Source organism: Callithrix jacchus, chromosome 3, assembly GCF_049354715.1.
Source record: "Callithrix jacchus isolate 240 chromosome 3, calJac240_pri, whole genome shotgun sequence".
Lineage (NCBI taxonomy): Eukaryota > Metazoa > Chordata > Mammalia > Primates > Cebidae > Callithrix > Callithrix jacchus.
The window spans coordinates 148278073-148422251 of record NC_133504.1 but is presented as its reverse complement, the minus strand read 5'-3'; positions in this window follow the sequence as shown (position 1 = coordinate 148422251).

Sequence of the window (144179 nt, the reverse complement as noted above, 5' to 3'; positions counted from 1 at the left end):
TAAAGCACTGCTCAACAAATGCAAAACAACTGAAATCATAACAAACAGCCTCTCATACCATAGCGCAATCAAGTTAGAACTCAGAATTCAGAAACCGACCCAGAAACGCACAGCTTCATGGAAACTGAACAACTGGCTCTTGAATGTTGACTGGGTAAACAATGAAATGAAGGCGGAAATAAAGAAGTTCTTCGAAACCAATGAGAACGAAGACACAACGTGCCAGAACCTCTGGGACACATTTAAAGCAGTCTCTAGAGGAAAGTATATAGCAATAAGTGCCCATATGAGGAGAATGGAGAGATCCAAAATTGACACCCTATCGTCAAAATTGAAAGAGCTAGAGGAGCAAGATCAAAAAAACTCAAAACCCAGCAGAAGACAAGAAATAACTAAGATCAGAGCTGAGCTGAAGGAGATTGAGACACGAAAAACCCTTCAAAAAATCAATAAATCCAAGAGTGGGTTTTTTGAAAAGATTAACAAAATAGACAGACCACTAGCCAGATTGATTAAAAAGAAAAGAGAGAACAACCAAATAGATGCAATAAAAAATGATAAAGGGGAAATCATCACATATTCCACAGAAATTCAAACCATCATCAGAGAATATTACAAACAACTCTATGCGCATAAACTAGTAAACCTGGAAGAAATGGATAATTCCTGGACTCCTGTGTCCTCCCAAGCCTAAACCAGGAGGAAGCTGAAACTATGAATAGACCAATAACAAGGTCTGAAGTTGAGGCAGCAATTAAGAGCCTACCACACAAAAAAAGGCCAGGTCCAGACGGGTTCACAGCCGAATTCTACCAGACACACAAGGAGGAGCTGGTACCATTCCTTCTAAAACTATTTCAAACAATCCAAAAAGAGGGAATCCTTCCCAAATCATTTTATGAGACCAACATCATCCTGATACCAAAACCCGGTAGAGACCCAACGAGAAAAGAAAACTTCAGGCCAATATCCATGATGAACAAAAATCTTCAATAAAATATTGGCAAGCCGATTGCAACAGCAAATCAAGAAACTTATTCATCATGATCAAGTAGGATTCATCCCAGGGATGCAAGGCTGGTTCAACATACACAATTCTATCAACGTAATTCACCACATAAACAGAACCAAAAACAAAAACCACATGATTATCTCAATTGACACAGAGAAGGCATTTGACAAAATTCAACAGACCTTTATGCTAAAAACCCTCAATAAACTCGGTATAGATGGAACGTATCTCAAAGTAATAAAAGCTATTTATGACAAACCAACAGCCAATATCATACTGAATGGGCAAAAACTGGAAGTATTCCCTTTAAAATCTGGCACTAGACAAGGATGCCCTCTCTCACCACTCCTATTCAATATAGTACTGGAAGTTCTAGCCAGAGCAATCAGGCAAGAAAAAGAAATAAAGGGTATTCAAATAGGAAAGGTGGAAGCCAAATTGTCTCTATTTGCAGACGACATGATAGTATACCTAGAAGACCCCATTGCCTCAGCCCAAAAACTCCTGAAACTGATAGGCAACTTCAGCAAAGTCTCGGCATATAAAATCAATGTGCAAAAATCACAAGCATTCATCTACACCAATAACAGACTTAAAGAAAGCCAAATCAAGAGCGAACTGCCATTCGCAATTGCTACAAAAAGAATAAAATACCTTGGAATACAACTCACAAGGAATGTAAGGGACCTCTTCAAGGAGAACTACAAATCATTGCTCAACGAAATCAGAGAGGACAAAAACAGATGGAGAAACATTCCATGTTCATGGTTAGGAAGAATTAACATCGTGAAAATGGCTATACTGCCCAAAGTAATTTACAGAATCAACGCTATCCCCATCAAGCTACCATTGACTTTCTTCACAGAACTGGAAAAAACCACCATGAACTTCATATGGAACCAAAAGAGAGCCCGCATAGCCAAGTCAATTCTAAGCAAAAAGAACACAGCAGGGGGCATCACACTACCGGATTTCAAACTATACTACAAGGCTACAGTAATCAAAACAGCATGGTACTGGTACCAAAACAGAGATATAGACCAATGGAACAAAACAGAGGCATCGGAGGCAACACAACATACATACAACTATACAATCTTTGATAAACCCGACAAAAACAAGCAATGGGGAAAGGATTCCATGTTTAACAAATGGTGTTGGGAAAACTGGCTAGCCATGTGCAGAAAGCAGAAACTGGACCCCTTCCTGACACCTTACACTAAAATTAACTCCAGATGGATTAAAGACTTAAACATAAGACCTGGCACCATAAAAACCCTAGAAGGAAATCTAGGCAAAACCATCCAGGACATAGGAGTAGGCAAGGACTTCATGAACAAAACACCAAAAGCATTGGCAACAAAAGCCAAAATAGACAAATGGGACCTAATCAAACTCCACAGCTTCTGCACGGCAAAAGAAACAGTCACTAGAGTGGATCGGCAACCAACAGAATGGAAAAAAATTTTTGCAGTCTACCCATCTGACAAAGGACTGATATCCAGAATTTACAAAGAACTCAAACAGATTTACAGGAAAAAAACAAACAAGCCCATTCAAAAGTGGGCAAAGGATATGAACAGATACTTTATGAAAGAAGACATATATGAGGCCAACAATCATATGAAAAAATGCTCATCGTCACTGGTCATCAGAGAGATGCAAATCAAAACCACATTGAGATACCATCTCACGCCAGTTAGAATGGCGATCATTAAAAAATCTGGAGACAACAGATGCTGGAGAGGATGTGGAGAAAAAGAAACACTTCTACACTGTTGGTGGGAGTGTAAATTAGTTCAACCATTGTGGAAGTCAGTGTGGCGATTCCTCAAGGCCTTGGAAATAGAAATTCCATTTGACCCAGCTATCCCATTACTGGGTATATATGCAAAAGACTATAAATCGTTCTACTATAAGGACACATGTACACGAATGTTCATTGCTGCACTGTTTACAATAGCAAAGACCTGGAATCAACCCAAATGCCCATTGATAATAGACTGGATTGGAAAAATGTGGCACATATACACCATGGAATATTATGCAGCAATCAGAAATGATGAGTTTGTGTCGTTTGTAGGGACATGGATGAATCTGGAAAACATCATCTTCAGCAAACTGACACAAGAACAGAAAATGAAACACCGCATATTCTCACTCATAGGTGGGTGATGAAAAATGAGAACACATGGACACAGAAAGGGGAGTACTAAACAGTGGGGTCTATTGGGGGGAAAAGGGGAGGGCCAGTGGGAGGGGGAAGTGGGGAGGGATAGCCTGGGGAGAAATGCCAAATGTGGATGAAGGGGAGAAGAAAAGCAAAGCACACTGCCATGTGTGTACCTACGCAACTGTCTTGCATGCTCTGCTCATGTATCCCAAAACCTATAATCCAATAAAAAAATTAAAAAAAAAATCCCCTACAATGCAATCTCTATAATAACTGATGCATTTCTCCATGGGCAACAGGAAGTGCCAGCAGCTACACAGATACTTTTCTGTTTAGGCAGTAGTTACTAGAGTAATTCTATTATTCAGTACAACTTTCACAAAAGAATTTAAAGTCTGCTGTGTGACCATAACCTTTACAGTAGAATCTGGTATAAACCTACCATGAGGGATAAATTTCTAATCATTGCCTCATTTACTCCAAATCATGATAAAATAGATAAAAAAAAATAATGTCCATTTAGAAGAGTAAAGACTTCTTGGAAATGTTCTTTTTAAAGCATGATGTAGATTAAGAGAATTGGATCCCAATGTTCATTTCTGACTGATTATGATGCAGCAAACTTATCAGTAAAATTTCTCACCTATGTTAGGCCTTCATTTTCCATCTCTAAAGTCATAAGGTTGTGCATGTATAAGGCTACCTGCAAAATATTTCACAAATAAAATTATACCCTATGAGTGCACACAACAGATCCCCCTTTCACTTCCATTGTTCATAGAAGCATAAGCAAGGAAACAAAAACTGAAAGATAAAAGTCTCATGACAGCAGAGAAGTCTCAATCCACAACCTTGGGAGAAAGCTGTTCACATCATAGATGTCATCTTCTTCTGGGGTGGATCTTCCCTGGTTAGCTTTACTTTAAGGTTTGCAATGGGTATACAGTTCCAAGAGTGTGGAGGGACACTTTAGAATTGTGAGATTATACACTCAAAATTCAAGGTCCTGAAGTTTTGCTGCAGTTTAGATAAGAAGGAAAGTCTATCTCTGATGTTCTTGAAAATCAAATTTTAGGTTTCAATTGTGATGGAGTTGATTGTCCTCAGCAGTGGACCATGAAAAGCTTTCTTTACCTTTGGCATAATGACCTACTTTTATGACATCAGCCTTCTTGCATAGGAAAGCTTTTATACAACCACAAAATATGCATTGAAAATGATAATTGAATGAATCTCATTATAAATGTTTAAATCACCCATCATGTAGCAAAAGTGATGTTTTGATCATCTTCTCAAGAGCCATACAAACTATTTTAGCAATTTAGAACAGTTACCACACCAATATCTATATCTATTATCTATTATCTATATCTATATCTATATCTATATCATCTATATCTATATCTATATCTATATCTATATCTATATCTATATCTATATCTATATCTATATCATCTATATCTATATCTATATCTATATCGAGTTTCGCTCTTGTTACCCAGGCTGGAGTGCAATGGTGTGATCTTGGCTCACCGCAACCTCTGCCTCTTGGGTTCAGGCAATTCTCCTGCCTCAGCCTCCTGAGTATGCAGGTGCCACCATGCCCAGCTAATTTTTTGTATTTTTAGTAGAGACGGGGTTTTACCAGGTTGACCAGGATGGTCTCGATCTGTTGACCTCGTGATCCACCCAACTTGGCCTCCCAAAGTGCTGGGATTACAGGCTTGAGCCACCGCACCCAGCCTATATTTTTAATTTGGATACTTTTCTCTCTTCCATGATGAGTCATGTAATGCAGAGCTTTTAATCAAAAAAGCTTTGAGGACTCAGGAAAAACAAGGCAACCATCCAAGTTCTCCATGAATCCATGTTAAACACTGGACTTATATCATATTAAATACCAGTTGTTTCTCCAATTTAGGTGCATAGCACTGATAACTGAAGGGTTATTATAGATGATTTGCCTGGAACCATGGAATTCATTCAAACTGCATATCTGAGCAATTTTAGTACTGTTGATTTAGCATGAAAATCTGGCGAGGTCTTCTCTTGGTACTTAATTAATTTTTGTTCTGGTTGAGTAAGCAATTTTATACACCAATCTCTTCCTTCCAGTTCTAAACATTCTTACCCTGTCCAAATAATATGGTCTTAAAGTTACCAGAGACCTGTATTAAAGGGCGCTTATCAGGGTACTTTCTATTCTTTCATGAGCCTCCTTAAATACAGCATACTCTAGGATTTTGTGTGCTTTTTAACTTTTTAGAACCTACACCAAAATTAAGCAATTAACTGTGGAAATGACTTTCAATGGTCATAAAGACAAAATTGACAAGGACATTTTATTATTTCTCTGTGGCCTATGATAACAACTAATAGCCATACTTATGACAGAAGCATATACGCAGATGTCTTAGAAATTTAGAAATTTCTTACATTTTTGGAACATACATTAATAAAATATTCATTAAAATATAACTTGAAGCAGGTTAAATATCATTCCTTATTTGAAAATGCTTTCCTTATAATTTAACATGTCATATAATACTGTTTATCTCTCTTTTGAATGCTTCAAGGGCCCTGTGTAGCACCCCAAAGTTAGAGATCAAGAAAGAATTAATTTTGAAGTTGAAATTTTATTTTGAGAAATCTGTCAAATATGCCAAAGGTTTGAAATATTTGATCAAAATAGGATCACAAGTTGCCATAAAATAATAGTCATTTATTTAGCTAAAGTGATCATTAAAACATTGTTTTAAAAAATTTGTAAGATAAACAAACAAACAAAGCAAAACAAAAAAGAACAACAACAACAAAAAACCTGTAATCTTTGATAGAGGCGACTCGATCTTCCAAACTGTCAAAAGAGCCAAGGCAGAATGAAAAATTCCAAACAGTCAAAAGAGCCAAGAGTTTTTTTTTTTTTTTTTCCTTGTAAATTTGTTTAAGGTCTTTGTAGATTCTGGATATTAGCCCTTTGTCAGATGGGTAGATTGCCTTGGCTCTTTTGACTGTTTAGAATGATACAGAATCATTCTGCCTTGGCTCTTTTGACTGTTTGGAAGACAGAAAGATCATCTTCTTTCCTGTCTTTCTTTCCCTTTCTGGCAGTTTACTCACAAGGTGAACAAAAATGTTTTACTGTATTGTATTAATACTATTCAAAACTGTTGTTCAAAAGAAAATTTTACTTTGCAGTAGTGTACTATTTATACTAAGGCTAATTTTAATAAAATCTCATGAATAAATTTCTGAAATATGAAATTTTTTAATCACACAAAATTTACAGAAACCATTTGTTTACATTTTCCACTGACTTTTTGTGTTCATCTTGCTTTGTCAATTTTTTATTCTTTCAATTTGAAAAATTTAAGCAACTTTAAACCAGACAAAATTTTTAACATACATTTTAATGCCTTTATAACTTTCCTCATCAAAAGAATATCTTACTTTGGTTTATACTCTCTGCATACAGAATTGTTTATTTCACATACAGTAGCATTAATGACATATATTAACTACATTTTTATCTCTTAGTTACCCTAATTTCTAATGAAAACCCTAGGAAGATATATTCAAATATTTTATATTAGTATTTTTACATAAAATATATTTTATCACTTTTTAGAAAGTTGGTTCTTCAAACCATTTTTTAGCAGATCTAAGTATATTTAGCTTTTTTATCCCATATAAAAATAACATGTTGTAATTCACTGCATAAACAGAACTAAAGACAAAAACCACATGATTATCTCAATAGATGCAGAGAAGCCCTTCGACAAAATTCAACAGCTCTTTATGCTAAAAATTCTCAATAAACTAGGTATCAAAGGAATGTATCTCAAAATAATAAAAGCTATTTATGAAAAACCTACAGCCAATATCATACTGGGCAAAAACTGGAAACATTCCCTTTGAAATCTGGCACTAGACAAGAATGCCCTCTCTCACCACTTTTATTCAATATAGTATTGGAAGTTCTAGCCAGAGCAATTAGGCAAGGAAGAAAAAAGGAGTATTCAATTAGGAAAGGAGGAAGTCAAATTCTATTTGCAGATGACATGATCGTATATTTAGAAGACCCTATCACCTCAGCCCAAAATTTCCTTAAACTGAAAAACAACTTCAGCAAAGTGTCAGGATACAAAATCAATGTGCAAAAATCACAAGCATTCCTATACACCAATAACAGACTAACAGAGAGCCAAATCATGAGCAAACTCCCATTCACAATTGCTACCAATAGAATAAAATACCTAGGAATACAACTAACAAAGGATGTAAAGAACCACTTGAAGGAGAACTACAAACCACTGCTCAAGGAAATAAGAAAGGATGCAAACAGATGGAGAAACATTCTATGCTCATTCAAAGAATCATTATTATGAAAATGTCTATACTGTGCCCAAAGTAATTTATAGATTCAACACTATCTCCGTCATGCTTCACAGAACTGGAAAAAACCACCTTAAACTTTATATGTAACCAAAAGATAGCCCGCATAGCCAAGAAAATCCTAAGCAAAAGGAACAAAGCTGGAGGCATCACACTACCTGACTTCAAAGTATACTACAAAGTTATAGTAATCAATACAGCAAGACACTGGCACCAACACAGAGATGTAGACCAATGGAACCTAAAAGAGGCAATATCACACATATACAACCATCTGATCTTCAACAAACCTGACAAAACAAGTAATGGGGAAAGGATTCCCTGTTTAATAAATGGTGCTGGGAAAACTGGCTAGTCATGTGCATAAAGCAGAAACTGGAACCCTTCCTGACACCTTACACTAAAGTTAACTCCAGATGAATTAAAGACTTAAACATAAGACCTAACACTATAAAAACCCTGGAAGAAAACCTGGGAAAAACTGTTCAGGACTAAAACACCAACAGCATTGGCAACAAAAGCCAAAATAGATTAATGGGACCTAATTAAACTCCAGAGCACCTGTATAGCAAAAGAAATAGCCATCAGAGTGAACTGGCAACCAACAGAATGGGAAAAAGTTTTTGCAATCTACCCATCTGACAAAGGACTAATATCCAGAATCTACAAGGAACTAAAGCAGATTTACAAGCAAAAACAAACAAACAAATCTATCCAAAAGTGGGTGAAGGATATGAAAACTCTTCAAAAGAAGACATATATGAGGCCAACAAACATATGAAAAAATACTCATCATTACTTGTTATTAGAGAAATGCAAATCAAAACTACATTGAAATACCATCTCATGCCAGTTAGAATGGTGATCATTAAGAAAATAAGGAGACAACAGATTCTGGAGAGGATGTGGAGAAATTGGAACACTTTTATACTGTTGGTGGGAGTTTAAATTAGTTCAACCATTGTAGAAGACAGTGTCACCCTTCCTAAGGACCTAGAAATAGAAATTCTATTTGACCCAGGAATCCCATTACTGGTTATATACCCAAAGAATTATAAATAGTTCTATTATAGAGACACATGCACATGTATGTCCATTGCAGCACTTTTTACAATAGCAAAGACGTGGAACCAACCCATATGTCCATCAATGATAGACTGGATAAAGATAATGGAGTACCATGCAGCCATAAAACGGATAAGTTGATATCCTTTGTAAGAACATGAATGAATCTGGAAACCATAATTCTCAGTAAACTGACACAAGAACAGAAAATCAAACATAGCATGTTCTCACTCATAGGCAAGTGTTCAACAATGAGAACATATGGACACAGAGAGGGGAGCACCACACGCTGGGGTCTGTTTGGGGTGCCAGGGGAGTCACAGAGGAGGTATGGGGAGGTTGGGGAGGGATAACATCGGGAGAAATGCCATACATAGGTGACGGGGGGATGGAGGCAGCAAACCACATTGCCATGTATGTACCTATGCAACAATCATACATGATCTGCACATGTACCTCAGAACCTAAAGTACAATAAGAAAAAAAAAATACTAACCAATTAATAAACTTGTTCTCAGATGAAAAAAGTAACATTTTAAGGTATAAAGACTTAAACACATTTAATAATTAATATTTCAGTGTTGCAACTTACAAAAGACTAAAATTTTACTATTATATATTACTTAATTTAACATAATATGGCTTTAATATATCCAAGTGCTGAAAAGAACTTCTGTGTAGATACCCTTCCTAATGTCTTCACCTAGCCATCCTGGATCCCAAGTAGCTATATGGCACACAGGAGGATTATGAAGGTCAGAATCTGCCTGAGTCCCGAATTTACATACCAGCTGTAGAGGTCAGAAGACAGAACTGTGGAGACTCTACCTGCAGTATCCATTCCTCCCAGAATAGCCAGTAGGCAAGAAGGGAAAGCAAAGAAGAAGGGGCAACCTTGGGCTTGATTCCAGCTTGTAGTTTCTGTTCTATATACTAAGAATATGTCTCCAGACCTCAACAAGAACACTCATTCAGACCCTTGAATAGAGGCTATAAACCAAAAACAGCTCACACTCAAATCAAGCAAATATCTAGTCATATCTACCTGAGAATTTTGAAACCATTACTATTTTACCAACAATTTTAAAACTAGTTTTATTTACCAAATATTATCACATACACATAAGATGAGTAGACATACAAACACAAAAGGAAATCTTACAGCTTTTGGAAAGGATTTCCATTTTTTGGCATTTAAATAGTGTATCTTTTCCCCATTTCATCTATCAGTCTTCCAATACCTGTTTCACTGCTCAAAGCAATTGTTAACTAGGCAACAATTTGTATTTCTAAAGGGACAACTCTTAGGTGAAGCCAAAGCAATATATATATATATATTATAAACACAGAGCTAAGATTTTAAGTCTAAATATTCTGTCATCATTTGCTCAACAAAGCCAAAAACTGCTTGTGTAAAAGTTTAGTCAAGACAAGATGGCCATAAATGTATCTTAAAAGAGATATGACTTATTCCTTAAATTTAAAACAAATGGTAAGAGTCTCTAATGCACATAGACAGATATCATTAAAAATGGAGATTTTCTTAATAGATGTAAATTTATTTTACAAGAGGGTTTCAAGACAGTCAATACAATTTCAGAAAGGTATATATTAGTTGATAGGTGTTCTTTTTACTTAGATACTATTTCTCAGCTAAAATTACTGAGTTAAGGATGGATCCGATTAAGGAGTAGGGCAAAGAAAACATTCTCTAGGCCTGGACTCAGCGTGGATATATCTGAAAAAGGAGTGGGCCTATTTTATCCGAGGGCCTACATTTTAGAAACACTTTAACTAGGAGAGCTATCTTTTCTCCTTCAAACAGGTTATTAACAAGCCAAAAATTTAGCAGATTCAACTATTCTTATCAATTATTTGCTTAAGCTTTTATTCGGGTTTATAAAGAGTATTTAAATAAAAATATTGACATCTTCTTAGAGACTTCTGCATATCATTCGGCATTCCTAGATTAGACACTAGTTTGGGAGCCCTGATTTTCAAATGCACTTCCTCAGTGCTGTGTTGTTCATTTGGAGTGTTTCACTGTAACTTATCTTTATAAGATTTTTCAATCTCTGTAAGATTTACCTGCTTCTGGAGCCTAATATGTATCACTGTATAAGCCGGAAAATACTCAGGTATTCAGAAACTAAAGATTTAATTTTTACTTCAAATATTGACTTTGGCTCTTAGTTCCTCTTTATATATATATATATATATACATGTGCAGATTGTGCAGGATTGTTACATAGGTCTACACATGCCATAGTGGTTTACTGTATCCATTCCCCTGTCATCTACATTAGGTATTTCTCCTAATAGTAGTCCTCCTCAATCCCCCCCCACCAACCTGCTATCCTTCCTCTAGCACTCCTACCCCTCAGCAGACCCTAGTGTGTGATGTTCCCCTCCCTGTGTCCATGTGTTCTCATTGTTCAACACCCATTTATGAGTGAGAACATGTGGTTTTGGTTTTCTATTCTTGTGTCAGTTTGCTGAGAATAATGGTTTCCAGCTTCATCCATGTCCCTACAAAGGACATGGACTCCTCATTTTTTATGGCTGCGTAGGACTCCATGGTATATATGCGCAACATTTTCTTTATCCAGTCTATCATTGATGGGCATTTGGTTGGTTCCAAGTCTTTGCTACCATAAACAGTGCCACAATGAACATATGTGCATGTGTCTTTATAATAGGACATTTATAATCCCTTGGCCATATACCATGTAATGGAATTGCTGGGTCAAATGGTATTTCTGTTTGTAGATCCTTGAGGAAGCACCACACTGTCTTCCACAATGGTTGAACTAATTTACTCTCCCACCAGCAGTGTAAAAGTGTTCCTATATCTCCATATCCACTTCAACCATTCTAACTGGCATGAAATGGTATCTCACTGTGGTTTTGATTTGCATTTCTCTAATGACCAGTGAGTATGAACATTTTTTCATATGTTTGTTGGCCACATAAATGTCTTCTTTGAAAAAGTGTCATTCATATCTTTGCCCACTTTTTGATGGGGTTGTTTGTTGTAAATTTGTTTAAGTTCTTTGTAGATTCTGAATATTAGCCCTTTGTCAGATGGGTAGATTGCAAAAAATTTTTTCCATTCTGTTGGTAGCTGGTCACTCTACTTACGTTTTCTTTTGCTGTGCAGAAGTTTTTAAGTTTATTTATATCCCATTTGTCTATTTTGGCTTTTGTTGCCACTGCTTTTGGTGTTTTATTGATGAAATCCTTGCCTAGGCTTATGTCCTGGGTTTTCTTCTAGGATTTTTATGGTGTTAGGTCTTATGTTTAAATGTTTAATACACCTGAAGTCAATTTTTGTATAAGGTGTAAGGAAGGAGTTCAGTTTCAGTTTTCTGTACTGGCTTCCCAACACCATTTATTAAATGGGGAATCCTTTCCACATTGCTTTTTTTGGCCATGTTTGTCAAAGATTGGATGGTTGTAGATGTATGGCATTAATCCTGAGGCCTCTATTATGTTTTATTGGTCTATATCTCTGTTTTGATACCAATACCATGCTATTTTGATTACAGTAGCCTTGTAGTATAGTTTGAAGTCAGGCAACATGATGCCTTCAGCTTGGTTCCTTTTGTTTAGGATTGTCTTGGCTATGCGGTCTCTCTTTTGGTTCCATATGAAGTTTAAGGTGTTTTTTTTTTTTCCAGTTCTGTGAAGAAGGTCATTGGTAGCTTGATGGGGATAGCGTTGAATCTATAAATTACTTTGGGCAGTATGACCATTTTCATGATATTGATTCTTCCTAACCATGAGCATGGAATGTTTTTCCATCTGTTTGTGTCCTTTCTTATTTCCTTGAGTAGTAGTTTGTAGTTCTCCTTGAAGAGGTCCTTCATATCCCTTGTTAGTTGTATTCCTAGGTATTTTATTCTATTTGTAGCAATTGTGAATGGGAGTTTGCTCATGATTTGTCTCTCTGTTAGTCTGTTATTGGTGTATAGGAATGTTTGTGATTTTTGCATATTGATTTTGTATACTAAGAATTTGCTGAAGTTGCTTATCATCTTAAGGAGGTTTGGGGATGAGAAGACGTGGTCTTCTAAATATACAATCATATCATCTACAAATAGAGAGAATTTGACTTCCTCGTTTCCTAATTGAATACTGTTTATTTTTTATTCTTGCCTAATTGCTCTGGCCAGAACTTCCAATACTATATTGAATAGAAGTGGTGAGAGAGGGCACCCTTGTCTTCTGCCAGTTTTCAAAGGGAAAGCTACCAGTTTTTTGCCCATTCAGTATGGTATTGACTGTATGTTTGTCATAAAAGCTTTTATTATTTTGAGATACGTTCCATCAATACCTAGTTTATTAAGCGTTTTTAGCCTAAAAAGCCTTTTGAATTTTGTCGAAGGACTTCTCTGCATCTATTTTGATAATTACGTGATTTTTGTCTTTGGTTTTGTTTATGTTATTAATTACATTTATGGATTTGTGTATGTTGAACCAGCCTTGCATTGCCGGGATGAAGCAGACTGTATTATGATGGGTAAGCTTTTTTGATGTGCTGTTGGATTTGGTTTCCCTGTATTTTATTGATGACATTTGCATCAATGCTCATCATGGATGTTGGCCTGAAATCTTCTTTTGTAGTTGTATCTCTGCCAGGTTTTGGTATCAGGATCATGTTGGTCTCATAAAATTAGTTAGGGAGGATTCTCTCTTTTTGTATTGTTTGGAATGTTTTCAGAAGGAATTGTAACAGCTCCTCTTTGTATGTTTGTTAGAATTCTGCTGTGAACCTGTCTGATCCTGGATTTTTTTGATTGGTAGGCTATTAATTGCTGCCTCAACTTCAGGCCTTGTTATTGGTCTCTTCAGGGATTCAATTTCTTCCTGATTTAGTCTTAGGAGGGTGTAAGTGTCCAGGAATTTATTCATTTCTTCTAGATTTACTGGTTTATGTGCATAAAGGTATTTGTAGGAGTCTCTGATGGTAGTTTATATTTCTGTAGAATCAGTGGTGATATTCCCTTTATCATTTTTTATTGCATCTATTAGACTCTTCTCTCTTTTTTATTATTTGTCTGGATAAAGGTCTATTTTGTTGATATTTTCAAAAAACAAAACAGCTCCTGCATTCATTGATTTTGTGAAGGGATTTTTGTATCTGAGTTTCCCTCAGTTCTGTTCTGATACTAGTTGTTTATTTTTTTCTACTGCTAGGTTTTGAATTTGCTTGAAATTGCTCCTCTCATTCTTTTAATTTTTACGTTAGGGTATCAATTTTAGATCTTTCCTTTCTTCTCATGTTGGCATTTAGTGCTATAAATTTCCCTCTAGACACTCCTTTAAATATATTCCAGAAATTCTGGTATGTTGTGTCTTCATTCTCATTGGTTTTGAAGAACATTAGCCAATTATTTTTTCCCTACCTAAGTCTGAAAGAAAAAAAAAACATAAACAAGAGGAAGAACACCAAAATCTCTGCAAATTTTCAAAAGCCAAATTTTATACACTCTGCAATATTTCCATTTACTACCAGTTTCTTTCATACAAAGACAGACATAAGAGGTCTGTAAGTGAATTCAAGCCAGCTAATTATCTGATTCAATCTCATCCTGGATCCAGTCCAGTTTCGGTCATGACTTCCAAATTCAAAATGGATCAAAAATATGCTGAAAAAAACTCAGTGAGCACAAAACACAATTTGTGGAGCTTTGAATTCCAAAATAGAACTTACCATGACCCCCCAGTTGCTGTGAGAAAACAATAGACACAAGGGGCCAGGGACATACTTCATTTGGTCACTTGGCACTACTGGAGTAATTAGGAGCTCTTCTTTGGATCCCACTTCTTACACCATCTGTTAAAGGAAAAACTTCTGTTAGATTAAATTTAACAAAGTTTAATTAGGCACAGAAGAATTCACCAATCAGGCAGCCTCATAAGCCAGGGTAGGCTCTGAGACACTCCAGGGCAGCCACATGGTGGAAGATTTATAGACAGAAAAAGGAAAGTGATACACACAAAACAGAAGTGAAGTAGAGAGACAGCCAGTTACAGCTCCAGATTTACCTTAGGTGAACATAGTTTGAACAGTTTGCCCTCTATGGTCAAACCTCAGTGATTGGCACAAGAATAGATGACAGATTGTTTCCAACTCAATTTAGGTCATAGTTCACTAAGTACAGAGAAACTTAAGGAGACAGCTTTAGGCTAAACTTAACAGTCTGGGCAGGAATATTTCAGATGAGACTTTTAGAACACAGGGTGTTCGTCAGGGTTCTCTAGAGAGACAGGATATATGTATATATGAAAGGGAGTTTATTAAGGAGAATTGATTTACACAATCACAAGATAAAGTCCCATGATAGGCCATTTGCAAGTTGAGGAGAAAGGAAGGCAGTGGTGGATCAGTTCAAGTCCCCAAACCTCAAAATTAGTGAAGCCAATAGTGCAGTCATCAGTTTGTGGTCAAAGGCTCAAGAGCCCCTGACAAGCCACTAGCATAAGTCTAACATCCCAAAAGATGAAGAACTTGGATATGCTGTTGGAGGACAGGAAGGTTCCATCATGGGACAAAGATGGAGGCCAGGAGACTCAGTAAGTCTGGTTTTTATCTTCTCCTGCCTGCTTTATTCTAGCTGCATTGGCAGCTGATTAGGTGGTGTCCACCCAGATTGAGAGTGGGTCTGCCTCTCCTAGGCCACTCACTCAAATGTTAATTTATTTTGGCAACAACCTCACAGACACAAGCAGGAACAATACTTTGCATCCTTCAATCCAATCAAGTTGACACTCAATAATTACCATCACACAGGGAATAAAAGCATAAATGGACAAAACTAAAAAGCTTCTGCATAGGAAAAGAAACAGTCAACAGAAGAAATAGACAACTTAAAAAAAAGAAAATATTTTCAAACTATCCATCTGACAAAAGATTGATAGCCAGAATATAAAGGTTACTCAACAGCAAAAAGAAAAAATAATAACCTTATTTTTTAAATGGGCAAATTTTCTGAATAGACATTTTTATATACAGACAGATACATGAAAACATGCTAAGTATCACTAATCACTATGGAAATGCAAATCAAAGCCACAATAAGATAGCACCCCACCCCAGTTAGAATGGCTACTATCAGAAATATGATAGATAAGTATTGGCAAGTATGCAAAGAAAGGGAAACTTTTTACGCTATTGGTTGGAGTGTAAATTAGTATAATCATTATGAAAACGAGTATGGCGTTTTCTCCTAAAAGTAAAAGTAGAGTTACCATATGACCCAGAAATCCCACTACTGGTTACATATCCAAAGGAAAGGAAATGAATATATTGAAGATATATTTGCACTTCTATGTTTATTGCAGCATTAGTCACAATAGGAAATATATAGATCAATCTGTTTTCATTATCAGATGACTGGATCAAGGAATGTGATGTGTGTATAATATGTTGTGTGTGTGTGTGTGTGTGTGTCTATAGTGTGTGTGTGTATGTATATCTACACAATGACTTATTATTCAGCCATAAAAACACAATCGCATCATTTGCAGCAGCATAGATAACACTGGAGGACATTTGCTAAGTAAAATAATCCAGACACAGAAAGATAAATATCACATATTCTCACTGACATGTGTGAGCTACAAAAAATTAATCTCATGAAGGTAGAGAGTACAATACTGGGTACAGAAGACTGGGATGAGTTGGGAGTAGGGGAAAGTGAAAAGATGTTAGTTAATGGGTATAAAATAAAGGGTGACAATAGTTATATAAATCATAGTATCTTCCTAAATATAGTAGCTTTCCAGTTTGTTTAATTATTGTGAGATTTTTATGGATGTTTTAAAATTTTGCTTTTGGCGATCATGCTCCTTTATTTTTACATGTGTCACTAGATATTTTACTTTCTCTTGTTTCTTTTCTATTTTATATAGACAGATAAAATTATTTGTATTTATTGTGAACAATACTGTTGCTATTTTAGTTGGAGGTTTGCTGTATTTACTGAATTTTTTGTATAAGTGGACATTGGTGATTTCTAATGCTAATTTTATACCTAACACTATCTTTTACACTATATTTAAATGCCTCCTTTTTTTGTAGTAATGTTCAGTTCATTGTGTTGGGCTTTCCAGTCACACTTCTGTAGAGGATGCTCTCTTGTGGACATTACTATGTGAAAAAGAAATTCATTTTGTATAAACTCCCATTGGTTTAATCACAAGCTTCTTTCTCAGACCTCCTCACATTCAGTATTCCAATTTTTCTCCTTTCATTCTCCTGGCTACATAATCAAGTCATTTTTTAATATTCATAAATCCAAGGCGCTTAATTTTTTGTGTCAAATTAACTAAAGCATAAAGGTTCCAGATATTTGATGTGTTTCTGAGGACATTTCTGGATGATTGGTACCTGAATCAGTGGCCTTCATAAAGTAGATTTCCATTCCAAATATGGGCATGCCTCAACAAATTCATTGAAGGCCTGTATAGAACAAAAAACATGGTTGGGGAGATTTGCTATTTCTGACTGATTGTGTCTGAGCTAAGAAAAAAGTATTCTCTGCCTGTAGAACTGAACGTGGACTAGAACTAATCATTGACTCTCCTGGTTCTTCAGTTTGTTAATGATAGAGCTGCAAACGTCCAGGATCACATGAGACAATTCCTTATAATAATTTTCTTTGTAATAAATCTCATATAGCATATGAGGATATGAGGAAGAGGATAACATGTACTAAATCTCATGTAGCATATCTTATTGATTCTGTTTCCTTGGAGAATCTAGACAAATACATTAATTGTATTCTTGAGTCATTACTCTATGCACTATAAATTGATGTGCATATATATTGCCTGAGGTTCTAACAGTGATAGGAATTTTTTTATTGCTTTCTTTCCGGGCTGGCCCTTCATGTGTACACATTACAGGAGCAGCCCATTTTCTATTTTCACCAACATACTTAGCCATTTTTTTTATTGAACCAGTCTTTTTAATTTTTTCCTCTTCCATTAACTAGTCATAAGGAATCTCCCTCCTTAAAGTAGCCTTATTGTGAGTTGAGGAACATTAGGTTTAGGAGACAAAGGAGACTGGGTCACCTGTTCATAGAGTTTATCTCTCTACTCAATTCCACTCTCTTTGTTTGTTTGTTTTTTTTTCTTACAGATGCTTTGCTTCTAGTTATGCCTGATCTTATGACTCAATGTCTGAGTATGCCTTGCTAATAATGGATGGTTCTGGTTAAATAGCCTTTTGATATCTCATGGCTAGACACCCAAACAATATCAAGGTGGGACAGCATTCAAACCATGAATTTTCAAAAGATGCATATAGCAAAACTCTACAAGTTCTGTAGATGGCAAAACCCTATGTGTCCCAATTATAACTGTCAAATTGATGGTTGCAATTCCAAAGAGTCCAAATGGGATCTTTATTTACTACAAATACCTTTAGTACGATAACATCTATGAGGCCCTTTGGCCTAAGTGATCTCATGGCTTGTATAAAATTACAGTTGGACCCCTCTTGCTTTGGACTCTACAAAACTGCAGCCCCAAGATTCTCCAATGAATAGGTTAGATTATTATTCCCAAGTATTATACACGCTCCCTCTAAGCTGGTGAGGATTATCTAGTACTATACCACATTTTTATGGGAACATTGGAAATCTGCAATAACATGTCCTTTAGCTTGCAGTTCATTCCTATTCATTTTCTCCAAAAATAGAAACCCTAAAATGTTAACTCAAGTAGCATGTCCCTGAAAGTTTGTAAGGTTTATAATTCACTCACTAGAATGCATGGGTCTTATCAGGATATTAAAAATATAAGCCACTTCCAAGTTCAATTGACATAATTTCATTAGTAGGGGTACTATTGTGATATTTTATGGAATTAACATAGAATCAAGTTTCTTCAAATTGCAATTACAGAGAACAGAAAATTCAACTTAGTCCCAGGTCAAGATAATGAATGTATATATTCATGTGTCTATCTACACAGACATAAACTGTTTCTGACTCTTCTTTTTAATAAATATGAGAAAAATATACATATTTTCCAGGTCAATAGCCCCATACCAGCTACAAGTGGCTATATAGAGAAATTCTAGTATGATATTACATTGGCACACAACTATGATTAGGATTAATACTTAGTTACGTTTGCAGTAGACCACTGCCGTTCGTCATAATGAGTCTGCGTTTTCTTGGGAGGCCACACTGATAAAGTGAATGGGGATATATGAAAAATCACTTTCCCTGTATTCTTAAAATCTTTGAGAATGATGCTAATATCTACTATTCTACAAAAGATGAGGAATTTTTAAAAATGTATTATTTTTGATTGAAGTGGGTCAATTTAAAAGGTTTCAATATAACATTTCTCATAATAATGGATCTTCCTTTGCAGATCAAGAGATCAATGAGGTATTTTCAGCTGCTACTTTAAATGTCTACCTTGACTATATATTCAAGAGTAAAGAAAATGATCAACATGTTAGTTGGGGAACCAGTGTACCCACTGTGAGTGCAGCCTGGATCAGAATTATATTTATAATCTCCCCTCTGTAATTCATCTTTCTACTGCAGAGAAACTGATCCATTTTAGGCTAACATAGGGTTAGATACAATATTTGAGGCTTAATTCAAGCATAACCTAAATAAACAGGACTAAGAGTTAATGCAAATTTGTCCATATGCTTCAGCGGGTATGAGGATGAGGCATTGGGGAAGCATTGTCTATCATATTTCAAAGCATGTATTCATAACTCCTACAACCTAATCATGTAGAAAAAGGGCAACCATGCAATTAGCAAAAGACAAGGACCACAATTATGGGTTACGTACTAAGCTTAAAACTAAATATTCTATAGTAATGCAGATTCATCTAAAAAATATCCAACAACGGAAATATATAGTCATGTCATAAAGTAATAGACATTGTAAATTAGTAAACCATATTAAACACTTAATATAATATAAATACTTTAAAAAAGCAATAATACAACAATACTCATAAACACTTTGGGCATAACCTTTAAGGTAATAAAAGGTACAGGATGGATAATAACCTCCATTATGCATCCTAAAATAATGTTTAAACAGAAGGATTATAACTTCAGAAAGAATAAAACAAATAGAATAAAGGGTACAATTCTGATGAGTCCTCTATATTTGTTGGTCATTGGTGGCTTTGAAGCTACAAGTTCAGGTACTGTGTCCTAGATAATGATGTATTAAAATCCTCTGCAGATGCCAAATATTAAGTGCTCAAAATTTATTTCTTTTCTCTACTAACTACATGTAATATTACAAAGGTATCAGGAAAAGACTTATTTAGACTGGAATGACTCACACGTAGTTAGAGGCAAGAGACACAAAATTAATTTTCAGAATTCTTCCTGGGATCTAAAAGAAAGGAATCACAACTAAAACCTAAATCCTTAGTGACAGGATTGAGAGATAGTCCAGTGAACAAAGAGAAGTCTTTCATTGTTTATTGAAATCATGACACATAAGATAATGACAAAATAATGATTGCAATGAAATTTGTACTGACTTGTTTACCCGTTTTGAAATATTTAAGTGCTTCCATTGTGTCCACAAAAATTTTAGAATTCTGATTTTTCCCTGAACAAAATATATTGAGAACATCTATTCTAGCAAATTGAGTTCATCAAATTTTAATGGTGAATAACTCATGACTAGAGGCCATAAAGCTTATTTTTCAGTTAGAGACCTTTTAGGTAGACAGATAAGCAGATCATTCACTGTCATTCACACATCCTAAACAACCCTCAAGCTTCCTGGAGTTTCTAGATAAAATCACAAATTACACAGCAAAAAGTACAACCTATAAAAATTCTCTCTGAATGTTTTCAATATATTTCCTTTATATTATTTTAAAAAGTAACAAAATAAGAATTCTATAAAAGAACAGATGCTTAGTTAATTTATATGTAACATTATATTCCTGGGATTATCTATCAAGTTACGTGTGTTTTTTTTTGCTTCAGTTGTATAATTAAAATAAAAATAAGAAATCATATTTGCTTTTAATATTATATGGTACATATGGATAATTTATACAGATTTCATCTTTTAAAAATTGTGTTTATAAAGTAACACTATTCTTGTTTGGTTTTTTAACTTAGGAGAATAAAGAAATTAGATAAAGCATTGTTTATGCTTTGTTAAATTTCTGGGTAGAGACTTTTAGCGGCCAAGAAAGTAAGCCTGAAACTGTAAGATAAAAAATAATAAGATGGGTTTCATAAGAACGTTGCCTTAAGTCAAATGAAAAAAAGATTCCTGAATTTGTTTTCAACGTTTACTCATTTGAAAATTTTCATTTATTAACTCATATATTAACACGAGGTATATTTTTAAAAATGGGCGTACTTTGCTTTTCTCCTAATATAAGACTCTCAAATAGGAAATGGGAAAAAGTAACCTTATCCAAAAGTGTCATTGGTATTTGTTGGTTAGAATCATGGTCACTTTTGGAGCTATGTACAAAGTTCCTATATCTTTGAATATAATTTTCAAGACATATAAGAAAATGTATTCCTTACTTATCTAATTCAAATAATTAATTTGACTGTAAATCATAAAATAATAGATGAGATGTATAGATAAGTCTGTTATAAATATTTGAAGTTCTCATTTTATTTAGTTTTCTTCCAAATAAAATGTATTTAATATTTATTTTATTTGGTTATATAGTTTAAGAAATTCTAATTTTAAGCAGTAAAATTATATTGAATAATATGCAATTTTTGTTGTTATTGTATCTAAAATGAATAGAGGTAATCAGACAAACTGTAGAAAAGACAGAAAATCTGTGAACATCAGTGAATTAGAGCTACTATTGATTTATAAATGGTAGTTGGCATCATACTTGCTGTTGTTGGATTATTATTTGTGTTCTTAGTCACAAGCCACTTATCATCTCATCATGTAATGATGTGTAATCAACAGATTAAATGAATAAGCCCATCTGGCATAATGACACAATGTCTTAAAATACATGTGAAAGTTTTGTATATATAGTCCATAAATGTTTTCATAGAAATAGGCAAGCTATGCTTTTACTTTTGACACTGATGTCTCTTTAAAGAGAGATGTAATGTCTCATTCTTGGGAACTGGGAATTTTCCACTTTACTTTAGCTATCTGCCTGCTTTAATTATGCATACTGAGAGTTTACATATTTTTAGCCATGACGTGATATTTTGAACATTTTCTGACATGGCACACAAGCAGGGCATCATTACATTCCTTATTGTTGGCTAATCTCACAAAGGTGAAAATTCTAGATAAACATTTTAGAGTAACAATCTGGGTTTCCAGATAGGTTTAAAAATACCCACTGATAATTATTAGAACAAAAAAAATGTATTATAAAACATATTCTTAAAGGCAGATTTAAGTGTACTTTATCCAACTGGCTGGAGTTCAGGGATATTTGGATTAATATGCATGATACATATTCTTCAGATTAAGCTAAACCACCAGGGAAATGGATGGCCAATGAACCACTTTATCTCTACTCTGCAGGTATCTTGAGTAGTTTGCCACCTGCAACATAATTATCATTCTATTTTGATGTAGGCAGTGCTACACTACAGTAGCTAAAATCATTTTCATTTCCTCCTAAATTTCCCACAGAGAAATACAAGGTAGTGCAGCCTATTTTAAAACAATCTTGCTTCTTTGTATTTAAGCAGTAAAATGTAAACATAATTCAGAAACAACCAATGTACCCCTCAGCAGAAAATAGAACAAACATCGTCCATGATGAGGAAAAAGAACAAAATTAAATGTTCATATTGTAAGGGCTCCTTGATATTTTGTTAATAAAATCGTTTTAATAACTTGCTAAATTAAAATCACTTACACAAGGACGTTAGACTTCTTAAAACATGTTTTGATGTTTGTTTGTTTGTTTTATCCACACACTGAAATTAAATGTTGGGCCGAGGCAATTGGAAGGTATATGAAATAGTATATCTCAGTTCAGTGACTTACACATTTTGGGAAAATGCATGCATACATGAATTTATATAAACATAGGTACATAAGCATTTTACATATATTCAAATTTGGCTTAAGTGTTTTGAATAACTCCATTATGTTTATTTGTTTATTTTATTATTTCTTTAAATTTTGAAACAGAGTTGTGCTCTGTTTCCCAGGCTGAAGTGCAATGACTGATCTCAGCTCGCTGCAACCTCTGGCTCCTGGGTTCAAGTGATTCTCCTGCCTCAGGCTCGCAAGTAGCTGGGATTACAGGTGTGTGCTACCATACCAGCTAATTTTTGTATTTTTAGTAGAATCAGGGTTTCACCATGTTGGCCAGACTGACCTTGATTTCCTGACCTCAGCTGATCTGCCAGCCTTGTCCTTCCCTAGTACTGGGATTATAGGCATGAGCCATCATACCCGGCCACATTATGTTTTTAAAGGTAAACTATAGGTCATCAGCATGAACCCCTGAAGATTTGGTCTACACCAAAATCCCTAAAATTTATGAAAATGTTACATTATAAGGCAAAAAGATTTTACAGTTTTATTTAAGGTTATGGATCTTCAAATGGGGAGACAATCCTAGATAACCTGGATAAGACAGTCCTGGAGACCAGGTCCAATGTAATCATACATATCCTTAAAGGTAGAAGAGGTAAAAGAGCTGAGGGAGCAGAAGAAGACAAAGATATTCAAAGCATGAGTGGGGCCATGTGGATGAATATAGAAATTCAAAGCATGAAAGGGGCCATGAGAAAGAATATAGACAGCATTTAGGAAAAAGACAGACCTCTGGCTTACAGACAGTAAGGAAATGGAAATTTCATTGCTATGAGCAAAGAGAATAAATTTAGCCAACAATATGAATGACTTTGGGAGCAGATTATTCCTCAGAGCCTCCATTAAGGAAGGAAGCCCTGCCAAAAATCTTGATTTCAGCTTTATGAAGCCTATGCCAAACCTAACTTCCAATGTACAAAGTCTGTGAGATAATACATTTGTGTTTTACACCATTAAATTTGTGGTGTCTTGTTATGTGGCAACAGAAAACTAATATACCATGTATGAGACCGCTGAACTGTCTACACCTGACAGTTGAACTGAACTATAATATAGTTACACTTCTTTATTTAGCTAATTTTTATGTTTATAACCCCTCTCAGTGGTAATATAGTTTATGTGATAATACTTACTGTAGGAATATGATCCAAATGGAAGAACATTTATATTCACTACTGTTTCTCCCTTTCTGTGAATCCCATACTCATAATGCCTATACCCGACCATTATGGGATGCTATAGTGCCATGTCCCCTTGCTTAAACATTTTGTTCAAATTCTAGAAAATCTATAGTTATATCTCATTTTATTGGCTTTCACTTTATTTGTTTATAGATATTGTTTTTACAAACTGAATGTTGTAGCAACCCTGCATCAAATAAGCCTGTTGGTGCCATTTTCCAACAAGTCCTTTTTTTTTTGTTTCTCTGTGTCTACATATTTTACCAATAAAATATTTTAAATTAAGGTTTGTATATTTTTTTTAAAGAAGATTCCAGGCATACAGTGAAAACATCATTTTATATGAACTGACAAGCCAAATAATTCGTGTGACTCACTTTAGTGCAATATTCACTTTATTACAGTGGTCTGTAATAAACACTACTATCTCTGAGGTAAGCCTGTGTATATTGTTTTTCAGAATGAGTAAAGACTAATCATCCTTCCCTTTCCCCTCCCCAACAACAACAAAAGTAATGATAGCAATAGCAACAAAACCAACAAACCAAATTCAAAATAAACTGAACTCATGCATTATAAACATTTGTTAAAATTTCACTTCAGGAACAGTCTAATGGCAGACTGTTTGGATAACCATGTTAATATGTGGTTTCCAGCCTTCATTTTCACAAATCTTTTTAACATTGAGAATAGAGATGTTAGATAAAGCCCATGATGGTTAATTTTAGGTGTCAACTTGATTGGGTTTAGGGATGCCCAGATAGCCGGTAAATCCTTATATCTGCATGTGTCTTTTGAGGGTACTTCCAGAAAGGATTAGCATTTTAATCAGTAGACTGAGTAATGATTCACCCTCACCAATGTGGGCCAGCATCATTCAATTTTTGAGGACCCAGATAGAACAAATTGACAGAAGGATAAACTCTTTCTTTCCCCTTGAGTTGAGCCATCCACCTTCTCCTGCCCTCAGGCATTAGAGCTCCTGGTTCTGGGGCCTTTGGACTCTAACTCATACCAGTGGTCCGTAGCTCCTAGTTTTCAGGCATTCTGCCTTGGACTGGAAATAGGCTGTTGACTCTCTTGTTCTCAGGCCTTCAGTTTCTGACTAAATGATGCTACTGGCTTTCCTGTTTCTTCAGCTTGCAGATGGCAATGCTACTTTTTGGCCTCTATAATGGTCTAAGCCAATCCCATATATATATATATACGCGCACACACACATATATATATACATATATATACACACATATATGTACATATATATACACATATATACATATATACACACACATATATATACATATATATATGAATATATGCATATATATTCATACAATTCATCTTTTAAATTTGTTCACTCTAGTACTAAAGGTGTCATATATATATATATATATATATATATATATAATGCTATCTGAAGCTGATTCTAGAGTGAATAAATTTAAAAGATGAATTGTATGAATTGGTTTTGGTGTCTCTGAAATTGACTCTTGATGCATTCCTGAAGGGATATTTGTTCCCTTCAGGTCTCATAGTAAAATGAGAGTCCAAGTGTTGGAGGTGGAACCTGGTGAGACTTACTTGGTTCATGGGGGCAGCTCCTTCATGAGTGGATTGGTGCCATCCCAGGAGTAATGAGTGAATTCTTGCTCTATTAGCTAGTGCTATATCTGGTTGTTAAAAAGAGTCTGGTCCTTCTTTCCTGTTTCTTCTTTCAGCTTTCCCCTTCCACCATGAGTGGAAGCTTTCTGAAGCCCTCACCAGAAGCAGACCTTGGTGCTGCCCTTTCTGTACAGCACACAGAAACATGAGTCAATTAAACGTTTCTCCTCTATAAATTACCCAGTCTCAGGTATTCTTTTATAACAATGCTAAAATGGATTAATATAATTATCTAATCTGATTAGATATTAAGATGCTAAGTGCCATATTCCAGTAATAAAGAGAGAAATGATAGTTTGTAGTTTGAACTGTTTACAGAGATAGGCAAAATATGTGCCTTGAATACTCCTAGTCAACTACTTAAAAGACACAAAGAGATAAGTCACTGTGTATGATACTTTTAAATATTTTTGAGAAACTAAAGAATATAATGACCTTGGTTGGTTGTTCCTAACTTTGAGAGACAAAAGGAGTGAAAGAAAAATACAAGCCCAGGGATTCAAATTCTCAGTTCAAGCACTCCCTAAATAATATACGAGCTTATGGGTCCGCCCTGAAGAAAACCATTATCTTCTGTGTCAAGGAGGCTGAAATTTTTGAAAATAAACACAAGACACTTTTTTGGAATTTTCTGATTTACAAAGCAAATTGTTCCCAGCCTCAAATAAGTCTATTATTTAAATGAATATCACACTGGGAAATAATAGGACCCTGTGATTTGCAGTGGGGAGATGTGGGGAAACTCTAATGAAGCTGAGGACACTGAACACCTAAATTCTGAAAAGTCCTCTTTTACAGTGGAAGAGGTCTTCCCACTCCCAGCAGAAGTGGTCTCTCCATCTCCAGTGGAAACAGACTTTCCAACCTCAGTGGTCTGTCCTATCCCTGCTTGAGTGAAATTAGTCTGTCCACCTTTGAGGGGATTAGTCCCAGTTGACTGTGAAAACAGTAATGGCCTTCCTTGAGGCAGTTGCAATGCAAGACAATGCTGATTGTCCCACCTCTACTACCCCTCTTTGCTTCTAGATATATAAGTAGAGTTAAGTTCAGGAAGACCACTCTAAGATAGGTATAAAGTGTGGGCCATGAGGAGATGCACTACACCCTAAATGAACTACTTGAGTTTTCTAACTTATACTAGCAGAAATCTGGAGAATAAGCATAGCAGTTGATATTAAGGATGTGGGATAATGGTAGATGTAATAAAAAGTTGTATCAGGCTAAATTGATTGATATGGGTCCACAAGCAAATATATTTCATTTAATATTGCAGCTTGGGGATCTAATAGTTTGATTTCTTGGCCAAAACATGGATCAAAGATGGCCCACTCAGCAATTTGCAGATGCCTGATCACATTTAATTTAATGTTAAAGAAGAAATTTAAAGGCTTCTGATGATTGGAATGTTAGAGGGTCCAGAAGACATTATTCATGTACTCTTTGATAAATAAATGTGTAATTTTTGAATTTCTCAATGACTAATTTTCCCTATAGGCCAGACGTTGTAGTAGAAATTTCAGGCATTGAATTTGAAAACCTAAATGCAATGAGAGCAACTGGATAATAGGATAGGTGAAGTGACAGCCCTGAGCCACCAACCGCAAGGTGTGGGTTGTTGTTATAAAGGGCATTAGAGTCAAAGCAGCCATCAGACTTATAGTTGACATATGACATTTGTTATTAAATCATGGTGCTCCTAGGAATCAAACAGATAGAAAGTCTACTAAATTCTTAATCGATTCATATAAGCAAAAGAGTTCCAGGTGATGTGAACAAAAATCTAACTCCAGCTGTAAAACCAGACAGTCATAGCCACTCAGTCAATGACCAGACTTAAGCCAATCTATAGACACAGAATGTCTTATTTTTTTCACTGCCTATTTGATCAGGTCTTTATTCAAATAAGCTGTCAAAAATGATTTGACTTAACAAATTTAAGGGTTTATGCAGCAGATTTCTTTTGTTTTGTGGCCAATTTTGTTTCTGCTGGCTTTTTACAAGTGCCAGTTCATTGGTAGCTGCTGCCTTTATCCCCACCAGAGGTTTCTTATTCTTCTTAACACAAACAGCCTCCTTTGTTTTCTTCCCTAGCACAAGCTTCTTGCCTATAAAACTCTTCTCATCTGATTTGACCTCTAACACTGTTGCTGTTCTTGCTGCTGCCAACTTATCCACACGAAGTTCATGATTCCTGGTCTGTTAAAGAATGGTGTTCCAGTGCTTGGTCTTTACATATGGGTTTAGCTCCAACATGATTCTCAGATTTTTTTGTAGTGGGTTCTTCTTCAGGACTCTAAGATGAATCATCTTGCACAGTATTCCAAGGGCTTTTTGGATATCTGGGCTTTTCTAGATTCTGCTAAGGTCTGCGTTGATCATCTTACACATGGGAAGATTGTTGTTACTCTTCAGAAAAGCAGTTTTATGCCAAGTGTCATACAACACATTTGTCTCCTGGAAAGCATTCCAGAAGACAAATTCTCAGTTCTGTATGTACAAATATGGAACTGTTTCCCAAGTCAGAATGTCTTGAATAAAATAAAAGAGAGCCTGGGGTCACCTTGGGGAAGAATTTTGGTACACTATGAAATATTTATACTTTCATTCTTTTTCCCAGACTCCCCCAAAGGAACTTACATCCTTTCACTAGGGTAACTGTGCATTTGAAGAAAAGAAAATAATGTGATTCTTTAAGATTACTGGACATAGGCTCTGAACTGACATAGATTTTGAGAGACTCAAAACATCACTTAGCCCTCCAGTCAGAGTATAGGATGATGAAGGAATTTTGTTTCAGGCCCAATTCATTCACAGCGGGTCCAGTGAGTCCACAAATCCATCCTGTGATTATTTCCTCAGTTCAAAAATGCATTATTGGAATAAATATACTTAGAAGCTGGTAGAACTCCTACATGGCTTTCCTGACTTGTAGAATGGTGGGTATTGTATTGGGAAAGTCCAAATAGAAGCCATTAGAATGCGACTGCCTAGAAAAATAGTACATCTAAAGCAATACTGCATTTCTGGAAGGATTGCAAAGATTAGTGCCATCATTAAGGACTTGAAAGATGCAGGGTGGGGATTCACCACATTCCCATTTAATTCTCCTATATGGTTTATTCAGAAGAAGATTGATGAATATTGGAGAATTACAGTGGGTTTTTAAAAGTTTCAGCAAGTGGCAACTCCAACTACAGCTGCTATGCAGGAGGTAAATTTACTGTTTGAGGAAATCAACACGTCTTTCAGTTCCTGGTATGTGTAAGCTGTTGACCTGGGACTTTTTTTTTTATCTCTATCTCTGTTAATAAGTTCACCAGAAGCAGTTTGCATTCATCTGGCAAGGCCAGCAATATACCTTCACTGTCCTGTCTCAGGGGTATATCAACTCTTTAGTTCTGTGTCGTAATTTAGTTCACAGAGAAAAACACTTTGTTTTTCCACAGATATTTCTCTGGTCCATTACACTGATGAACATCATGCTGATTAGACATAGGGAGTGAGAAGTAGCAACGATTCTGAACGTATTGGTAAAACAGTTGCATCAGAGAAAAAGACATAAATCTGACTAAAATTATAAATCTTTTCAACTCAGTAAGATTTCTGAGTCCAGTGATGTTGAAATATCCTTTCTAAGTTGTTGGATTGCATCTGCTTTCTCCTATAACCAAGAAAACACACAATGCCTAGTCACCTAATTAGAATTTTGAGATAACATGTGCTCATTTGGGTATTGTTCCAGCCCATTAATGGAGTGACCTGAAAACTTACTAGTTTGAGTGGGGTCCAGTAGAAGAGAAGGTTCTGCAACAAGTCCAGGCTACTGTGCAAGCTGTTGTACCACTTCTGCCATATAATCACAGATACAATGGTGCTGATGGGATTTTGGAGCAAGGCACTACTATGTTTCCCAGATATCTACTCACCTTCTAAGAAACACCCCTTGGTCTGCTATTGGACTTTAATATCAACTGAATGCATAACCATGGGTTACCATGTTACCATGTGACCTGAGCTGCCTATCATGTACTGGCTGTTTTCTGACTCACCAAGCCATAAAGCTGGGCATACACAGCAATACTCCATTGTCCAGTGGAAGTGATATAAACATAATCAGGCCCTAGAAAGCCCTAAAGACACAACTACATTCTATAAAAAGGGCCAAATGCCCATGGTTCCCAATCTTTACATATTACTTTCTCTTCTTCTTCACCAATAGCCTCATGGGGAATTCCCTCTGAACAGTTGACAGAGAAAGAGAAGACTTGGGCATGGTTCTCAGATTGTTCTGCATGACATGTAGGTACCAACCAAAAGTGGATAGCTGTAGCACTACAGCCTCTCTCTAGAACATCCTTGAAAGACAGTGGTGAAGGGAAATCTTCCCAGTGGGCAATGCTTCAGGCAATGCACCTGGTTGTTTACTTTGCCTGGAAGAAGAAATGGCCTGATGTGCAATTACATATATATCCCCGGGTTATAAAAACCAGGGCAGGCTACTTTCTTGGGTCACTCAGCTGCGATGCAAGTGGGGAATTCATAGATGAGACTCCACTCACCCCAGACAGCTTTCCTGAGCTTTGAGAGACTTGCTAGCAATGAATACTATGCTTCTGTTGCCTTGATTCCATCTGTAAGTAATGAACATACCTATTTTAATTTATTTTAATAATTTTGGTGTAACATGTGGTTTTTGGTTACATGGATGAGTTTTTGGTGGTGATTTCTGAGATTTTAGTCAACCCATCACTCAAGCAGTATACACCGTACCTACTGCATAGTCTTTTATTTTTCACCCCCACTCACCCTTCCCTGTAAGTCCCCAAAGTCCTTCATATATTTCATATGCCTTTATATACTCATATGTGAGAACCAATATCATATATTTGGTTTTCTATCCATGAGTTACCTCACTTATAATAATGATTTCCATCTCCATCCAGATTGTTGTGAATGCCATATTTCATTCATTTTTATGATTGAGTTGTATTCTATGGTATGTGTGTGTATGTGTGCATGTGTATATATATGTGTATATACATATACACACAATATATATATAATTATGGATATGTCTACACATAATAAATATACATATACACAAAATATATATGTATATATATTACATTTTGTTTATTCACTCACTTGCTGATGTGTATTTAGGCTGGTTCCATATTTTTGCAATTGCAAATTGTAATTCTGTAAACATGCATGTACAAGTGTCTTTTTCATATAATGCTTTATTTTTCTCTGGATAAAAAGTATGTCTTCCCCATAGTGGTAAGCTTGGATAAAATGGTAGATATACTTTTAATTCTTTAGGAAATATTCATACTGTTTTCCATAGTGGTTGTACTAGATTACATTTCCCACAATGAGGGTTAAAGTGTTTTCTTTTCACTACATCCACACCTCCATCTATTATTTTTTGACTTTTTAATGACAGTCATTCTTGCAGGAGTAAAGTGGTATCTCATTGTGGTTTTAATTTGCATTTCTCTGGTAGTAATGTGAAATACTGTTTCATAGGTTTGTTTGGCCATTTGTATATCTTCTTCTGTAAATTGTCTGTTTATGTTCTTTGTTTACTTTTTGATGGGATTATTAGTTTTTCTCTTGCTGATTTGTTTGAGTTGCTTGTAAATTCTGAATATTATTCTTTTGCTGGATATATAGTTTGGAGTATCTTCTCCCATAGTGTGGGTTGTCTTTTACTCTGTTGATTATTTATTTTGCTGTGCATAAGCTTTTTAGTTTAATTAGGTCCCACCTATTTTTATTTTTTGTTGTAGTTGCTTCTGGATATTTGGTCACACACTTTTTCCAAATCCAATAACTAGAAGAGTTGTTCCAGTGTTATATTCTATTGTTTTTATGATTTCACGTGTTCAATGTGAGTATTTGATTCATCTTAAGTTGATTTTTGTATGGTAAGACATGAGGATGCAGTTTTTTTTTATTGTATTTTAGGTTTTGGGGTACATGTGCAGAGCATGCAATACAGTTGCATAGGTACACACATGGCAGTGTGTTTTGTTTGCTTTCTCCCCTTCACCCACATTTGGTATTTCTCCCCAGGCAATCCCTCCCCACCAGGATGCAGTTTTATTTTTCTATATGTGGCTTACGAATTATCCCAGCACCATTTGTTGAACAGGGTGTCCTTTCCCCACTTTGTTTTTCTTCACTTTGTTGAAGATCAGTTGGCTCTAAGTATTTGGCTTTTTATCTGAGTTCTGCCTTCTTTTTCATTGGTCTACATGGCTGTTTTAATACCAGTACCATAGTAAGTACAGCCTTGTAGTATAGCTTGAAGTCAGGTGATGTGATATTGCCATTTATTTTTCTTCTTCTTATTTTGCTTAGACTTGCTTTGACTACACAAGCTGACTTTTTTTGGTTCCATATGAGTTTTAGGATTGTTTTTTCTAGTTCTGTGAAGAATGATGATGGGAAATGTGTTTCATCTGTAGATTGTTTTTGACACTATGGTCATTTTCACAATATTGATTCGCCCGTCCATGAGCATGGGATGTGTTTCCATTTGTTTGTATCATCTATGATTTCTTACAGCAGTATTTTCTAGTTTCCATTGTAGATATCTTTCACCTCCTTGGTTTGGTATATTCCTAAGTATTTTCGTTTGTTTGTTTGCAGCCATTGTAAAAAGTGTTGAGTTCTTGATTCAGTTCTCAGCTTGGTAGTTGTTGGTGTATAGGACTGCTGCTGATTTGTGTACATTGATTTTGTATTCTAAAATTTTATTTAATTTATTTATTGAATCTAGGATCTCTTAAGATGCCCATTTAGGATTTTCTAGTTATACAATCACATCATTAGTAAAGAGCAATAGCTGGACTTCCTCTTTCTGATTTGGATGACCTTTATTTCTTTCTCTTGTCTGATTTCCCTGGCTAGGACTTCCAGTACTACGTTGAATAAAAGTGGTAAACGTGGGCATCTTTGTCTTGTTCCAGTTCTCAGGGCAAATGCTTTCAACTTTTCCCCATTTAGTATAATTCTGGCTGTAGGTTTGCCATACATGGCTTTTCTAACCTTGAGATATGTCTCTTTCATGTCAAATTTTCTAAGGGTTTTAAATGTAAAGTGATGCTGGATTTTGTCAAATGCATTTTCTGCATCTATTTAGATGATCATATGATTTTTGTTTTTAATTCTGTTTATATGATGCATCACATTTATTGACTTGCATAGGACCATCCCTGCATCACTTGTATGAAATCCACTTGATTATGGTATATTGAATTTTGATATGCTGCTGGATTTAGTATTTTGTTGAGAATTTTGGAATCTTTCATCATGGATATTGGTCTGTAGTTTTCTCTTTTTACATCCTTCTCTGGTTTTGGTATTAGGGTTGTACTAGCTTCATGGATGATTTGGGAGGATTACATCTTTCTGTAACTTTTAGAATAGTTTTATTAAGAATAGTACCAATTCTTTTTTGAATGTCTGTTAGAATTTCACTCTGAATCCATGTGGTCTTGGACATTTTTGTTGGCAGTTTTTCAAATAACTATTTAAATCTTGCTACTAGTATTGGTCTGTTCAGAGTTGCTATTTATTCCTGATTTAATCTAGAAGGACTGTATATTTCCAGAAATTTATATATAACCTCTACAGGTTTTAATTTGTGTGTATAAAGTCGGTCATAGTAGCCTTGAATGATATTTTGTATTTCTGTGATATTGGTTCTCCTGTTTTGTTTCTAATTGAGTTTATTTGGATCTTCTCTCTTCTTGCCTTGGTTAATCTAGCTAATAGTCTATCAGCTTTGTTTACCTTTTCAAAAAAACAGCCTTTTAAAGTTTATCTTGGTTCAATTTGATTTAGTTCTGTTTTGATATTCGCTGTTTCTTTTCTTCTTCTAGGTTTGAGTTTGGTTTGTTTTTGCTCCTTTAGTTCCTTGAAGTGTGACCTTAGATAATCTATTTGTGCTTTTTCAGACTTTTTGATGTAAGCTTTTGATACTATTACCCATGTCCTCATAGCACTTTTTTTGCTGTATCCCAGAGGTTTTGATAAGTTATATCATTATTATCATTCCATTCAAATAATGTTTTAAATTTCCATCTTGATTTCAATGTTGACACAAAAATCATTAAAGAGAGATAAATTTCTAGATATTATATATTTTTGAGTGTTTCTTTTGTATGTAGTTAATTTCCAGTTTAATTCCACTGAGTTCTGAGAGGATATATAACTTCAGTTTTCTTAAATGTGTTGAGATGTGTTTTATGACTTACCATATGGGTCTATCTTGGAAAGCGTTCGCCGTGCTGAAATGTATATTCTGCAGTTGTTGGGTACAATGTTCTATAAATACCTGTTAAGTCCATTTGTTCTAGGGTATACTTTAAGTCCATCATTTCTTTATTGACTTTCTGTCTTGATGAACTGTCTAATGCTATAAGTGGAGCATTGAAGTCCCCCACTATTATTGTGTTGCCATCTATCTTATTTCTTATGTCTATTAGTAATGGTTTTATACATTTGGGATCTTCAGTGTTAGATGTGTATATATATTTAGGATTATTATATTTCCCTGTTGACTAATCCTTTCATCATTATAAAATGTCCCTCTTTGTCTTTTTTTTTACTGTATTGCTCTAAATCTGTTTTTTCATGATATAAGAATAGCTATTCCTGCTTGCTTTTGGTTTCGATTTGCATGAAATATCTTTTTCTATGCATTTACCTTAAGTTTATTTGAGTACTTATGTGTTAGGTAAGTCTCTTGAAGACAGAAGTCACTTGGTTAGTGGAAATGTATTCATACTGCCATTCTGTATCTTTTAGGTGAAGCATTTAGACCATTTACATTCAACTTTAGTATGAGATGTGAGGTACTCTTCCATATATCATGCTAATTGGTGCCTAAATATCTTGTTACTTTTCGTTGTGTGTATTTTTTTACGCTCTGTGAGATATATGCTTTACAGAGGTTTTATTTTGGTATACTTTGAACTTTTATTTCGAGATTTAGAACTCCTTTTAGCATTTATGTAGTGCCGGCTTGATAGTGGTTAACTCTCTCAGCATTTGTTTTCCTGAAAAAGATTTTATCTCCCTTTCATTTATGAAGTTTAGTTTGCTGTATACAAAATTCTTGGCTGACAATTATTTTGTTACAGGAGGCTAAAGAAAGGACTCAAATCCTTTATCACTTGTAAGCTTCTTGCTAAAAACTCGGCTGTTAATCTGATAGGTGTTCCATTATAGGTTACCTGTTATAGGTACCTGATTATTTTGTTTCACAACTCTTAGGATTCTTTCTTTTGTCTTGATTTTAGATAACCTGATGACTATAGGCATATGTGATGATCTTTTTGCAAAGAATTTCCTAGATGTTTTTTCTTTTATTTGGATGTCTAGATCTCTAGCAAAGCCAGGGAAGTTTTCCTCAATTAGTCTCTGAAATCAACTTTTCAAAATTTTAGAATACTCTCCTTCCTCAAGAATACCAGTTATTCTCAGGATTGACCATTTAATATAATTCTAAATTTCTTAGAGGCTTTGCTCATTCTTTATATTCTTTTTCCTTGTATTTGTCTGATTGGGTTAATTCAAAAGCCTTGTCTTTGAGTTCTGAAGTTCTTTCTTCTCATATTTGTCCTAGAGTATTGTTGAAACTTTCCAGCACATTTTGTATTTCTCTAAGTGTTTTTTTCATTTCCAGAAGTTTAAATTGTTTCTCTAGCAGATTTTTCAGCCATACCCTGTATTGTTCTTTTTAAATTTTTTGTTTTTCACCTTTCTCTGGTGTCTCCTTGAGTAGCCTAATAATCAACCTTCTGAATTTTTTATTTGGCAATTCAGAGGTTTCTTGATGGTTGGATCCATTGCTCGGGAGCTAGTATAATCTATTAGGGCTCTGATAGAGCCCTGTTTTGTCATATGGCCAGAATTACTTTTCTAGTTCCTTCTTATTTGAGTACACTATTTCAGTTGAAAGGGCTGGAACTCAAGGCCTTATGTTCAAATTTCCTTTTCTGATGGGGTTACCCCTTGATGTGCTGCTCTTCGCATTCCCCTAGGAGTGGGGCTTCCTAAGATGTAGATGGCAGTGATTGTTATTGCTCTTCTGATTCTTATCAGTCAGTGGAGTTATCCAGTTCTGAACTGGTGCTAGGGAATGTCTACAAAGAGTCCTGTGATGTAATCTGCCTTCAGGTCTTGCAGCCATGGATACCAGTACCTGCTCTGGTGGTGGTGGCAGGGGAATGAAATAGATTCTGCAAGAGTCTTTATTTTAGATATGTTTAGTGTGCTGGCTTTCTCAAATACTGGTTATGCTACCAGTGAAGTTGTCATATGGACACATTCAGGACCTCTGGTTAGACAGGATGCTGTAGACAGTGGAATTAGCTATTGTTTTCTCCTTCCTGGGAGCAGGGTTACTCCATCATGGGTTGTTGTAATGGCCTGAGTCGATTGGCCTCCAGTCAGGATGTGGCATTTTCAAGAGAAAACCAGCTGCAGTAATAGGGAGATATAAGCTTGCCTTAAGTTGTCCAGGGGAAGTATTCTGGTTTCTCAGGCAATGGGTGGGGCCATAAGGCTCCCAAGAGTTTATGTCTTATATGTTTGACTACTAAGGTGGGTAGAGAAATACCATCAGATAAGATTGACCTGTACTCAGACTCTCCTTGAGGGTGGCTTTCCATAGCCACTGTTGGGAATGGGGGTTAGGAAAACAAATGAAAGTATAAATATTTGTATTTTTGATATTTTTAGGTATTATAGGTAAAAGTAAATATAGGAATTCAGGTAGGTCCAGAGAGTTTCCTTATATTGTATAGTGATAGGGAATTAGAATTTGGAGGTAAGAAATTACTTAGGAGTTATGAAAATGTATTTTGGGAATTGATATAAACATAGACTAAAGCCATAATGACATTTATCTGCTGATTAAAAATTAAATGTTGGTTATAATTTTGCTGTTGTTAGAGATAAAGGAGTTAAGGTCTAGAGAGGAGCACATAGATTTAGCAATCTAGTATGAGTCTAAGCCTTCCCTATATTCAGACCTTAAAGAATCTCATAATCATTTTTGTTTGTGTATAATGTCCCAATGACAGGAAGCTTTTGAAAATCAATGCTTTAAATTTAAATTTGATGAAGATACACACACACATCATTCATTCTTATATATACACATGATTAAATATGTATAATTCATATACATATGATATATAATTACTACATTTGTCTGTATTTTCTGCTTAGCTATTATCCTTGGGTCTCTTCAACTGAATTTACATTTTTTCAATATCCACATTTGAAAATGTTCAGTTCTGAGATGTGTGGTAATTTATTCTGCCTTGGATTGTATTAACAGGTGTTCATATATTGATATGCTTGATAAACTTATTTTAACAGTGCATCAAGGTTTAACATTTTGAAGATACATTAGGCACCACTAATCATTCATATTTAAGGAAAAAACTAATCTCATGTTATGTAATTAATATAAATAAGTTTATTCAGGTAAAAACTAGATTAGTATGTAAGTTCTATTAATTAATGAATCAGCAAACACAAGGAAAATGTATACCTTACACCTCTCTCTAAAAAATTTCTTCTGGTATCAAATGTAAGATATGTTTGGATTTTAGTAATGTTAAAATATAAAAACAATGACACTTTCATATGCTTTCTTTATAAGATTATCATCATTGGGTAAGTTACTACGTAAGCCTAGTTTTGCTAGTGGCACAAGTAGCTTAAAAAGCAGATGCCATTGATGACATCATCTCATCAGCTTCTTTTCAGCGATTAATTACAGCATCTGTGAATGTAAGGTATATTTTCAATGGTTCTGACCCATGCTAAACTTCCTCTGGTTTTGAGAAATTAGTCAATTCTCATTTCATTTGTAAAGATAGATAAACCGATAAGCCCAGGTCAAATTAATTGTCAAGGTAATCACTTAATCTTTATCTACTCAGATAATCTCTTTTTATGTCCTGTGACTCACCAGTTGGAGGATGGAACCCCTTTCATATAGGAGGAAAACTTCTGACTTTAAATTATCATTTTTTAATATTAATATTGCTATCTATTCAATATCAGCAGCAGATCGATTTTAAATAATGGTAAAGAGAGTCTTTATCTCCTAGCACCAAATTTGATATTTAGACTATTCATGTTTTATTAACTTTATGCATAATTATATTGCTTGTATGAGAGCAAGTAATGTAAATCAAACTCTAAATGAATATTTAACAAGTGTGGCTTAATACAGCAGTCCTCAACCTTTTTGGCACCAGGGACCAGTTTCATGGTAGAGACAATTTTTCCATGGACTAGGGAGGGTGATATGGTTTTGGGATGATTCAAGAACATTACACTTATTGTCCACTTTATTTCTATTATTATGAAATTACAATATGTAATAAAATAATTATACAACTCGCCATAATGTATACTCAGGGGGAGCCCTGAACTTGATTTCCTGCAAATAGACAGTCCCATCTGGGGGTGATGAGAGACAGTGATAGATCATTATATGTTAGATTCTCATAAGGATCATGTAGCCTGGATCCCTCACAGGTGCAGTTCACAATAAGGTTCATGATCCTATCAGAATCTAATAGCACCACTCTTCTGACAGGAGGTGGAGCTCAGGTGGTAATGTCAACAATGGTTAAGTGGCTATAAATACAGATTAAGCATTGTTCACCTGCCTGCTGCCTACCTCCTGGTGTGCAGCCAGGTTCCTAATAGGCCATGGATTAATATCAGGGGCTTGGGAATCCCTACCTTAATGGATATCTAGACAGTATATTTCCTATGCCCAAAACTATTGTAAATATGTCATTTGTGGTCCCCCCCAAGACAGAGTTTTAGTCTTATATTATCTGTAATTCAATCTAATTAAATCATATAAGTAAAAACTAATGAGAAAAGGCATTTTGGGAAAGCATTACAAATATGTAAATTATGAGATATTATTTTGGTATCACAAGTATCCTTACATGTTTTGATGAGACTATGAACTGTGAAGAAAAAACATAGATAGAGATAAAGAAATCCCTCAAGCTAACATAATTTAGAAATACATTCAAAATATTATAATGAATAAAATTAGTAATAAGAAATTACTTATTATTTAAATGCCATCTAGAATAGACACAGATTCTAATCATTTTTTTCTTTTTTTAGAGACAAGATTTTGCTCTGTTGCCTAGGCCAGAGTACAGTGGCATGCTTATCTTTCACTGCTAGTTTCTAATCTCAAATCAACAATTACTGAAGTATTCTGATGAATTTTAAGTGTTCAAAATGTGAGATATAGAACAACATTTGTTAGTGGAAAGTTTAACTTCTTATCAAATTATTGTTGTATATGGTAATAAGTATCTGCTTTATAATTCTCTTTAACTATCACTGATATTTTTACTCATACAGGTGACTAGTACAGTGTATATTTGGCTCATAAAAATTAAAACCTGAGTAAATTTTGATATATAATCACAAAATATACAAAATATAAAGACTTTTTGCCTCTAGTAATGGTGGAGGATCTTTTTGAAATTAACACCACTGCAAACCAAATCAAAATTATAAAAACAGGTGAAAACAACTATATATATTTATACACACACATATATATACATATATGTGTGTGTATATCTATATATACATATATATGTATATATACATACGTGTGTGTATATATACGTGTATATATACACACACGTATATATACACACACACATATTTTCATAGGTTTTTGGAGAACAGGTGATATCTGGTTACATAAGTTCTTCAGTGGTGATTTGTGAGATTTTGTTGCAGTCATCTCCTGAGCAGTATAAACTGAACCCAAGTTATAGTCTTTTGCCCTCACCCCCTTCCTATCCTTTCCCCTGAGGCTCCAAAGTCCATGCGTCATTCCTATGCATTTGTGCCTCAAAGCTTTGCTCTTATGAGTGAGAACATATGATGTTTGGTTTTTCATTCCTGAGTTACTTCACCTAAAACAACTGTCTCCAGTCTCATCCAGTTTGTGGTGAATACCACTAATTCATTCCTTCTTATGGCTGAGTAGTATTCCATGATATATATATATATATATATATATATATATATATATATGAAATGCCATTCAATCAAAGAGTGGATAAAGTAATTATATATATATATATATATATATATATATATATATGATAAGAAATTCTCATCTAAATAACACAGGTCAATGAAAAAGCTTGAGCAAAGTCTCAGGATATAAAATCAACATGCAAAAATCACAAGCAGTCCTATACACCAATAACAGACTTAATGAGAGCCAAATCAAGAACGAACTGCCATTCACAATTGCTACAAAGAGAAAAAAATACCTAGGAATACAACTAACAGGGAATGTAAAAGACCTCTTCAAGGAGTACTACAAACTACTACTCAATGAAATAAGAGAGGACACAAACAGCTGGAGAAACATTGCATGTTCACGGTTAAGAAGAATCAGTATTGTGAAAATGGCCATACTGCCTAAAGTAATTTACAGATTCAACATTATCCCCATCAAGCTAGCAATGACCTTCTTCACAGAACTGGAAAAAACCACCTTAAACTTCATACAGAACCAAAAGAGAGCCTGCATAGCCAAGTCAATTCTAAGTGAAAAGAACGCAGTGGGAGGCACCACGCTACCAGATTTTAAACTATACTACAAGGCTACAGTAATCAAAACAGCATGATACTGGTATCAAAACAGAGATATAGACCAATGGAACAGAACAGAGGCATCGGAGGCAACACAACACATCTACAACCATCCGATCTTTGACCAACCTGACAAAACAAGCAATGGGGAAAGTATTCCCTGTTTAATAAATGGTGTTGGGAAAACTGGCTAGCCATGTGCAGAGAGCAGAAACTAAACCCCTTCCTGACACCTTACATTAAAATTAACTACAGATGGATTAAAGACTTAAACATAAGACCTAACACCATAAAAACCCTAGAAGAAAATCTAGGCAAAACCATTGAGAACATAAGAGTAGGCAAGGACTTCATGACCAAATAACATAAGAAGCATTGACAACAAAAGCCAATATAGACAAATGGGACCTAATCAAACTCCACAGCTTCTGCACAGCAAAAGAAACAGTCATTAGAGTCAATCGGCAACCAACAGAATGGGAAAAAAAAATTTGCAGTATACCCATCTGACAAAGGGCTGATATCCAGAATTTACAAAGAACTAAAACAGATTTACAAGAAAAAAACAACCAATGCTTTCAAAAGTGAGCAAAGGATATGAACAGACCCTTTACAAAAGAAGACATACATGAAGCCAAAAAACATGGAAAAATGCTCATCATCACTGGTCATTAGAGAAATGCAAATCAAAACTATATCGAGATACCATCTCATGCCAGTTAGAATGGCGATCATTAAAAAATCTGGAGACAACAGATGTTGGAGAGGATGTGGAGAAATAGGAGCACTTTTACACTGCTGGTGGGAATATAAATTAGTTCAACCATTGTGGAAGACAGTGTGGTGATTCCTCAAGGTCCTAGAAATAGAAATTCAATTTGACCCAGCAATCCCATTTGGGTATATATCCAAAGGACTATAAATTGTTCTACTATAAGGACACATGCACACGAATGTTCATTGCAGCACTGTTTACAATAGCAAAGACCTGGAATCAACCCCAATGCCCATCGATGATAGACTGGACTGGGAAAATGTGGTGCATATACACCATGGAATATTATGCAGCAATCAAAAACGATGAGTTTGTGTCCTTTGTAGGGACATGGATGAACCTGGAGAACATCATTCTCAGCAAACTGACACAAGAACAGAAAATGAAATACCACATGTTGTCACTCATAGGTGGGTGTTGAACAATGAGAACACATGGACACCGGGAGGGGAACACTACACACTGGTTTCAGTTGTGGGAATAGGGGAGGAAAAGCGGGTGGTGGGGAGTTGGGGAGAGATAGCATGGGGAGAAATGCCAGATATAGGTGAAGGGGAGAAAGGCAGCAAATCACACTGCCATATGTGTACCTATGCAACTATCTTGCATGTTCTTCACATGTACCCCAAAACCTAAAATGCAATAAAAAAAGAAAAAGCATTATCTCATATATATAATAGGAAATTCTTATCTACGTAACACAAGTCAATGAAAACCCCACTAGAAAATTCAGTAACATTTTTTAAAAAGTATAATGAACAAACTATATATAAATACATGGCATGTAAATGATGATGCTGACTCCAGGTTTAGAAATAGAGTTGCAGAATTACATGCATTTAAAAGACAAGAAAAGGCTGAAATAAAAGATACAAATATCTAAAAAGAAACTAAAATAAAAGTGATATAATAGAGAAAATAAATATACAAGCAAAATTAATGAGTCAGAAATAAAATATATAATAAAGAGTGGCCACAACACCAAATCTAGTTTTTAGAAAAAGACTAGTTTAATTTATAAATTGTTTTTAAGAATGAGGATGAAAAAAAGGCAAAGCAAGTTAAAAACGAAAAATACTTATGGAAACTTCATAATACTAATGTATAATATTAACTCATTATTGTTTTGAATGAGATATTTCATCTACTTTCCATTTTGCCTTTTTCTTTATTCTCTTTCTTTTCTTTCTTGTTTTAAATATATATATTTTATTGTCTTTTAGGTTCTGGGGTACATGTGAAGAACACGTAAGATTGTTGCATAGGTACACATATGGCAGTGTGGTTTGCTGCTTTCCTCCCTATCACCTATATCTGGCATTTCTCCCCAATTCCTAAAAGAAAAAAAAAACTGTCAGGTAGAAGCTTGACTACCCAGGTGATAAAATAATCTGTACAACCAATCCCAAGTCACAAGTTTACCTATATAACAAGCCTGCACATATGTACCCCTGAATCTAAAATAAAAGTTAAAATATTTTTTAAAAGAAAAGGACATTTAAAGCCTCAGGTGATGGCAAGTTTTATCTGATTCAAATGGGACACTTCAAATATCTCTTGTTTGTTACATGTGCATTCTTAGCATTGGTTGAGAAAAAAATGATGGTGGTTCATATTCTCAGAGGCTGATAATTAGAAACAAATATTTTAGCAAGAAAATATTCCTTTATATTCAGCAATCAGACAACAATATTAAAAATACTGCAGCAAAACCAAAAACATCGTTAGTTAGGGGTTTAAGACGAATTGCGTTTTAAAAACTGAAAACACTTTTCTTCTATCCATAAGTCATCCTCGACGATAACTAAATCTTGCGAAATATTTCTTTTAATTTGAATTCAGCAAATCACCAGGGAAGTTTATGTTTATATTATACTTTTATAATTTATTGATGTTTAATTTCAGTCCTTTGTCTTATATCAAACTGAACCATACAAATAACATATCCTACAATGCCAGCTAGAATTAATAGTCTGTAACATCATCCTTGCACACATCAGACAAGTTTGCTGCAGTTTGCCTTTTGTGATTATGCTTCTACACCTGCATTAACATAGTGCATGTGCAGCCCATAAAATAATGTATTAATTCATTGAACCATGTTACCATTAACAGAAAGTGTCAGGATAATAAAGTAGCAGATTCTGCATTTGGTAGGAACCTTGAAAACAAGGACATTCATCTCATAGTATAATTCATCTTTTCCATTTTTTTGACAACATATACATTACTGAATAACTCGATTTCTCTGTGTAGAGTATTGAATTATCCTTGGTCTTGTTTCTTATGCTCAAGACACATACTCATGTTTGGAGCAAAGACCCAAGGCAGGTGAAGTAGTTCAGAAGCAACACAGTTGCTACATAGTTTTTTTTTTTTTTTTAATCCTATAAAGTAAGGGGTTAGTGTTTTGATTTTAGAGATGAGAATATAGTAGTTCATACAGGGTTAAAACTTGCTAATGGACACAAAACTTATAATGACAGAGCAGGGTTCCAATCTCTGACTTGGGTCACTTAAATAATGCCATGCATTTTTGAAAATCGTACTTACTTTGTCTGTTAATAGAATTGATAAAAAATTATTATTATTGTTTTATTTATCCATTTTATGCTTAGTTGGAAAGCTTTAACAAATGGAATTTGGATACTATCATTCCTCTAAAAAGAATATATGAGGATCAATAAATGAAGAACCTAGTAAAAAATGATAGCAAAAAATAGAGGTCACAGAATTTGAGTAATTTTTAAGTAATTCAAAACTATCGTTTTAATTATTATACATCAAATGGTACTCAACTAAATATCTAATTTTTAAGAAAATTAAAACAGTCAAAAAACAAACTTAAACAGTTCAGATATTAAATAAAACTGCTTAAACAATTTAAAACATCTATATAATGGCTTAATCAGAACATGATTTAACTTTCTACAATAAAACTTTAAAAGCACATATTTATATAACTCCTCAGACATTGGACAACAGGCAATGTAGGTCTATGATCCCTCAGAGAAGGGAGAGAAATGGGGTAAGCCAAGGAATCATCCTGGCTTTCCTCCTGAATGCATTTTCTAGGACACAATACAAAGAGGGGAATTCCATGCTGAGCAGGGGAGCTCACTGAGTTGAGGAGATGGCAATAGCAGATAGCGGTGCTGAGGTGCTCACAAATTTCAGCATAACTTTCTGGGCATGTGGGAGCTATGGACTCCAGAAATTTGTGTAAGGGTCTCTTTGAGGGTTTCCTGAAGACTAGATTGCACATGAGAAGTTTGAACCTCCCAAGGATAGACAAAGAACAACCAGATAGTTACTAACTGAAAATTTCCAGAGCATAATGCAAGATGGGAAGATGTTCAATCTCAAAACAGACCAAATGAAATATCCTCCATAATTCGTCAGAGCATTTGGAGACAGCCCACATGAACCATGAATTAGTAGTGGAAGTGAACTATCTCTGGAGTAAAGGCTTTTCTAGATCCACCCTAGCAAGTATTAAAAAGAGAGCTAAAAAGTATCAACATACTCAGCACTTAACTCAATTATCTGCCAAAACAAAGCACTATACTCTTTAAAGGAAGACATGAATCTTCCAATCAAAACTTTCTATGCAGGCCAAGAGCAAGATAATATGACTTAGAATCAGAAGAAAATTCTGTTGGGAAATTGATCTATAAATGACAAAGATGCCAGCACTTTGGGAGGCCGAGGCAGGTGGATCACGAGGTCAAGAGATCGAGACCATCTTGGTCAACATGGTGAAACCCCGTCTCTACTAAAAATACAAACAAACAAAAAAGAATTAGCTGGGCATGGTGGCACATGCCTGTAATTCCAGCTACTAAGGAGGCTGAGGCAGGAGAATTGACTGAACCCAGGAGGCGGAGGTAGCAGTGAGCCGAGATTGCGCCATTGCACTCCAGCCTGGGTAACAAGAGCGAAACTCCATCTCAAAAAAAAAAAAAAAAAAAAAAAAAAAAAAAAAAATGGCAAAGATGGTGAAACTAGCGGGAAAAAGATGATTTTAAAAAACACTATAACTATAAACAAGTATTTAAGAATCCCAGATCTTTCCCCCATGCTCCCTCTTCAAATAAACTATATTTTCTTGCCTCTCTCAATTAGTTTAATTAAGCGAATTATTGAAACTTATACAATAAAATTCTATGTAGTTACTGGTTACTGATTATTTTACTTATAGTGACCTCAATGAGATTTATTATTTTTACTACGTATTTCACTACGTTTTTCCCCATTGATGCATAATACTACATTATACAAATAATTCACATTCTATTTATTAATATATTGGTAATCACCAAATGGCCAAGTAAATTGTCTTAATTTTTTGGCTATTATAAATAATGTCTCATGAAAATTCTAATGTGTGTCTTTTGGTGCATAATTTGCATATTCCTTTTGGGTAGTAGCAGAATGCTTGGGATGGCTGGAATATTGGGTATACATTACATATATTCACATTTGGTAGACACTTCTGAATTGTTTTCCAAAAGAATTTTAGCAATTAAAAATAACAACTATAGTGTTCGGGAGTTTCAGTTCTTACATATTCCACCATTACTTGGTATTCTACCAGTGGTTTTTTTTTTTTTTTTTTTGCTCTTTTGCAATCATTTCTGTAAGACCATCTCATGGTTCTTTTTATATTTATTTTCCTCTGACTAAAAAGGATTGAACATCTTTTGATATTCTTGTAGAACATTTGGATATCCTCTTCTGTTAATTACCTGTTCAAATATTTTATTCATTATTTGTGGGGAAAAGGAAGAATTTATCCTTTTTATTGACTCATTGGAAAACTATATGTATTCTACATATAACTTCTTTTTCACACATACAGATTGCAGTATCTTCTCATATTGTGTGAACGTTTTCTGTATTTAGAAATAATTGAATGCACTTTTAATCTTTAAAGTTCGTCAATTTATGTCTCTGTTCGGTTATTTTCTAAATTAGTTTAAGAAATCTTTACTTATCCTGACTTCAGAAGTATATTTTTCTTTGTTATGTTTAGTAGTATCATAATTTTATCTTCACATTTGGGTCACTTTTGTGCCTGAGATTCATCTGTACGTATGCTGTATGGTAGAAGTCAAAGTTTAATTTCTTTTTCTAATGTGAAACCCCACTAGAGCCAAAACTTTTTGTTGAAAGGAACATTGCCACCTCACTGCATTTCAATGGCACTTTTGTTATAATCTACCGAAAGCATATGTGTAGGCCTCGTTCTGGAATCTATAGTCTGTTCTATTGTTCTATTTGTCTCTGTACACTGACACCCTGTTGCTTTAATTACTAAAGCTTTGTAATAATTCCTTCAATTTTTCTCTTCAAACTTGTCTCTTTCTTTGCCTTTGGAATATCCATATGAAATTTAAAATCACCTCTTTAAATAAATATTATAGTCAGTTTACTGGACCCCTTCCTTACAACTTATACAAAAATTAACTACAGATGGATTAAAGGTTTAAACATAAGAACTAATACCATAAAAACCCTAGAAGAAAACCTAGGCAACACCATTCAGGACATAGACACAGGCAAAGACTTCATGACCAAAACACCAAAAGCATTGGCAACAAAAGCCAAAATAGACAAATGGGATCTAATTAAACTCCAGAGCTTCTGCACAGCAAAGAAACAATCATTAGAGTGAACTGGCAACCAAGAGAATGGGAGAAAATTTTTGCAATCTATCCATCTGACACAGGGCTAATATCCTGAATCTACAAGGAACTAAAACAGATTTACAAGAAAAGAACAAACAAACTCATTCAAAAGTGGGTGAAGGACATGAGCAGACACTTTTCAAAAGAAGATGTTTATGTGGCCAACAAACATATGAAAAAATGCTCATTATCATTGGTCATTAGAGAAATATAAATCAAAACCACATTGAAATAGCATCTCATGACAGCTCGAATGGTGAGCATTAAAAAATATGGAGACAACATATGCTGGAGAGGATGTGGAGAAATAGAAACACTTTTACACTATTGGTGGGAGTGTAAATTAATGCAACCATTGTGGAAGACAGTGTGGCGATTCCTCAAGGAACTGCAAATAGAAATTTCATTTGACCCAGCAATTCCATTACCAGGTATATACCCAAAGGACTATAAATCATTCTATTATAAATACACATGCACACGTATGTTTGTTGCAGCACTGGCACTGTTTATGATAGCAAAGACCTGGAACCAACACAAATGCCCATTGATAATAGACTGGACAAAGAAAATGTGGCACATATATACCATGGGATACTATGCAGCCATAAAAAACGATGAGTTGGTGTCCTTGTATAGACATGGATGAATCTAGAAACCATCATTCTCAGCAAACTGACACAAGAACAGAAAATCAAACACAGTATCCTTTCACTCACTGGCAGGTGATGAACAATGAGAACACTTGGGCACAGGGAAGGGAAGAACACTCACTGGGTTAGGTGGCGGTGTGGAGGGGAGGGGAGAGGAGGGACATCCGGGGAGTGGGGAGGATGGGGAGGGATTACACCAGGAGACATGCCTGATGTAGGCCAAGGTGGGGGGCGGGGCAAGAATGGAGATAGCAAACCACAATGGCATGCATGTACCTATGAAACAATCCTGCAGGATGCTGAATGTGCACATGTACCCCAGAGCCCAAATTACAATAAAAAATAAAAAGAAAACCTGCTGGCATTTTATTTGGGATTGCATTGAATCTCAAGAGTGGATTCTGGAGAATTAACAATTTAACCTTTGGTTAATCTGTATGATATATGCCTGAATTAAACATGCTGTTTAAATTTCTGTCAGTAATGATAAATAAGTTAGGGTATACATCATTCATAATGTTCGATAAATTTAAGAGTTATTTGATGGTTTTTGATCCTATTATGATTATTATTTTTAAAATTGAGTTTTCCAGTTTGGGCACTATTTTTTTTAGAACCATCACTGAGACTGGAGTTTCAAACTATATTTGAAACTTAAAGTCTAATTAGAATGTTATTTTAAGAGTAACCAATAAGTACATGGATTCTGTCAGAGTTTCTTTTCAGATAAATCAAAAAACTATTATATCATACTAAATGCATTTAATAGGAGAGTAGGAGACAACATTATGTGATTATCTAATCCCAGGAATTGTGCTTGTTCAACATACAGCTTCTGGACCTATGGTAGTCATATCAAACAAATTAGACAATTTGTCTACTGCTTTATTTAGTAAAAGTGTGCATTGGAGAGTGCTTTCTAACTACTTAAACATTATTTGTTTGCCTGTATCAATGAAGTTTATAAACTAAACAGTTAAATTTTTGAAATTGTTATTTGACAGATATTTGCTATTTAGATGGGCATTTCCATTATAGGTGAGTTATAGATTTATTTATATTATATTTCTTAACATTGATTTTTTTTACTAAGATATTGACCAAATGTTTATGTATGAATACTATTTTCATCATTTTTATGATTCCCAAAAATAAAATGTCAAATAGAACTGAAATGCTGCTAACTGCTCTGGTAGACAGCATAAGCTTTCATTTCGCTGGAGTGTTACCACATCATACTGACTGACTTCTGTAATTAACACCCTCATTTGAGTTTCTTCTTCAATTTCTGATTTTATTTTAAGCAAAGCATATTCTCCTTGAACACAAGAATTCCTATCAGTCTGATTATTTTCTTACAATTTTATGAGAAAAATCATGTGTCCTCCAGAATTAGAGGGAAATTATACTTATTATCCATTATCTTACCTTCTCTCTTCTTGTGTTCTTATATTTTCCATATTTTCTTTCTTCTTGTTTTCTTATATTTTACAATCCCTAAGGAAATTCTTTCAACCCAAGGCAAAACCCCTAATTCTATCTGCAAATCCTCTGTTTAATGAAACAGTTACAGAAAATAAACATAGATGTGAGAGTCAGGAAAATTTACAACTGAACCTGTTACCTTTATTCAATCTTATATGATTGTATGGAGCCCTGCTTTCTGTTGTGAACTATGTTTCTTCCAACCCAGACTCTTAGGAATATTAGTAGAAGAAAAATGCTTGTATATCTCATGGCTATTTGCCTACCAAGACCATGTTAGAAGAAATAATGGTTTTTTATTTTTATTTTTTTCTAATAGCAATTATTCTTGACAGAAGCACCAGGTAGGTCTTTGTATACAATTCCAAACACTTTATGACAACTTAGCGTGTCTCCATTTAGCAAGTCTAATATAGCAAATAAACTAAGTCCTAATTTTTTTTATCAAGCCTAAAGCTAAAATCTACTAAATGTAAAGGGCTCTCTCTATGGCTTTTGCAGCATCTTTTATGTAATGAATATTTTATCAAACCCTATTTTTAACTTAATAGAAACTACTATTAAAGATCTGTGGCTGTATAAATAAAGTGTTGTATCTTGAAAATTAATGTAATTGACAAATTGGATGATGTCTCTTGAAGGCTCCTAAAAAGAGACACATTAAGGAAACATGATTCCTTTATCCATTCTTACTTTTTAATTGATATTGTTTGAATATTTGCAAATTTGATCAATAAGACTAGCATATGCTAGTCTAAACCTTCTCCCTCTCTGTCTTGGGTATAAAAGCCAGCCTGTTGAAATGGCTTGTCAAAGAATTTGATTTTCTGCACCAATTCTTTATGTAATAAAATTAAATTATTTATACTTTCTATTCTTCTAAATGACATAATGCCTTTAGAGAAAGCAGTTTTTATTCCATGTTGGTACTAGTAGCAGCAGACATTTAATTCAGCAAACTTACTCGATTGTGGAAAATAATCAACTCTCTTTGAGGAAATAAAACAAAGAGGGCTGTTTGATTTTTCTAATAAAATGATATGTTTGTGTTTCTACATCTTAGTAAACTACATGAGGCACCGAGCAAATTATTTGGCCCCTTGAATCTCCATTTCTGCTTTTATAAAATGAAAGCAATTAGTAACAATCCCATCAGTTTGTTTAGAAAATAAATTAGAAAATATCTGTATAATGTTTACCACATATACAGTATCTACTACATACTAAATACATTCTAGCTATTAGTACAGCTAATATAGAATTTTAATCATTTACAGTATCCAATCATTTAAACTTGCCATTCTTTAATGAGCCTGCATTGTTTAAATTCTTGATTATTTGAATTTGAAGACAAGAACAACTGTATTGATCTAATAGCTAAACTGATATCTTGGAGTAATAGAGATGCTAAATTTTGCCGTAAATATATGTGTGTACTTGGAATTTGCATTATCACCCAATAAATATTTGTTGAATTAATAAATACAATCTGTTAACATTTATTTAGAAAGTAGTAGAAAAGTTCATCTCAGTATCGGCTGAGAACTGATAAATTCAAATTTTATTCCTCAGTCCCTACCACTCTCACCTCTAACTAATGTCGTTAGCTATTCAGCTCTGTCATCTTCTGTAAGTGCTTTACTTTTCCTAGTCTATATTCCTCTGAAAAAAAAAAAAGAAGAAATCAAAAATTTCATCAGAGAAAGGCCACAATGCCACAATGCTATCATGAGATAATATCTCACATCAATCAGAATGGCTATCATTAAAAAGCTAAAAATCAGCAGACGTTGGCAAAGCTCTGAAGAATGAACATTTATACTCTGTTGGTGGGAATGTAAGTTAGTTTCAGCCACTGTGAAAATCAGTTTGGAGATATATATATATATATTTGTTGTTGTTGTTGTTGTTGTTGTTGTTGTTTTGAAAAAGAGTTTCACTCTCTTTGCCCAGGCTGAAGTACTACGGCATGGTCTCAGCTCACTGCAACCTCCTCCTCCCAAGTTCAAGAGATTTTCCTGCCTCAGCCTCCCAAGTTGCTGGGATAATAAGCATGTGCCACCATGCCTGGCTAATTTTTGTATATTTAGTAGAAGTGGAGTTTCACCGTTTTGGCCAGGCTGATCTCAAACTAACCTCAGGTGATCTGCCACTTCCAAGTCCCAAAGTGCTGGGATTACAGATGTGAGCCACCATGCTGGACCTCAGTTTGGAGGTTTCTCAAGGAACTTAAAACAGAGCTGTAATTTGACCTAGCAATCCCATCACTGTATATATACCTAAAATAAAACAAACCATTTTACCAAAAAGACACATGCACTCTCGTGTTCATCTCATTGCTATTCACATCAAAGACATGGAATCAACTTAAGTGCCCTTCAGTAGTGGATTGGATAAATAAAATGTAGTACACATACATCATAGAATACCACACAAACAATACTATGTAACCATAAAAAATTTTAAAAATCATGTACTTTGCAGCCATATGAATGCAGCTGGAGGCCATTATCCTAATTAAATTAACACAGGAGCAAAAAAAACAAATACTGCATGTTCTCATTTATGCATGGGAGGTAAACACTCATCGATATAAATGGGAATGATAGACACTGAAAACTGCTAGAGTAGGGAGGAAAGGCAGGTGACAAGGATTGAAAAACCACCTATTGGGTGCTATGCTCAATACCAGGGTGACTGGATCTGTACCCCAAATCTCAGGATCACACAATATATCCATGTAACAAACTTGCACATATACCAACCATATCTAAAATAAAAGTTGAAATTATAAAAACAATTAGGGTATCTTCCAGTTTAAAATGTCTGTGACAAAGTTTCTAACGAATGATACTCAGCTCTGAAAATTGGCATAGATCCAAGAGCCTGGTAAAAGTTGGAGATGCCAGAATAAGAGAAGCCCATGCAGGAGAATATATGTGTAATTAGGTGGGAATTTTGAATAGATACCTTAATTGGCAATTTTAGATTAGCTATTTAAAATTGAAATATACCTCATGACTATAAAATATCAGATTACAGGAAATAATTTCTCTAGGGCTTATTAAAAATTTTTATCTACCTATTTTCCATATATGAGAAATATGTAAAGTTAAAGAAAAAACTAGAAACTAGTTGACTTTGGTAATTCAGTTAAGTCTTCTGCACCTCAATTTCTTCGCCAGGAAAGTGGAAAAATATCATTCAATGAGGGTGAAATAAGGTGATGTAGATTATGCCTCTTGATAAATCTGTAAGCCCTCAGCAGATACTTGTTAGTATTCTCTCTCTCTCTAGACTGCAAAATTTTTCTGTTTTTTGAGGGGGAGAGTGTTTCATTCATCACTGTCATCGAGTTTCAACACCTGTCTCATAGTAGGCACTCAATGTATGTTACAAGCTAATAGGCTTGGCTGTCTGCATTGGTAGATTTTAGCTTAAGTCGTGCAGCCTTCAAAATTTCCATGATTCTATTTTAGTCTGTATGGAATTGTGATTGAGACTGTCAGCCAAGACTAATGAGAATAAGGTGAAGAAATTTTATTAACTTTTAAACAAGCTCCCAGCCTTTCTAGGGAGCCACTGGTGATGAGTCATCATTCTATTTCTGTATGGCTATCAAGGCTGAGTTCAGAATAGAATCTTTGGTTGTGACAAGATACTTTTATATAACATTTTATATAATACTAAAATGATATTTCAATTCTGATTTTATTTCAGAAAAAAATCTGAGAAAAGCAAAAGAAGCTTAGAAAAAATGCTAATCCTGGAAAATAACTACATATCATAAAATAATAAATGCAATATTTAATAACATGCTGTCAAAGAAAGCTCCAAAATAGGATTTAGAATTGTTAGAATTTAGAATTGAGTTCTTAGGTTTTTAGTTACTAAGGACTCAAATTTTTGTCCTTAGTAACTAACAACCTTTGTTATCTTGGGCACATTTTTATCCTGTTAGTAGCTTGACATTTTAGAGGAAGACTTTTGAACCAGGCATTTTTCAATATCTCTCACAAAACTGTAGATTTGGAAACTGAAATAAATGCTTGTTGCATTCTTTTACTCTCCTTGATATTCATGATAACCTGTTTTGTACGAAGGAATTTTCAGGCATGTTACAAATATTTTATAAGATTATGCTTCTTAATACTTTATTTTTATTTACCATCAATACAAAACTTTCAAATTGTATTTTCAAAGATTCCAAAATTTTCAAACATCAACATAAATGGGCTCTTTTAGAGATATAACAGAGAATAATAATTTCTTCATTCTGTTGTTGGGTTGGTGGTGTGATTTAGCAGTCATATAAACCAGAGTGCAGTTAGGTTTGTGGATCTACTCATGTTAAAGCTATATAAATATCTTTTTCTTTTTTTACAAGCCACTGGAATCTAGGGACTATAATTAAATATATATATATTTGAGACGGAGTCTTGCTCTCTCACCAGGCTGGAGTGCAGTGGTGCAATCTCAGCTCACTGCAACCTCCCCCTCCTGGGTTCAAGCGATTCTTCCACCTCAGCCTCCCGAGTAGTTGGAACCACAGGCGTGTGCCACCATGTCCCGCTAATTTTTTTGTGTTTTTAGCAGAGACAGGTTTCACCGTGTTGGCTGTGATGGTCTCAGTCTCTTGACCTCGTGATCCGCCCGCCTTGGCCTTCCAAAGTGCTGGGATTACAGGCGTGAGCGACTATGCCTGGCCTATAATTATATTTTAGTAGTATAACATGCTGGACTCTAGAGTGACAGGCTCTGCAAACAAGTTTTATTTTAGGACTTAAGCTAAAATCTACTTTTAAAAAAATTAATAAAACTTTGATAGAACATAATATAAAATTATTAAGAAAACAAATTTCAAGTGTCTGATGCCACCCAGGTTTATTCAATGATGGTACTAAAACTCCATGAATGCTTTGAGACTAGTGCTGTGTGAAGCATCTCTGAATGCTAAGCAATTTACCTGGCTCATATGCAAGTTATAGGCTCAAAATAATTTCAATTCCCAACTCAACTGAGGTACTGTGTTTTCTTGTGAAAGTCATTCACAATTATAAATTGAGCTTAATATAATAACAGGTAAATGATTAGTTTCTTTGCAAACTTCACATATAACAAGCTGTGTTCTCTTTAAATATGGTTTCTTCATACCAAAAGTGGTTTTATATTAAGCAGAGCACATAGTTTATGTTACATGTATTTAAAAGCAAACTCTCCAGGCTTAGTGGAATAAAGAACTCAGAAGTCACGGAAATGCCATTATTGTTAAGAGAAAACAAACTATTAACCTGAAACATTTCACTAAAGATAACCATGACTATACTTATTAGGTCAATAAAGCAAGAAAATAATTAAATAAGAAATGTTTTCCATCCCATCTTTTTCTGAACCAAGCTGTTCAGAAATGCAACACACACCTATTGACATGTGTCTAATTCCTGGTTGACCATTCTTTACTCAACCAGAAGGGGTTTGTAAGTTTCCATTTTGTTGAGATAACTTTATATTTGCTCCAATTAATTTTGGCGGTCATTTATTATTGCTCATGTTTTTTTTATTGTGAAATATATCATTCACAAAGGGCAGTAAATACATGATAAATAAGTATATTAAAGCATTAAATAATAAAGCAATCAGTTATCCACCACCCCGTTCACAAATCAATACCATTCCAGGAACCTGGATGCTGTTTCTTTCTGACTGCATCAGCCTACCACTCCCAGAAGTTTTCACTATGCTGACACTTTTGGTACCTTCTTTTTTCACTTTTTTTTTCTAGATTTGCTCTATCTGTATGTATCCCCTAACTATATCTATCTTTCCCGTCTTTAAATGTTATACAAATGGAATCGTACTGTGTATATTAATGTTTTAATTAATGCTTTTTAATTATTTTTTGCTCTATATCTTATTAGCATTATCTACTCTGTGTCATGTAATTGTAGTTTAGCTTTGTTGTCTGTGAAAGTGATGATGATGACACTATTCTATTTTTCACTCTATGTTCTTATTAAATTTAACAATATCAGTATTAGCTTATTATTGATGGACCTGAGATATAAATCAATGTAGTCTGGCACCAAGTGCTGTATTCTTAATTATTATTACATGAAATAATGCTGTTATATATATTCTAACATATAGCGTAGTAAAAATATTTAATAATTTACCTAATACATGAATTTATGACTGAAATTGATGGGTTGTAGGCTATGTGAGAATCCAAATTCATCAGGCCATTTAAAAAATTTTCCAAAATGGTGACAAAAGTTTATAAGTCACAACAGAATATGAATATTCCTCTTGCTCCATTTTCTAGCCAAATTAGACATTAAAATTTGTTCTAATCTTATGTGTATTCAGAGGATTTACACTGATTTTAATGTCAATTAAAATGTTTATCAATTTGTACTAATTGATAAACAGCTTTTCACTTGTTGACTGCCTAACTGGATTTTTTCTTTTGTAAAGTGCCCATTTAAGACTTCTCTCTATTTTGAAATGGAATTGTTCTCATTTTCTTATTGAATGTAATTTTCAATATTTTAGTTATATATTTTTTCAGATGTATAAAATGCAAATATTTGTTCACAGTGTTTTTTAAACTGCCTTTATGGTATAATGATTTGCAACACTGTTGAATGCATTTTTTTAAAAAAAACTAGTAGTTATTTGTGAATTGCTTTAAGAAAATATTGTCATGAAACCTTAAGTCATAAAATATTCTTTTTTATTATCTTCTAAAATATTTATAATTTTGCTCTTCCATGTAAAATTCTGATGCAAAAGGAATTGATTTTTATGCATAGTGTGATACAGGAACCTAAGTCAATAATTTCCATATTTAGATATTCAATATCACAAGCAGCATTTATTTATTTACTGGCAGTATTTTATTTAAAATTCCATCTTATTAATGATCTCTGGTGCCACCTCTGTCATATATTGAGTGTGTCGAACTATTTCTACTATGTGTCTTCTGTCTGTACCAGAACTTTGTTTTCCTTCAAGGTTATCTGGCTATTCTGAGTCATTTTAACTTCCAAATAAATTTTAAACTCAATTTCTCCAGTTTTTCTATTCATCTTTAAACACAAATACCATTAACTACTGTTAATAACTAAATCATGACACATAATCAGTTATGGAAGAATTGTACCTAGCATCAATATCAAGAATTAGCTTATTTAGATATTTGATTCTTTAGGCAGCCACTTAGTTCCAGTGTTTTTCTGGGTTGCAAATATTACTTTTCTACCTACTGAACTTACTTACAGTTGAGTTCAATCTTTCTCCCCTATCGTGATAGTCTTCCTTGTCTGTTAACTTGCCCAGTTCAATTTCTCTTCAAACAGAGGATACTTAATGAGAATAAGATTATGTCAGAACTAAGTAATTATAAACAATTTTGGAAATATTTATTCATATGTTTTTATTTATGAAATAAAATTTCTAGAGAATGTAACTTCATATAACTTTATTTAAAATTTAAGTAAATTGAATAATGAGTTTCTCTAATTTTATGTTAATATGTTACAATGCAGTTTGTAAGGCACCGGAGACAATATTAGCTCACCTCTGAAAATACGTTCACCCCAGTACTGGAAGGATTTTTGCTAACATATATAACTCTAGTCTGCAATATAGTAGAGTTTAAAGATGTGCAGTTTAAACAGGGTCTCAATATGTTACTGTTTATAAAGAAGCTAAAATTAGTTGATTTTAAATAAGGAGGATATCAAGGACATCTAATTATCTAAGGATTGCAGTTCAAGAAAGGCTTAAGCAGAAACAAATCATTTTCAATTAGATTGTCTTCTTATCATAAACACTTTCAGCAAATGTAGGGAACACAGGAATGCATTATAGGCATCTTTGAAATTTTTAGAGATATGAGCATGAAATACTAGTTCTTCTTTTACTGAACTTACTTTCTAGTCTTTGTCTTTACAGGGTAACACTGATGAGCTGTAAATACTTAACAATTAGCTTTCAAGGGGACCAAAAATAAAGATACTCCAATTTGTAGTGTCTGCAAGTATCCATATTATAAATACTCAAGTTTCTAGGGTGACATCACTGAATAAGGAGTTGGGAAGAGACATGAACAACCAACTACTACAAACTGCTATGAGCCAGTTTCAGCATACCAATAGTTAGCAATCAAATTTAGCATTAATGAATCTCTACTTACCAATTCTGGTTATCTGCTTGCAGACACTAGACAGAAATGTGTTTTCTTGCCCCCTTGTGGTTGAGGAAGCCCATGTGACCAGTGCTGGCCAAGGAGTGATAGCAGAGATGGTACATAACGTTTTGTCTTAAATATTTAATTGTCTTTGCAAGAATCTCCAGAGCTCTTTTGCCTCTGCCAAGGTTATGAGCATCTTTCTTGTCATCAACTCAGTCTTAGTGTCAATATGAAAACCACAAGGGGAAAAACGATCTGTGATAGACATGTAATATGAATGAGCATTAAGTCTTTGTTACATTGTACCACTGAAATGTGAGGATTGTTTGTTACTGCAACATAACTGATATGGTTTGGCTCTGTGTCCCCACTCAAATCTCACCTTGTACCTCCCATAATTCCCACATGTTGTGGAATGGACCCAGTGACAGATGATTGATTAATGGGATGGATCTTTGCCATGCTGTTCTCATGATAATGAATGGGTCTCACAAGATCTGACGGTTTTAAAAAGAGGAATTGCCCCATACAAGTTCTCCTTTTGCCTGCTGCTATCCATATAAGATGTGATTGGCTCCTTCTTGCCTTTTGCCAGGATTATGAGGCCTCCCCAGCCATGTGAAACTGTAAGTCCAATAAAACTCTTTTGTAAATTGCCCAGTTTCAGGCAGGTCTTTATCAGCAGTGTGAAAACAGACTAATATGATAACCTATCCTATTCTGCCTAATAAAACCAATTTTTACACCAATTAAAAAAAGTCTCTCCAGTAGTCTATTGGGGGGGAAAAGGGGAGGGCCAGTGGGAGGGGGAGGTGGGGAGGGATAGCCTGGGGAGAAATGCCAAATGTGGGTGAAGGGGAGAAGAAAAGCAAAGCACACTGCCATGTGTGTACCTACGCAACTGTCTTGCATGCTCTGCTTATGTACCCCAAAACCTATAATCCAATAAAAAATTAAAAAAAAAAAAAAAAAGTCTCTCCATTTAAACACTAAAACATCAAATGAATTAGGTCAAACACTGTGATTTGATTTTTTTTTAAATCCCAATACCAGTTTGACACAGTCTGCACTGTTCATCTCAAGTCATTGCGATTTCAGTAGGTATTTTCATCTTTCCTGTCTTTTTGACAAAAATTTAGATTTGAACTAAAAGTCACTGTTCGAAAGATTCAGTTAAAGAGGTGATGTTGTATTTACTTACCTTCACTTGTTAAAGGTTTATAGTCATACTACTTGGCTAAACAATATATAGAAGAGATAATACTTTAATCAAACATTTTGGTTTATATTCTATGATTAAAATACCTGTTGTTTTTACGGCACTCACCTATACTCAACAGAAATTAAATATAAACATACTTTTGAAGATTAGGCTGCTTTTTAAATCATCCAAATGGAAGCCATTAAAAAATAGATAATGACAGAGAATACAGGCCAGTGGCATTCCTAACTAATTTATAAAGTCAAATGCATTATTTAAACATTCTGAAAAAAGGAAAGGCAAATTCAAACAAAATAATACTCAATGCATCTTCTTTCAAGTGCTATTGTTTTCTATGTTAATCAGCTTCTTTAAGAACAGAGATCACACCTCTCAATTTTCTAGGCTGAGGAGCAGTACCCACTGGGTCTGAAAGGTGTCTGATTTTGAACTGCATAGTTTTGTCACAGGAAATTGAGTTATACAGCAGTTATTTTCTTTCTATTTTTTCCAAATAATATTGTCTCTGGAAAACAGAGTGAGGCAGCAAGAGCTAAATCTAAATGATGTCTGTTTTAATTTTTTCTTAACACCATTTATACAAATAACTTGCTTTGTAATTAGTGAATAACACTGAATATGAAAGAATTATGAAAGATACATCAGTTTTACATAAAGTACCTATGTTTGTCTATAGAGAATAAACATAAAACAAATACATCTCCATACAATTCTGTGAAAGTCAAATCCTGAACTACAGACCAATTTTAGATGTGACTGACTGGTAATAGCTTTAACATACTCTTTTATAATACAATACATTATAAAGGAAGTTTAAATAAAAAGTTAGATGTCAATATTTAGCACACATTTGTGTTAATGTTTTCTTATTTTTATAAAACTCATAATGATGCCAAAAATGAAGCTCATCTGATCTCAATCTCAAGAAAAGTTTATGTTTGTGATCGCCTTTACATCTTGCTGGATGTTTGCCCTGCCCTACATTACTGTAGATATATGTGGCTGTATGGTTGTGGAGATGTTTCCTAATGTGTAGACGAGTTAAAAGAAATAAAAGACACATAAGACATCATTTTATATGTATCCCTATCACGATGGTAATAAATGTTTTAATACCTGATATGAAAATTCACCTTAGTAGAGAACTGAGAAAGATGTTCGGATAAATCTATCACTGGCAGAAGAGAGAAATCTGAAGACACTGGAATTGGGAGAAACCAAGGGACTAAAGAGAAGAGCAAAACTCTTTATAGTGTAAACCCCTCATATTGGATAAAAGATAAATTGAATTAAAAAAAAGTCATACAAATATTTAGGAACACAGGAGTCTGAAACCATCACTTAAACTGAAGGTGAGGGGAGTTCGAATGAGAGAAACCAGGGAGAGGCTCACAGTTGGAGCATGACCAAAATAAATATTAAAACAAGGGTTTTAAGGACATTTAAGGATAGTATTTATTACATGCCTAACACTGTTCTGCATTGTGATGGTTAATATTGATTAATATCAACTTGATTGGATTGAAGAATGCAAAGTATTGTTCCTGGGTGTGCCTGTGAGGATGTTGCCAAAGGAGATTAACATGTGACTCAGTGGACCGAGGAGAGGCAGACCCACCCTCAAATTGGGTGGGCATTATCTATTTAATCAGCAACCAGCACAGCAAGGATAAAGCAGGCAGAAGAAGTTGGAAGGACTAGACTTGCTGAGTCTCCCAACCTTCATTTTTTTTTTCTTATTCTCGATCCTTCCTGTCTTTGAACATGGGACTCCAGGTTATCCAGCTTTTGCACTCTTGGACTTACACCAGTGGTTTGCCTGGGGCTCTCGGGCCTTTGGCTGCAGACTGAAGGCTGCACTGTAGGCTTCATTACTTTTTAGTTTTGGGACTCGGACTGACTTCCTTGCTCCTCAGCTTGCAGATAGCTTATTCAGGGATTTCACCTTGTGATCCTGTGGGTCAGTTCCCCTAATCAGCTCCCCTTCATATCTATGTATCTCCTATTAGTTTTGCTCCTTTAGAGGGCCCTGATATTTTCTAATGAACTTTATGAATCAAACTACATAATACTGAAATTAAATCCATTTACACTGCTAAAATAGAAAACAACTTTAGCTACCCATTTTACAACTACTCTCACTACCACATGGACAAATCCTTTGAGAGAGACTACTGAAGTCTAAGTTTTCTTGCTGAAATCACTGGAAAGGACTTGTTGAAAGGCCTGATTCTCAAATCTGGGCTAATAACTGTAGGACAGAAATTAAATTTTAGAAAAATACTGTGTTGTACATGAAACAAGACACAGAGACTGTTGGCCATGGGAATTAAAACTATGGTCAGAGCATTGATGAAAAAAGCCAAACTCTGCAAAATATTTGAAGAGGCTTATTCAGACCCAAATTTGAGTGTCCATGACCTATGACATAGCCTCAGTAGGTACTGAGAGAATGTGCCCAAGGCGTTTGTGTTATACCTTGGTTTTATACATTTTAGGGAAACAGAAGTTACACACAAATATATAAATCAATACATGTAAGGTATAAATTGGTTTGTACTAGAAAGGTGGGACGTCTCAAAAGTGGAGACAGGTTCTAGCTTCTAGGTGGATTTAAAGATTTCTGGTGGTAATTGTTTGAAAGAGTCAAGTTTTGCCCAAAAAAGTTGAAGTTAGCTTAAAGAAATGCTTGAATTATGATATAAGGGGTTATGGAAACCAAGGAATTCTTGTATTACATATAAAGTCTGTATGTAATAGACTTCAGAAAGAATAGATGGTAAATGCATCTTATGGGACCTTAGAATGCATAACAGACTCTATAGAAAAGACCTAGTAAGGGAAATAGATTCTCTTCAGAATGCAAATTTCCCCCACAAAAGACAGCTTTGCATGGCCATTTCAAAATGTGTCAAAGAAAAATACACTTTAGAATAAAATATGTTCCTGGACCTACCATCTGTTATGTGATGCCACAATAGAGTCAGGTTGGAGTCACGCATCCTATTGCTAAGAGTCAGTTTTGCCAGTCTTATGACCTTTGATCTCTATTTTGTTTTATTTTATTATTTTATTTTATTTATTTTATTTTTTGAGATGGAGTTTTGCTCTTGTTACCCAGACTGGAGTGCAATGGCGCGATCTCGGCTCACCGCAACCTCCGCCTCCCGGGTTCAGGCAATTCTGCTGCTTCAGCCTCCTGAGTAGCTGGGATTACAGGCACACGCCAGCTAATTTTTTGTATGTTTAGTAGAGATGGGGTTTCACCATGTTGACCAGGATGGTCTGGATCTCTTGACCACGTGATCTACCCGCCTCAGCCTCCCAAAGTGCTGGGATTACAGGTGTGAGGATCTCTATTTTAATGTTAATGTTGGTCAATTGTGTCTAACAGCCAAAGAGAGGAGTTATAACAGGCTTGTTCAAGCCCCTTTTCTCATCAAGGCCTGAACTACTTCTTCAGTTCTCTTGGGATCTCTTTGACCCTGAGGGGGGTCCATCAAGTGGGTTGGGGGACTTGGAATTTTAATTTTGGTTTACAAGTGTAATTCACAGGTCACAGGCAAGATTTCAAGGGTCTTAAAAAACACTTTAATTTCATATAAAATAATAACTATATTAGTAATAACTCTAGGTGGTGAATTAAGAATGTTTTGTATTTATTTTCTTTCCAATTTCAGATAATAACCATGGATAAATCATGTAGCTTTTTATTTAGAAAGATTTGGAAATTAATACAAATGAACACAGATGCACAGTAACAATTACAATTAGGAAACAAGTGTTTGTGCTATAAAAATTTTTATATAAATTATTGCTTAATTTGGGAGAAATATTTTCCCTTTGTATTTGAAATAACAGACATAGTGATACAGTCTCCTTTGACTATATGAAACATATTTTGTTCTAAACTAGGTTATCACATTATTTTTGACAAGTAATTTTAAAAAATTATTTAAGCTTAGAAGAGAGATTTTTGTGTTCAGATTATAACCCATTGAAAATCACTAGGTAATAATCATGCATTAATGGAGAAGAAAGGTAGATATATGCAGCATTTGAAATGAATTTTAAAATTCCCAAGGCATATAGGTACTTGTATGAGTTGTTAGTGTAGCAGACATCTTTTAAAATGTGCAATCATCTTGCCTCTGTTAGAGTTATTAATTAATTTTTACTCCTTCCTCAATTAATCTACTCTGAATATTTCAACACATTATATTCCAATATTTCTTTTTTAACCCTGTTTTACTAACAAGCAGATCCTAAAATTAAGTGTTAGCCCTGTTTATTAACACAGCTTCCATCCATTTGTTTGAAAGGGTAAGCTACATCTATAAAAGAAAAATTGTGTAATTGTAATTGATTTACTTAATCTTTCTCATTACCTACCTCATTTCATTGCCATTCTATTTATTTTTCCACTTCCAAAAATATTCCCAAGCACTTTAATCCTATGTCACAGTGGCTGCTTTGCCTTTGGCAGAATTCCGAAAACATTTGAACCCTCACCCTGCGATGGTTTTGCCCTTGCCGCCACATTTAACTATTTAACTCAGGTATCTAAGGACATTTCAAAGAATTCCCAATTGAAACACCTGTTGCTTGTTTCAGGTAATAGTTAGGGATCCAGTTAGAATCAATCTGATCTGTTTTAATTGTCATTCTTCAAAATTTACTCTTTCTCTGGTTTTGAATTTTCTTACTCTTGGACCTACAGCAACAGAAATGTTCTTTTCTTCAAATGTTTTTTATTTGATACATGGGATGTATTTTGTTTTCTTGCCTCTTCCAGTTTCTTGTCTCCTCTTGAGCAAACCAAATTGTATAGATAGATAAATGGATGGATGAATAGATAGATCTATGATAGATAGATAATTTTTGCTTATTAAGTAGTCTTAAGAAGTCCCCTTCCACTACATCACATTTACAGCTGTAAAGTATATCAGTCTTTTTTCTTTCCTAAAATAATTATCCAAAAATGGTCTTGTTCAGTCCTCAGTAATACATGTTTATAAATGTAATAATTTCTTCATCTGTCTAAATTATCCGTTGCTCAAATTCTGTCAATCATCACCTCTCTGGATAAAACAATTCTACTCTCTCATTCATTCAAAATGAGCTCTTGATTATTTTGTTATTGTTCTTTGTCCCCTTTGTATGCATCATCTTCTCTAAGTGTTCCTTTAGGAAACTTACTAAATAAATTTGTGGATATACTTTCATAGCATCTTAATAGTACTGAAACATATTGTAAAATCACTACTTGAATCAAGGTTTTCCTATGCTTCCATTCCTATTTATGTCTACACAATACAGGTATACAGTTACACAAGGGTTTTTTCTCAAAATTGTTTATTGGTTTTCTCTTACCTGTTAAGTTAAGAACTCTAAATAATTTTCTGAACTTATATCCTCTTAGAGAGAGATAGTTCCATAAACTCTGTGATTTTTTTCTCTCTTTTTGTCAAATATATTTTAGGCCTCATTCATCTTTTATCAATTAAAATAAGATTTATGTGTTCATTAGATCTATGGACAAGATCAGTGAAGGGTATTTCCTATTCCTTTTCATATTTATCTAAACTGATCTTTGAGACTTTTATCTTTCTACTAAAAATTTTCTTTCTTCTTCCAACATAATTAGCTTGTGTTCTTAATTTCCATTTTCCTTTTTAATATTTCTCTCATTCTGAGTTGAAGAAAAGCATGTTTCTCTGTGAACTGTCTTCTTTGAATCTCAGAAGAACCTTGATTCTCAGAAACAGTCTTTCATATTTGTGTCTTTTTAGTTACCTCCTTTATTTTTGTTTTTTCTTTTTTTTAAATCTTCAATAAAATACTGGCAAGCCTATTGCAACAGCACTATTTTTGTTTTCATAATAATATCATAGAGATGTGTTTCTTTTCCAAGCTCATGAGATGGTATGCATCTTTTAAGGGTGGCTTCCTCCCCCAATAGTTTTTATGTTTTCATTGATAAAATTAACATACCCTGTGATTGAACCTCAGGGGGAGTGTGAAGGGGTCTAAGAGATCTGTGGACTCAAGACAAATTTTACTACTAGTGTTCCATCCTTAGCCTTAGATGCAATTGCTCACAGCATAAAAAAGCACAATTTAGGACAGAGGATTGGGTATTATCTATCATTATCTATCCATGAATAATATAACCATTTGGCAAAACCTTTTTCACTGGGCAGCATCTTCCTTACCCCACATGAATTACAGGAATAAAATTAACTACATACATTTTCTGATACTTTGTAGCTATCTGTTTTAAAAAAATACTGTAATAAGTATTTAATAATTATTATGACATGAACAGCACCCCCTAGAGTTGTGCTGCGCACATCTTACTCTGAAGTTCTCAACCACTGAAATGGTTTGGCTGTGTCCTCACCCAAATCTCATCCTGAATTGCAACTCCCGCAGTTACCGTGTGTTGTGGGAGGGACCTGCTGGGAGGTAAATGAATCATAGGCGTGGGTCTTTCCCATACTATTCTCGTGATAGTGAATGTGTCTCACAAGATCTTATGTTTTTAAAAAGGGGAGTTTCTCAGTACAAGCTCTCTTCTCTTGTCTGCCACCATATGAGAAGTGCCTTTCACCTTCCACCATGATTGTGAGGCCTCCACAGCCATATGGCACTGTAAGTACAATAAACCTCTTTCTTTTGTAAATTGCCCAGTCTCAGGTATGCGTTTACCAGAAGAGTTAAAAATAAAATATTACAACCATATTGACTTTATCTGACTTCATGTTTCAAAATTCAGACTGTAGTGCTGAATGAGATTAATTTTTAAGAAGAAAAAAGGCACACTTGTTATACAACCCAGAAAGATGCCCAATAATTTCTACATCACTGCCTGTAAATATCAGCTAGTATTTACCTATCTTGGTGGCTGTTCACTTAGTTTTGGAAAAAGTTAATTGATCATCCTACTAAAATATCATAAGAGAGTGTTTCCTGCCCTTCACCACACCCATATTCATTGATATGAAGAACTGTATTAGCTCATCTTGACACTTAAGATACACATTTTTTATTACTACACAAACTCTTCAACCATGTTCCTGACAGCACCAGCCAATGTTGCTCTTACTATTTACACTGGCTTCATGGGATAAAAAGCCACAGTGCTGTCACCTAGTAATCCTATCACCATTACCTTCCCCCCAAATTTGGGATCCTTGATTTGAATTTTGCTCCTCAATGCCAGTTTATGTTTAAATCCTGAAGATTTTCTAGGAAATGGCCTGTATATTGGGAATGTAGAACTAAATCTTCTTCATTCTAGATTGTAAGCAATTGAAAGGATTTAAAAGAAAAACATGCAAAATGAGAGACTAAGAAGCTCTTAAAGTTGGGCGTGTCACCTGCACCCCCAAGAGAAACATGATTTTTCTGGAAAGAGTGATTGAAATTAATTGTTTAGGAACTCTGGAACTGATTAGACATTTATAACAATCAAGACATTCTTTGATGAAGAAAGAGGTGATGGGTCTTTGATATGATCCTGATATCCATTGCCCACTCTTGGCCTTCTGTGTGGCGAACAGCACTCATGACCTCATTCCTGGAGCATCTGGCTGGTGCCAGGATGAGCAGTAAGGACATTGTCCTCAAAGAAATTGGGGCTGTGCTGTTTGGTAGAAGTGATGGCTAATGGGTAAAGGGTTTTTTGGGGGAGGGAAATAAAGTGTTCCAAACTATAGTAGGGGTGATGGTTATATGACTTTATTAATATATTAAAGCATATTTCAAAGTACAAATTGTTTAATATCGACTATCTCAATAAAGCTGTCATTATCCTCCACACAACTCCTCTTCCCCCATATACACATTGAGGTAACAATAGGAAAACTAGAATGGCAATATTTATTCAAGAACACTAACAATAAGGTTTGGAGAATGTCTGGAGAAATTGAAAACCTTGAATATTGCTTGTGGGAATGTAAAAGTTTTGGCCATTTTGAATACTGTTTTGGCAGTTTTTAAAAGATTATGCATAAACCAACCTTATAAACCTACAAGTTCACTCTCAGATGTCTTTTCAGGAGAAAGGAATATAATATCCACACAAAAGCATGTAGGTGCATATTCACAGCATGATAACTGATAATAGCAACAAAACACCCAGGAAATAATCCATGTGACTGTCAACTGTGAATGGATAAACAAAATGTTGCATAACTTTGCAATGGTGCACTAATCAGTAATAAAAAGGAACAAACTAAAGATATATCCATCTAACACAGAAAAAAATCAAAATTCTTACAATGAATGAAAGAAAGCAGAAACAAAAGACTTATTATATTTATAAGGAATTTCCTGGAAAGGCAAACCTGTAAAGACAGGAGATCAGTACCTGCCTTGGGTTGAGGGTGAGCATGAAGATTGGCTTAAGGCAGACACAAAAGAACATTTGGGGGCAACAGAAATGATTTAAAACTAGATGGTGGTTTTGGTTACATAGCTTTATACATTTACTAAAGATATTGAATAACACACTTATTATATGTAAATACTAATTAAAAACTGCTTTAAAATGAGCAAACATTTCATACCATTTTTAATCTCTAAAATTTAGGCAACTTGTTTACTTGGATTGTCTTCCCATATATTCTTTTCTTTTCTTTTTTTTTGAGACGGAGTTTCGCTCTTGTTACCCAGGCTGGAGTGCAATGGCGCGATCTTGGCTCACCGCAACCTCCGCCTCCTGAGTTCAGGCAATTCTCCTGTCTCAGCCTCCTGAGTAGCTGAGATTACAGGCACACACCACCATGCTCAGCTAATTTTTTGTATTTTTAGTAGAGACGTGGTTTCACCATATTGACCAGGGTGGTTTCGATCTCTTGACCTTGTGATCCACCCGCCTCGGCCTCCCAAAGTGCTGGGATTACAGGCGTGAGCCACCGCACCCGGCCCTCTAATATATTTTTTCTATGTCATAAATTGCTGCCTGTATCTCCATACCAAATTTTCAGAGAGGGCAACTGATGTATAGGCCTTTTATTATAGTATAAGGAACAATTAATAATTACACCCAACAGCTTCTGTTGCTACCTGAAATTATAATTACGAATCTGACCTTCTATGATAGCACCATAAACAGGAAAAAAAGTTAACTGCAACTCTCATACTATATATTAATTAAGATTATTAATTCTGTGCATAAATGCTATTCCTTGTCATTTTAGTCATGAACATGATTTATTAAACAGCCCTGAGTTTGTAAAGCTATACTTAAGTTGAGGGCAAAGAAAGTTTGGCACACAAATTCATTTCTTATGTGGACTTCAAGATAGTTGAAGTCAGTGGGAAGAAAACTGATTCTTCTAATTCAACATGTCACACAGCAGAAGGAAATGAATCACACCGATCAGTCTTGATCTATATATCGTTTATTCCCAATTATTTCCCTTGAAAGGAGGGGAAACTAATTGAACATAATTTGGGGAGAGCTCGACATCTATTTTGACTTGTTTTCTTTGCTTGGCATCACTGCGATGATATGCTTAATCAGTCCCAAAACACCACACTCGCTTAAATCTGCTACCAAAAAGGAATCACCTTGTTTTTCTGTCAATTTTAAAACTAGACAGCCTATCCTTCTCCTTCCACTCTCCCAAAGTTTAAGTTGAATTTGTGTTGAGTGTAGGAAGTTTCGTCATAGTACCTGCCCTACGTATCAGTTTGTTGCCTCTTAGCTCCAAATTTATACTCTCTCTATCTCTCGCCTTCTCTCTCTTTCTCATAATACACAGAATTTCTTTAAGCATCCGTATTTTAGCATGAACTCACTATTCAGAATTCTCAGTAGAGGGCACTAGAGGGATAGGACTCTCCTTAGGTTTCCCTGTTGAGTCAACAGTGCAGGCTAAAGACATCAGCAGAACCTCAACTCCAGCTTTGGTGTTGGCCAGAAAACATGGCCTCTTGGTGACTGTAACCTCGTGTGGCTCAGTGGTCACCTTTATGTCGTCCTCTCAACACAGAAACCAGTGCCTGAAAGGCCTTCTTTCCACCTTGGCCTCTTGAAGTCTTCTGTATATCTCTGACATCCACTTACTGCCTGTGCCATCAGTTGCTGTTGAACTACACCCCTACTACTATCTCGAGTGTTGCTTTCTCCTGTCCAGTGACTTCAGGCTTATTTTTGGCCTAGTCAAATTGGTAAATATTTCTGATATCCAATAGGTAAAACTAAACCTCCAATAAAGTCTGGACACCAGTCTTCAAGAGTCTGGGTGATGGTGGTTAGAGGGGCGGTAGGAGGCACTTTCAAAGTTGTCTTTCCATAGGTATTCTCCTTCAGCTCTAGGGCACTAAATAGACTTTATCTATATTAGGTCCCTCCTGTACCACTCACTATGTGGTTTCTAAGTCTTGATTTGAACCAACTTATTAGTATAGTTTGTTGTGTACATTAGGATCTTTATTTTGTTGTTGTTGCTGAAATTGGCACCATTTATTACATCCCTAATGTTAAAATATGATAAAATTTAAATTGTTACTTAACTAAAAGTAGAAAGAAACTCTGGGAAAGCTTTAGGAGAAAATAATAGGAATTGTTCCTCAATGGTGGAAGGAGGAACACTTTGGAATCTATACTTTTTTAGTTGTTTTTGCAGTAATGAATAAATTATGTAAAATTGTCCATTTTAACCATCTTGAGTGTGCAATTTGAAGACATTAAATGTATTTACAATGTTGCTAAACCATTACCACTACGTATTTCCAGAAATTTTTAAACATCCTAAACAGAAATGCTAAATTCACTAAGCAGTGGGTCCCCATTTTTCCCTAACTTTTGCCCCAGGCGACCTCTATGCTACTCTCTGTGTTTAAAATTTGTCCGCTAGATTTCCAACATAAGATAAATAAGCCAATATTTATTCTTCAAGTCTTGATTCATTTTACTGGAGAGATTTTCAGGGTTTATCTATACCATAATATGTATTAGAACTTAATTTATTTTTACGGCTAAATAGCATCTTATTGTATGAATATGCTATATTTTAGTATCTATGCATCTATTGGACTTTTTGGTTGTGTCAAAAACAGACTTGTGGCGATTTTAAGAAATGCTACATGAGCATTGGTGTACAAGTACCTGATTGAGTTTCTGTTTTCAATTGTTTGGGACATATAACTAGAAACAGAATTGCTGGACATTGACTTGAAATTTGAGTAGGAAATTTGAAATATTATAACAAAGTATCCATAATCTTATATTTAAAAAATTTATGTATCAAAAGTATGCCAGTCAATGTTGTTTAAATAAATTCACAAGGATTTAAAATAGATTTTTTAAAGATTGTCTTTCTGTAGGGTAACTTACCTAATTGCTAGAGTCCTGGTTTTGTGCTCATAATGAAATATGTTCAATTTTAATTGATTTTGAAGCTAGTTATTATATATTGTCTCCAATATTTCAAAATAATACAACAATAGTTTCTTTTATTGTCATTATCAGGGTAACTATTTTAAATTATTTAGCAGTTTAATTACATTTGGCAAATTTCCTGGCAATTTTCTTCACTCATCCCTTTTTCTGGACTGTCAATTAAGCACAGGAGACATAACGTGACAAAATAATTTAAACTTAAGATTCAGTAAGCATCTTGTAATGTTTTGTGTTTGTAAGATAAGATTTTGTATTATCCTTCCTTGTGAAGAGCACATCTTCTAGCGTCACCCCATGACAGAGGCGAAATTGCCTTTCATTCAGGTGTGAGATCTTCCAGCATGCTGGAGGAGCAGACTGCCAACCTCATATCACAAGGTTTGAAATTACACTGGAAATCACAATGTCTCTTTTCTTGACAGAAACAGCAGGAAACAATATTCAGTTCAGACAGAGATAGAGACCCCCTACCTATAATGGCTTAGATTGATTTTCAGAGAAGTTTCTTCCTTTTTTAAAAATAATAATTGCTGATGACACACTCTGTGCAGTGTCTGCCTGCTTCTGCATTTTTTTCTGACACTAGGTCTATTTCTCTTTCTCTGTAACTTGTGGTTCATTCATTTCTGTTATGTTGGAAGATTAATTATGAAAATGCTGCTCCAGTGCAGTGCCCCTAAGATATCATGATGACTGCTTGTTAATTAGCATTAACACAAGAATGTTACCAATATTCTGTGTTCTCTATGAATATGGTCCAGTCTAAAATGACAGTATTTTCCTTGCCTTCTAAAGAAATATACATTATGTCCTATGCTGTCTAAAAATCAAAATTATCCCATTCCTCCAAAAGGATCTCTAACAACTTTAACTGATGACATATCTTTTTAAAGGAGAATTAGATCAGATAGTGTTTCAAATTATTTAACAGATGGTTTCAAGAATTTTTAAATAAATGTGTATTCGAACAAAACAGGCTTTACCACTCATTGATTAGTAACATTCTTGTAGGTACTGAGATGAAAAATATTAATACCAATATACTTTGGAAAAATGGACAGGGATCCGATGGTATACCATGGTGGATGACATATGTAAAAGCCTTGTTCCTAAATGCTTGTGCTGTAGTGCTGTGACTTCAACCTCTTAAGTACACGTAGAACTTCTAAGAAATTTTGGCGTAAGCATTCAGAAAATTTATTATTTTGAAGTACTGTTCGGTTTTGTGCACTTTAAATAATGTTGAGCCAAAGTGAAAACATTAGGAAAAGATACACTCTACTAAGGCAAAACAGAAAAGATATGAACCAAATTATTATAGGATTTAGATGTTTTCTAATGATATTTTCCAGAGTTAGAAACAGACAAATAAAGGGACATCGAACTGCGACTTCATTCTTTTTCTTAGCAATCAGTACTTCTGAGGATTGAGCTTCCAAAGCAGTATAAGAATTTTATTTCTATTTTGCATCACTTTTGTAAACAACAAATTACTGCATTTTCCCATTATTCTGATAATGTTAAAATTAGAAAAGTATTTTATTTTCAGGAAGAATATACTGAAATAAGGCTAAAATCCCCACATATTTGACATTTTTTCCAAGAACTGTTTTATTAGGAGGGCAGAGCAGCCTACAACACAACTCTCTTCAACAACAGACACCCATGTGATTTTTCCACTAACAATTCTAGTGTAAATATAGCTATATTGATTTAAATTCTATTATCCATAAATGTAGGTCATAATATCAGATTGTGTGCATATGGTATTTTGTTAAATATAAGAAATATGTAAATTCTGCAAACTTGGTGCTTGACATTCTAAAAAAGGCCCCTTTTCCACTCTTTACAAACCTTGAAACTAATGACTAATTCCTAATCATGAAGGTTAAATTCCTATTACATGATTTGTTGAGCATATCCTGATGGTATTTACGATATTTTAAATCTAATTCCAATAAAACTTGGTACATTTTATTTGATTTGTCAGTCTGTTTTTCTTTTAAAATTTGTAGATTCTATGATGGTTGATTTTACATACTCATTTTATTCATTATTTTCAATTCTGTTCCTGAATGTTATTTACACTTATGGGTAGAGTTTGAAAAAGGTCATAAAAGAAAATAAGAGTTATTTCTCAAATGTTTCAGTAAATACTAAAGCAAAATTGGGTGGCAAAATAGATGTTTTAGTCAAGATATAGTGAGGGAAAGTATCCTCATATAAAATGTTAGATAAATAGTTATACTGTATTATATTTGTATTATTTTTATTGTTTTATTGTTACAATCTTTTCAACTATTTTTGATTAAAGGGTTGAGGAATCTGCAGATGCAGAACGCATGGATACAGAGGGCCAACTGTACAACAATTTTTGAAAACAACTTTAAGGATAGATACACACACATGCACACCAGTAAACGTTAAGAGGAACAATTCATTGTTATTTTAAGTACATTAACTCTACCATATTTACAACAGTACATATGTATAATAATGCTCAGTTTGTCATTCTTAGTAATTGCAAATGTGTGTCTATAGGACAATGAACAAACGCATTGTGATGCCATCAATAAAAAATCAAATTATACAGAAAATAACTATGTCTACACTCACCACTTTAGATTTATCTTAAAAACTGTATTCAGTGAAAAAAATCCATATATTTGAAGCATTCTTAGAGTATAGTATTATATTTCAATACATTTTAAATCATACAATTCTTAAAACTTTGTTAGAGACATGTATTATGTGGTCACATTGTAAGGAAAAGCAAGGAATAAAAAATAAGTTACAGAATAATTGTCACTTCTGTAGTTGGCACAAGGCAAGAGTCTGAAAGTTTGGAGCACAGAGGGAACCTCGATGTTATAACACTGTGCATTGAGTTGGGTGTTGGGTTTGTGGCTTCTTATTTTATTATTTTTTACAGTGTTAATAATTACTATTATATTGCATGGAGAATATTTAATTTACATGGATACTAAATGAAAAGACAATCTATCCCGTTAAGTATTTCTTATTTAATTTTGCTTTTTTATTCTAACAGATGAATTTTGGAAATTGATATATAAGGCTAAACTTCCAAATAACCAGCAAGAAATATATTTTCCCACTGAGGTTTAAATGGAAATAATTAATGATAGAGACTCTCAGTTTTAGTGTTTAGAAATGTATTGAATATTTCCATTTACTTGCATTTGTATATCATTCTGCAATAACTTGTATTTTTCTATAATAATTTAGACATCAATAAGAAAAATTTTGCTTGTATTATCAAACACAATTTATGAAATAAACTTGTTTCTTAATCTATTTGCTAATTGAAAGTAGCATATATAAAAAGCTTTTTAATATGAGGGTTATCTTGTCAATACGCTGAATTTTCTGGTTGAGTTTATTCATCGGTTCATTAATGTTTTGATAAAATTTACAACAATAATATTATAAATCACATTTAAAGACATTACATGAGTTGTTCAATTTCATTGTTAGAAAAATTTTAAGATGTGGGTATAATTGTTATTCCAATTTTTCGATGAGAAAACTGAGGCTTAAAAATCAGCTTAAGAATACACAGAGATTAAGCGCTGAAGTTAGAATTTGGATATAAGTGGCCTGATTTAAGAGCCCAACTTTTAAGCACAGTTCACCTTTTATGTAATGATGATAGTGTTGCCTCTTTTTTAATTCTTTATTTGGAGCTTCTTGAAAAATACTATACACATAGAAGCATCCTTTTTTTTTTTTTTTTTTTTTTTTCTTTTTCTTTTTGAGACAGCGTTTTGCTCTTTCGCCCTGCCTGGAGTGAAGTGGCGCGATCTCATATCACTGCAACCTCAGCCCACCGACTTCAAGCAATTCTTCTGCCTCAGCCTCTTGAGTAGCTGGGATTACGGGTGCCCCGCCGCCATGCCTGGCTAATTTTTAGTAGAGACGGGGTGTTGCCCTGTTGGCCAGGCTGAGGCTGATTCATCCGCTTCAGCCTTCCAAAGTGCTAGAATTACAGGCATGAGCCACCACACCCGGCAGAAGCACTTTTATATGTCTCGTTTTTATTAGACACATATCACTAAATGTGATGTTTATTAAATTCAAAATTCTCTTCATTATATATAAAACATATCTGCTTCTATCTGTTAAATTATTTTATAAGAAATCAGTTGGAATTGCGTCACATACATTTGGATATTTTCTTATTTAATGTGATGATGTTGTACATTCTGTTAATAAAATTTCTATGAAAAATGTTCTGTCATAGTGATTTTAATTTTTAATTTACTTCTAAATCTTATTTCACATTATATTGTGCAGATTTTCGCCTATATTCATATGTGAACTGTGAACTTTATCTATATAAGTACCCCTTCATACAATTTTCCAATTGTGTGTCATAATTATATTGTCTACTTCATTTAAATAAATTGGATTTAAGTCGCATTTTTGTGTGTGTGCTAATTAATAGTCTGTATAAATTACAATTATTTTGATAATATTTTAAATAAATCTTCAATATGTTTACTACGTCTTAGAACAGACATAGAATTTTCTTTAAGAATGTTGTAGATATATTTATTGTTTTCTGTCTATTAATATTCAGAAAAGGTAAGAAAAAATGTATTTTTATTCTGCTATCATGTCTTTTTATTTTCCTTTGGATATTGCAAAATTAAAATAACTATACTTATATAGATAAATGTGTATATATACATAAGTATATGTATGTATTTATATATATATAAATGTACCTTTTCCTGAAATTTTCTTAAAATATAGTCATTTTTCAAAATTTACAACTATTTCCTCTAGGTGTGTTGCTTTGATTATTGCATCATTCGTTAGGAGTATTCTTTGCTTTTCAAACATCTATTATATTTATGCTGAATTTCTAAGATCTGGTTCTCATATCATTTTCATATTCTCTTGAATTGCATTTCTCCACTTCCCCCTTTCATGTTTTGAGGGTATTTTAAGTGTGTTTGTGAATTTCTAATTGGGTTTTCTACAGTGTCAGTTCTACTCTTATTACTCCCAGTGTGGTTTTTACTTTGACAATCATGATTTTCCTTTAATGCAATCTTCCCTATGTTCTATTGACTCCACTAAATAACTTCTTCTTAATTAATGGAGAGAATAAATGTCTTCTTATATTACATGAAAATAAAATAGGTATTTTCTAATGTATGATTCTGGTTTTGCCCTTCATATATTTTAGATAAAAGTGAGATTTTGGAGTGATGTACCTTTAAAGTGCTTTTTTCATGGACTTGAAGCTGAATTTGTTTTTCTTTATTCTTTTGATAGTGGTGATGTATTATTGGTTGTTTGCTCCGTAAGAATTCATTTTTACGCCAGGCACAGTGGCTCTTGCCTGTAATTCCAGGACTTAGGGAGATAGAGGTGGGCAGGCCACTTGAGGGCAGGAGTTCCAGACCAGCCTGGCCAACCTGTCAAAACCCTATCTCTACTAAAAATACAAAATTTAGCCCACAATCTATTTATGTACTAATCAATTCTTGATTATATGACCCTTCACCTTCTGCCAAGGTGAGAGGTATACATTCATGACATATCTTATTTTAAATTTGGACTTTACTTACTTCTTGGTTATTTTAGTATTTAGTAAAGTATTTGTTAAAAATTCAGGTGTCTACTTCTGAAATTTGAGTGCTTTTGTTCATTTTTCTTCAGGTTTTCTTTGATGTTGTTTTGTAGTGTTCAATATTTTTTACATGATATAGTCACAATTTTGACTATAAATTGTGGTGGGTGCCTGTAATCCCAGCTACTTGGCAGGCTGAGGCATAAGAAGCCCTTGACCCTGGAGGCGGATGTTGTAGTGAGTGGAGCAGAGATTGTATCACTGCACTCCAGACTGAGCGACCCAGTGAGAGTCTGTCTCAAAAAAAGAAATAATAATGTATTTTTATTATAGAAAAAGGTCAATTTTGATAACATAAAAAAATGTTTGGCCCTATGGCAAGCCACAACTGTGTTAAAGTCAAAATAAGAAAAAGTACACAGAGGAAGATGAATTTAAATGACACAATGGCCAACATGAATAAAAGGCACTGAGAAGATATTGATATCAAAATTGTGACTATATCATGTAAAAAAATTAAACACTATAAAACAACATCAAAGAAAACCTGAAGAAAAATGAACAAAAGCACTCAAATTTCAGAATTAGACACCTGAATTTTTAACAAATACTTTACTAAATACTAAAATAACCAAGAAGTAAGTAAAGTCCAAATTTAAAATAAGATATATCATCAATGTATACCTCTCACTTTGGCAGAAGGTTAAGGGTCATATAATCAAGAATTGATTAGGACATAAAAAGATTGTGCATTTGAATATATATTGTTTATGAAAACATGAAGACAAATTGTCATTGGTTATTGAAACTAAGTATGTTCATAAATTAAAGACCAAAATGTCTCACTCTCATAATAGTTAAAGCATGTTCCATAATGAAATATGTATAAACAACTTCATTATAGTTTTGTTTATGGTATACCTGAGTTAGAGAAGCCTTAAGTGTCTATCACCAGGAGAAAAAGAACATGTTAAATAGTGGAGATGTGATCTGAGGAAATAACCTACAAACACTGAGAAACATAAAAGCTAGCAATTTTTCCAGCATCACATGAATTTTAGGGGTTAGCACCATTACAAACTCTTGTTATATCATTTCAAAGACTGTGCTTTTAATAAGAGCTCTCTAACAACTGACTGTGAAAAATGTAAGCAGGATAATAAATATGGTAGAAAAATGCCATTTATATTAATTAAAAACAAATTACTCTCAAAGCACCACTACGTATTTCTCAAGGGTATGTATAAACTTAAGGATATTAAATGTATAATGAGTGGTGGAGATGAATGGGACTGGGCATAGGAGATGAACAATAAATACAATTAAATAAGGAGCAATTAAGTGCTTAGGAGGCTAACAATATCATTGTTATTAATAGTACTTAATATAATTTTTTCAGAGGCTAAAATACATATTCATGAATAACTATAAGTCAAGAACAGTACTATGGTAGATAGCCAGGTAAACGGATAATTAAAATGATGATAAATGATAGAACACAGTGATGAATATGTGTGTATATATACATACTCAGTATACATACAGTTATATATATATACATATATACACATACACACACACACCCTCATTTTAGTCAGGGCATAAGTGCCGTTAATAACTCATTTTATTGATGAGAAAATTAAGACCACAAAAACTTAGGTAACTTGTCCTAGTTCACACAATGTGGTATGCTAAATATTGGCCCCCAAAGATGTCCACATTCTAATACTTGAATCTATGACTATTACCTTGTAAGGAAAAAAAGCAAAAGATATTATATTAGTCCATTATTGCACTACAAGATATACCCAAGACTGGGTAATTTATAAGGAAAAGAGATTTAATTGACTCACAGTTCAGCATGCTTTGGGAGGCCACAGAAAACTTACAATCCTGGCAAATGGGAAAGTAAATATGTCCTTCACATGGTGGCAGCAAGGAGAAGGATTAGTGCCCATCAAAGGGAGAAGCCCTTTATAAAACCATCAGATTTCATAAGAACCAGCTACTATCAGGAGAACAGGATGGAGGAAACTACCCTCATGATTCAGTTATCTCTACCTGGTCCCTCCCATGACATGTGGGGATTATGGGAACTACAATTCAAGATAAGATTTAGATGAGAACACAGGCAAACCATATCAGATATGATGTAGGATCTTGACATAGGCTGATTATATTGGAGAATCTGAATGTATACAATGGAATCACAAGGATTCTGATAAGAGAGAAATAGGAAAGTCAGAGTCAGAGAAAGAGGTTCTTTGAAGAAGGAGAATGTGATAACAGAATGACAGAAGAACAGGAGTCAGAGAGAGAGAGAGAGAAATGCAATGATAGACTGCTTGCTTTGAAGGAAGGAACTAAGGAATGCAGATATCCTCTAGAAGCTGGAAAAGGAAACAGAGTCTTTCCTAGAGCCTCCAACAAGAGCCTCTAGGCTTTTTACATTAGTAATAATGTATGGATACACATACACACACTGTGTTCTATCATTTATCATCATTTTTTTATCTATCCATCTGGTGGTCTATTATAATAGTGTGCTTGACTTTTAGAGGCTTTAATGATAACTCTGCTATCACTTTGATTTTAGCTTTGTAACTCCTCCCTCTGTCCCCCAGCTTTTTTCCCACTATTAACCTCCAGAAATTTAAGAAAATAAATTTGTGTAATCTTAAAACATATGTTGTGTTAATTTGTTACAGTCTCACAAATTAATACAGCCATGAAATTAATACAACCAGCAAGTGTAAGAGCAACATTTCAGTCTTATCTCAGATTCTCCAACTGTACTTCTGCCTTAACTTGAGTGCTTGGAATAGTCTTAGGTGACACATCACAGAATTATTGTGGATATGTTGTTCAAATGAAATCCTTCAAAATCTCCTTGAGTCAACCAAATTTGACCTTTGTAACAACGAGTGAAAATGCCTAGCCCACGAAACCTCATCACAACATCACACTATGGCGTGGAAATGAAAATATCACTCTGTAATATACACCCAGGCAGCATGCACTTGCTTTCCAGATTGTGACTTTTCTACCAATGTTTGAATATGCAAGAATGCATGATGATGAACCCGTAGTCACCCCTTCCCTCTTTAAAAGCTCTGAAATAATACTAAAATTATCTTAGTGACATTTCAGAATCATATGCTTGCTAAAAAATGCAAAAGAAACAAGTAATGGCTTACTTAGGAAGATTATCTCTGACTGCTTAGCACAGTGTCTGGCACATATTAGAGATTAAAACATTACTAGATGAATGAAGACTGACTTTTTCAGATTATCTTACAGTGAAATTTAAGTTATATATGTAATCAATCTGCTTCATCTTATTGTCACATAAATTCTCTTAGTTCAGTTCATATATAAAATAACATGACACTATAATTCCATGTACTATTATGAATCTGTATGATGTTATTTTTATATATCACCTAGAGCTTATAAGAGATTAATGTCATTTCACTGGAGTTGGCACTAAAGCATTTACAATATATAGGTATTAAATTAAATGTTACATAAACCAATTTTCTTTAAATAACACTGGAAGTGCTTCTTAAAAAAATATTGTCATTTTCACCCGCAATTATGTTTCTCTGAAACATTTTATGTTCCCCATAAAGACTAAATTCACGGTTAGAGAAATGTTATGTGCAGTTATAGGAAATTTTTGAATATACAAATTGACAGACTTTCTTTAAATGCAATTAATTTGTAAGAAAAGAAATTTGAACTGAAAGAAAGTAGGTCTCAGTCTTGTCTCCATGTTTGAAGGTAGTAAGTATCCTGGTAATGAGGGAGCATCTAGAGAATGTCTCTTTTCTATAAACTATGCAATTGTTTCCCTATGTCATGAATAAACACCATATTTTATAATTGCACATAAATGATCAAAGCCATACGGATTTATAGAGAGATTGAGTGAGAGGGCAATTGAAGGTCTGAGGAATCTGGGAGCCTGCAGAGCAATTTTATGAGTAAATGTAATCAGGAAATCCTTTGTGCCTGAATGAATGAATTTCTTTATCTCATTCTTCTTTTCCTGTCAGGACATGAGAGATCCCAATGACAGACATTTTCAAATTTAGTTCTTCAGATTAAGATTTCCTAGAATTTACAGAGAGTGTAACTGCATATCCTAAATCTGTGGTTTTAAATTTTCATGACAGCTTTTTCATTTGTTTGTTTGTGTTTTACTGCCTAGAATTAAAAAAAAAAAAAAACTATGCCATTGCTTGTCATCTCTTTGCCAGTGTGCTTGTTTTTGGGAGAGACACCCTAAATGTGTACTACTTTTGCTAAAGATGCAGCACTTTAATGTGACTATGTCTTCAGTGGGGGATTTCAGGTCTAGCTTCATCCGTCACATTCTTTCATGTACCAAATGCCTATTATCTCCTGGGTGGCTCCTGTGTAACCTCAGGATATTTTTAACCTAGTACATTCACCCACGATCAGGGCAACACAAATCCTAATTTAAGCTTATCACTGTGATTTTCAACTACCTCTAATTTTTTGTCATCTGCAGATTTTCATGTTTTTTCTAGTTTAACAATACACTGAAAATGTACTTGTACTTATTCATTATTTTCTTTTTCTGAGTATCTGGTCCACCATAATGCTAGTACTGAAAATCTTTGGTTTTATCTGTTGGTGTAAAAACATTTTTAGCTAGAATTTGTGGTTAATTACTTTAGGACCATCATAATTTTAGTGTTGATAAAAATAGTAGTTCTTTATTTTTGTTAAAACTACTGGAAATATTTACTCATTACATAGTTTTTTTTTGTTTGTTCACTAAAATTACTTATTCAAAGAGCTTTATAAAAATCTATAACAATTTGTTATGAATACATGCTTTTTACTGTTAGCAGATCAGTTTTTGCTTTTTAGCTATATTTAGCTAATTTCTTCCAGTTTATTCCCCAAGACAAATAATCCTATGGATTCCTGATATTCTGAATTAATCTGTGGTAGATTTCTGCTTTTTTCCTGAGAGAAGATATCTTCTGTTATCTTCTAGAAAGACAAACTACTTTTTCTCTGAGGAACTTCTCATTTTTTATCTGACAGAGATTTCAGTCAGGAGATCATGATTTTCCCACCAACAGAAGTGCTCAGGTGACCAGGGCTGATTATCTCATATCCTCAGCCAGTTATTTTTACAATGCCATTTTTTGGTTGAAGATGAAACTCTTTCATTCTTGTCAAAAGTAATCTTGGTGTTACTGAGGGCATCTTCATCACATTCACATAATGCCTGCCCAAAAATAAGCCAGTAAAGTTTAGTCAGAGTTGAAAAGATAGATTTTCAATATACATGGCTGTGTGTATTAACCTCAGCCCAAAAGGAGATGTTTTACTGAATGTTTCACTTACATGAGCAAAAAAAAAAAAAAAAAAATCCACTTTTTCTCTTAAGTTAATTGTGTATCTTCTTTTGCTTTTACCTAGAGTGTTTAGATATAGAGACCATGACTGAAATACTCCGTATTAATTCTTTGCCCATGATCCATATCCACAATTTCAACTAAGACATAGATATATATGACTCTCTAATTTATATCTGCATCCTAAATCTCTACTCTGAGCTACAATTATAAATAGCCAAGATCAAATTTATAATCTTAACATGAAAAGTTTAATATCCCTCAAATTCAAACATATCTATCAAAAGAATTATTACCTTTCATCATTCCCCTTTCCTACTTTTCCAATAACTTTTTGCTCCTATTTCTTTGTTTTACCAGTCCATAGTTCACTGAATTGCATTCAAATACATTCATGTGTCCAAATGTAGGAATGGTATCTCCTAAAATTGTCGTCCCCTTCACCTTGAAGCCACATATCAAATAACAGACCAATTTCTCCTGATTTTGTCTTTGTAATTGTTCTTGAATCTATCTGCTTTACTCCCTTTACAGGGACACTGACTACATCAGTTTACTATAATTTTCAAATAAGTTAAAAACATGACTCCTAAATAAAAATGAAGTGAACACGTCAAATATTTTTTTCACTCCTGATTTATTGAGGGAACCAATAAGAAGGTAAAGCTGGTTCAAATAACATTTTGATAAATAAGGTATTTAGAATATCCAAGAAAGGGCATTTTGAAGCAAGTTTACTAAGATAGATATAAAGCTGATTTGTATCCTGCAAGACTATAAAACTGTAAATTTTAAGATTATAATCCCTACCAAATAGAAACAGATAAGCTATCATGTAATTCTGTGGACTATGAGCTCTTTACAGTAAATATAAAGTGAACTCCAATTACATTTTCTTATATAATTAAATAATCCTTATGTTAGTCTACCATTTTGTTGATCAATATTTAATATTTTTCTAAAACTTCTGCCCATTTTTCTCATATAAAATTGTCAAGGATTATCCTCTAGCATAAGAAGCTGATCCTGTTATGTTTTGCCCTAATATTTTCACAGTGAGACAAGAGGCATTTATTATCATATAAGTGTACTCTATTACTGGGGACTATGAGCCCAGACAATTAACTTCTAACTGGAAATTTCATTCAGTAATACAGAGTTGGATTTTCATGATGCCTCTATTATTTGCTTTTTCATACTAAAGCAGGGAAATCAAGCCCAAGAAACTCTATTGTTGAAATTTCACACACACTCAAGATTTTGGTGAGTTGTTTTCTCTTTGAGATCCTTCACAGATTCTGAAATTTCTGGCTTGCCTGAAAGGGATCTTTTCTATCTTCTATGAAGCTGGGACCCTTTATCTATAAAACAGATATCAAGCTAGATTTATTTCTGAAAGAATTTTGTAAATACTGGGCTTATTTTAAAATACAATCTTTGTTCCCTAATCAAAGGCTTTTCTTTCCTTAGTAAATAAAATTTATTCTCAAATGTAACACTCCAAGTAAGGCCATTAATGATGGCAGCAGCAGTCCATCTAGAGTGGCTGCCCTCAAGACACTGGCTGCAGTGGGAAGGCAGGCCTGGGCCTCTTGCTCCATGCATTTGGCAGGAGCCCACACTTTTTGGGTGCAACACCACCCTCCCAACTACAGGACCCAGCATCTCTGCAGTCTGCATCCTCGGGGTTTGGGAAAGCTACCCGTACCAAGTCTCTGCAGATTTAGGGACATCTGCTCCCAATGCCTGGCCTCTCCCCACTCCTGGCGCTTGCTCCAATCTCAGAGTAGGGTTCGGACTGGGCCTAGGTGCTGTCACAGCCTGACCAGGTGGGCGCATGCTCATGGCAGCACTGACACACCAGCCTCCTGCTGCCTTAGCCATCTCTGGGCTTTGGCACTGACAAGCATTGGAGGGGAAACCAGGGGGCCACTGAGGGCAGTTTGGCACTGGCCTGCAGGTGTGTTTTGTTGGCAGTAGCCTGGGCTGCATGAATAGCAGCAGGAAGCAGAAAGACTTCTGGGCAGAAGGGATTTGGTCCTCAGAAACCCCACCTTTGGCTAAGGAAAGCCTAAAGCCTGGGTGCTGGCCTGACAGTCTGTGGTCTGGAGGGGTAACTCATGGTGCTTTTTCCTGGCCCCACCCATAGATGCCATAAATCAATCAACAGGCACTTCTCTCCTCAGAGGTCTGGAAAAGCCCCACGCTCAGCCGGAGCATGAGAGATGACAGGATGACCAGCTGCAGAGAGGAGCTACCCTCTCTGCTGATAGCTGGAGAATGCTGAGATGACCAGCAGCAGACAGGAGCCTCCCACTCCAGAGATGATGTGCCTGCAGAGAGGAGCAGCCCACTCCAGGGCATCCTTTCTGCCAAGAGCTGTTGGACCAATGAGATGTGTGCCACCAGAGAAAAGCCACCAAACCCAGGGACTCGCGTTATCTGCTGAGAACTGAACTCTTGTTGGGCCACCCTGTCTTCAGAAAGGAGCTACCCACAGCAGGCCTTTGAGATGTTCTGCTGCTCAATAAAGCTCCTCTTCATGTTGCTCACCCTCTGCTTGTCTCCATGCCTCATTCTTCCTTGTTGCAGGACAAGAACTCAGGGCCCACCAAATGGCAAGGCTAGAAGAGCTGTAACACAATCAGGACTGAAACATGCCCCTTTCTCACCTCAGTGTGGATGAAGAGAGGGAGAGAAGAGCTGCTGTCCTTTGGGGAGCCCAGATATGGGAACTCCCAGAGCCAGGGCTGTTACTCTCTCTTTTAGGCCCTGGCAGTTTCCAGCATCTCGGACCTTCCGGACACCACATCATTCCACAGTGCCAGCAGGGGAAGCTGCTTGCAGTGTGCTTGCTCTAGCCACAGCCTCACAGCGAGTCAATACCTATGCTGGCACCTGGAACTGCCTGCCCCACTGCAGCAGCCAGCATGCATGCATGACTGTGCTGTGGCCACAGCCCATATTCACTAACTCACACATCTCTCCCCGCTCCATACCTGGCTCACCCTTGGCAGGCATGGGATTCAGGCCGGTAGTGTGAACTGAGTGTAGCCTGCCAGGCTAAATGGGCAGACAACCCAAGTGGGCCCAAGCAAAAGTGGGGCAGAAGCGCCACTGGCCACAGAAGTTTTCAGCTAGAAAAGTAACAACCCAAAGATCATGTAACATTAGTTGCATAATTCATGTCATGGGAAAAAAAAACAGAACAGATTCTCGTTTAACATATACAAATAACTATATTGATAAAGAAGTTAGAATATTTAGTAAAAGTATTTGCTTCAGAAATCTGAGAAATCATTGAGAATTGTATGTCACTTTAATGTTTAATTTCAGTTAATAAAAACCCAATTGACAAAAGTGATTATTGCATATTGATCAAGGGAAAAAAAGGGAGTCCTTCACATATTCATTAGAAAATAAATACAAAAAATCAAAACTTTGTGCTATTAAATTATTCTTATTCATTACTTCATTTCTGTGTAATAAATTATTTTCTTACTGGACCATGGGTCAGCAGTCTACTTTCACAATATGAGGTGCTTCTGGACCACAAAGATTCCTAAGAATCCTGACTCAGCTTTCTGGTACAAGAAGTGGTCTACGACTTGTCAACCTGGAAAATTGTATCTGAGATTATATTCTTTGATGTATTAATAGTTGACAACACTTGTTACAGTATTTTTTAGTAGGCTCTGAGATTGTACACCTTATTCCTTGAAATTATAGAAGTTTCAGCAGTCTTAAGAGAAAAGCTGAAAGCATTTGTTCAAATATCAATGAACTGAGTCCCTTTCCAGTAATCAGAGGATTTTCTTAATTAATTTGAGATCAGAAACAACAAAATGGACAAACTGAATTAGTTTTCTACCGATAAGGAAACTTTTGCCATAAACTTAGTGGCTTAAAACATCTATTCATTATCTCACAGTGGGTTAAAAGTCTGAGCTGGTTCAACTGAATTTTCTGCTTGGTCTCTAAGGCCAAAGCCAAGCTGAAGTTGCTGGCTGTGCAGGCATCATATTTGGAGGCTTTAAGAAATGATCTGTCTCCAAGCTCATTCAGGTTGTTGACAGAATCAATTCTCCTGCTGCTTGTAGCACAGCGGTCTCTATATTTTTTACTGTTTTTTTTTTTTTTTTTTTTTTGACCAAGGACTGCCTTCGGCTTTTAAATGCTATTCATTCTCAAGTTCTTTCTACCTAGCCCCATGCACCTTCAAAGCTTACACAAAATCTTTCTCTTGTGGCAAATGCTTTTGGTGTTGGACTCTATCTAATGTATCCTTCTATCACCTGCCAAAGAAAACATCGTTTCTAAAGAGCTCACATAATTAGGTTAGGTCTAGCCAGATTCTCTCTCCATTTAAAGGCAATTTATTAGAGATCTTAGTTATGTCTACAAAACTCTGTCTGACTAGGTAATGTAACATAATCACAAGGTGACACCTGGGGGAGAAAGGCACAGATACCATCTTAAAACTCTGCATACCACAGAAACTAACAAACAAAAAGCCAACAACCATATTTTTTGCCTTTTGTCACATAATAGAATAGATCCTTGATATCTACCTGACAGAAATCACCAAATAGTTAAACTATAAACCTGATTTCTCATCATTGCTGTAACTAATGACAAATCATTAACTGGCCATGAAAAAACAAAAAACAAAACAGAACAAGAACCAAACTTGGCCAAGAACCAGAGCTAGAAATAAAAACACAGAGTAACAACAACAACAACAAAAATGAGTAAAAGAAACACAGACAGAAAACGTAATATTCTATTGCCTATAAAGATTCATATCAGAGACCACAAAATGAAAAGTAATGTGCCTATTGTTAAAGGACTTATAAGTTGTACTTGTAAGGCCAGCCAGTGTAGTTGGCTCTACCAAAGAAGTCCTTGGTCATCTTGGTGGGACTTTTAAAACTGTAGAAGTCTAATTTTCAGAACTTTTTAAATATGGCAATTATGAAAAGCTTAATCAAGTTTGTGTCACAGGTTTATTTGACTCAATAATCATATGAGGGAAACAGTATGATGATAAACTGGTTCTAACTATGTTTTAGAACAGAGGCATAGGATAGGTATAGTTCACAAGAAAGGCGTTAATATCCTGTCACAGGGGCTTTCCATGACCAGCATGCATCCTCTCATTTGTTTTCCGCAATTGCAGCCAGGGTAATTTTTTAAATTAAAAATGTATTAATTTACTCTGTGTAATTATCACTTAAAATCCACATTTAGTACCTTTCTTAATGTGGCCTACAAGACAGTATGACCTTTGTGACTTCCCTGCCTTCCTCATTTGAACTTAAAAACTTTCTCACATTCTCCCTTGATGTGCATTCCAGCCTTTGAACTTCAAATTTTTCATGCAGTCTTTTCCTATGTAATATTCCACCCAATCTTCCTTTTGACAGAGCAGGAGCACTGTCATCTCGGACAAACACTGCCTCTTTTAAGTTCTCATTCCCTTTCTATCCTCATGCATTTCAAGGAAATCACTTCCCTCCTAACTATAAGAAGCCAGAAAGAGCCAAAAGTAAAATATAGATAAGACAGCTCAGGCACAGAGGGAGTTAGGCAGGAAGTCTTTTGGGTAACTGCCAAACTTCACCTTTATACAAAGGGCCCCAGTAAAACAGTGGGCCTTAATGAGCACATTCTTTTCCCTTCAGGTGCAGTAAGATAAGGAAGCTAAAAGCAGACTAGGAGGTTAGGCCAGCAGCTGCAAAAAGATGTATGGGAACAGACAAACAATTCTCCCTCCAAGATAAGCACAACAAACAGACACAGAAGCAGTCCAAGCATCTGATAAACTCTTCCATCCTGAATCCTAAAAAAACCCTTAGTCTGTAAGAGAGTGTGCCTCGACCTAACTGGGCCAGAAGCCCCTCTCTTGTGTATATCTCTAAAATAAACCTGTCCTTATCTGTCAAACCACCTTTTGTGTTTATTAACTCTTTCTTTAATTCTTACATTTTTCACCCACCTAAGTTCTATTTACTCCTTATAATGTAATTCAGTAGTAATTGCTTCAGAATATTTTTCCTTGCTTCTTAGTCCAAATCAGATTTTCCACCAGGTGGTCCCCTTGTGTTTTTATTTTTTTCCTATGGGATTGTCTTCCCAGCTTCAATTATACTACATTCATTAGCAAGCTACAACAGACTGTAAGTTTGTGTTCCCTCAAAATCCGTACATTGAAACCCTAACCTCTAATAAGATGGTATCAGGAAATAGCACCTTGGGCAGAAAATTATGTTTACATGAGACTGCTAGGATATAGCCTCCCTAATGGGATTAGTATGCAATGAGAGAGATTAGAGTTCCCTCTCTGCACCTTGTTAGGCTAACACAAGATCCTGTAAGTCTGAATGGGGCCCTCCCAGACACCCACCAACACCTTAAAATTTGACTTCTCAGCTTTCAGAACTGTGTGTAATTAATACGTGTAGTTTAAGCCACCCAGTTTATAGTATTTGTGTTATAACAGTCACAACTGAGTAGAACACAAGCATATTTGATGAATGTGAATAGAAACCTGGAACTCAATATATTTAAAATTTCACTATTTTTTTGAAAGAGAGTCTCACTCTGTAGTCCAGGCTGGAGTTCAGTGTCACAGTCTCAGCTCACTGCAAGCTCCAGCTCCCAGGTTCAAATGATCCTCCTGCCTTGGCCTCCTGATTAGCTGGGATTACAGGTGTGTGCCACCACAGCCAGCTAACTTTTGTATTTTTAATAGAGACCTCAGGTGATCTACCCACCTTGGCCTACCTTATTGCTGGGATTACAGTTGTGAACCACTGCCCATCCTAAAATTTCACATTTAATACCATGCTTGACATATAGTATAAACTCAGTATATATTTTATTTAATTAATTCTTCAATGAATTCAAGATACACTTTATTTTTTATTATTGCATTTTTACAGTAAATCTAATTAAAAATCAAAACTTGTATGCCAACATTTTATATTTAAGTTACATCAAATACTCAACATTATATGAGATGCAAGATAAATTTTGACAAATGAATAATATTTTGAATGATTTAAACTTAAATGTGGGATTCATAAATGTGCAGTTATTTTCCTTTAGTAGAACTACTCAGTTCTTATTAGATTTAGTTCTGTAAAAATTTAATCATTTTCTTACAACAAACCCTGTACAATATTTTCTTAAATAAATTACATACATTAACTTGTAACACAACCTTAGGTTTGTGATAAACTTATTTAAATGCTAACTTAATTCATTTTCCTATTGAATCCAATGTATATGATATTTCATATCCTTCTTTCATGTTCTGGAAAAATAAATCATGTTTTATGTTTTAAATTTAAATGTATGCATATTTATTAATATAAAGCAATTTCAATAACATGGAAAACCTAAAGAAATACATACCACCTAAAATGTTATTCATAAGTAAATCACTGCTAGCATTTCTATAATTTTTCTTGTAGACATCTTTTTATACACACACAACAATTTACATAAATGGGCTAAGATTCATGCAATGCAATGACTTATAGCAAAGTATTTCAATTTGTTATAAACAAAATATATAATATTTAAACACGAATGGAAATTCATAGTTTAGGGCAAAAATTAAAATAAAAAACAAAGTGAAATGAATCTCTTGCTTCATTTCTCCCTGTTTCCAAGTTCTCATCCCCAGCACTCAATTATTTTAGTTGTCTTCTATTCTCCCCACTTTCCTGCTGTAGATATATCACATTAATGTATCCAATTCTTATGATGTACATTTATGCAGCTTCTAAATAGCATTATTGTGAAATGTATTATGAGAAAATACTCTTATCCACCCATATTTTCACAGTCTGATTATTTTATAGTATAATTCCTACAATAAGTAATTTCTAATGGAAAAGAATATGCAATTTTTATATGGACTCGTATTAACTCTTTCACCTACTCCATGTCCTTAAGCAATTTCTTAACTTCTCTGGGTGTCTGTTTTTCTATGTGCATAGAGAAAACTACTGCAGGGGCACTATCTGATTAGATTGTTGATGTTGATTGCATGAGGCAATAGACTTTCATATTCTTACACAGAGGAAGCATTTAATAAATCTAGTCTTTATTATTTCTGTTATAATAAAAAATGCTGTTAGTGGATATAAGTTGTTTTCTTAGTTGTAACTGGGATAAATATTATTTTTTATATTCTGTCACTTATTTTATTAAAAGTTTTAAAAAGATTTTCTATTTTTATTCAGATGACTCTATGGGTTATTGTGTATTGATCTATAAAAATGTTGACCTGGAGGAGAAGATGGTGTTATAGGAGCAACTCAGGATTGCAGCTCCCAGTGAAAGCACAGAGGGTGAGTGGACACCGCATTTCAGACAGACCTTTATTGCCCACAGACCAGGAGATTCCCAGGTGTAGGAGCCCCACAGGCCACCAGTATGGCTGTTTCGGCAAGCTCAAATGTTTCGGCCTGCACAGCAGCACCGCAGCACTCCATACAAAATACACTGGTCTGGTTGCCCTGTTAAACCAGCAATTTGAGATTTGGGAAGGCAGATTAGCACATTCATCTGATTAAACAGGACTTAAACAGTAAGCCAGGCCAGGAGATTCCTGGGCAGTGGCGTTGTTTCAGCTGGCGCAGTGGGTCGCCACACAGGAAATCACACAGATCCCGGCACCCTTTTAGCAGGTGACTGAAACACCTGGGAGAGAGTCAAACATTCAACTTAAAAAAAAAAGGGCTCTGAGGAAGGGAGCCAGGTGATCAGGCTTGGTGGGTCCCACCCACACAAAAAAAACAAAACAGGAATTGGAAACACTTGGGGTTGAGAGGTTCACGGCACGAACAGCTGAACCCAGGACGGTGCAGCTTGGTTGGGGAGGGGCGTCCACCATTACCAAGGCACTCCACCCCTATAGAGGTACTCTGCCATTGCTGATGCAGCCTGCTGTTGCCAAGGAAACCCACCATAACACAGAGAGTCCACCATTACAGAGGTGGGCCACCATTGCCACGGCAGTTCTAACCACACCCATATAAACAGGACTACAGGGAATTACACACAGCAGCAGGGTGGAGTCCATGGCAGCAGGGCAGAGCCCAGAGCAGCTCAGCATAGCCTCAGCAGACAGGCAGACAGTGACTAGATTCACTCCTTGCTGGGAAGGACAGTGCAATGGATACTCATAAATAAAGCCCTAACTCCCTGGGACAGAGCACCTGAGGAATAAAAGGGGCTTTATGAGTTCTACTGCAACAGACTTAAACGTACCTGTCTTACAGCCCTGAATGAAAAAAGGAGCTCAGCACTTGAGCTCCTATAAAGTACAGAATGTCTCCTCAAGCAGCTCCCTGACCCCCATATATCCAAAGAGTCACCTCACAAAGGACTGATCAGACTGACATTTGGCGGGCATCATTCTGGGACAAAGATAGCAGAAGAAGAAACTGGTAGCAACCCTCACTTCTCCGCAGCTACTACAGGTGTTTCCCAGGCAAGCAGGGCCTGGAGTGGACCTCAGCAGTCCTACAAGTACATGCTTGTAATCCCAACTACTCAGAAGGCTGAGGCAGGAGAATCCCTTGAACCCAGGAGGCAGAGGTTACACTGAGCCACAGCCCAGAATGGGCAACAGAGCTAGACTCCATCTGAAAGAAAAAAAAAAGAAACAAACAGAAATACTTCATCATCAACAATCTGGGCATCCACTCAGAGACCCAACTGAAAAGTCAGCAACTACACAGACGACAGGTGGATAAATCCACAAAGATGGGAAGAAACCAGTGCAAAAAGGAGGAAAACACCCGAAACCAAAACATCTCGCCTCCTACAAAGGACCAAAACTCCTCACCAGCAAGGGAACAAAGCTGGACGGAGAATGAGTGTGATGAAATGACAGAATCAGACTTCAGAAGGTGGGTAATGAGAAACTTCCATGAGCTAAAAGAACATGTTCTAACTCAATGCAAAGAAATTAAGAACCTTGAAAAAAGATTTGAGAAAATGATAACAAGAATGGACAACTTAGAGAGGAATATGAGTGAATTGAAGGAGCTGAAAAACAAAACACGAAAGTTTTGCAAAGCATGCAGATGTCTCAATAGCTGAATTGACCAAGCAGAACAATTGATATCAGAGGTTGAAGATCAACGCAATGAAATAAAATGAGAAGGCAAGATTAGAGAAAAAAAGCACAAAAAGGAATGAACAAAGTCTCCAAGAAATGTGAGCTATGTGAAGAGAACTAATCTACGTTTCATAGGTGTACCTGAATGTGACAAAGAGAATGAATCCAAGCTGGAAAATACTCTTCAGGATATTATCCTGGAAAATTTCCCCAATCTAGCAAGGCAGGCTAATATTCAAGTCCAGAAAATAAAGAGAACAGTACAAAGATATTCCACAAGAAGAGCAACCCCAAGGCACATAATCGTCAGATTCGCCAGGGTTTAAATGAAGGAGAAAATACTAAGGGCAGCCAGAGAGAAAGGTCGAGTCACACACAAAGGGAAGCCCATCAGACTCACAGCAGATCTCTCAGCAGAAACTCTACAGGCCAGAAGAGAGTGGGGGCCAATATTCAACATCCTTAAATAAAAGAACTTTCAACACAGCATTTCATATCCAGGCAAACTGAGCTTCATAAGTGAAGGAAAAATAAAATCATTTGCAAACAAGCAAGTGCTCAGAGATTTTGTCACCACCAGGCCTGTTCTACAAGAGCTCCTGAAGAGGCACTACACATAGAAAAAAACAACCAATATCAGCCATTTCAAAAACACACCAAATGCTAAAGAGCATCAACAAAATGAAGAATCTGCATCAACTAACGGGCAAAACATCCAGCTAGCATCGAAATGGCAGTATCAAATTCACACGTAACAATATTAACGCTAAATGTAAATGGGCTAAATGCACCAATCAAAAGACACAGACTGGCAAATTGGATAAAAATCCAAAACCCATCAGTGTGCTGTATCCAGGAAACCCATCTCACATGCAAGGATACACAAAGGCTCAAAACAAAGGGATGGAGGAATATTTATCAAGCAAATGGATAGGAAAAAAAAAAAAGCAGGAGTTGCAATTCTCGTCTCTGATGAAATAGACTTTAAAGTAACAAAGATCAAAAGAGACAAAGAAGGACATTACATAATGGTAAAAGGATCAACTCAACAAGAAGACTTAACAATCCTAAATATATATGGGCCCAATACAGGAGCACCCAGATATATAAGGCAAGTCCTTAATGACTTACAAAGAGACTTAGACTCCCACACAATAACAGTGGGAGACTTTAAGACTCCACTGTCAATATTAGACAGATCAACGAGACAGAGAACTAACAAGGATATCCAGGACCTGAACTCAGACCTGGAATAAGCAAACCTGATAGACATTTACAGAACTCTCCATCCCAAATCCACAGAATATACATTCTTCTCAGCACCACACAGCTTCATGAAAACAAAACAACAGGCTCTTGAATGTTGACTGGATAAACAATGAAATAAAGGCAGAAATAAAGAAGTTCTTTGAAACCAACTAGAATGAAGACACAACATACCAGAATCTCTGGGACACATTTAAAGCAGTCTCTAGAGAAAAATATATAGCAATAAGTGCCCACATAAGAAGAATGGAGAGATCCAAAATTGACACCCTATTATCAAAATTGAAAGAGCTAGAGGAGCAAGATAAAAAAAAAAACTCAAAACCTAGCAGAAGACAATAAATAACTAAGATCAGAGCAGAACTGAAGGAGATAGATACAAGAAAAACCCTTCAAAAAAATCAATAAATCCAAGAGCTGGTTTTCTGAAAAGATCAACAAAATAGACCACTAGCCAGACTGATAAAAAAGAAAAGAGAGAATAACCAAATAGATGCAATAAAACATGATAAAGGGGAAATAACCACAGATTCCACAGATATTCAAACCATCATAGGAGAATATTAAAAACAACTCTATGCACATAAACTAGTAAACCTGGAAGAAATGAATAAATTCCTGGACACTTGTGTCCTCTCAAGCCTAAAACAGAAGGAAGCTGAAATGATGAATAGACCAATAACAAGTTCTGAAGTTGAGGCAGCAATTAAGAGCCTACCACACAAAAAACCCCAAGTCCAGATGGATTCACAACCGAATTCTACCAGACACACAAAGAGGAACTGTTAACATTACTTCTGAAACTATTCCAAATAATCCAAAAAGAGGGACTCCTTCCAAAATTATTTTATGAGATCAACATCATCCTGATACCAAAACCCGGCAATGACTCAACAAGAAAAGAAAATTTCAGGCCAATATCCATGATGAGCATAGATGCAAAAATCTTCAATAAAATACTGGCAAGCTGATTGCAACAGCACATCAAAAAGCTTATCCACGATGATCAAGTAGGATTCATCCCGGGGATGCAAGGCTGGTTCAACATACGCAAGTCTATAAACGTAATTTACCACATAAACAGAACCAAAAACAAAAACCACATGATTATCTTAATTGACGCAGAGAAGGCATTCGAAAAAATTCAACAGCCCTTTATGCTAAAAACCCTCAATAAACTCGGTATCGATGGAACGTATCTCAAAGTAATAAAAGCTATTTATGACAAACCAACAGCTAATATCATACTGAATGGGCAAAAACTGGAAGCATTCCCTTTGAATTCTGGCACTAGACAAGGATGCCCTCTCTCACCACTCCTATTCAATATAGTACTGGAAATTCTAGCCAGAGCAATCAGGCAAGAAAAAGGAATAAAGGGTAATCAAATAGAAAAGGAGGAAGCCAAATTGCCTCTATTTTCAGATGACATGATAGTATATCTAGAAGACCCCATCGTCTCAGCCCAAAAACTCCTGCAACTGGTAAGCAACTTCAGCAATGTCTCAGGATACAAAATCAATATGCAAAAATCACAAGCATTCATTCTCAGCAAACTGACACAAGAACAGAAAATGAAACATCGCATATGCTCACTTACAGGCAGGTGATGAAAAATGAGAACACATGGATACAGAGAGGGGAGTACTAAACACTGGGGTCTATTGGGGGGAAAAAATGAGGGCCAGTGGGAGGGGGCGGTGGGGAGGCATAGCCTGGGGAGAAATGCCAAATGTGGGTGAAGGGGAGAAAGCAAACAAAACACACTGCCATGTGTGTACCTATGCAACTGTATTGCATGCTCTGCACATGTACCCCAAAACCTGAAATGCAATAAAAAATAAATAAATAAATAAAAGATACAAAAATTAAAAAAAAAATCACAAGCATTCCTATACACCAATAACAAACTGAAAGAGAGCCAAATCAAGAATGAACTGCCATTCACAATTGCTACAAAGAGAATAAAATACCTAGGAATACAACTAACAAGAAATGTAAAAGACCTTTTCAAGGAAAACTACAAATCACTGCTCAATGAAATAAGAGACAACACAAACAGATGGAGAAACATTCGATGTTCATGGTTAGAAAGAATCAATATTGTGAAAATGGCCATATTGCCCAAAGTAATTTACAGACTCAACACTATCCCCATCAAGCTACCAATGACCTTCTTCACAGAACTGGAATAAAACACCTTAAACTTCATACGGAACCAAAAGAGAGCCCGCATAGCCAAGTCAATTCTAAGCAAAAAGAACACAGCAGGAAGCATCACACTACCGGACTTCAAACTATACTACAAGGCTACAGTAATCAAAACAGCATGGTACTGGTACCAAAACAGAAATATAGACCAATGGAACAGAACAGAGGCATCAGAGTCAACACAACGTATCTACAACCACACAATCTTTGATAAACCTAACAAAAACAAGCGATGGGAAAAGGATTCCCTGTTTAATAAATGGTGTTGGGGAAACTGGCTATCCATGTGCAGAAAGCAGAAACTGGACCCCTTCCTGACACCTTACACTAAAATTAACTCCAGATGGATTAAAGACTTAAACATAAGACCTGGCACCATAAAAACTCTAGAAGAAAATCTAGGCAAAATTATTCAGGACATAGGAGTAGGCAAGGTCTTCATGACCAAAACACCAAAAGCATTGACAACAAAAGCCAAAATAGACAAATGAGACCTAATCAAACTCCACAGCCTCTGCACGGCAAAAGAAACAGTCATTAGAGTGAATCGGCAACCGACAGAATGGAAAAAAAATTTAGCAGTTTACCCACCTGTCAAAGGGCTGATATCCAGAATTTACAAAGAACTCAAACAGATTTACAAGAAAAATTAAACAAGACCAAATGTGGGTGAAGGGGAGAAGAAAAGCAAAGCACACTGCCATGTGTGTACCTACGCAACTGTCTTGCATGCTCTGGTCATGTACCCCAAAACCTATAATCCAATAAAAAAAAATGGGCAAACAATATGAACAGACATTTTACAAAAGAAGACATACATGAGGCCGACAAACATGAAAAAATGTTCATCATCACTGGTCATCAGAGAAATGCAAATCAAAACTACATTGAGATACCATCTCACGCCAGTTAGAATGGCAATCATTAAAAAATCTGGAGACAACAGATGCTGGAGAGGATGTGGAGAAGTATGAACACTTTTACACTGTTGGTGGGAGTGTAAATTAGTTCAACCATTGTGGAAGACAGTGTGGTGAGTCCTCAAGGTCCTAGAAATAGAAATTACATTTGACCCAGGAATCCCATTACTGGGTATATATCTGAAGGACTATAAATTGTTCTCCTATAAGGACACATGCACATGAATGTTCATTGCAGCACTGTTTACAATAACAAAGACCTGAAACCAACCCAAATGCCCATCAATGATAGGCTGGACAGGGAAAATGTGGCACATATATACCATAGAATATTATGTAGCAATCAAAAACGATGAGTTCATGTCATTTATAGAGACGTGGATGAATCTGGAGAACATCATTCTCAGCAAACTGACACAAGAACAGAAAATGAAATACCACATATTCTCACTCATGGGAGGGTGATGAACAATGAGAACACATGGACACAGGAGGGGAGCACTACACACACTGGGTTCTATTGGGGGGAATAGGGGAGGGAGAGCATGGGGGAGCTGGGGAGGGATAGCATGGGAAGAAATGCCAGATGTGGGTGAAGGGGAGGAAGGCAGCAAATCACACTGCCACATGTGTACCTATGCAACTATCTTGCATGTTCTGCACATGTACCCCAAAACCTAAAATGCATTAAAGAAAATGTTGACCTATATTAAGATTTTTAAAAAATATTAAACCATCCTTGCATTTTTTAAATTGTTAAGCTGTTTTATTATCTTATTGTATTACTGCTTATTATACACTATTTATTCCAGGTAACCTACTACATTAAATATTGTAGAATTAATTTTTCTTATTATAGTAGTTATACAAAACATTCTTATTTACTGTTTATTACTTATTTTTCAATCAATTCAATGAATATGGTATCAATATATAATTCTTTTTTCTGACTTTTCATATAATTTAGTGATATTTTAATGCTGCTTGAAACCCTTTAAGGTGAAATTTCCACAGAAATAAAATGAGAATATGAAAGCACCAAGTGAGTGACTTATTTTTATAAAAAATAAAGTTCATTTATGGAATAGTTTTAGGTTTATAAAATTATTAGCAAAATTTAGAAATAATTCCAAAATATTCCCTCTTCACTCCTCCCCCAATCAGTTTCTACTGTTTTTAACTTTATGCCTTGCTTTCGTACGTTTCTTGTAATGGATGACACATTATTTATAATTTATTGCAAATGAGCCCATAGTTTACATCAGGGTTCCCTCTGTGTGTTGTATAGTTCTATGGATTTTGATAAATATGTGCATAACATCATGTTTCCACCATTGTAGTATTATAAAAATGGTTTGCTTTGCAAAAATCCCCACTGTTCCACCTAATTGTCCTGTCCTCACAGACCGAAATCCCTGGCAACCAGTAACTATTCCCTGTCTCTATAGTTTTGCATTTTCTTACTCAAAAGAAAAAAAAAAATCCTTGCTTTGTAAGATTAAGTGTTGTAGCGTAAGTCAAATATCTGAGTGAGTTAAATTCACTTGAATGGAACTAAACTAAGAACAGAAATGTGTGTGTAGGTATGAGCACATAGAAATGCTGGCTGAAATAACGTGGCTTAATGTACTTGGGCTCATGTTCTGCTGTGTTCAGACTCCACCATCACCAATGGAGCCTATGATACATATGAAAGAGAAATAAAGTTTACCTCAATTATTCCTATCTCAAGAAATCAATCTTTCTTTTTCTCTAAAAACTTGCCAGCAGCTACCAAAATGTGTATCTCAATGTTTTCTGCCAAAATTGTAAGGATGTTTACTATTAGTTGAGGTATTTTGTAACCATTGCCTCCACTAATCATCTTTGTTGAAATACAGAGCAAGTACTCAGTGAGGAACCAACATGGGTCAGGCACTGTGTTAGGCTGTAAAGAGAAAAGGGGTACAAAGTGGAATTGAGTTTTAATAAATAAAATTGTTTTACCTCAAGTCCTTCTCAAAACTTTTTCTTACAAGTCATACTAATGTCTTATATTTCTCTTAGATAAATGACTGAATGTCTATATTTTAATCTGCCTAGGGTTTTTCTTATGAGAATTTAATAGAATATGTAGGGGTGATGGTCCAAACCCTCCAACTAAGGAAAATACAGAATATTTATTGTCTGTTATCTATACCATTATATTGACAATTGCACCAGACAATATTTTGGTTTACATTCTAATAAAAAATAAATCAGATTTTTAAAGAACTACTCTCATGATAACCTATATAAATTAATGCTTATAAAGTTTGGGCCTTAAACATAAACTTCAGAAAATTTTTTAGAGCTGAATCAGCTAATTTCCCATACTTCATTGGCAAAAGAAATGACAAGAGATTGTTAGAGTTCTAAACATTGATTAAACTGCAGAAAAAAATGTGTAGATGATGACTCACTAGCTTTCATAAGAAATCTTGCAAAACCTGATAATAGTGCCAAAAATATAAAGTGAAACATTACTCTTTTTCTATAGTCATCTAGTCATCATAAATTCTATAAAATACATTATTCATTTCACCTCCATCTTCTCCATTTTTGTAACTTAAATGCCTTCTTGAGAATGAATTGCCTCAGATATTGAAAAAGTTTGAAAATATTGCTGGATTAATTATATTTTAACAATCACTATTGAGTCGTGGGCACGGCATTCTAGCATCAGCCAAAAGCAGTATAGCTTCAATATTTGCTTTTGGGAAATCTGATAAAGATTTTTAAAGGATATTCTCTAGCATTGTTTCGATTTTTAAAACTACAAATAGTTTTCTCTAGGGAAAAAAGTAAGTTTGCTTAATAAAATTGAAAATGAATTTCCATTATTTTCATACCTAAAAATTAATAGAATCTGGAATCTGTTAAAGTGTCATTTCCAAAAGGGTAAAACAAGAGCATTAAAAGTGATGAATATTTTCACCAGAAAAACTAATGAGAAGAAATAGTAGATTTAAAATACTTCCCACATAATTTAATTATGTATGATTGATTATATTTTCATTTGCTTCATGTATAAATATATTTCTCCCCAAGTATGTCATAAACTTTTTGAGAGATTAAAGTACACATTTTTTTGTTTTTTAAATTACATCTAACCCAGTGTAAACATGGATTATAAATTTAGTTAATACTTAGCAATTGTTTATGGAATGTTTCCTTTTAAATGCAAAAAGCTCTGTCATAACAGTTTAATACTACTTTTACTTGTAGTACCATGTATTTCTACACAATTCTTTGAATTTTTTTATTATTAATATGATATGTTCATGAAAATATGAAAAATAAAATACAAGAAAAATATTAAAAATTAAGTTAACAGTTTTTACCCTTAAGGTGTGGATTATAATTCAGTTCATGAATCTAAGATATCATTATTAAAGCAGAGATCAATGTTGTTTTATGTCCTGATCAATAGCAGTGTAGTCAAATATAGTGCTAATAATATTAGCAACATTTCCACAGTAATTACCATATGCAGAAGAGGCCTAAGCATGTTACCTGGATTATTTCAAGTAGTCCTAAAAGCTCTTACAGATAAATTCAATTACTTCTTTGGTGTCTCCATTAAGATGAATAATGGAAGTTAGAAAGTCAACATATCCCAAAACGTGTTGCTTTTATATCTCAAAAACTGTTTCTTTTCCATCCAGTTCTTTCCATTTCAATTATAGGCTACTTACTAATTTTTATTTCTCGTATCAAAACATAGACTCATCCTTGAATAATATTTCCTTTTCCTCTCATTCCAATTAAATCACCAGCAACCTATTTGCTTCACTTTGAAAATGAATTAATAATTCTACCACCCCCTTAACAGCGTCATATTTGCTATCTTGGACCAAACCATCATTTCCCACCTGGATTATTCTTGCAATTGCATTCTAAATTTTCTCCAAAATTCTGTCATTGCATTTCTGTTTTAAACAGAGCAGCTACATAATATTTTAAGAATTTATTTCATGCTATTACTCTCTTAAATTCCTCCTGTTCAGTGTGTTTTCTTATCAATCAATACAGGGGCAGAAGGTCATATGTACCCATCATAACCAATGTTTGTTACCTTTCTGAGTCTGCCCTTCATTCTTCTTGATACTTCTGTGATCCATACTCTGGTCTACTTGCTGTTCTTCAGGGCACTTGCACCTGACATTTCTTCTAACTATAATATCTTCTGCCCACAAACCGGTTCCATTCCTTTATTCATTTTTATTCATAGCACTTTCACTGTGTTCTATATGTAATAGTTGTTTTCTCTGCAATTCTCCCACACCAATAGGGAAGAAGCATGAAGTTGCCACTGTACTTCAAAAATGTAATGCCTACTCTTTGTAATGTATTCAAAAATATATGCTCAATGAATATATGAACAAGGTAATGAAAGTGATGGAGAACAAATCTAAATCTAGAATTAATGTTAGTGAATACTCAAAGACGTAACTCTTTCCAAATGAGTTCATTTGAGGACTGTTGTAGAAATTTTTTTTCTTTTAATGTTGATCATTGAAGACAATTCAGATAATCTCCCAAAGTCAGTTTGGCTTCCTGACAGCGTAAAGAAATTGATTATTTCCCACATTTTATATCAATGTCTAACGTGATCACATTCAAAACTAAAGAATATGTAGGCTTTTAGAATAAGTCTGGAGATGTGAATGCTGTTCTTTTCAGTTATTTCTAATTCAACTTTTATATCATTTTCTGTGAATGAATTTTTATGCTAAGTTGCTGATGCATAATAAATACAAGCACAATATACATGATATGAGCATGTCTTATACACAAATTATTGAACTGTAAAACTGGAGGAGCTATTTAAACCTCGAAAGGCATTTCAAGGAGAAAGTAAAAGAAGCTGTTTCCTTTTGTGCAGGTTAACTAAAGAAACATACTATGTATGATACAACCTGAATAGTAATTATATTCCTCATTCATTATTTGCCTTCTACAAATCCTTCACTGCTGGCTATTGTGTGTGTGTGTGTGTCTGTGTATAAACACACATAATATATATAATACAATATGTATATATATACATATTCTGTGTGTATATATATATACAATATACACAATACATATATATATACACACACAAAAATACATATATATGTATTAAATTCATGCATACAGAAAAGCCCATTTTGAACAGAAGCAAAAAACATTTTTTTGATGTATTCATAATATTATATTTTAATATCAGGCAGGCAGTAATTTATTATTGCTTACTTAGCTAATAAATTTTAAAAAGAAAAAACACTGGTAAAAAGCACGTATTTGTATAATCTTCTGCTACATATTTGTGATTATGGCACTTTGAAAAGCTTATTTGAAAGGAGATATAAAATATAATATGTTGTATAATAAAAAAGATTGTATAATAAAAAAAGATTATTCAACATTGTATTCTATCAAGTACAGCATTTGGTACATAGGTGCCCATAAACTATGTGAATAAATATAGGAATTATTCTTTAAGGTAAATATTTTTGTAACAACTATGTATTTATTAACTCTTGAAGATGTATACTTCTGCAATGCTAAATTATTGGCATTTAAACAAGTGAGCATTTCTGAAAGTATGCATATAGGGATGTCAAATCTAGTTCAGACAATGACATAATCCACCCATTTAAATCTGGAATTTTATTCAAAACATTTAAAACCTGTATGATACCATCACCAACCATTCAGAGTGAGGGACTATGTATCACTGGCAATCCCAGAGTGGTATTGCTGGTGTTAATCCTAAAGATTGCAATCCATCTGGAGTTAATTTTAGTGTAAGGTGTCAGGAAGGGGTCCAGTTTCTGCTTTCTGCACATGGATAGCCCATTATCCCAACATCCTTTATTAAATAGGGAGTCCTTTCCCCACTGCTTGTTTTTGTGAGGTTGAACAAAGATTGTATGGTTGTAGATACGTTGTGTTGACTCTGATGCCTCTGTTCTGTTCCATTGGTCTATATCTCAGTTTTGGTCCCAGTACCATACTGTTTTGATTACTGTAGCCTTGTAGTATAGTTTGAAGTCCGGTAGTGTGATGCCTCCTGCTGTGTTCTTTTTGCTTAGAATTGACTTAGTTATGCGGGCTCACTTTTGGTTCCATATGAAGTTCAAGGTGGTTTTCTCTAGTTCTGTGAAGAAAGTCAATGGTAGCTTGATGGGGATAGCGTTGAGTCTGTAAATTACTTTGGGCAATATGGCCATTTTCACGATATTGATTCTTTCTAACCATGAACATGGAATGTTTCTCCATCTGTTTGTGTTGTCTCTTATTTCATTGAGCAGTGGTTTGTAGTTTTCCTTGAAGAGGTTCCTCACGTTCCTTGTAAGTTGTATTCCTAGGTATTTTATTCTCTTTGCAGCAATTTTGAATGGCAGTTTATTCTTGATTTGGCTCTCTTTGAGTCTGTTATTGGTGTATAGAAATGCTTGTGATTTTTGCAGATTAATTTTATATCCTGAGACTTTGCTGAAATTGCTTATCAGTTTCAGGAGTTTTTGGGCTGAGACGATGGGGTCTTCTAGATATACTATCATGTCATCTGAAAATAGAGGCATTTTGGCTTCCTCCTTTCCTATTTGAATACCCTTTATTTCTTTTTCTTGCCTGATTGCTCTGGCTAGAACTTCCAGTACTATATTGAATAGGAGTGGTGAGAGAGGGAATCCTTATCTAGTGCCAGATTTCAAAGGGAATGCTTCCAGTTTTTGCCCATTCAGTATGATATTGGCTGTTGGTTTGTCATAAATAGCTTTTATTATTTTGAGATACGTTCCATCAATACCGAGTTTATTGAGGGTTTTTAGCACAAAGGGATGTTTAATTTTGTCAAAGGCCTTCTCTGCATCAGTTGAGATAGTCATGTGGTTTTTGTTTTTGGTTCTGTTTATGTGGTGAATCACATTTATAGACTTGCATATGTTGAACCAGCCTTGCATCGCTGGGATGAATCCTACCTGATCATGATGGATAAGCTTTTTGATGTGCTGTTGCAATTGGCTTGCCAGTATTTTATGGAATATTTTTGCATCTATGTTCATCATGGATATTGGCCTGATGTTTTCTTTTCTTGTTGAGTCTCTGCCGGGTTTTGGTATCAGGATGGTGTTGGTCTCATAAAATGATTTGGGAAGGATTCCCTCTTTTTGGGTTATTTGGAATAGTTTCAGAAGGAATGTTACCAGCTCCTCTTTGTGTGTCTGGTAGAATTCGGCTGTAAACCCATCTGGACCTGGGCTTTTTGTGTGTGGTAGGCTCTTAATTGCTGCCTCAACTTCAAACCCTGTTATTGGGGTGTTCATAGTTTCGGCTTCCCCCTGGTTTAGGCTTGGGAGGACACAGGAGTCCAGGAATTTATCAGTTTCTTCCAGGTTTACTAGTTTATGTGCATAGAGTTGTTTGTAATATTCTCCAATTATGGTTTGAATTTTTGTGGAATCTTTGGTGATTTCCCTTTTATCGTTTTTTATTGCATCTATTTTGTTATTCTCTCATTTCTTTTTTATCAGTCTGTCTATTTTGTTGATCTTTTCAAAAAACCAGCTCTTGGATTTGTTGATTTTTTAAGGGTTTTTCGTGTCTCTATCTCCTTCAGTTCTGCTCTGATCTTAGTTATTTCTTGTCTTCTGCTAGGTTTTGAGTTTTTTTGATCTTGCTCTTCTACGTCTTTAAATTTTGATGATAGGGTGTCAATTTGGGATCTCTCCACCCTTCTCATGTGGGCACTTATTGCTATATATTTTCCTCTAGAGACTGCTTTAAATGTGTCCCAGAGATTCTGGTATCTTGTGTCTTCATTCTCGTTGGTTTCAAAGAATGTCTTTTTCTGCCTTTATTTCATTGTTTATCCAATCAACATTCAAGAGCCAGTTGTTCAGTTTCCATGAAGCTGTGTGGTTCTGATTAGTTTCTGAATTCTGAGTTCTACCTTGATTGCACTATGGTCTGAGAGGCTGTTTTTTATGATTTCAGTTGTTTTGCATTTGCTGAGGAGTGCTTTACTTCCAATTATGTGGTCAGTTTTAGAATAGGTGTGATGTGGTGCTGAGAAGAATGTATATTCTGTGGATTTGAGGTGGAGAGTTCTGTAAATGTCTATCAGATTTTCTTGTTTCAGGTGTGAGTTCAAGTCCTGGATTTGCTTGTTAACTTTCTGTGTGGTTGATCTGTCTAATATTGGCAGTGGAGTGTTAAAGTCTCCCACTATTATGGTGTGGGAGTCTCAGTCTCTTTGTAAGTTGTTAAGAACTTGCCTTATATATCTTGGTGCTCCTGTATTGGGAACAAAAGACCCAGCACCATAAAAACCCTAGAAGAAAATCTAGGCAAAACCATTCAGGACATAGGAGTAGTCAAGGACTTCATGACCAAAACACTGAAAGCATTGGCAACAAAAGCCAAAATAGACAAATGGGACCTAATGAAATTCCACAGCTTCTGCACAACAGAAGAAACAGTCACTGGAGTGTATCGACAACCAACAGAATGGGAAAAATTTTTTGCAGTTTACCCATCTGACAAAGGGCTGATATTCAGAATTTACAAAGAACTCAAACAGATTTACAGATAAAAAACAAACAAGCCCATTCAAAAAAGGGCAAATGATATGAACAGACACTTTACAAAAGAAGACATACATGAGGCCAACAAACATGAAAAAATGCTCATCATCCCTGGTCATTAGAGGGATGAAAATAAAAACCACATTGAGATAACACCTCATGCCAGTTAGAATGGCAATCATTAAAAAATCTGGAGACAACAGATGCTGGAGGGGATATGGAGAAATAGGAACACTTCCACACTGCTGGAAGAGTAATTTACTCCCATACTGGTGGGAGAGTAAATTAGTTCAACCATTGTGGAAGACAGTGTGGAGATTCCTCAAGGACCTAGAAATAGAAATTCCATTTGACCCAGCAACCCCATTACTGGGTATATATCCGAAGTACTATGAATAGGTCTACTAGGAGGACACATGCACACAAATGTTAATTGCAGCACTGTTTACAATAGCAAAGAACTGGAACCAACCCAAATGCCCATCAATGATAGACTGGACTGGGAAAATGTGGCACATATACACCATGGAATATTATGCAGCAATCAAAAATGATGAGTTCGTGTCCTTTGTAGGGACAGGGATGAATCTGAAGAACATCATTCTCAGCAAACTGACACAAGAACAGAAAATGAAATACCGCATGTTCTCACTCATAGGCGGGTGATGAACAATGAGAACACATGGACACAGGGAAGGGAGCACTACACACTGGGATCTATTGGGGGAATAGGGGAGGGACAGCAGTGGGGAGAAGCTGGGGAGGGATAGCATGGGGAGAAATGCCAAATATGGGTGAAGGGGAGGAAGGCAGCAAAACACACTGCCACATGTGTACCTATGCAACTATCTTGCATGTTCTGCACATGTACCCCCAAACCTTAAATGCAATAAAAAAAATAGATCATGGTCATCTGGATGTTTAGGGGATGAGTTCCTCAGTGTGGTCAAAGTAGTATGGAGAATGAAGGGAGGAATGTGACAAGTAGCACACAATAACATAATTGACATTTTTTTGCTTGTTTTTTTTTTTTGAGGCAGAGTTTCACTCTGTTGCCTAGGCTGGAGTGCAGCAGCCACATCTCGGCTCCCAGGCTCACACGATTCTCCTGCCATAGCCTCCCGAGTAGCTGGGATTACAGGTGCCCACCACTGTGCCCAACTAACTTTCTTATTCTTAGTGTAGTCGGGGTTTTGCCATAGTGGCCAGGCTGGTCTCAGACTCCTGACCTAAAGTGATCTGCCCACCTCAACCTCCCAGCATGCTGCGATTACAGGCATGAGCCACCACACCACACCTAATTTACCATTTTAGCAACGAGTATGCACATACCCCTTTACTCAGGTAAAATATTAGCCTGGAAATATATCTTGATCAACATGTATGACAAACTTTATAATCAAATAAATAATGGGTAGTTAAAAATATAAAGCAATTTTTCTCAGGGTTTGAAAAACATCAAAAACTTGCTCATATGGTACACTTTTTATCATACAAAAATAAGCACAACCAAAAAATGTGCTTCTGAACACTAAAGATTTGTGAGTTAATTGTCTGAAAACATCTTTCAGATCTGAAATTCATGTTATTTTACTATTCTTTTATGATCTAAATTTTTTTTCCCAAAATTGTACACAAGGACTAAGATGAATAGTCCTAATAAAAATAAACTATTTTTGGAATATTGTTAATTTATTCCCAGTGAAATTAGTGTTTTCAACTGATTGCCATTGTTTTCTAACACACAGAACTGCCAGCTGTTTTTATTTTTCAGCAATAACTTTTATATCTGTGCTTAAGGTAGCAGTTGTTGAATTATTTTTTAATGATTTCCAAAGTGTTTATTCTAAAAGTTAATGAAAGTTTATTTTTTCTTTATTTACTTGGAACAATTAGTTTATATTGTCTTCTTCTTTTACTTTTCTTTTCTTACTTTTTTCTTTCTTTTCTTCAAATAGTCCAAAGTAGTGCTCTGAGAATAACTTAACTACCAAGAACACTTTCCCTTTGGAGGTGGCATTGTTTTGTTTGGCTCAAAACAATACAGTTTTAATTAAAAAAAAAAGAATATAATTAAATATATATTAGCCGAATTACATGTTTTCATTTGCAATGGAAAAGGCTGGGTGAGACTCTGCTTAGAGATAGGATCAGAGTGTGATGTTTTCTTTAAAACTGAAATTAGAAAATAAAATATACCTACTACACATGAGGAATATAGTATGCAGAGCAAAATATTCAATAGTTTAATATCCAGTTATATTAATTCTAAATTAACTTTATTTAAATGTGTAATGCTCAAATGATCACGTTTACAAGAGTGAACACTTTGAAATACTGAAATTACTATATGATGATTACTATAAATCAAATAAATTGCAATGACCCCAGGGAGAAAATACACGTTGTTATGAACATTTAGGAGAATGATTTCAGGTGAATACACCTCTAAAAGTACAATTCAAAATATAACCTGGCTATGTTTTACCATTTTTGTTTTGTCAGATCCCACTCAGATATTATCATTGTGTACTAAATATAACTATTGAGCCTATACATTCTGACTATATTTTCTAAGAAATCTATCTTAATATCAAGAGAAAGAAAATCATTAGAGGATCTGGTTTCTTGAATAATAGAGACATGAATAATTTCATGAAACAAAATACTTTTTTTATACTGACACTAGATCCATAAAGTACTTAATTCCAACAGAAATTATTTAACACCTTTAACTCTGATAAACTTTCATTGCAAGTTAATACATTGACTCTCACTTAAAACTACCCCAAATACATAAATGCCTCATATACTGGCATAAGTAAATTTTTGAGTAGATCAAAAATAAAAATATATATATGTTTAAGTTGAAACAATGTTTGGTGGCATAAAATAAGGGATGGTGATTTAGACTAATTTAGTCGATATGTTTCACCACCATCTGATATGTTGATATTGTTTTTTTTTTTTTCTTTCCCAATACTGTCATTGAGACCAAAGCCCACAGAAAACCTTGTCATCCCAGACATATTTATTTTCACTGGTTAAATGCAGAGATCTCTTTCCTTAGTATATTCACATGGTACAGCAAATTTAATACCTCTTCCTAAAATTGACACTTAGGTTATATAGTTGTTATCTCTCTTGTAAATGGATGCAGAGGGTGATTCTAAGATGTACTCTGCCTTCCTCTTATGGTTGCTTTCTACATCTGTATCTACTGTTTAGGTAAACATTGTCCAGTAGAACATAACGTGAGTCACAAATGCAAACCACACATGCAATTTTACATTTTTAGTAGGTTTCTCAAAATCATAACTGGTAAAATTAATTTTATATCTAAATTGTCATTTCAACATTAAATAAATGTAAAGCTCATTGAAATATTTTTAATCATTTTTCATATACATGTATATTTTATACTAATAGCATAACTTAATTCAGACCAGCCAGACTTCAAGTGCATAGTAGCCAAGTGTGATTATCATATTGCATAGTGAAAATTTTGACTCTTTTATTCTGCTTTTCTAATTGTGTTCTCTCTTCCCTAAATATTTACAAAAGCTTGAGTCAAAGGAACAATTCAGTGTGTTCATTTTCACTACTAAATCATTTACCATTAAAAAAATTATAGTAAGTTTAAATAATAAAGCAAACCTTTTCAGTAGAATGGTAGTTTTTTGATCATCCTTCTAAAAGCAAGTTGTTTGAATAAAATAAAATCATTCTATTTAAGCTCAATTACTGAAATTATATATGATTATTAGACGTAAACTTTTTTATGAATTCTCAGGATAATACCCACAGTCATGTTGTAGTAGAATGTAAATTCTGATAAAATATCAACCGCATAATTTGAAATGAAATTAGTTTACTCATCTTTGACTACTGATTTTTCCTGTTGTTAGTAGTCTAATGTGTATTGTGAACCTCTGTAAACATTTATAGGGAAAGAAATATTATGTAATTTGTAGAAACTGAAAAATAAGTTTTTGTTTTAAATTACATAAACCAATTGCATTAAAAATATTTTCAGGTAAGATTTTATTTCCTTTAACTTGCTGCATATTTCTTATTTGCAAAATGGAAAAAGAATGGCTTCCACTTCATAGAATAATTATGGGGATTAAACAAGATAGAAAACTGTAACATAGAATGAGTGTAATACACACATTATTTACTATGTTATTATTGAAAATATTTTGTTTTCAGTTCTCTTATAATTGCTATCTGTTGTTCTTACCAACTACCAAAGCTTCCACACTTTTATTCTTAGCTTTCCTTGTCTTTTATATGGTCTACATGTTGGATAAGACAACATGGGCATTATGCATACACACACACACACACAGCTTGTTCAAATGACTGAAGCAAAGTCATCATTCTCACGGTTTTCCAAAAATATTCAATGTCTTATATATATTTTTTTTAGATTTCAAATAAAAGTACCAACATCCTGGAACTCATTCCAAAAGCCCAACTTACCTTTTAATCTTCTCATTTACAGCTACCCAATCACCCTAATATTAGTTGTCTCCTTTTCCTCTAGAATATCTACACCAATTCCCTAGTAATAGGGTGACCACATAATTTAACACTTCAGATTGCTTTTGTCTGAGATAAATTCTAAACCAAATTGAATATTGAGACAGCAGGCATTAATAAGTACCATCTTTTTTTTCCTTTTTTTGGTGGAGATGCTGGGGACAGAAAATAAGAACTGTCTTGAGCAATGTAGCACAAAATCCACCTTATCAACATTGAAATATTTTAGTTGAGAAGAAATGAGAATTTGAACCCGGTATTTGCAGTATGAATATATCAGAGAAAGATGTGTGAGGAGTAATATGGAGAAAGTGGAATTGAGCAGATTTATTAGGAATTCAGTAGATCAGTTGGTGTCACAGTTATGCCCCAATATCTTCAATTCAGAGTATCAGTCTGAATAAAAGACTATGGCTAGCATCATATTTTCTCTTTAAAAGTAATAGATATAAGACAAGAAAATAAACAAGACTAAAGTGCAGAGACACAGTGCCTTGAATAAAAAATACTTCAGGCCTGTGGGAGGGAACTAGGGGAGGGACAGCAGGGAGTGGGTAGTTGGGGAGGAATAACATGGGGAGAAATGCTAGATATAGGTGACAGGGAGGAAGGCAGCAAACCACATTGCCATGTATGTACCTATGCAACAATCTTGCATGTTCTTCACATGTACCCCCAAACGTAAAACGCAATAAAATATATATTAAAGAAAAAATTCAGGCCAGGTGTGGTGACTCACACCTATAATCCCAGCACTCTGAGAAGCCAAGGCAGGCTGATTGCTTGAGCCTAGGAGTTTGAGACCAGTCTGGGCAACATGTCAACACCTATCTTTATTGAAAATATAAAACGATTGTATAGTTAGAAGACCCCATCATCTTAGTCCAAAATCTCCTGAAACTGATAAGCAACTTCAGCAAAGTCGCAGGATACACAATCAATATGCAAAAATCACAAGCATTTCCATACACCAATAACAGACTTAAAGAGAGCCAAATCAAGAATGAACTGCCATTCACAACCGCTACAAAGAGAATAAAATACCTAGGAATACAATTAACAAAGGATGCAAAGGGCCTCTTCAAGGAGAGCTACAAACCACTGCTCAAGGGAATAAGAGGGATGAAGAAACATTGCATGCTCATGGTTAGGAAGAATCAATATCATGAAAATGGCCATACTGGCCAAAGTAATTTATAGATTCAATGCTATCCCCATCAAGCGACCTATGACCCTCTTCACAGAATTGGAAAAAAACCACCTTAAACTTCATGTGGAACCAAAAGGGAGCCTGCATAGCCAAGCCAATCCTAAGCAAAAAATGCTCATCATCACTAGTCATTAGAGAAATGCAAATCAAAAGTACATTGAGATACGATCTCACGCCAGTTAGAATAGTGATCATTAAAAAATCTGGACGGGGTCCAAAGTGGCTCCCGCCGGATGTTGTGGCACTTGCAAAGATGAGGTCATGAGTTCAAGGCTAACCTGAGCTACCTTACAAGCTCACACTGACTGGCAAAATAAATAAATAAAAATAAATAATAAATAAATAAATAAATAAATAAATAAAAATCCGGAGACAGCAGATGCTGGAGAGGATGTGGAGAAAAAGGAACACTTTTACGTGGTGGGTGGGAATGTAAATTCATTCAACCATTGTGGAATAAAGTGTGGTACTTCCTCAAGGACCTAGAAATAGAAATTCCATTTGACCCAGCAATCCCACTACTGGGTATATATCCAAAGGATTGTAAATCATTATATTATAAGGACACATGCACATGAATGTTCATTGCAGCACTGTTTACAATATCAAAGACTTGGAACCAACCCAAATGCCGATCGATGATAGACTGGACAGGGAAAATGTGGCACATATACACCATGGAATACTATGAACCATTAAAAATGATGTGTTCCTGTCCTTTGTAGGGACATGGATTAACCTGGAAACCATCATTCTCAGCAAACTGACACAAGAACAGAAAATAGAGATAACATGGGGAGAAATACCAGATATAGGTAATAGGGATGGAGGCAGCAAACCACATTGCCATGTAAGTACCTATGCAACAATCCTGCATATTCTTCACATGAACCCCAGAACCTAAAGTGCAATAATATATATATATATATATATATATATATATACGCAAAATTATTAATTGTAAAAGCTTATTTTATTCCAATGTTTTGTTTCTATGGTAGCACTTGGAAATACCTGCTTTTGGTAAATTACAGCATGAAGAAAAATAATATGAGTTTACAGGTAGTATCCAGAATCTCATAAATAGCTATTTTTTTTAAATTTATAAATTATTCATCACCTCAGACTAAAAAACTGATGCTATCCAAGAATATCAATGTTGACTTCCTCTATTTTCATCACCCAATGCAGCATTTTAAGTTTTTTTTTTCTTTTAATCATTTGAGGTTGGTCACTATTACATAGAAAAAAAAAACATTAGATTTGGGGTCAAAGGGACTATATTTAAATCTCTCAAATTTTGCTGGATTGAATCGCTATGCACACACGCTGAAGTTCCCATGGATCTAGTAGTGTTCCTCATTGGTAAATAAGAACGGCACTCCTCTTGTTGGGTTTTCCAGTGCCTGGCATGTATCTGACAAACTGGAGGCATCCAACAAACTATTATACTTTGCACATACACTCTACATATGAATATTTGTAACTGTAATATGTCTTATTGATAAAAAATATAATAAGGTGAGTTATAAACAAGCAGCCATAACATTAAGCACAGTAAGGGAAGGATGGATGCATGGCTAAGAAAAGTCCATCTTTAGGGACTACTACACTAAGTACACAGCACTTTACAGGATTTGGGAACTTACTCTGAATTATTGATGGATTAAATTTCTCACACTGGTTATTAGCGAGTAATATTTTTGACATACACTGAAATCTGTAGTACATATAACTTGAAGCATGAAACAGAATGTGTGTAATAAACTTGTTAAGAATATGTCATGGTGTTATAGCCTACTAACATTTCAGGGAAATTTTAATATCTGAGGTTTATTTTGTCATTTTTACTTCCATGAACAATAATTATAATGGTGAAGACAGAAACTAAACACATTTAATGTAAATAAAAATGCTATTATTATGCTTTTATAATTCTAAGAGGTTTCTCTATGTTGTCCAATTTTGCTTGTCCACAAACTTCCTTAGATAAAAACAAGAAAAGATAAAGTGAACATTTTGAAACATGAATAACATCACTCTCCCCAGTGACTTTTAATCTCTTTCCTGGTGAAAGTCAAATTCCTCTAAGTGTCTATAAGGTAACAGGAAGACAGCATCTGCTGTGTCATTGCTTATTGTCCTCCTCTCATTTTTTCTTCCTAGCATATTTAATTCCAGGTATTTGAATAATACAAACAAAATCCTTGCCCTCATGGGAGTTACAGCAAAACAAATTGAGATAGACAAAGTGACAGAAACAAATAAATGCTAAGATACTGTATCTGTTATGAATAATAGAAACCTGTGCATAGGGTAATCTGAGGCCCCTGATGGAATTGCTACTTGAGCTAAGGATTGAGAATAAACCAGGAATGATAAAGTGTATGGCATAAGGTCAGAGATTACTGAAAGTGAAAGCCTATAAACTGGTAGAAAGCAGAGTGATTATTTTTTTGCTCATATTTTGCTACTTTCTTTTGAAAAATCACCTGAAAAGAATCTGAAAATCACTCATTTCTAATGCCTTATCTTGCAACTTCATGTTAATTTGCAGTTAAACTAGCTAGGCTTTTATATCAGTAGTAGAATATGTTAGGTATACACAAATAAAAATATATAAAACTTGCTCAAAATTGTTGTGACTATGAAAGTCAAATGATAAATGCACAAAACTTAAACAGTTTATTATCTACAACATGACCTTGCCATTACATGAGTTTTGTTGTAACCATGGTAAGCACATTCTTCAAGAACATGCATCTAAATTATGCCAGCTATTTGAATACATAGATTTTTGCCCTACCAGGATACTCTCTGTAAAACTGTGTATAAATGGACATATCTAGACCTCATTTAAAAAAATAGATTATTGCAGAGCTGTAACCTTTCAAATCAGTGATACCTTTATAACAAGTTTAAATATGAACTTAAGGATATCTAGAAAAGCTTTATTCTGAAATGATTTTGTAGCTTATTTACATTTTTATTATCTATAATGCATTGTTTTAGTATAACTAAATTTAGATTCCAACTCTTCTTATCGTTTAAGAAAAAAATTATATTTTATATTTAAATTTGAATTAAACAATGAAAAAATCCTGACCCATCATGTAAAACACTACAGGTTTCCTAAAATACATTTTGAAAAACCATTGGTATGTGTTAACTCAGCTTTCAAAATACTCTGTCCTTCATTTTGAAAGCCACACAGTTCATCTACAGAACTTTTCACTCTCAACTTTGCCAATAATATATTGAGAGCTAAATCCCAATTGATAGTCTATCAAAAGTATTTTAATAAATTCACTGTAACTTCATTTTCTCAATATATAAATATTTTAAGTGACTGAAAAACCATATAATTGGGAGGTATTTTATTCTCACATGAAGAACAAATGTTCAATACACTAATAAATTTTTGATTATTGCATTTGCAGTATAAATGGCAACATTTATGCTTGAACTCTGTAGCGCTCTAGAATGTAACCTACTGTCCTTGAAATATTAACAGAGTTGCAATTACAAAATTTCCTCCAAGATGAGCGTTTTATGTTTCTCTCTGAATATCTGGGGAAGTGTCACTGTTATCTTTCCAGAACACTGTGGAAATGCCCTGAAGAGGCAGATGTTTCTAAGGGGACTTCAGACATTTTTAAGAATAATGTCTACAAGGTTTGAAGAGGATGCAATGTGATACGACATCCTCTCCTGATTATTCTCAAATCTCGTCCTAAATTAAAGTAAACTGAGCAATCTTTAAAATCATCTCAGTAAACATTTAAAACTACAGACACTGTGTTGAATAGGTACTTACACTTAGTGCTTTCTGGGAGTGGATCCTTGAATTAAAATGTCCCATGTGGCATATTAAAAGTTTATATAGCAGAGTTCATAAATGCATCTGTTTTGAAAAACATCCATAGTATGCTTATATTTATATAAATCCATTTATACATAACTAATTTCTAGTAGAAATCTTCACATATGTAATTCTCATGTGTCAACTAATATTAGCCCAGAGACATCATCTATAATATAATTTCTTGTTGTATTCCAATACAGTAGGTACTATTACATCTATTCTTTTCACTCCATTTCACAACAACACTATTTTAATTCAAATACGTTAATAACTCATTTTTATATTTTATAATTAAAACTAAAATCATATTTTTCTGTACCTGGTCAAAAGTAAATACTAAATAATTAAAAGATGACTGGGGATTCAAAAAATGACTTTAATTGTGGCTATGCTAATAATACAGTTCTTGTTTCTTCTCTTTATGGTTTAAAAACTGGCTCTTGCCTACTTGACACTAAGTTTCAGATACTTTTATTTTGAGGATGATATTCTTGGAGAGTTGTTTATAAGGCTTGTACTATAATCGAGAGCATACTGTCTTTACAATTCAAAGACCTTATTTTCTTTCCTAGCACTTATGAGTTCTACTACAGTGTTATTTTTCAATTTTACACCTTTAAGAAGTAACGCATTGGAGAAACTATTAAAAGGCTACGCAGAAAATAAAAATTAGACAAAATGATGACTGCATGTCTTTTTAGGTTAAAATGAAGTGTTAACAGGTCCACCTCAAAATTATTTAATTATTAAAGAAAAGTGCCTTTTATTCATTTTTGATTTACCATTAGTTGGGAATCAGACTTTCTAAAATATCATAATACTTTGTCTGTTTTTGTCTGGCAGGGATAAAAATTGTTTCTATGCAGTGTATTACACAATCCAAAAAGTTTATAGTTTCATTGTCTTATAATCCTATTAACTAAATTTGTATGTAAATTACTAAGCTGTATCTAGAATTCTTTTTTTCAGTATCTTTATATACTTAATTTGCCAAATATTTCTTTTGAACTAAAGTGCTATTATGGAGTTTCTGTCATTCATTTATTATCTAAATGTGTAACATGGTCACTCTATATTTGGATCAGGTATTTACAAGGTTTTGAAAAATGTAGTTAGACAAAAACTATCAATTAATCTCGAAACTGCTGTTGGGGGGATTTTTCCTCACCACTTTTCTAAGGTCTAGGGTTTTTGGTATGTTTTGGCTTGGTTTACTTACAATTCCTAAATTGTGGGAACGATACTACTGTTTTGTAGTCACAGAGGATATTACTTAAAATATACTTTAGCATGTATTCCTATTCATCATGTATTATTTATATTAGAGGGTAATATTTCTTCCCTCTTCTTGATTTCTCTAGAAAGATGGGAGAGATTTTCATTGGAACATTTCATCTCTGTCCTCTTCTCCTTACTCCTGATGCCTGTGAAAACATAGTGCCACATGTTCTGACTGGTAACTTTGGAGAAAAGTAACAGGATGGGCATATTGCCTCCAAGGACATGTTATCCAACACTACATGAAAAGCAAACGCCAACCCACGTTTCAGTGATTGGGCGTAAAAGCTTGTTTAATTATTTCAGTAGTCTTCTTAATACTGCTGTATGTATCAGTGAAAAAGGTGACATTCTGGCCTTCATTCTATACTTCTTCATTCATTGTCTGTTCAAAATTATGGCAGGAAAACTATTAATTATATTGGGTAACCCCCTTCAGAGTCTCCAGCATTTGGTAATTACCTCTGCATAAAATATCACCTCCCATGAAAAGAATAATAAGCTACAGCTACAGTGTTCCCATTCAATTAGTTTCTTATAAGTCTCAGAATTAATTAACTTAGTATTTCCTCAGAAAACCAAATCAAATTAAATTTGATGTGTATGAATATCACCTTATTATAAGAAATAGTTACTTTAAACAGAGTTCATTTAGAAAGGACATTAGATTTAAAAATTCTATGAAGACTCTCCAAGAGGCCATCTTTTACCTAGTTTTGAACCCAATATTTACAATAACAGTCACTTACTTGAAGTACATCAAAACAGTTTCACAGGGAAAATTCAAAACCAGCTTATTCCTATTTAGTCTATGGTACAGCTATTAACTGAACAAGGAGGATTTTCTTTCTTTCGTGCTTTCCAAAAAGGTTTCAACAAATAGATGAAGTGATGTTAAAAGTAGGGAAGCCAGGACTGTAGATTTATAGCCAGGCTGAAGTTTCCTTCAGCATATCAAGGTGTACCACATACTGGTACTTTATTATTATTTTTGGCTCATATTTTATATGTTTATGTGTACAAATTTAAGGATAGATTGTGTAATGATCAAGGCAAAACTTTAATAGCATCCATCACCCAAATAATGCGTGTGGTATCAATTACCTGATTTCTCATCATTCACCTTGTTCCCACCTTTGCACCTTTTTGAGTCTTCATTCTCTACCATTCCACTCTTTATGTCCATATATGTGTACACATATTTTAGCACTGCTTATGAATGGCAACATGTGATATTTTACTTTCTGTGCCTGACTTGTTTCACTTAAAATAATAATCTCCAGTTCCATTTTTGTTGCTTTAAAGGGCATAATTTCATTCCTTCTTATGGCTGAATAGTATTCCATTGTGTATATATATGACATTTTCTTTATCATTGAACCATTGATGGACACAGGGTGATTCTGTTATCTTTGCTATTTTGAATAATGTTACAATAAAGATGAGTGCAGATATCTTTTTGATATACTGATTTCATCTGTGTATGTACCCAATAGTAAGACTGTAAGACTGAATAGTAGTTCTATGTTTAGTTATTGCAGAAATCTCCATACTGTTTTTCATAGATGCTGTACTAATTTATATTCTGACCAACAGTCAGTGTATGAGTTCCTTTTTCTCTGCATCCTCTCCAATATCTGTTATTTTTGTCTTTTTAATAATAGTCATTCTGACTGTGGTAATATGATAACTCATCAGCATATGAAGTTTTGCAAAGTGCTATAATTATGCTTTCAAAGAAACTGTTTAAACCTCCAAATATATCCTGATAAAAGACACTCATTACTGACATTATATATGTCTTCCATTTATCCTAAAGTTTCTTATATTGAATACATGACAATAATAGCATATTACAGTAGCACAATACATAACAGCAAATCTTATTGTGAGTTTACCATGTAGCATCTTGGGCTAAGCACTCAGAGTGTATTTAATTCTCACCATAAATGTATCCATCAAACACAGTTTTCATTTCTATTTTAAAATGTTTATCCCAGGAAATAGGGAAGTTATATAATTTGTCCAAAGTTGAACAGATATAAGGGCCTACACAGCTTCTCAATTTATATATTTGTAAGTCAAAAATGGTCACTCTTAATAATGACAGATGGTACTATTCTTGCATGAATTCCATTAGAATAAAGACCTGGTATCACAAACATCTGAAGGAAATCATCACACTCCACTAAACTTCCTCAATGGCTGCTGAAGGGTCCAAATAATCCAAGTAACAATCCTTCAGAAGAGTCAATTAAATTGAGATAAACTTTGACCAGTGAAGGACTGATGGTAAAAGAAATGTAGCAGATGAATTCTCTTTTCTTCCATACAGTATCTCTGAAGACATCCGCTGTGTCTTGCTAATCAAATATTCTTGTCCTGAATCTGTGGCCAGTTTTGTAACCACTTCTTTGTGTTTGTACTGTCTCCTTCCCCGCCTCACAGTCCTATTTTTCTCACTCATGATTCCCTGGCATTTCACCTTTCAGTAAAGTGTAAGCACCTTATTTTCTGGCTCATGTTTTGTCATTTCTAGGTAACTTAATAAAACAATGCTTCATATGCTACCTGTCCCATATGATACTGTAACAGAATTCAATACCCTATCATCACATATTACGACTTTTTAAAAAAGCATTTGTTTATTTGCATATATAGCAATGAACACAATGTGAAAACTCAAGAAATATTTTGTGAATGAGTGAGTATTCACACACATACACTGATATACAATGCATATGATAGAAAGTTGTAATACTAATATATAAGCTAATTTTAATTTAGTTTTTATGTGTTATATATATTTGAGAGTGTAAGTGATCCACATAATGCAATTTAATCTTTTCAGCATGCCTATAAGGGAGGTATAAATAATAATTCCACCATTTTATAATTTTTTAAAGACACTTAAAGCAATTATCCAATTATGCATATTATACATCTCATTTCCAAAACAATTTCTGGTCACCAATGAAACAGGCCTTAATTTTACTCTCTCATTTTATCCTGCTTTATCTTGCCTTTACTAAAGCCATAAATATTTATAAAGACATTTTCTCTGCCTTCTAGAAAGCTGTTGCTCATATGGCTTCAAGTTAGATTGCTAAATGCTGAATTATAGAATGGTGAAAAAGGTAAAGAATTTTTGAAAATTAGCAAATTTAGCAAATAAACAATTCATGAATATTTTTGAAATGATATCTCATTTTGAAGAAACTGTATAATTATTATAGCCATACTTTTCATTATTTTTATAACAATTCAGAGGGGTTCCTGATGTCAACAAGGAACCGTCTTAAACTCAGAAAAGACGAAAGTGTATTTATAATTTTCAAAATAACCCACTTTATACAATTCTTTTATTCCACTTGTATTTTGTGTGGATAAGGAGGGGGTGTCTTCTACAAATTGTATTTTACTGTGGAAGAACACTTAACATAAGATCTAAGCTATGATCAAGTTTTAAGTATATGATACATGGTTGTTGATTATAGGCACAATATTGTATTAGCATATATCTGAAACTTATTCATCTTGCTTAACTGAAAGTTTTATACACATTGATTAGTAACTCTGAATTTTCCCTTGCCCCAGCACCATCATTCTGCTATTGATATTATGAATTTGACTGTTTTAGATACCTCATGAAAGTAGAATCATGCAGTATTTACCTTTCTGTGACTGACTTAGTTCACTTAGCAGAATGTCCTCAAGTTTTATCTACATTGTTACATCTTTCAGAATTTCTTTCTTTCTTAAGGCTGAACAGTATTCTGTTGTATACGTGTAACTCATTTTCTTCATCCATTCATCTGTTAAGAGACACTTACGTTGTTTCCACATCTTTGCTATTGGAAATACTGCTGCAATAAACACAGGAGTGCTGATATTCCTTAAGAATCATACTTTCAAATCACAGATAAATATACAAAGTGAGACTGCTGAACACAGTAGTTCTATTTTTATTCTTTGAATAACTCCATTCTGTTTTCCACAGCAGCTGCATAATTTTGCATTCCCACTAACAGTGTACAAGATTCTAGTTTCTCCACATCCTCATCAGTTCTTGGAGTCTTTTTGCTTTTTTTGGTAATAGCCAACCTGACAGTTGTAAGGTGATATTTTATTATGGATTTGATTTGTATTTACCTAATGACTGGTAATATTGAATATTTTTTCACATACCCATTAGCCATTTGTATGTCTTCTTTGCATAAATGTCTGTTCAAAATCTAGTCGTTTGTTTGAGATATTTTTTGTTATTGAATTGTACGGTTTTAATAATATATATTGGATATTTGCCTCTTATTAAATATATAATTTGCAAATACTTTCTCTCATTTTGTAGGTTGCCTTTTCACTCTGTTGATTGTTTACATAGCTATGGGGAATCTTTTTTAGTTTGATGTAGTCCAATTTGTTTATTTTTTAGTTTGATGTAGTCCAATTTGTTTAGTTGTCATATTCATGAAATCACTGCCAAGTCCAATGTCATGAAGCCTCTCTCCTATGTTTTCTTCTAGGAGTTCTGTAGTTTCGGATGTTGTGATGAAGTCTTTAATTCATCTTGAGTTGATTTTTATGTATGCTGTAAGATGGGAGTCCCATTTTCTTCTTTTACATGTGAAAATACAGTTTTCTCAGTACCATTGTAGTATCCAAGCCAGTTAGAAGGAATGCACCACACACTGAGTTCTAAACTGAGTCCTTTTTATTAGCTGATGACTGAGAGTCAGCTTACGTTTAAAATCTCTCGGCCCCGAGGAAGGGGATTGATTATCTTTTATACCTTGATTTAAGTAGGGAAGTGGGTACCTAGCTGAAGTGGAATTTTGCAGAAGCAGAACAAGCAAGTTAGATAAGGAAGCTGGTAACCAGGGAGCAGGAGGTTCCCAGGATTGTTGCTTGCTAAGGGTATTTCCATACAACCACTAAGGGGGATAGCAGGAAGAACTTTCCATACAATCAATCACCAAGAGAGGTATTCACAATAGCAGGTGTGCTTGTCAAGTAGGATGTGCAGGTACTGAGCACAGTGTGACCCAAACCTCAATGGTTCAAAGCTCTGAGTACAGCGTGACTAAGTAATGCACCTGTGAGGGCTGTGGCAGGGAAGGAGAAGGTAGGCTGGAACTTACAGCTAAGATGGAGTCAGTTAGGCTAACATAAGTTAGGTTATTACACACCGATTGTTGAAAAGACAATCCTCTTACTGTGAATTCTTGCACTCTTGTCAAAGATTAGATAAACTTGTATGTGTGAATTTACTTTTATACCCTATTCTGTTTCATTTGTTTATACTTGTCTTTACACCAGTGCCATACTGTTTTAATTACTGTAGTTTTACATATCTTGAAATCAGGAAGTGTTATGTTTCCAACTTCATTATTTCTCAAGATTGGTTTGGCTCTGTGGTTTTCTATGGATACATATAAAATTGAGGAGTAGCTTTTTCCATTTTAATAAAAATGTTACTGGTATTTTGAAAGAAACTGTACTATATCTGTGGATCTTTTTGGGTAGTTGGGCATTCTTAACTATGTAAAGGCTTTAATTCATGAAAATGTAATGTCTTTCCATTTTTTGTGTGTTCATTAATTGATTTCATTCATATTTTACAGTTTTTAGTGAGTTTTTCACTTCTAATTAAGTGTATTGCTAGGTTTTTAAAATCTTTTTATATTATTATAAATGAGACTATTTTCCTAATTAAGATAGTTTGTTGCTTGTGTATAGAAATGCCACTTATATTTGTATGTTGATTTTGTATTCTGTACCTTCAATAAATTTATTTATTGATTTAACAGGTTTTTAAAATTGTTCATTGAGTCTTTAAGGTTTTCTTCACGCAAGATCATGACAACTGCACACAGAAACAATTTACTTCCTCTGCAACTTGGATGCCTTTTGTCTCCTTTTCTTGACTAATTGCTCTGACTAGGACTTTTAGGGCTGTGTTTGGTGGAAATCTTTTCAAATTTTCTCTGTTGGGAGTAATGTTGACTGTGAGCTTTTCATATATGGCCTCTATTATTTTAAGGTAATTAATTTTCATTTATAATTTGGTACAATTTTTTAATATAAAAGGATGTTGAATTTTCCATTTCTGCATCTATAGCCACATCTATATGATGTTTATATTTTATTGTATTAATATGATGATTAATCACATTAACTGATTTACTGAACTATCTTTGCATGCTTGCATGCCAGGAATAAGTCCCACTTGGTCATGGCATATAACCCTTTTAATGTGTTGTTGGGTTTCACTTACTAGCATGTTATTGAGGGTTGTGGCACCTATTTTCATCACAGTATCAATCAGTTTTACTTTTTTTAAACTTTTGATGTATTTGTCTGAATTTGGTAGGAGAAAAATGCTGGCCTCAAAAAGTGACTTTAGAAGTGTTTCTTCTGCTTTGCTTTTTGAAGAGGTGGAAAATAATTGGCATTAATTTTTCTTTAAATGTTTGATAGAGTTCACCAAGGAAGCCATCTCAACCTGGGCTTTCCTTTGTCAGAAGGTTCTTAAATACAGAGTCAATCTTGGTACTGGTTACAAATCTTTTCAGACTTACCGTTTCTCCATGAATTAGTCTGGATAGGTTATATGTATTTAGAAACATGTGTATTTCTTCTAGGTTATCCAGTTTGTTGACATAGGACTTTTGTAATAGCATTTTATGATTCTTTTTATATCTGTGGTATCAGTTAAAATGTTTTCTGTTTCATTTCTGCTTCTATTTATTTGAAACATCTCTCCATTTTTTCATCTGTTTGTGTCCTCTGGTATTTCCTTGAGCAGTGGTTCATAATTCTCCTTAAAGAGGTCCTTTACATCCTTTGTTTGTTGTATTCCTAGGTGTTTTATTCTCTTTGTAGAAATTGCGAATGGGAGTTTACTTTTGATTTGCCTCTCTGTTAGTCTGTTATTGATATATAGGAGGAATGCTTATGATTTTTGCACATTGATTTTGTATCCTAAGACTTTGCTGAAGTTGTTTATCAGTTTCTGGAAATTCTGGGCTGAGCTGATTCTGTCTTCTAAGTATACAATCATGTCATCTGCAAATAGAGAAATTTGACTTCCTCCTTTCCTAACTGAATACCTTTTATTTCCTTTTCTTGCCTGAATGCTGTGTCTAGAGCTTCCAATACTATATTGAATAGGGTGCAGAGTGAGGGCATCCTTGACTAGTGCCAGATTTCAGAGATAATTCTGCCAGTTTTTGCCCTTCCAGTATGATATTGGCTGTGGGTTTGTCATAAATAGCTTTTATTATTTTGAGATATGGTCCATCTATATCTAGTTTATTGAGAGATTTTCACATAAAGTGCTGTTGAATTATGTCTAGGACATTCCCTGCATCTATTGAGATAATCATGTGGTTTTGTCTTTATGTGGTGGATTATGTTTATAGACTTGTATATGTTGAACCAGACTTGCATCTCTGGGATAAAGCCTACTTGATCATGGTGGATAAGTTTTTTGATGTGCTGTTGCCATTGGATTGCCAGGATTTTATTGAAGATTTTTGCATCTATGTTCATCATGGATATTGGCCTATAGGTTTCTTTTTTGGTTGAGTCTCCACTCGGTTTTGGTATCAGAATGATAGTGGTCTCATAAAATGATTTGGAAAGAATTCCCTCTTTTTGTATTGTTTGGAGTAGTTTCTGAAGGAGTGGTATGAACTCCTCTTTGTACATCTGGTAGAATTCGGCTGAGAACCCTTCTGGACCTGGGCTTTTTTTGGTTGGTAGGCTGTTAATTGCCACCTCAACTTCAGCCCTTGTTAATGGTCTGTTCAGTGTTTGAACTTCTGCTTGGTTTAGGCTTGGGAGGGTGCAAGTGTCCAGAAATTTATCAATTTCTTCCAGGTTTACTAGTTTATGTGCATGGAGTTGTTTGTAGTAATCTCTGATGGTAGTTTGTATTTCTGTGAAATCAGTGGTGATATCCCTTTTATGGTTTTTGTTGCATTTATTTGAATCTTCTCTCTTTTCTTTTTTATTAATCTGGCTAGCGGTGTGTCTATTTTGGTGATCTTTTAAAAAAACCAGCTCCTGGATTTATTGAGTTTTTGAAGGGTTTTTTGTGTCTCTATCTCCTTTAGTCCTGCTCTGATCTTAATTATCTCTTGTCTTCTGCTAGCTTTTGAGTTTTTTTTTTTTTATCTTGCTCCTCTAGCTCTTTCAGTTTTGATGATAGGGTATCAATATTAGATCTTTTCTTGATTCTCATGTGAATATTTATTAGTATAAATTTTCCTCTAGACACTGCTTTAAATGTTTCCCAGAGATTTTGGTATGTTGTGTATTTGTTCTCGTTGGTTTCAAAGAACATGTTTATTTCTCCCTTCATTTCATTGTTTATTCAGCCAACGTTCAAGAGCCAGTTGTTCAGTTTCCATAAAGTTGTGCTGTTCTGATTTAGTTTCTGAATGCTGAGTTCTAATTTGGTTGCACTGTGGTCTGAGAGACTGTTTGTTATGATTTCCAATCTTTTGCATTTGCTGAGGAGTGATTTACTTCGTTTATGTGGTCAGTTTTAGAGTAGGTGCAATGTGGTGCTGAGAAGAATGTAAATTCTGTGGGTTTGGGGTGCAGAGTTCTGTAGATGTCTATTAGGTTTGCTTGGTCCAAATCTGATTCTAGTCCTGGATATTCTTGTTAATTTTCTGCTCATTGATCTGTCTAACATTGACAGTGGAGTGTTAAAGTCTCTCACTGTTATTGTGTGGGATTCTAAGTCTCTTTGTAGGTTGTTAAGAACTCGTTCTATGTATCTGGGTGCTCCTGTACTGGGTGTGTATATATTTAGGATAGTTAGCTCTTTTTGTTGGATTGATCTTTTTACCATTATTTAATGCCCTTGTCTCTTTTGATCTTTGTTGGTTTAATGTCTTTTTTATCAGAGACTAGGATTGCAACTCCTGCGTTTTTGCTCTCCATTTGCTGGGTAAATCTTCCTCTGTTCCTTTATTTTGAGTCTATGTGTATCTTTGCACATGATATGGGTTTCCTGAGTAAAGCACACCAACAGGTTTTAACTTTTTATCCAATTTGCCAGTCTGTGTCTTTTGATTGGGTCATTTAGCCTATTTACATTTAAGATTAATATTGTTATGTGTGAATTTAATTCCTCCATTTTGATGTTAGCTAGTTGTTTTGCCCATTAGTTGACACAGTTTCTTCGTTGCTTATATCCCACCCCCACTATCCCTCCCCTAGATCCCCACTCCCCAAAAGGCCCCAGTGTGTGATGTTTCCCTCCCTGGGTTCTTGTGTTCTCATTGTTCAACACCCACTTATTAATGAGAACAGACGGTGTTTAGTTTTCTGTTCTTGTTTCAGTTTGCTGAGAATGATGGTTTCCAGCTTCATCCATGTTCCTGTAAAGGACATGAACTCATTCTTTTTTATGGCTGGACAGTATTTCATGGTGTAGATGTGCCACATTTTTTTTGTTCAGTCTATCATTGATGAGCATTTTGGTTGGTTCGTCTTTGCTATTGTAAACAGTGCCACAATGAACATACATGTGCATGTGTCTTTATAATAGAATGATTTATAATCCTTTGGGTATATACCCAGTAGTGGGATTGCTGGGTCAAATGGTATTTCTATTTCTAGATCCTTGAGGAATTGCCACACTGTCTTCCATAATGGTTGAACTAATTTACACTCCCACCAATGGTGTGAAACGGTTCCTATTTCTCCACATCCTCTCCAACGTCTGTTGTCTCCAGATTTTTTAATGATCACCATTCTAATTGGCAGAGATGGTATCTCAATGTGGTTTTGATTTGCATTTCTCTAATGACCAGCAATAATAAGCATTTTTTATGTTTATTGGCCACAGAAATGTCTTCTTTTGAAAAATGTCAGTTCATATCCTTCACCCACTTTTTGTTGAGGTTGTTTCTTTTTATTCTTGTAAATTTTTAAAAGTTATTTGTAGATTGTGGGTATTAGCCCTTTGTCAGATGGGTAGCTTGCAAAAATTTTTTCCATTCTGTTGGTTGCCAGTTCACTCTAATGATTATTTCCTTTGCTGCACAGAAGCTCATTAGTTTAATTAGATCCCATTTGTCTATTTTGGCTTTTGTTGCCATTGCTTTTGGTATTTTAGTCATTACGTACTTGCCTATGCCTATGCCCTGAATGGTATTGCGTAGGTTTTCTTCTAGAGCTTTTTACAGTGTGGGTCTTACGTTTAAATCTTCAATCCGTCTGAGGTTAATTTTTGTTTTTTTCAGGAGTAAGGTGGTATTGAATTGTGGTTTCAATTTACATTTCCCTGATCATCAGTAATAGTGAGCATTTTTTCATATGTTTGTTGGTCATTTGAGAATTTTTCATTCATGTCCTTAGTCCATTTTTTATAAGATGGTTTGATTTTTCTTGCTAATTTTTTTGTGTTTCTTAGAGATTCTAGATTTTAGTACTTTGTTGGATGTATAAATTGCAAATATTTTCTCCCACTCTATGGGTTCTCTGTTTACTCTGCAGACTTTTTCTTTTGCTGTGCAGAAATCTTTTAGTGTAATTAAGTCTCACATATTTATACTTGTTATTGTTATATTTACTTTTGGATTCAATCATGAAATCTTTGCTTAAGCCAATGTCTAAAAGGGTTTTTCTGATGTTATATTTTAGAATGTTTGTGGTTTCTGGTTTTAGATTTAAGTCCTTGATCCTTTTGGAGTTGATTTTTATATAAGGTGAGAGATGAGGATCACATTTCATTCTTCTACATGTGGCATGCCAATTATCCCAGCACCGTTTGTTGAATAGGTTTCCCTAATTTATGTCTTTGTTTGCTGTGTTGAAGAACAGTTGACTATAAGCATTTCACATTATTTCTGGTTTCTCTATTCTGTTCCATTGGACTACATGTCTATTTTTCTACCAGAATCATGCTGTTTTGATGACTATGGCCTTATAGAATAGTGTGAAATCAGCTAATGCAATGCCTCCAGATTGTTTTTTTTTTTTTTTTTTTTTTTTTTTTTTTTTTTTGCTTTGTCTTGTATTGGCTATATGGGCTCTATTTTAGTTCCATATAAATGTTAGGATTGTCTTTCCTAATCCTGTGAAGAATAATGTGGTATTTTGATGAGAATTGCATTGAATTTGTAGATTGCTTTTGGCACTGTAGTCATTTTCATAATATTGATTCTACTTATCCAAGAGCATAAGATGTATTTCCATTTGTTTGTATCTTTGATTTCTTTGAGCAGTGTTTTGTAGTTTATTTTGTAAAAGTCCTTCCCTTCCTTGGTTAGGTATATCCCTAATTATTTTATGTTTTTGGCAGTTATTGTAAAAGTGGTTGAGTTATTAATTTGATTCTCAGCTTGGTCGCTATTTGTGTAAAGGAGAGCTACTGGTTTGCATACATTAATTTTGTACCCAGAAATTTTGCCAAACTTATTTATCAGTTCTAGTTTTGTGGAGGAGTCTTCAGGGTTTTTTAGGTATGTAATCATATCATCAGCATGCAGCAACTGTTAGAATTTCTCTACCAATTTTGATGCGTTTTATTTATTTCTCTTGTCTAATTTCTATGGCTAGGACTTCCGGTACTATGTTGAATAGAAGTGTTGAGAGTGGGCATACTTGTCTTGTTCCAGTTATCAGAGGGAATGCTTTCAACTTTTCTTCATTCAGTACTATGTTGGCTGTGGGTTTGTCACAGATGGCTTTTATTATGTCACGTCATGTCCATTTCATGACAATTTCGCTGAGGGTTTTAATCATAAAAGGATGCTAGATTTTGTCAGATGCTTTTACTGCATCTATTGAGGTGATCATGTGATTGCTGTTTTTAATTCTGTTTTTGTGGTGTACCATATTTATTGACTTGCTGATGTTAAACCATCCCTGCATCCCTGGCATGAAACCCACTTGAAGATGGCAAGTTGTCTTTTTGATACCTTGTTGAATTTGGTTAATTAACAAATTTCATCACAATTTTTTTGTATATATATTCATCAGAGGTATTGGTCTGTAGTTTTCTTTTTTTTGTTATGTCCTATCCTGGTTTAAATATTAGGATGATGCTGACTTCATAGAACGATGTGGGGAGTATTCTCTCATTCTCTGTCTTGTGAAATAATGTCAGTAGAATAGTACCAATTCTTTACTGAATGTCTGGTAGAATTCTGCTGTGAATCTGTCTGGTCCTGAATTTTGTTGTTGTTGTTGGCAATTTTTTTCTTACCATTTTAATCTCACTGCTTGTTATTGGTCTGTTTAGGGTTTCTAATTCTTCCTGGTTTAAGTTAAGTCAGTCGTATATTTCCATGACTTTATCCATTTTCTCTAGGTTTTCTGTGTATAAAAGTGTTCATAGCAACCTTGAATGACCCTCTGTATTTCTGTGGTGTTGGTTGTAATATTTCTCATTTCATTTCTAATTGAGCTTATTTGGGTCTTCTATCTTCTTTTCTTGGTTAATCTTGCTAATAGTCTATCAAGTTTATTTATCTTTTCAAAGAACCAGATTTTTGTGTTGTTTTTATTTTGTATTTTTGTTGTTGTTTCAATTTTATTTAGTTCTGCTCTGATCTTGGGTTTTTCTTTTCTTCTCCTGAGTTTGGGTTTGCTTTGTTTTTGTTTCTCTGGTTCCTTGAGATATGACCTTAGAATATTTGTTTATGCCCTTTTAAACTTTTTGATGTAGGCATTTAAGGCTATAAACTTTCCTCTTACCACTGCCTTTGCTGTATACCAAAGGTTTAATAGGTTGTGTCACTGTTATCATTCAGCTCAATACATATATAATTTATACATATATTTTTAAAATATACATATATATTTAAATATATACCTATAATTAGATACAAATGTGTATATATAGAATATTAATATATGTATATTAATGCATATATGTATATATACTATATATGTATATATATAAAATATGTATATATGTGATATGTATATATACCAATGTGTATATAATTATATATTTAAATGTATAAATTATATATAATTTATAATTGTATACATTTATAAATGTATAAATTACATATAATATATATATTTATATGTATAAATTATATATTGATTGTATATGTATATATATGTATAAATAATATATGTATTGTGTATATATTATACACAATATATTATATTACACAATATATTATATTATATATACACAATACATATATATAATATATATAACATATTTAAAATATATATAATATATATACACATTACATATATATAATATATATAACATATATAAAATATATATAATATATATACACATTACATATATAATATATATACACAAATATATACATATTTCTAAAATATGTATACATATATAATTATATACAAATATATATAAACACTATTTATATATGTACACACAAACACCAATTGATATAAATATAAATCTATACACACATTGATTTATTTATGTATTTATTTTGATAACTGTCATTCTTTGGTTTAAGTATATTATCTTAAAATTGTTTTCTATTTATCTCATCTGTTCTGTCTACCGTTTTTTTCTTTTTTGACTTCTTTCAGTTTAATTAGCTATATATCATGATTCTATTGTACCTCCTTGGTTGGCTTACAGTCTATAATTCATTGTTTAATTTAATTCATGGTATATAAAACTAACTTACCACAGTCTACCTTTATAAGATATTGTATCAGTTCACATATAAAAATGATCCTTGCAATAATATTATACTATTATTTTTTCCCTCCTGGCATTTGTGCTATTATTTTCATACTTTTAAACTTTAACATATTTTATAACACTACACTTCTGTTTTTTGAAAAGCTAATTGTATTTTGAAAATATTTAATTTTTAAAATCTATTTATTTACCTATGTAACTGCCATCCTGATTTTTTTTCTTCCTTTGTGTAGATTCAACTTTTTGTCTTTTTCCTTGTGATGAAGGACTCCTCTTTATATTTCTTACATTAGAATTCTGCTGTTAATGAATTCTTTCAGCTTTTGTGGATGTAAAAATATATTTAATTTGTCTTCAATTTTTTTGACAATATTTTACCAGGAGAAAATTCAAGGTTGACAGAGTTATTCATTCCATAGTTTAAAGATGCTATCTGCTGTCTTTTCACTTTCATGGTTTCTGATAGAAAAATTTCTCTTAGTAATTTGATTATACTGCTGAGCAGTTTGATTATGATGGTCTTTGGTGAAGTGTTCTTTGTGCTTCTTTTGCGTGCTATTAACTGAACTTTCATTTGTAGGTTTATATAACAGTCTGTATGAAATATGTCATCAGTAAGTCTACATGAATTATTGGTCACTAGGGCTTGTGAATATCTCAACCTTTGACATGTAGATAACAGATAATGGAACAAGCAGGATTATCACCTTCTTTCAAAATTTAATTTATTGATGTTTATTAATTTATTGAGAGGTTAGTCTCAGATTTAATGCCTTATTCCAAGGGTTTTCCACCACATTCACTGAGGAAAAAAAATGCAATTTTATATCTCCACCTGGCCTCATGCTTTAGCTATTCCAATACTGCACTATGAGCACAATAAGATTTATCAGGTGCACCCGTAAACTTTCAATGCATGTAATTTTATGCTTGTGATTCAGTCAATATTTCTATATATTCTTCCTATGGAATTTTTGTAATCTAAGAAACCTCATACACAATTTAGGGTCAATGTCAGACCTCAGGGTAGAGTGACATTTGAGTCCTGGCAAAAGCCAAATGAATCCAAATTTAGATCCTTTATAGATATTTTTTTGGGAGTTCAAGAGAGAATCTGACTTCTGAAGTTAGTCATACTGAGCATTTAGAAGTTTAGGCAGAATTTAGCTAGCTTGCAGTTTATAGTAAGCAGTTAATGTTTTGTCAATTAACGCCTAAAGTGCCTATAAATACACATTTAATACATTAATCTAAACCACCACTGCAAATAGACTGTACAGATGGGTACTTTTACCAGGTCTGCTAAAATATCACCCTTTCTAAGGCTCTCTGAATATGTTTATCATAAATATGTATCATTCTAGTCTCATTATAAAATCAAGTCACCTAATACTGCTGGAGAAAAAATTTTGTTAATCTAGTTCCAGTTACTGTAACCATCAGAAAATAATAAAAGTGAATACCTATAAAATTCTCACCATTATTACTTTAATTTTTTTCTAACAGGCTTTAAATGTGAGATTTTGGTATACGATAATTCTGATGCCTCTGTCATCTGAGAAATATAAAGTGATTTAACTGTATTTGGTATACCCTTTCTGGCAAATAAATCAGGTTGTACATTTTTATTGTTCAGATCTAGAGTGATGTTATTATTCATCTTGTCTTAGATTCTCTGACATTTGTTCTACCATGTAAAATAATGCTTTTAAAATAATTTAAAACAAATTTGCCATCAACTGTCTTGGAGGCAGGAACTTACATAAATTGGTTTATGGAAATTGTAGATATTGCTTTACAGAATATATCTGATGTTAACTTGTCATTGCCTCAGAGAATATTTTATTATTCTTTCTCATTCCTTTGCAAGAGTGAGAAATGATATTTTAAAAAGTAAAGAAAAATGTCAAGAGGCTGATGGCAATATATATTAAACATCTTTCTTTTTGACCATAGGTTATCAAAGCCCTATTTTTAAGACAAGAGTTTAAAAAACTAGCTCATAATACTTCAAATAAAAAAATTATTATCAGTTTAATTCATATATATCTGTTTGAAACACACATGTAGTTGGTAGTGCCTAAATGTAATTAGTAAATTAAAACGCTGAATTGTCTGCAGCAATACAAACAGACATTCAGATATTTATAGATTTACATGTTTGACCAAGACACATCCATAGCTATTAAAAAGATACTTTTACAATACACAAACACTTTAAATATTATATTTAAAATATGAATATTAGACCCTTTAACACACTAAAGGAAAATAAAAGAGGGAGTAGTCATTGTGTATAGTTATGTGTCTTGTCCGTAACCTGATTCTAAAATACTCAAATTTAGTTCTAAGAAGAGACAACAATTATAAAGAACAGTATGTAACTAGGCATGATGGCTTGTGCCTACAATCTTAGCCACTCAAGAGACTAAGGGGGGACGATTGTTGCAGTGATTTATGATTGTGCAACTGAACTCCAGCCTGTGGAACACAGACACATCCTGTCTCTATAAACAAACAAACAATGGCAGGATCGAATTAGCACATAACAATATAACTTTGAATGTAAATGAGTTAAATGCCCCAATCAAAAGACACCGAAAAGCAAACTGAATAAAGAGTCGACTATCTGTGTGCTATATTCAGGAGACTCACATCATGTGCAAAGACACATATTGGCTCAAAATAAAGATGTGGAGGAAGATTTACCAAGCAAATGAAAAGAAAAGAAATGCAAAAGTTACTATCCTGGTCTCTGATAAAACAGACTTTAAAGTGACAAAGATCAAAAGAGACAAAGGCATTAAATTATGGTAAAATGACTGATGCAACAAGAAGAGCTAACTATCCTAAATATATACACACCCAATACAGGAGCACCTAGATACATAAACCAAGTTCTTAATGACCTACGAAGAGACTAAGACTTCCACACAATAATCGTGGGTGACTTTAACACCCCACTGTCAATACTGGACAGATCAACAGGACAGAAAATTAACAAGAATTTCCAGGACTTGAACTCAGATCTGGACCAAGTGGACCTAATAGACATCTACAGAACTATCCACTCCAAATCCACAGAGTATACATTATTCTCAGCACCACATTACACTTATTCTAAAATTGACCAGTTAATTGGAAGTAAATCACTCATTAGCAAATGCAAAAGAATGGAAATCATAACAGTCTCTCAGATCACAGTACAATCAAATTAGAGCTAAGGATTAAGAAGCTCACCCAAAACCACACAAGTACATGGAAACTGAACAACCTGTTTCTGAATGACTACTGGTTGAATAATGAAATGAAAGCAGAAATAAATACGTTCTTTGAAAGAAATGAGAATGAAGACACAACGTAACAGTATCTCTGAGACACATTTAAAGCAGTGTCTGAGGGAAATTTCTAGCACTATATGCCCACAAGAGAAGCGAGAAAAAATCTAAAATTGACGCCCTAACATCACAATTAAAAGAACTAGAGGAACAAGATCAAACAAATTCAAAAGTTAGCAGAAGACAAGAAATAACTAAAATCAAAGCAGAACTGAAGGAGACAGGGACACAAAAAAACCCTTAAAAAACATCAATGAATCCAAGAGCTGGTTTTCTGAAAAGATCAACAAAATAGGCCTCTAGCCAGATTAATTTTAAAAAAAGGAGAGAGAGAAGAATCGAATAGATGCAACAAAAAATGATAAAGAGGATATCACCACTGATTTCACAAAAATACAAACTACTATCAGAGATTACTACAAACACTTCTATGCAAATAAACCAGGAAACCTAGAAGAAATGGGTAAATTCCTGGACACTTACCCCCTCCCAAGACCAAAGAAGAAAGAAGTTGAATTCCTGAATAAGCCAATAATAAGGTCTGAAATTGAGGCAGCAATTAAGTCTACCAAAGAAAAAAAGTCTAGGACCAGACAAGTTCACAACCAAATTTTGCCAGGAATACAGAAAGGAGATCATGCCGTTCTTTTGGAAACTATTCCTAACAATTCAAAAATAGGGAATTCTCCCTTACTCATTTTATGAGACCAACATCATTCTGATACCAAAACCTAGCAGAGACACAGCTAAAAAAGAAAATGTCAGGCCAATATCCATGATGAACATTACTAAAAAGAGAATAAAACTAGAGATACAACTAATAAGGGATAACTAGGACTACAACTAACAAGGGATGTAAGGACCTCTTCAAGAAGAACTCCAAAGGAGGACTACTTAAGAAAATAAGAAAGGACACAAACAGATGGAAAAATATTTTAAGTTCATGGTTAGGGAGATTCAATATTGTGAAAAATGGCCATACTGGCCAAAATAATTTATAGATTCAATGTTATTCCCAACAAGCTACTACTGACTTTTTTCATAGAATTGGAGGAAACCACCTTAAATTTCATATGGAACTAAAAGAGAGCCAAAAGAGCAAAGGCAATCTGAAGAAAAAAAAAAAAAAAAAAAAAAGCAGGTGGTATCACGCTACCTGACTTCAAACTATACTACAAAGCTACAGTAATCAACACAACATGGTACTGGTACCAAAATGGAGATATACACCAATGAAACAGAACAGAGGCCGCAGAAATAATGCCACACATCAACAACCATCTGATCTTTGACAAATCTGACAAAAACAAGCAATGGGGAAAGGATCCCCTATTTAATAAATGGTGTTGGGAAAACTGGCTACCCATTTGAAGAAAGCTGAAACTGGATCCCTTTCTTATACCTTATATAAAAACAACTCCATAAAAAAGTGAGCAAAGGATATGAAAATACACTTTGAAAGAAGACATTTATGCAGCCAACAAACATATTAAAAAAACTCATCATCACTGGACATTAGAGAAATGCAAATCAAAACCACATTGAGATAACACCTCATACCAGTTAGAATGGTGATCTTTAGAAAATCATTAGCCAGCTGGGTGCAGTGGCTCAAGCCTGTAATCCCAGCACTTTGGGAGGCCAAGGCAAGTGTATCATGAGGTCAAAAGATCAAGACCATCCTGGTCAACATGGTGAAACTCCGTCACTACTAAAAATACAAAAAATTAGCTGAGCATGGTGGCACGTGCCTGTAATCCTAGCTACTCAGGAGGCTGAGACAGGAGAATTGCCTGAACCTAGGAGGTGGAGGTTGTGGTGAGCCGAGATCATGCCATTGCACTCCAGTCTGGGTAGCGGGAGCGAAACTCCATCTCAAAATATATATATATATATATATATATATATATATATATATATATATATATATATATATATATATATATATCAGGAGCCAACAGATGCTGGAGAGGATGTGGAGAAATAGAAATACTTTTACACATTGGTGGGAGTGTAAATTAATTCAACCATTGTGAAAGACAGTGTGACAATTCTTCAAGGATCTAGAAATAGAAATACCATTTGACCCAGCAATCCCATTATTGGGTATATAGCCAAAGGATTATAAATCATTCCATTATAAAGACACATGCACATGTATGTTCATTGTGGCACTGTTCACAATAACAAAGACTTGGAACCAACCCAAATGCTCATCAATGATAGACTGGATAAAGAAAATGTGACACATATATACCATGGAATATTATGCAGCCATAATAAAGGATGAGTTCAAGTCCTCTGCAGAGACATGGATGAAGGTGGAAACTGTCATTCCCAGCAAACTGACAAAAACAGAAGACGAAACATCTCATGTTCTCACTCATAAGTGGGTGTTGAATAATGAGAACACATGGATACAGAGAAAAGAACATCACACACTGGGGCCTGGGTGTTGGGGTCTAGGGGAGAAATAGCAGATGGTGGAGTAATTGGGAAGGGATAGCATTAAGAGAAATACCTAATGTAGATGACAGGGCGATGGGTGCAGCAAACCATCACCATGCAATGTTCATACCTATGTAATAAACCTGCACAATCTACACATCTACCCCAGAACTTAAAGGATAATAAAAAAAATTAACTCCAGATGTATTAAAGATTTAAACATAAGACCTAACACCATAAAAACCCTAAACGAAAACCAAGGCAATACCATTCAGGACATAGGCATAGGCAAGTACTTAATGATTAAAACACCAAAAGTAATGGCAACAAAAGCCAAAATAGACAAATGGGATCTAATTAAACATAAGAGCTCCGCATAGCAAAGAAAACTATCATTAGAGTGAGCTGGCAACCAAAAGAATGGGAAAACGTTTTGCAATCTACCCATTTGACAAAGGGGTAATATCCAGAATCTACAAAAAACTTAAACAAATTTACAAGAAACAAACAACCCCAACAAAAACTCAGTGAAGGAAATGAACAGACACTTTTCAAAAGAAGACATATATGAGGCCAACAAACATACGAAAAATAGCTCATCATTACTGTTCATTAGAGAAATGCAAATTAAAACCACATTGAGAAACAATCTCACACCAGTTAGAATGACGATCATTAAAAAAATTTGGAGACAGCAGATACTGGAGAGGAGATGGAGAAATAGGAACACGTTTACACTGTTGGTGGGATGTAAATTAGTTCAACCATTGTGTAAGACAGTGTGAAAATTCCACAAGGATCTAGAAATATTTGACCCAGCACTCCCATTATCTGGTACGTACCCAAAGGATTATAAAATATTCAGTATAAAGACACATGCACACATAGGTTTACTACAGCACTGCTTAAAATAGCAAAACTTGGAACCAACCTAAATACCATCAATGATGGACTGAAAAAAGAAAATGTGATGCATATACACTATGCAATACTATACAGCCCTAAAAAAGGATGAGTTCAAGTCCTTTGCAGGGACATGGATGAAACTGGAAACCATCATTCTCAGCAAACTGACACAAGAATAGAAAACCTAACGTCACATGTTCTCACTTATAAGTGGGTGTTGAACAATGGGAATACATGGACACAGGGAGGAGAACATTACACACTGGGGCCTGTTGAGGGGTGGGGGGCTAGGGGTGGGCTAGGAGGGGATGGGAGATTGGGGACAGATAGCATTAGGAGAAATACCTAATGTAGATGACAGGGTGATGTATGCAACAAACCACCATAGTACATGTACACCTAGGAAACAAACCTGCATGATCTGCATAGGTACCCCAGAACTTAAAGTATATGTATATATAAAAGAACATCTACAAACCTGTAGCTCACATGATACTTGTATTAGTCCATGCTCACACTGTTAATAAAGACATATCCAAGACTAGGTAATTTATAAAACAAACAAAAGATATAAAAATTAAAAATGAACAATATGTGAAAAATACTTATACTCACAGAAATGCATATCTGGGAATAAATATAATACTGTTTGTTTTCATCTTTTATTCTTATCATTTTATAAAATCACATCCTCAAACATAGGAATTGTCAATCTAAATAAACGTTGTTAAACAGATATTATCAGAAGTTGAATTTCTTATTAAAACAAGGAAACTGATAAACCAACAAAACAGGTGAAGCTCCCTTATCCCCCTGGCAGGGCTTATGACAGGGCTAGTGGCTCACTACTTCAGTGCCCTGCTGCTCTAACCTCTATAGGAAACATGTAGAGTGGCAGGTTCTGGGGTTCCAACCCCATGGCAGCATCTGGGGGTGAATGCTTACAGCTCCTGAAGCCCTAGCGGGCTCTTGTTACATGTGCTCTTTTAGTTTTGCTGTTTGTAAGTGGCTTTTGTTCATCAGCTTAGTTAGACCCTCTGCCTTATTGCAAGGACAGAGGCTTGTATATGTCCTGGGTTTTTGCCTGGGCATACTGAAAAAATCAGATCATGTGGGCTTGGAGAATGAGTGGAAAGTCTCAGTGAATGGTGGAAACAGCCGTTAATAGATGGATAGGGAGCCAGAAAGGGGATGGAGTGGGAAGATGGTTTTCACCTGGAGTCCAGCTGCTTCAGCCAGACTCTCCTCCAACGGCCCACCTTTGGGGTCCATGTTGTTCCACAAGTTGATGGCCTGCTGCATCTGCTGGTGCCTGTCTGTGTGTTCTTCTGCTCCTCTCAACATCCAGCTGCCTGTGTGTCCTTCTGCCAGTGAGTTCTTCTCAACGTCTAGCCATTTGTGTCTGTGCCCACTTGGGTCTCAGGGGTTTTTATAGGCACAGGATGATTGCATGATGGGCCAGGATGATCTTGGAAAATGCAACATTTGGGCATAAAAACAGAAATGCCTGTCTTCAGCCAGGCGGCCATGAGCAATGGCCCAGGGATGAGGTCCTAGCCAGGGACCTCACCTTTCTCTGCCCAGCAATTCCCTGCCCCCATTCTGTATCACTGATACTAAAAAATGGAAACAGGGTTGTTATTAAAACAATGCTATCAAATCCCAAAGCACAAAATTTAGAAAAGAATTCACATGCATACACAAATAAACCTCATGTTAAATGTTTCAACATTTTTTATTTCCATTATACAGTCCACTTATTAAAAGTGGAAACCTTACCAAAAATTATTATATTAAGCTTAGAAAATAAGGACCTGAAAAATAAGCTAGAAAATTAAATGGGTTAATCTATGATTCTAAAGAGAGGAGGTAAAGATTATTATTGTAGATTTTAGAGGTGATAACAGAGCAGGTAAAAATCAGTTCTGTTCATAAACATTTTCTAAAATATTTTACTGAATAATCATTGTTTATGCAATTAAATTCAAGTATCTTACACACAAGGCCCTCCATATTATCTATTATAAAAAAACACTTTAATTCAGGAGTGAGCTATTAGGACAGAAGTAAAAGAATAATTTGTAAACAGTAGAGACAGAAAAACTGACCTTAAGCTAAAAATGGGGCAAATGCCAACAATGCATTCCTCCACTGAAGTTAACAATTGAGCTGGCAACAGCTGTCCAAATCAACTTTTTCAGAACTCTAGAATCAAATCAAAGCCTGATAAAAACTAGAAAATACCTATTGAAGAAAGAAGGTGCTAAATTTTGATAAGATTATCTTGGCATTATGCATTACCTACCTATCACTCTTTATCTTCATGTTCAGAGGTGGCTGTGAAGATGACAGACATGGATCTTGTATGGCGTGCTAGTGCAGAGGAGGAAATACAAACCTTGCTCTCAGGCAACTGTGTTTGTGTATTTTGGATGTCTGACAGTGCCCTGTGTGACCTCCACTGAATCTTGTCTTTGTTTTGCCCACCTCAAAAACTTACCCAGGTTTGGAATAGCCTCCTGACTGGTGGTGATTGTCAAAAATACTTAAAGGCATATATTAGCCTGGGAAAGGAAAACAGAATTGTGGAGATCAGACAGGACATAAAGTCAGAGGGAAGGGAGGCTGGGGAAAAATACGTATATGAGGGAATAAGGACTTTAAATAGTTTCACATATACCAGGGAATTGAGAAGGCACCATACATACACAGGGCTAGATGTGTACTCAGAAAATATTTGTAAATACTCTAGGCTTTAAACTATGGATTACCTCTAGACTCTGTGCTAGCTAGAAGTTAAGGATAAAGCAGAATCTTTGGTCTGGGTAGGTATTGAAAGAATGACCAACATATAGTCAATCGGCAAAAAAACAAAAGAATATTTTTTCTTTTGAAATGGATCTAGTTTAATTTAAATTTTATTTTTGCTTTGGTTCTCATTCAAAAACCACCCCTGACAAATAACAGAGTTTATACAAATTTAATATGTAAAACTCATTAAATAAATGGCTACAACCTACAACAAACAGCAAAACCAAATCCTGGGAGACAAATAAATCCTATTTTCCAGAGGTACCATATAATAATATTCAAAATGCCAAGTTCTTCAGCAACAAATAATGGGAGATATACAAGGAAACAAACCTATTCACAGGGGAAAACAACAAATAAAACTGCTTGAAGAAACTCAGACAATGATCTTACTAGATAGAAAAATTTAAATGAATGATTTTAGATATTCCCATCGAAATAAAGGATAATATTCACAAAAAAACCCAAAAAATTAGTGGAATAAGATTTTATCAAATAGAAAATATCAACAAAAAGTGGAAAAAAGGGCACATTAAGAGAGACCATTCAGGAATTCTAAAGCTGCCAATACCAATAATTTATGCAAAAGTCACCAGTGGTGCTCAGTGGCAGATTTAAGCAGTCATTAAAAATAATCAGTGAACTTTAAGGTAGATTAATTGATATTCTCCAGTTTGGGGACAGCAAAAAAAAAAAAAAAGAATGAAGAAAAATGAGCAGAGATTAGTAAACATTATAAGACATAATTGAGCACATCAACATATACATAGTAGGGATCCCATAATGATAGAAGAGAGACAAAGACATACGAAGAGTATTTGAAGAAATAATGGCCAAAATTTTATAGAATTAAACGAATGTAATAAATCTATATCCAAGAACCGTAATGATCGCCAACAAGGATAAACTATTAGATTCACATTAAAACAAATTATAACAAAACTTTGAAAATCCACTTGCAAGAGAAAATCTTAAAGCTACAAGAATGAAGTGACTTTCAAGAAATAAGATATTCTAAACCACATTAACATCTGAGATCTGATTTAAAAGAACACAAATGTCAGAAGACAGTGAAATGATGTATTTTAAGTGAGCAAAAAAAAAAAAAAAACTGTCAACAAAGAATTCTATACACAGCCAAGCTCTTACATAACAATGAAGGAGAAAATAAGACATTTCTAGATAAACCAAAGCTGAATTTGTCACTAGTAGATCTGTGCTGTAAGAACTACTAGAGGAAGTTCTTCAGACTGATATAAAGGAATGCTAGATTTTAACTGGAAGCTATAACAACTCAGGTAACTATAAAACCAATGTTATTAAATTTTTGATTGGTAATTCTTTTTATTTTTCCTATATGACGTAAAAGACAATACAAAAAAGTATAAATTTGTGTTACTGGGTCCTTGATTTACAAAGTTGTAATTTGTGACAATACAACACGAAGGAGGAAAGATGGAGAGGAATGGGACCATAATTTTGTTTTCAATTGAAGCCAAATTTCTGTTAATTCAAATTCACTTTTATACATTTAATAGTTCAATGATAACCCCAGATTAATCACAAAGAAAATAAAATTTAAAATATAAAGATAATGCAATGAAAAGGAAACCAAATTGCTAAACTACAAAAATCAAGTAAAATAAGACAGTGATAAAGATGTTAAGGAAAAGAAAGGTATAAGAAATATAGAAAATAAGTGGCAAATTGAAGAAGTAATTCTTTTTTATTAATAATAACTTAATTATTAATAGATTAAACTATCCAATCAAAAGTTGGAGATGGGCAAAACAGGTTTAAAGAAAAACAACACTTTCCAACTATATGCAATGTATAAAAAACAAACTTTTTAACCAAAAGCACAAATAACAGAAAAGAGAAAAGGTACAAGAGGCATTTCATGCAAAAAGAGAAAGAAAACATAGAGCTTGGGAGACTATAAAAATATTAGACAAAATAGACTTTTAGCACAAAATTGCATACTCATTAAAAAAGTCAATTTATCAAGATGTAACAAGTGCAAGTATGACACATAATAATAGTGCTCCAAAAATATGAAGCAAAAACTGACATTAATGAAGAGATAAGTAGTTCCGTAGTAGTTACTGGATTTTTCAACACTCTACTTTCAATAATGGGTAAGATGAAAGATCAACCTAAAAATAAAGTATGTGAGCAAACCTATAAGCCAACTAGAACTGATAGATATATATAGAACATCCCACGCAACAGAAAAATACACATTCTTCTCCAGGATATGTGGAGTGTTCTCCAGGACAGACCACATATTAGGCTGCAAAATCAGCTTTGATACATTATAAAATATTGACATTATATTAAGTATCTTCTGTGACCACAAATAAAATGAAATATGAAATCAATAACAGAAGGAAACATGAAGAATTCATGAATATGTGGAAATTAAACAAAATACTTTTACAAAAGTCGTGGATGAAAATAAATCACGTAAGAAGTTAGAAAATATTTTGGAAACCAATAAAAACAAAACTACAACATATTAAAACTTAATAGATTCAGTAAATGTAACACTCAGAGAGAAAATTATAGCTGAAATGCTATATTAAACACAACCTAAAATCAATAATCTAACTTTACACTTCAAGAAAACTAGAAAAAAATAAGAACAAACTAAATTCAAATGTTGTAGAAAAAAGAAAATAATAAAGACGAGAAAATAGATAAATGAAATAGTAAACAATAAAGAAATTTAACACACACAAAATGGTTTTCCAAAAAGATCAACAAAATTGACAAAGCTTCTTCTTGTCTGACAAAGAAAAAAAAATCATATTAATAAAATCATAACTGTAAAGAGAGACATTACTATGAAGCGAGTGATATAAAAATGATTGTAAGACTACACCATGAACAATTGTACATGAATATGTAATACAATCTAGATGAAACGAATAAATTATTAGAAATACACAAACTAACAAATAATCTTATAAGAAATGGAAATTCTGAAAAGATCTATAACAAGTAAAGAGATTTTATAAATTCAAAAAGCTACTAACAAAGGATTGATTGAGACTAGATAAAGGAAAATGCCTGTGTTATGGTGAACTCTGTATATGCATCAGAGATAACAGGTATTTCTAAACGGTGTTCAAAATCTCTTTGTTTTCTGACATCTAATGTTGTCAAATACTGGTTTAACAGAAGACAATAACTCAATATACACTAAAAAATTAGAACATAAAATGCATCTGAAATAAATAAGATGCGAATACTCACCCTCCAGGTAAGTAGAACAGATATAGGACCAATACTGAGAGTCTAATCTAAGCAAATCAATCCTTGTGGTGGAAGAGCGCAAAATAATTTTAAATCCCTAATAATCAGAAAAGGTCAATTATTTAATTTTTTTAAGATTTTGCCAACATATATTTTTCCAAAATTAATAGAGGTATGCATAGTTTTTTTTAATTTAAGTAATATCATTAACTCTAAGGAAAGCAGGACAACTTATAACTCATATTCTCATTTTATTCTCTTTCCATAGTTGGTTGGGATAAGTGTTCCCTATTGGTTTTCATGGAAACAAATTTAGGGAGGATTTTAGTTGATTAGTGAGATTTTGAGCACTGTTATATGAACATTAGGGGATTAGAGAGAATCCAGCACATTTTCAAGGTTAAAAGTGATGTGAAATCAGTAGTCTTCTAAACCAGAGCTTATGAGTTTGAAGCCAAGGTTATAAAATGAGAAAATATATGTTTTTACAAAGGTTCTCTTTTAAAGAAATATAAAGCCATAGAATAAAACAAATTATTTGAAACCTATCACTGGTGTCTTAGCAGAATGACTGATGATTTTTTTTTTTTAACATTGTAAATTTAACCAAGTAAAAAGTAACAGTCTTAGGTATAGTGACAAAGTCTTTGCTATTATCTATTTTTAAAAATTGAGATAAAATACTGTTATTTTATAGTTTTATTTGGTAATAACTACAGACTGTCCTTGTCTTCTTGGGCAGCTGAAACACTGCATGATAGTCTGTGTGGCTTAAACAACAGAAATTTATCTTCTCACAGCTCTGAAGGCTGAAAAGACCAAGATCAAGGATCCAGCAGGGTTTGATTTATAAATAGTCTTTTTTTTTTTTTTTTTTTTTTTTTGGTGGCAGAGAGGTATAGAGATCTCTCTAATGTGTCTTCTTTTTTAATATGGCCACCAGTCCATAGGATCAGTGTTCCACCTTTCTGACCTTACTTAACTTCAAACAACTCCTTAAAGGCCCTATCTCCAATACAGTCACATAACACTTAGGGCATTATATGAATTTGAGAGGCCCACAATTTAGTCCATGGGAAACTCCACATCTTCAAGTGTGGATAACTATAGCATTCATATAAAGTGTATGATAATATGCTCTGCATAATGATGCATATAATTTGGATTCTGACACTTAGGGTCTGGTATCACTTTTTTCAATTACTAGAACTATCTTTGTATGAACAAAAGTGAATATAACTTATTCCCATGTAAACTTGATAAAGGCCATACTAGTTTATATATGCTTGATAGGCATTCCAGCAAGAACAAGGCTTTAGAAAATAGGGGAAGTTGGTAAAGAGAATTCCGGAGTTGGAGAAATACACCATTTTTGGTATTACAGTCAGTAGAGAATGACTAGAAAATTGAAATCCAGTAGTTAGAGAGCTGTAAGCATTACACACTTGTTCTGTGCTGGCTGACTTAATCCATAGTGAGTAGAGAAAACTGAACTTCCTCTAGTCACAGAACCACAAGGAACCAGGTGGACTGTCATGTCATGGTGTGAGGAGAACACTGCTGTTTAGAATAAAACCCTTGTCCCTCTGGCAGATACTGAAGCTAGGTCTTACTCCTGGGTTGGTGGGAGGGAGCACTAATAATGTTTGCCCAAATGATCTGAACAAAATGAAGCCAGACAACAACTTTGCTCACATGTGTTAGAGAAGCACAGTAAAATTAGCTAGGAAAGGAGCCCTTTGGTGGAGACAAATGTTCCAAGGCTTTTAGATCACTTAGAAGGTTTAAGATAGAGGAAAATTTCTTCAACATAGATTAAAGTAGATAGAATACCTTCCTTTTCTCTAATCAGTGACACATGATAAAAAATATGGGGCCATTTGGAGCCACACGATTGAAGAAATTTTTTGTTGTTTGCTTTAATAGAAGTAATTCAAGGTTTCTACGTTTTAACAAGTATTTTGTGTTTTATAAACCTTGTCTGTTTCTTTTTCTCTTTTCTCTTATAATTTGTATTCATTCTCTGAGTCTGAGATTAAACATATTTTCAGGAAAAATGATTATACATTATTTTAAAGTCTAATATTAGACTTTAAAAACATTCATAAGAGTAAAATTATTTGTGAAAACACTTGTTAATTGCAAGAACTTTTTTATGCAATGTGCTTTTTCTATATTCTACCTTTAAACATAGTGCCTGACAAAGAATAACATTTCAGTAATAGTTTTCCAGCTGATAAATGAAAGAAGTTACATTGTTGTTGCATCTGAAGTGTCAGAAGACATTTCAAAATGAATAACATTCACTATGTTTTTTTAAATTGCATTTTAGGTTTTGTTGTACATGTGAAGAACATGCAATATTGTTGCATAGGTACACACGTGGCAATGCAATTTGATGCCTTCCTCCCCTTCACCTATATCTGGCATTTATCCCCATGCTATCTCTCCCAAACTCCCCACCCCACGCTGTCCCTCCCCTATTTCCCACCAACAGTCCCCAGTGTGTGGTGCTCCCCTCCCTGTGTCCATGTGTTCTCATTGTTCAACACCCGCCTATCAGTGAGAACATGTGGTGTTTGATTTTCTGTTCTTGTCAGTTTGCTGAGAATGATGGTTTCCAGGTTCATCCATGTCCCTACAAAGGACAAGAACTCATCGTTTTTGATGGCTGCATAATATTCCGTGGTGTATATGTGCCACATTTTCCCTGTCAAGTCTATCATCGATGGGCATTTGGGTTGGTTCCAGGTCTTTGCTATTGTAAACTGTGCTGCAATGAACATTCGTGTCCTTATAGTAGAATGATTTATAATCCTTTGTATATATACCCAGTAATGGGATTGCTGGGTCAAATGGAATTTCTATTTCTAGGTCCTGAAAAATCCCAACACTGTCTTTCACAATGGTTGAACTAATTTACACTCCCACCAACAGTGTAAGTTGTTCCTATTTCTCCACATCCTCTCCAGCATCTATTGTCTCCAAATTTTTTAATGATTGCCATTCTGACTGCCATGAGA